This window comes from Monodon monoceros, unplaced genomic scaffold (assembly GCF_005190385.1).
Source record: "Monodon monoceros isolate NGI ecotype Baffin Bay Population unplaced genomic scaffold, NGI_Narwhal_1 Super_Scaffold_12, whole genome shotgun sequence".
Lineage (NCBI taxonomy): Eukaryota > Metazoa > Chordata > Mammalia > Artiodactyla > Monodontidae > Monodon > Monodon monoceros.
The window spans coordinates 122,913,854-123,058,032 of NW_021703768.1; the positions used below are offsets into that span (position 1 = coordinate 122,913,854).

The following is a 144,179-nucleotide window of genomic DNA, read 5'->3' on the forward strand; positions in this document are numbered from 1 at the left end:
CCCTTTCCTCCAAACCCTCTCCAGCATTTGTTGTTTGTAGATTTTCTGATGATGGCCATTCTAACTGATGTGAGGTGATACCTCATTGTAGTTTTGATTTGCATTTCTCTAATAATTAGTGATGTTGAGCAGCTTTTCATGTGCCTCTTGGCCATCTGTATGTCTTCTTTGGAGAAACGTCTATTTAGGTCTTCTGCCCATTTTTTAAAATAAATTAATTACATTAATTAATTAATTTAGGCTGCATTGGGTCTTCGTTGCTGCACACGGAGTTTCTCTAGTTATGGTGAGCAGGGGCTACTTTTCATTGTGGTGCACGGGCTTCTCATTGCGGTGGCTTCTCCTGTTGTGGAGCATGGGCTGTAGGTGCACAGGCTTCAGTAGTTGTGGCACACGGGCTCAGTAGTTGTGGCACACAGACTTAGTTGCTCCGTGGCATGTGGGATCTTCCCGGACCAGGGCTTGAACCCGTGTCCCCTGCATTGGCAGGCAGATTCTTAACCACTGCGCCACCAGGGAAGTCCTTCTGCCCATTTTTTGATTGGGTTATGTTTTTAATATTGAGCTGCAAGAGCTGTTTATATATTTTGGAGATTAATCCCTTGTCCATTGATTCATTTGCAAATATTTTCTCCCATTCTGAGGGTTGTCTTTTTGTCTTATTTATAGTTTCCTTTGTTGTGCAAAAGCCTAATGAAGCAAAAGCTTCATTACGTCCCATTTTTTTATCTTTGTTTTTATTTCCATTACTCGAGGAGGTGGGTCAAAAAAGATCTTGCTGTGATTTATGTAAAAATGAGTGTTCTGCCTATGTTTTCCTCTAAGACTTTTATAGTATCTGGTCTTACATTTAGGTCTTTAATCCATTTTGTGTTTATTTTTGTGTATAGTGTTAGGGAGTGTTCTAATTTCAATCTTTTACACGTAGCTGTCCAGTTTTCCCAACACCACTTATTGAAGAGACTGTCTTTTCCCCATTGTATATCCTTGCCTCCTTTGTCATAGATTAGTTGATCATGGGTGTATGGGTTTATCTCTGGGCTTTCTATCCTATTCCATTGATTTATATTTCTGTTTTTGTGCCAGTACCATATTGTCTTGATTACTGTAGCTTTGTAGTATAGTCTGAAGTCAGGGAGTCTGATTCCTCCAGCTCAGTTTCTTTCCCTCAAGATTGCTTTGGCTATTTGGGGTCTTTTGTGTCTCCATACAGATTTTAAGATATTTTTGTTTTAGTTATGTAAAAAATGCCATTGGTAATTTGATAGGGATTGCACTGGATCTGTAGATTGCTTTGGGTAGTATAGTCATTTTCACAATATTGGTTCTTCCAATCCAAGAACATGGTATATCTCTCCATCTGTTTGTGTCATCTTTGATTTCTTTCATCAGTGTCTTATAGTTTTCTGAGTACAGGTCTTTTGTCTCCTTAGGTAGATTTATTCCTAGGTATTTTATTCTTTTGGTTACGATGGTGAATGGGATTGTTTCCTTAATTTCTCTTTCTGATCTTTCATTGTTAGTGTATAGAAATGCAAGAGATTTCTGTGCATTAATTTTGTATCCTGAAACTTTACCAAATTCATTGATTAGCTCAAGTAGTTTTCTGGTGGCATCTTTAGGATTTTCTATGTCTAATATCATGTCATCTGCCAACAATGACAGTTTTACTTCTTCTTTTCCAATTTGTATTCCTTTTATATCTTTTTCTTCTCTGATTGCTGTGGCTAGGACTTCCAAAACTGTATTGAATAACAGTGGCAAGAGTGGACATCCTTGTCTTGTTCCTGATCTTAGAGGAAATGCTTTCAGTTTTTCACCATTGAGAGTGATGCTTGCTGTGGGTTTGTCATATATGGCCTTTATTATGTTGAGGTAGGTTCCCTCTTTGCCCACTTTCTGGAGAGTTTTTATCATAAATCAGTGTTGAATTTTGTCAAAAGCTTTTTCTGCATCTATTGAGATGATCATATGGTTTTTATTCTTCAATTTGTTAATATGGTGTATCACATTGATTGATTTGCATATATTGAAGAATCCTTGCATCCCTGGGATAAATCCCACTTAATCATGGTGTATGATCCTTTTAATGTGCTGTTGGATTCTGTTTGCTAATATTTTGTTGAGGATTTTTGCATCTATATTCATCAGTGATATTGGTCTGTAATTTTCTTTTTCTGTAGTATCTTTGTCTGGTTTTGGTATCAGGGTGATGGTGGCCTTGTAGAATGAGTGTGGGAATGTTCCTTCCTCTGCAATTTTTTGGAAGAGTTTGAGAAGGATGGGTGTTGACTCTTCTCTAAGTGTTGGATAGAATTCACCTGTGAAGCCATCTGGTTCTGGAATTTTGTTTGTTGGAAGATTTTTAATCACAGTTTCAATTTTATTACTGTGATTGGTCTGTTCATATTTTCCATTTCTTCCTGGTTAAGTCTTGGAAGGTTATACCTTTCCAAGAATTTGTCCATTTCTTCCAGGTTGTCCATTTTATTGGCACAGGGTTGCTTGTAGTAGTCTCTTATGATGCTTTGTATTTCTGCGGTGTCCGTTGTAACTTCTCCTTTTTCATTCGTAATTTTATTGATTTGAGTCCTCTCCCTCTTTTTCTTGATGAGTCTGGCTAAAGGTTTATCTTCTCAAAGAACCAGCTTTTAGTTTTATTGATCTTTGCTGTTGTTTTCTTTGTTTCTATTTCATTTATTTTTGCTCTGATCTTTATAATTTCTTTCCTTCTACTAACTTTGGGTTTTGTTTGTTCTTCTTTCTCTAACTGCTTTAGGTGTAAGGTTAGATTATTTATTTGAGATTTTTCTCGTTTCTTGAGTAGGATTGTATTGCTATAAACTTCCCTCTTAGAACTGCTTTTGCTGCATCCCATAGGTTTTGGATCATTGTGTTTTTGTTGTTATTTGCCTGTAGGTATTTTTTGATTTCCTCTTTGATTTCTTCAGTGATCTCTTGGTTATTTAGTAAGGTATTGTTTAGCCTCCATGTGTTTGTGTTTTTTACATTTTCCCCCCCTGTAATTGATTTCTAATCTCATAGCATTGTGGTCAGAAAAGATGCTTGACGTGATTTCAATTTTCTTAAATTTACCAAAGCTTGATTTGTGACCCAAGATGTGATCTATCATGGAGAATGTTCTGTGTGCACTTGAGAAGAAAGTGTAATCTGCTGTTTTCGGATAGAATATCCTATAAATATCAATTAAATCTATCTGGTCTATTGTGTCAAAAGCTCATGTTTCCTTATTAATTTTCTGTCTGGATGATCTGTCCATTGGTGTAAGTGAGGTGTTAAAGTCCCCCACTATTACTGTGTTACTGTCAATTTCCTCTTTTATAGCTGTTAGCATTCACCTTATGTATTGAGGTGCTCCTATGTTGGGTGTATATATATTTATAATTGTTATATCTTCTTCTTGGATTTTGATCCCTTGATCATTATGTAGTGTCCTTCCTTGTCTCTTGTAACATTCCTTATTTTAAAGTCTATTTTATCTGATATGAGTATTGCTACTCCAGCTTTCTTTTGATTTCCATTTGCAAGGAATATCTTTCTCCATCCCCTAACTTTCAGTCTGTATGTGTCCCTAGGTCTGAAGTGGGCCTCTTGTAGACAGCATATATATGGGTCTTGTTTTTGTATCCATTCAGCCAGTCTTTGTCTTTTGGTTGGAGCATTTAATCCATTCACATTTAAGGTAATTATTGATATGTACGTTCCTATTACCATTTTCTTAATTGTTTTGGGTTTGTTTTTGTAGGTCCTTTTCTTCTTTTGTGTTTCCTGCTTAGAGAATTTCCTTTAGCCTTAGTTGTAGAGCTGGTTTGGTGGTGCTCAATTCTCTTAGCTGTTGCTTGTCTGTAAAGCTTTTGATTTCTCTGTCGAATCTGATGAGATCCTTGCCAGGTAGAGTAATGTTGGTTGTAAGTTCTTCCCTTTCATCACTTTAAATATATTGTGCCACTCTCCTCTGACTTGTAGACTTTCTGCTGAGAATCAGCTGTTAACCTTATGGGAGTTCCCTTATATGTTATTTGTCTTTTTTCCCTTGTTGCTTTTAATAATTTTTCTTTGTCTTTAATTTTTGTCAATTTGATTACTATGTATCTCAGCATGTTTCTCCTTGGTTTTATCCTGCCTGAGACTCTCTGCGCTTCCTGGACTTGGATGGCTATTTCCTTTCCCATGTTAGGGAAGTTTTTGACTATAATATCTTCAAATATTTTCTCAGGTACTTTCTCTCTCTCTTCTCCTTCTGGGACCCCTGTAATGTGAATGTTGGTGCGATTAATGTTGTCCCAGTGGTCTCTTAGGCTGTCTCCTTTTCTTTTCATTCTTTTTTCTTTATTCTGTTCCACAGGAGTGAATTCCACCATTCTATCTTCCAGGTCACTTATCCATTCTTCTGCCTCAGTTATTCTGCTGTTGATTCCTTTTAGTGTATTTTTCCTTTCAGTTATTGTATTGTTCATCTCCATTTGTTTGTTCTGTAATTCTTCTAGGTGTTTGTTCTTTGATTCTTCTAGGTCTTTGTTAAACATTTCTTGTCCTTGCAAACAGTTCTAGATCTTTGCCTCCATTCTTTTTCCGAGGTCCTGGATCATCTTCACTATCATTGCTCTGAATTCTTTTTCTGGAAGGTTGCTTATCTCCATTTCATTTAGTTGTTTTTCTGGGGTTTTATCTTGTTTCTTCATCTGGTACCTAGTCTTCTGCCTTTTCATCTTGACTATCTTTCTGTGAATGTGGTTTTCGTTCCACAGGCTGCAGGACTGTAGTTCTTCTTGTTTCTCCTTCTGCTCTCTCATGGATGAGGCTATCTAAGAGGCTTATGCAAGCTTTCTGATAGGAGGGACTGGTGGTGGGTAGAGCTGGGTGTTGCTCTTGTGGGCAGAGTTTAGTAAAACTTTAATCCTCTTGTCTGCTGATGGGTGGGGCTGAGTTCCCGCCGTTGGTTGTTTGGCCTGTAGGCTGCAGCACTAGAGCCTACAGGCTCTTTGGTGGGGCTAATGGTGGACGCCTTCAAAGTCTGATTCTCTGGAAATTCCTTCTCCCATTGCCGGACCCCCAGGTTGGGAAGCCTGACATGAGGCTCAGAACCTTCGCTCCAGTGGGTGGACTTCTGTGGTATAATTGTTCTCTAGTTTGTCTTGACTGATCTTTAATTTTTTGCACATATCTGAGAGTTTTGTTGTTTGGCTGACAAAGGCATATGTAGTTCATACATTATGATATATGTGTACTCAGCCATAAAAAGAAATGAAATTGAGTTATTTGCAGTGAGGTGGATGGACCTAGAGACTGTCATATAGAGTGAAGTAAGTCAGAAAGAGAAAAGCAAATACTGTATGCTAACACATATATATGGAATCTTAAAGAAAAAAAGGTTCTGAAGAACCTAGGGGCAGGGCAGGAATAAAGACGCACTTGCAGAGAATGGATTTGAGGACACGAGGAGGGGGAAGGTTAAGCTGGGATGAAGTGAGAGTGTGGCATGGACATATATACACTACCAAATGTAAAATAGATAGCTAGTGGGAAGCAGCCGCATAGCACAGGGAGGTCAGCTTGGTGCTTTGTGTCCAGCTAGAGGGGTGGGTTAGGGAGGATGGGAGGGAGACGCAAGAGGGAGGAGAAATGGGAATATATGTATATGTATAGCTGATTCACTTTGTTATACAGCAGAAACTAACACACCATTGTAAAGCAATTACACTGTAATAAAGATGTTAAAAATTTTTTTTTCTTATTTTCACTTTAGCAGTATTGCTAATTATGTTGTTATAATTAGGATTTTTACATAATTTGTGTTCCAATGATAGTAATGCCAAATTAGTCAACCTTGCTTAAGTCATTGTATTTTTATTTTTAAATCAATTTTCCTATAGAGAAAATTTGCTGTTTAGTCAATAGCAACTGAAATAGTCAATAAAATTATTGTAGTAACATTTGCATTCAGAAATCAACAATGAATTTTACACATAAAGTTCAAGTAGTGTGGTGGGGTCTTATGTTAATTATTATCATAGAAATATTATAAAATATTCTAAGTTCATCATATAAATCATCACTTGTATTACAGTTTTCACCTTCTCTAAAAGCAGTATCTAGATCCATAAAATATTGAAGTCCTTTTTTAAAAATTTCAAGTCTGAAATATTGTAAGGAAGACCAAAAATTGGTAATATGTTCTACGATTTATTCAAGTCTCTGTTTAATTGACACTGTACCTTGATCCATAGTAACCCAAAAATACTCTCATTAGAAGTTAGTTTGGAGATTATTTATATGTGAATACTCTTTTAGAGTGATGCAAATATTTTTATTTACTTGTTTTGATTTTCTTATATTTTATAGGAATGTCACATTTGTTACATACTTCACATACTGTTTATTTCAATTTAGGGAAAATAGTTTCTCTAAATTAAAAAGAATTCATCTTAAAAAGGCAAAACAGCCAAACTTGTATCAGTTTGAGTTTTTGGAGTTTCTGCAAGCTTTGGGTAATATTATTATAGCAAGCAACAGTTCACAGATAAATGTGGGTAGTGCAAATTCAAAAATAGTTTTTTGTCGAAGATCACCATTCTCTTTACTTAGGGATCATCTTTTCTCTCTTGTACAATTCTAGTGCATCTTGTCATCTTGTGTAAATTAACTTTTAATGCTTTAATGGTGTTTAGTCAGCATTCCCTTTGTGTGTCTGAAAGTGGTTGTAGTGGTAAATATGACATGTTTTTCTTATCAAGATATTTCATATTTGGGCAAATATAGAAAATATCTTATGTAATCATTGAATTGCTCCAAATATGCCGTACTTAGTACAGTTGAGAACGTGTCTCTGAATAAGGAATTCAAATGATGCATTGTCTATGGATCACAAAAAATGCTTGTTCCTTCCTAATGGCTATTATTGTTAGCTTGCCCTCACTAGTCTTTCAATCAATACCTGAAATTCAAAGTTATTTTTGCAGTTCAACATTTTACAGTTAGCATGAAACCAATAAAATGTTCATTAATTTTGACTTCCTCGATTTTCATCTTTTGATAGTTTGACAGTACATGTGATGAATGTTATTTGTTCAATATGATTTGTCCCAGTGTACACTAGTTAAATTAGTTATCATTAATGTTAAAAATTGTATGTGTAATTTCTTTTCTCACTTTTAATACTATTTTGAATTCTCTATTTTTATATGATTTTTTTAAATTAGTTTTTAATCTATCTTACATTCTTGGCCATTCTGGCATCAAATTTGAAAGTAATTTTTTCTACCAAACTAGAAAATGTCCATTGTTTTCTATCAATGTTGTACTGTTGCCACACAAGGCTTAGCTAAATATGGAACACCTATGATTATTCTTTTTTTTAACTTGAAGTATAGTTGATTTACAATGTTGTGTTAGTTTTAGGTGTACAGCACAGTGATTCAGTTACATATATATATATACGTATATACATATATACATACATATACATACACACACATATATATTCTTTTTCAGATTCTCTTCCCTTATAGGTTATTACAAAATATTGAGTCCTATGACTATTCTTTAAGAATATCATAGCAATATTTTATATCAGTATTTACATGTTTACTGGTTTCTTGGTTGATTACTATTTGCTATTCTTTTAGGTTTTTTTTTTTTTCAGTTCTAGTATTTGCATATGCTGGGGTTTTTGTTTGTTTGTTTTTGGTACAGGTAACATTTTGTATTCTTTTAGTTGAGAACCTCAGCATTTCCAGTCACAAATAGTTTTACTGGCCAAAGCTAATTGTGAAATATGTAACAATAGTAACAAAATACTTCGGTCTTTTTCAACTTAAAATATTAAAAAGTTTCTGTGGTTTCTTTCTCTATTTGAAAAACATTTTATTTTGATGTGAAATAATTAAAATAATTAAATTTTCTGCCATGTTTATTCAATGGAAAATTCATAGCCAATAATTTGAGTCATCTTACATTTTTCCTGAAGTAGTCTCATGATTTCAGAAGGGTATGACAGACTTTTTCCAGGATACTTTCCAACAAACAGTAAAGAGCCAAAGTTTTCATATTTCTCATCCAATTTGCCAATTTTCTTGCAAGTTCTTTATCTTCTGATGGGCAGGCCAGAATTGTATGTGTTTTTTCTGAGTTGTGAATTTTATAGGAAAAGTATATTTTTCATTGTTTTCTTTTGATCAGGAAAAAAATTTCATTAGTAAAGAACATAAAGTAACAGGTGTTTCATTCAACCTTTTCGAGTCGTGGATGCTAAGAATAATTTGGTTGCGTATTTTCCTTGTTTTGCTCAGTAACTAAAATACATTAAATAAAGAACTTGTCATGCCTGTTTGTGAATTGTGTGTGGGTCATGCTCAGCAAAAGTCTGTTTACTTTCAATGTCTGCAATTTAAAAAATTGAAGCAGACCACCTCTTTGAATGTATTTTACTTATATCTTTTCAGTCCTTAGTATCCTGAGCCCCACTTTCATATTTTGTGGTTCTACCCCAATCTCAACTTGTTCTCATTCTCAGTGATCTGTAGAATTAAAAGATAAAATGTAATCATATTCAAAAGATTCCAAAATTGAATATGTGTCAGCAAAAATATAATTAAAGTAAATGTTAAAATATTGAAAAATTAAAATTATTTTTCTTATTTGCTGTGTTTCACAGAATAGGATCCCTGAGGAGAGGGACCTCCTCTCCTCAGAAAGTCACTTTTTTTCTAAAATATCCAAAATAATCTACTAAAATTAAAAAACAAAATAAAAATAATAATTAATGATCATTAAAATTTAAACAAAAATTATTCAAATAAAGCTTAGTTTTTACTTTAGTTTTAAAATGTAATTATATCTTATAAAATATTCTCATAAACAAAATTATTTGCAATTCTTGCATTCAATATCCATCAGTTGCTAATGCCAAAAAGTGGTATTATGCTTCATGCCTCAAACATGTTATATCTAGGGTATGCATAAAAATGATTTAAGGATAATATTGTTTAATATTGCAAAATGTTCTCTGGCTGCCCCGTGTAACTATTGCAAATACTGCAGTAATTCGCGAGTGCTTACAGGTCTAGAAACTGGAACTCGAAGAAAGGAAGAAAGTAGATGCTCAGCACTCCTGGGAAATGATACTTTGTTATGCAAGAATCTATAGCATTCATGACATCTGAAAGGAAGGATTTGACAAGCGAATTAATTTGTCTTTTCTCTTACCTAAATGCTTCCACAGCTCAAATTCTCCTTACACTCCTAAGCAGTGTCCTTCCACAACGCTGGCAGCAAGACAACCAATGATTCTTCTTGACATTTGAATCAAGTCACCTTTTGCCTTCAGGACAGAGGGCAAGAGATGTGGAGAAGCATTTCCTGTGGCCTGAATGGTGTTAGTCATCAGTGTGGATGTTTAGGGTGATGGCTGCTCTGTGTCAGCATTGGGTACCCAATCTCATAGGTTCTTTAATAAGCTTACCTTTTCATTGTGTGTTTGCAATTTTCAGACTCTCTAATACATGAGGTCCAAGGTAGGAGCCCCTCTTGACCAGATCTGAGGGTCATCCTGAGCTCAGTAAAAGAATTCAGGGCTTCCCTGGTGGCGCAGTGGTTGAGAGTCCGCCTGCCGATGCAGGGGACACGGGTTCGTGCCCCGGTCTGGGAAGATCCCACATGCCGCGGAGCGGCTGGGCTCGTGAGCCATGGCCGCTGAGCCTGCGCGTCCGGAGCCTGTGCTCTGCAACGGAAGAGACCACAACAGTGAGAGGCCCTCGTACCGCAACAAAAAAAAAAAAAAAAGAATTCAACACTACTTATCTGTGCAACCCATATGTATAAAGTGGAAATAGCTAACCCCCACAAGTACCTGAATAAATTACCATATAAAAAGTTGGGTGTTTCTTTTTCTAGGCAACTTTTACAGTAACGTACACACACATATATTTTTAACGTTTTAAAAAATATATAAATGCTATCATACTATAAAAACTTTGTAAGCTTCTTCTCTGACTTAACATATTATATACTGCTTTCCATATTGTTATATAAAATTCAACATTGACTTCACCTTACTAAAAACTACAATGATATCACTAAATTTTTAAGCCAGTTCCTCCTTGATTGACATTTGTTTTTTCAAATTTTTATTCTAGATGGACAAGATATTCTCATGAGCCTCAAAATATGAGCAGGTGGAGGAAAACTACCAATAGCTCAAGAACCACATCGTATCAGTGTCTGCGCAGGAGGGAGCCATGAGGTATCTGATAGACCTGAGAACAGAACTCTAAAACTGGCAATAGTACTCACTGAAAAGCGGGGTAGACCAATTTGAGAACAACTACTAAAACTGGGAGGGGGTTTTCTACACTTCAGTAAAGATGTGGGTGTGTGGGGTCCAAGATAAGGCCTAAAGGAGCTGGTGTGGTTTTTGGCTCTGTGAACTTCAAATTACAAAGCTCCTTTTCAGAAGAAAGTCTCACACCAAAAGAATACTTCTGAGAGTAGAATCCAAATGAAGAAGGATGGGGTAATAGAAGCAAAGGAAAAAGAAAGTCTAGATAAAAGAGCAGAGGAACTACATCTCAGAAAGTACAGGCCATTAAAAAGTTCTTGGTAAGGACACCAGAAGAAGGAAATCTAAAGTAATGAAGCCAGAAAAGTTATCCTGATTCACCCTTCCTTCATAAAAGAAAAAGTAAATCCATATAAAAATGAACAATAGAATAAGATTGTGTTCAAATCCAGCACTAAGTTAGATGTGTTAACTAACCATATTGTGGTGATCATTTTGCAATGTATAAGTGTATCACATTATTACACTGTACACCTTAAACTTACACAATGTTATATATTAATTATATCTCAATAAAGCTGGAAAAAATCCAACTCTAAGTCATTATGAGAAAAAAAGAGGACTTCCCTGGTGGCGCAGTGGTTAAGAATCCGTCTGCCAATGCAGGGGACATGGGTTCAAGCCCTGGTCCAGGAAGATCCCACATGCCGCACAGCAACTAAGCCCGTGCGCCACAACTACTGAGCCTGTGCTCTAGAGCCCGCGAGCCACAACTACTGAGCCTGCATGCCACAACTACTGAAGCCTGTGTGCCTTGAGCCCATGTTCTGCAACAAGAGAAGCCACTGCAATGAGAAGCCCATGCACTGCAACTAAGAGTAGCCCCTGCTTGCCGCATCTAGAGAAAGCCTGTGCGCAGCAACGAAGACTCAACACAGCCAAATATAAATAAATTAATTTTAAAAAATAAAAGAAAAAGGGCAGAATATCATTCTAATAGTGAAAACATATCAGAAAGACATGCTTATAAAACAGATGAAAAATTTATTATTTCAAAATGAGATTAAAAAACTAATAAAATAATATCAGAGAGGAAAGGACTATATAAATCAGAATTAGAGAAGCTCAGAAATGATGTAGGAGAACTCAGAATTAATATTAATCATTTGAGAGATGGAGACTAAAATAGAAAAAAACAGAAGAGTGAATAAATATATCAGATAACAGTAGGTGAAAAGGAGGGAATTCCAACAAATCAAAGAGATCTGTGAGAAAGTGGTAGATGTGGAAAGGTAAACAAATGAACAAACTATAATAGAAGACCCACAAAAAAAAAAGCAGATGAAATTTTAAAATAATTTAAAAAGCAAACATTTGAGAAAAGTTTTCCTGAAGTAAAAAAAGATTTGACACTAGTACCTAGGAAAATCAATCCAGAATGACCAATGTCAAGGTATATTCTCAGAAAACTTCTGGACTTTACAAGAAAAGAAAAAACTCTTTTGGGCATCTAGTCAAAATATCAAGTCACCTAAATGGGAAAGAAATGATTGTCTTTGAACTTTATTCCAGAAGAAGTAGAGAGACAGGGACTTTCCTGGTGGTCCAGTGGTTAAGAATCCGCCTTCCAATGCAGGGGATGCGGGTTCGATCCCTGGTCGGGGGACTAAGATACCACATTCCACGGGGCAACTAAGCCCGCATGCTGCAACTACTGAGCCCACGTGCTCTAGAGCCCATGCACCACAACTAGAGAGCCCCTGTGCTCTGGAGCCTGCACGCCACAACAAAAGATCCCGCACGCTGCAACGAAGATCCTACGTGCCGCAACTAAGACCTGACGCAGCCAAATAAAGAAATAAAGAGAGTAACATATTGAAGATATTCAAGGAAAGAAAACATGAGCCAACGATTTTATATCTAGTCAACATGCCACAAATGATGAACATGAAAGAATCAGAGACCACTGCTCCCATGAATTTACTGAAGAAAGGTTTTTTAGACAACCAAAATGGAAAGACATTGGCATAAGGACTGATGGTAAGCATAAAATATGTATTTACCTATAAAACTACGATGGTTATAAGAAGAGCACATGACCAGGCAAAGTAGATATTATATAATAATTAAAAGGGAAGAATGGTAAGAGGGATGAAATATAGAATATACTTGTTGCTGAGGAGGATAAAAGGATATTTATTCAAATGAGATACTGCTGGATAGGGATAAGAGAGGATAGAAGAAATTATTAATTAATTTTAATATTGTTGAGGAACCAATAGAAAATAACAAAAATAAGATGGGGGGATGGAGTTTATTTTAGTTTTAGTATAAAAGTAACCATTAAAATAAAAATAAAACCTTCCTAAATACCAAATACATTTGAGAGAGCAAATAAGTGAAACACCAGTGCTATAAAACACTTGCATTTGTATAACATAAAACAATATGAAGTGAAAACAATAACGTGCAAAAGAGTATATGCAGTATACTACTATTTGAATAAAAAAGGCAAAAATGAGGATATATGTGTATGCATGCACATATACATATATATTATTTGCTTATTTTTGCAATTAAGAAAGGATAAACCAGAAACTTACGCGCAGGGATTGAAGAAAACTACTCTGAGTTACATTTTATATAGTTTTGACTTTTTAACTATGCTACTGTTTTACATATTCAAAAAATTAAATTAGCTCTTGCTTTGGCAGCATGTATACTAAAATTGAAATGATACCGAGAAGATTAGCATGGCCCCTGAACAAGGATGACATGCAAATTTGTGAAGCATTCCATATTTTTGTCATGGATGTTAACTAAACTTTGGTAATTGTATCAATATATACATGTGCCAAATCATTATGTTGTATACCTTAAACTTACAAATCTTATATAGCAGTTATATCTTAATAAAACTGGAAAAAAATTAAGAAGCCCACTATCACAAAGAAAAAAATTAAGTCAACAAGGAAAGGAAAACTCTAACACTGAATATAAAAAGAAACAAATGAACCTATTTCGAGGTTAAAAGTTTTTTTAACAGACCTTTTTACCTTTAGTGGGCTATATTCTAGGGATTAAAAAAAAAAGCACTGCAAACAATCTGGAACTTTATTAGTAGATTTGTTCTTGGTAGTGGTACTGATACAGTAATTCTGATACTATTGGGTGTATTGTAAGGAGGAGCAAATGAGTAAATATATTGATGTTGGATTGAAAACCAGGTTTTCACTGTGGGAGAAAAGAGATAAAAAATATGCAGTGGGAGGAAAAGAGGAAGAATCCTGTGGTGTTGGACTGGAGTTGGGGGATCAAGATAAATTTATGATTTAAAATCAAACATACTTCCTGGCTCTGTCCACTGAAAGGACCTAGACACAATGACATCCCGATAGCAATGAGCACTCTTACCACCCAGTTTTTGCTTTCTATGAACTACTTCTCACTAAAAGTAATCAAGTTATCTTGGGGAAATGGCTGATTCTAGGTCTGAATCAAAGGAAAGTACAAAATGAGCTTGGGCTTTCCTCTGCTAGAGAGCAAAGAAGTGCTCAAACAATGATGGGGTTATGTCTGAAGGACAGAGACCAGCTGGAAGGGGCTCCCACCTTGAAGGGGCCAAATTTGGGACAAATTGAAAATCGAAAAGAAAATGAGTGGTAATGAAAAATCTGAGTTCATAATAATACTCAAGAAAATTAAAAAGTGAGTGTGAGGGAAGAGAAAGCTCTTTTCCTTAAGCAGTAGAATGCCATCTAATAAATGTAGAGAGGAAATGATAAAATTCAAAAAAATGTGATCTTTGTAATCACATAGTTGATTCAGGCAAGGTTTACTAATGGCTGCTAAAACTTTGGGTGAAAGTTGTTGGGGAACAAGATATTCTCAAAGTACTATCCCACAGATTACTTATTAATTGTAAAGACATCTTTTCAAACTCTTTATAATGGAGCATTCTAGCAGATAGCACCTTAACCAACTGATTAAACTTAGCACGACCAATAATAGGACACAGTGGCTCCCTGTGCCTCTTGTGATGTGCTAAGAAGGACCCAACATCACCTCTGTAGAGTTTTTGCTAAAAATCTTTGACGAAATCTAATTCTGAAGAAACAACCAGATAAAAACAACTGGCCTGAAAGTGACAGGAAAGACCAAAAAAAAAAAAAAAAAAAAGCAGAAGAGCTGTTTTAGAATAAAGGAGACTGGACCAAACAAACCAAAAAAAAAAATGCTCTAAAGGACATTACTGAGAAAATTGAAGAATTTAGTAAGATTTTTACATTAGAGAATAATCAGTATTAAATCTACTATAATGACTGTTTGGTTATATAGGAAAATGTTCTTGTTTCTTAGGAGATAAATGCTGAAGTACTTTGGGGTGAAGCTTCATAAACTCTCTAACTTACTTTCAAATGGTTCAGTGAAAAAAATAACCTCATATATATGGAAATATTATGCAATGAACATATACAGCATTTAGCTGCATATGTTAACAATCTAGATGAGGGGTATTTCAGTGTTCACTGTATTATTTCCTCAACTTTTCTGTAGGTGTAAAAATTTTCATAATAAAAGTTTGGGGCAGGGGAATAAACACATGGATTGGAGGTAGGTGTGTGACAGGATAGCCTGCTAGTGACCTGGAACCTGAGTGACCTGGCCTGAAAAGATGAGCTATACTGTATCGGTCAGGATCCTTTTGGCTTCATGTAACAGGATACTGGAGTCAACGTAGCTTAAACTGTAAGGATACCTAATTATCTCATGTAACAAGAAGTTTAAAGGTACATGGCTCCGGGGTTGGTTAATTTGTCAGCTCAAGGCTTTGTAGCCCGATTCTGCCAGTTCCTCTCTAGTCCCTTGGCTTTACTTCATGGTTGCAAAATGGCTGCCATGGCTTCATATATCATGTCCTCACATGACATATCCAAAGTAGGCAGGAAGGGGATGGACTAGCTCCTCCTTGGGCTTTGCCTTCTTGTATCAAGGATAAAATTCTTTCCATAAGCCTCCCAAGAAGATTCCTTTTACATCTCATTGCCCTTAACAAACCAATTCTGGTTCATCACCTTGGGTTGTTCACCTGAACAAAACTGATTGGGAGGGATGATTGTGGGATGGGCAGCCAATAGTGTTTTGCCACATGAGCCAATCAGACTCTCTTGCTCAGAAATCTGAGCCAAGAAACCCAGCCTGGGTTTGCTGTTAGTGAATGGACAGCAAACCAGAAGTTGAGCTGAGGCCATGACACACCAGGCCATGTACAAGCTAAGGTTATGACAAGAAAAATTCTATAGAGAGGGTGAGGAAGCCATTTGGTAGAGAAAGGAGAATGGCGCGCATCTGCAGAGGTGGGTGGAGCTGCCCTGAGGGTTAGAAACAGTTCCCTAAACTGCCTAGATCCCTGATGTTTTCTGGTTATGATTTCACTTCCAGGCTAGAGAGAATGTACCAGTTAGGACTCAGAAAAAAGCAAACAAAAACTGCCCTAGCACAAAAGAGGAATTAGTTATCAATGTCTTTCCTACCCAAGGCAGGAAGTTTACCCTGTCCTTAGGAAGTACTGGAACCAGAAAGGGCCAGAATGAGGTGACTTCTGTCTGCCTCTTCCTCTGTGTTTCTCCGTAGTTTATTGCATTTTTTTTTGAAGTATAGTTGATTTACAATGTTGTGTTAGTTTCAGGTGTACAGCACAATGATTTAGTTACTATTTTATTACTATTCTTTTTCAGGTTCTTTTCCATTATAGGTTATTACAAAATATTGAGTATAGTTCCTGTATACAGTAGGTCCTTGTTGGTTATCTATTTTATATATAGTAGTGTGTATATGTTAATCCCTACCTCCTAATTTATTCCCCATCCCCGTAGTTTATTTCATTCTTATCTCTGCAGTAGTATATCTCTGCTTCATGTTCCCCACATTATCATACATCTGCCCACATCTTCTAAATTTGCGTTTAAGTTTTGTCCCCCTGAAGAACCCAGCTGGTACTCAGTCCCTGGGTCCTAGTTTCGAATTCCCAAAGGAAAGAAGCTGAGAGACCGAAGTTGGGTCAGATGTCCAATCTGCCCAGTCCATAGGCTTCAGGTCACAACACACAAGCATGGGATAGTGAGGAGCAGAACTAGGAGAAAAAGGGGTCATTGACTCAGGCTGGAAAGACACCCCAAAAGATTTCCACCATGATCCTTAAAAAAATGGCTTTCAAGATTGAGGGGTAGGGACTTCCCTGGTGGTGCAGTGGTTAAGAATCCGCCTGCCAATGCAAGGGACATGGGTTCAAGCCTTGGTCCGGGAAGATCCCACATGCTGCAGAGCAACTAAGCCCGTGCGCCACAACTACTGAGCCTGCGCTCTAGAGCCCGTGTGCCACAACTACTGAGCCTGCTCGCCACAACTACTGAAGCCCGCGCACCACAACTACTGAGCCTGCAAGCCACAACTACTGAGCCCGTGTGCCACAACTACTGAAGCCTGCAAGCCTAGGGCCCGTGCTCTGCAACAAGAGAAGCCACCGCAATGAGAAGCCCGCACACCTCAACGAAGAGTAGCCCCCGCTCACTGCAACTAGAGAAAAGCCCGCGTGCAGCAATGAAGACCCAACGCAGCCAAAATTAAATAAATAAATACAATTTAAAAAAAACGATTGGGGAGTGGGAATTTGCCCCTCGGGGACATTTTGCAATGTCTGAAAACATTTTTGGTTATCACAGCTTAGGGGATGAGTACTACCTGTATCTAATGGGGAGAGGCCAGGGATGTTGCTAAAATCCTAGAATGTTCTCACAACAAAGAATTATCTCATCCAAAGTGTCAATAGCACTAAGGTTGAGAAACTCTGCCTCCCTTTTGATTCTAGTAACTGTTCTTTCAATCAAATGGAGCATCTGTACCCAGAGAGCACACACCCAGGCCTGGTAAGTCACAGGGCTCAGTAAATATTTGTAGGGCAGAGATCAAATGAAAACACCATCCTGGGATTCTGTGGATGCTGATTCTACTGCTGCTTACCTGGATTCAGGGTGCATTCTTGGTGAAGGAGCCCACAAAGGCAGGAGATGCCGAGGTTCCTGCCCTGGGTGGGGGATTGTTAAAAAGAAAAGGGAAGATGGAATAAGCAGAAACAGATCCAAGTAGAAGACAGAACTAGAAACACACACACAACTTGCTCTTACAAATGCTCAAAACATAAACAACAGCTGCCTAGCTGGTACCTGCTCCTCCCCAAACACCATAAGGGAGAGCCGTAAATCCTTATGTCCCAAACAGCTGTCGGTGATGACAGAGGCATCTTTTTTCCCACACTAACTTGTCTGGCAGGGAGGTACAGGCTCCAGGCCATTGGGTTTCTTTTTGGCTTAGTCAATACAACATCTGCTATCATCTCCTAAGGAGCATTGTCCCTGGAATCTTAAAACAAACAAACAAAACAAAAAACCTGTAAATGACTCAGAGAGGAGAAGGCTTCAGGAATAAGGAGAAGAAAGAAATTTTAAGGCAAGACATTTCCCTGAAATTCCTGATAAACACGACGCTGCTATTTGGCAAAGGGGAATAAGTTTTCAAAAGTTTCTGGAGGAAACCCCAGAAATTAGATAACTTAGGGTCTTTGCTGCCCTCTACTGATTATGATGAAGACTAGCAGGGGGTTCGAGATGGAGAACGGTGTTTCAGTGGATTGCTTCATTCCTTCGTTTGATTTTCAAACACATATTTACTGTGTATAAGTATACTTTGCCTACCCTGTGCAGGTGCTGTGCTAAGCATTAGTGCAACGGTAAAAAATACATGTCCCTGTTCTCCTGGGATGTACATTCTAGCAAATGAGACAGACTATGTGTAAGTCAACAAGTAAGAAACATTAAAAGTTTGTTCAGATGGCTCTGAAAGCACTTAACAGGCAATTTAAGACTCGGGGGCTGGGAGGTGACACGTGAGCTGAGACCGGGAGGTTGAGACAAACTCAGCTGAGCTGAGAGCAGAGCCCAGGGCTCTGCGGGCAGATTGAGAAGTGGGTCCCTGAACCTGTCGTGGGAGCAGGGACCATTGTGGAGGGAAGGCCAGAGGGGCGGGTAGGGGCTGGATCATGCAGGGACCCTGCAGTCTGCGAAGGAACTTGGATTTTCAAATCTGACCCAATAGAGGAAGCTGTTGAAAGGTCACTATTTTTGTTTTTAAAAGATTATTCTGGGACTTCCCTGGTGGTCCAGCAGTTAAGATTCTGCACTCCCAGTGCAGGGGGCCCAGGTTCGATCCCTGGTCGGGGAACTAAGATCCCACATGCTGCGACTAAGCCCCTGCAACTACTGAGCCCGCATACAACATCAAAGACCCAGCACGGCCAAAAATATAAATAAATAAAATTTAAAAGAGATTATTCTTTCAGTAGGACATTTTCGCTCTACAATTTCCATAAAGATTTTCCCAGAAGTATCAGAAAGTTTACAGGTGCGTACATGAAAGAAATAAGTAAACATCTAGAGGATCACTCTGTCTCCTGTGTGGATCATGGAAGGTAGGGCAGGGGACAAGCCTAGGAGGCAGAGCCAGGCAGGGGCTGTGTGGGAGGTAGGCTGGACCAGAGTGGTGCCGTGGACATGGGCAGAAATGGATGGACAGAAGATGCCTTTGGGAGCTGCACCTTCAGGACCCACTGATGAGTCAGACGTGGCAGAGGATGACTGACAGCTGCCAAGGCTACGAGGGCAAGCCGATCAGCCATGACACGCGATTGAAGAAATGTGGCACCTGCAAGGCTCCGATCTGGGCTCTTTGCGGGCCGGGGGGCGAGGACCATTACTCGCCAGCCCTTGCTCTCTCCTTCTGCTTGGCCTGGGTGACTATACCTGACAGGTCTCAGGGAGGCAGCCCTCATAAAAATGGCTGTAAAGCCTTTTGCTAATACGCAGCCTCCCATAAATGTCAGGGGATGAGAATTACAGCCCTGCAGGCTCATCAAAGAGAGAGGGGGCTGCAGCTTGAGGAAGCTACAGCGACTGTAAGGGCACTAAGCTGTCTTTCTAAGCTGTATTTTAGTGTCAGGGAAGATGTGACCAGAGGAAGTGGAGTGCTAGCTGAGGCCAAAGTGGCCCAGAGCCTTTCTTGTAAGTTTAGGTATCAAATCTGTCTGCAAAGCTCCTCTTCACTCAGCCCAGGGCTTCTTCAAGGTGGAGAGGAGCATAGTCTTCACTTGTACCAATTGAGCCAGGAGGAGTGGCGATGTTAGGGAACCTGGCCTCGGGGCAGCCTCTCATTCTGGGAAGTAAACAATATACTGTTTCCCGCCTTTTCCAACCCTTGACCCACCTGTCAGCTAATTAGTACCTAGCACCTAGGAGTGTTCCCCTGCTCACCAGCTGTCTGGCGGTCCTTTGATGCACCGCGTATGTCTAACAGCCCTGACCCCCAACTCCCTTTCTTTCTCCCCTTTCATTTCTCTCTTTCTTTAATATGCACTCAACATACAGCTAAAAATCACTGGGATCATATGATAAGCATGGCATTGTGTTGGGGTCCTGGAAACTGGGCTGGGGAGGGTGGGTAAAGAAATATGATATGAAGACCCTATTCAGAAGAAGTTATTCATCTAGCTGGCTGCCAGCTGTATGAGTAACTTCCGGGAGCACAGACACACTGAAAAATTAGAACAATAACAAGTAATGGTGGCTAACATCTCTTCCAAGGGCAGACTGAAAGCCAGGTACCTGCCAGGGGCATTGTCTCAAGGCGTCCTCATGATAACCTTACGAGGTGAGTACTATTGCCATTCTTGCTTTCAGATGAAGCTGAGGCTCGGGGAGGTGGTGACTTTTGCAGGGTGACAGCTAGTGAGTGATGGAACCCTTTTTTAACCGAAGTCTGCCTGATCCTGAAGCCTGTGCACTACTCTGTCTCTGGCCCATCAGTTAGGTTAACAGGAGATTACTAATAGCATGGGGGATAATCTACATGCCACTCCATTTCTGAGGCCATGCTGCCTTTTGTTTTTCCCTAACTTCTACACACTTGTGCACACAAACACACACACGTACACCCCTTGATCCATACCGCCATCCTGACCCTAATTTTTTGGACCCTAATGGCATTTTTGACATTGAATCAAAATTATACCAACACTGTTACATGTTCATTGAGAAAGCATTTTCAGGATCAAAGTCCAATAAATCATAAACCCCAATAAATAATCCTCCCCCAAAACACCAATCCTTTTCTGGATCAGTTTTCTGTATTAGACAGTATTTTTTCATTTTTTGCTATTTTTTTATTTACTAAAGTTTCTTTTTTAAAAATATTATTTATTTATTTTTGGCTGCATCGGGTCTTCGTTGCTGCACACGGGTTTTCTCTAGTTGCTGCGAGTGGGGGCTACTCTTCCCCCACTACTACTACTACTCTTCGTTGCAGTGCGCGGGCTTCTCACTGCGGTGGCTTCTCTTGTTGCGGAGCATGGGCTCTAGGCACGTGGGCTTCAGTAGTTATGGCTCACAGGCTCTAGAGTGCAGGCTCAGTAGTTGTGGCACGCAGGCGCACGGGTTGTGGCGCACGGGTTTAGTTGCTCCGCGGCATGTGGGATCTTCCTGGACAAGGGATTGAACCTGTGTCCCGTGCATTGGCAGGCGGATTTTTAAACACTGCTCTACCAGGGTTATTTCTGACAGAATTAGCTCTTCATTTAAATTTCAGAGAGAAGATTTGAGTCATCCAGCAGTTCTGTCTGCATCAAATTTTATCAATTGTTATATAGTTGTGTGAAGTTTCTTCAATGACTGTTATTTCTACCAGGCTCAACTTTGCTGGCTCAAATTTTGCATATTTGCACTTTAAGATTTGATCTTCAGTCAATTTTTAGTCAATATCACATTTTACTGCATGCAATGATAGCTATTTTCAGTTTCAATTTGTATTGGTTATTTTTACTAGAAATATCCATTATGAATTGGACATCAGACTAATACTTTGTATTTATTACTTAGCTAACCTATGAGAAAATTGAGAGCAGTATATGCAACAGAGAGAGCCAGGTAAAACAGAGAGAAAGATTCAGACATGAGAGATAAAGACAGCAAGAGGAGGTCAAATAATAAGAAAAAATATTATATTTATAGAAATGGTAATAGCTAATTTTTATTGAGCACTTACTATGAGCCCTGTTCTAAACACTTTAAATGGGCTTACATTCATTTAACCCCCACAGAAACTCTGCGGAGATACAATTATTATTCCCATTTTAAGATGGGGAAACTTTGGCACAAGGAGTGGAAATAAATTGTCCCAAATTGTGCAGCAGGTAAAAGGCAGATCCAGGATTCAAACCCAGGCAACCTGTGACAGAGAAGCTGCAGCAGTCCTTCGATATTGCTTGCTTACTTCTTGGTATTGCAGCATTGAAACATCTCCTGGAACAAAATGGTGGGGTGAGTCAAAATGTCCTTCTTCCATCCCATGCTTTGCTGCTACCTGAAATGCCCACCACATTGTCTGTGCCTAATACAATCACATGCTTCCTACAGGGTAGGCGGCCTGACCTCAGGGAGGAGGGGCCACTGCCCTCAGGGCTGGGTCTCCTCACCCTCTTCTGGGATTCCCAGCATCTGAGCTACTCCTGTTGGAAATTTTATCATCTGTGCTGCAGTTTTAGCTTCTTAGTCTCTTCCTAAACTAGACCATAAGCTTCTTGAGGGCAGGAGCTGGGTCTCATGATACTGTTTCCATTTACAAGTGTAGAAATGTATAAGTTAGAAAGGCTATGAATGAATGTGTCATTTCACTAATAGTGAATTCCACTAAAAGTGATTTGCTTTATTATTTACTTTTTAGTATGATTACTTTGGCCTAACAAGTTCTTCTGCATAAAGGGATCTGTGACCCTTCATGTTAGTTCTGGGAACTTCCTAATTCAAATCTCATGAAGTTTTGATGTTCTGATGCAAGTGACTGGGCTGTGGGTAAACCATTTAATTTCCACATTCCTCTGTTTCTGTTTCGTTCTAAAAGTCCTACAGTATCTGGTTAACAAGGAAATTTGAATATGATACAGAGAGTCCAAACCCAGCAAGTCTATTTAGAATTTATGTCTGTGACTATAACTATATACTTGATCTCTGAGGTTGGAGAAGTTATCCCTATGTAACCCAGGCTGCCCCAGTTAGAAATCTTAATGTGGCCTAAAATTCCCCACCTGTCCCACACTCAAATCCAATCACTCACCTAGTTTTGTTGATCCTACCTTTTAAATAGCTCCTGCTCTGGGGCAGTGCGGGAACCAGCAATCTTTCAGGTGAGGTGCCCCAGAGGAGGTAGAGCACATGTGCATCTCACGAGGTCAGGCATGAAAGAGGGCTGGCGGAAAACAGCGCCGGCGAAGGGAGACTGTTGGCATGGCCTCTGACATAAGGGATGAAGTAACAGATTAGGTATGAAAGCTAGTCATTTCCCTTCAACATGTGTCACTTTGCTGCCTTCCCTTCTCTTAATTGTCTTCACTTAGCCGTTAGCTTCAGCAACGCGGATCTTCGGGGGCTGAGGCTTGTATAACTGACCATTTTGCGTTTCAACAATCATCATAATCTCATTGAGATTTAAGAACCCTCGGGAGTTCCCTGGTGGTCTAGTGGTTAGGATTTGGCACTTTCACTGCGGTGGCCAGGGTTCAATCCCTGGTCCAGGAACTGAGATCCCCCAAGACACACGGGTGCGGAAAAAAAAAAAAAAAGAAAAGAAAAAGGAAAAAACAAACAAAAAAAACCCTTACTTTGTTTCCACCTGAGTGGAAGAAAGAGAATAGAAGTATGTTCCAAATGGAATATGCCAGTATTTCAAGCAAGGGCTACCCACAAAAAAGTTTGCAGAAAAGTGGACAAATGGCTAAAAGTTTCTAAAGTCTTCTTTTTTGATATCACACCTGCAACTTCCTTGTTTAATTACAGGTGATTCCATCCTGTTTTACAAAATATATTTCTGAAAAGTTATATACATATATATATATATACACACTTACATGTAATAAGGACGAATCTATAAAAGATAACAAATTCACAGTTACACTTAACTGTTTGTTTAGAGCTTATCTTTGATGATGTATTTGCAACATTTCATATCTCTGGTCTTTGACCAACTCAAATCAAATAACTTCTAATCAGAAAAAAAAAAAAAAAGCTCCTGAACCTGTCCCCTCTTCTCCAGTCTTGCTGTCATTGTCTTAGCTCAAAGTCTCATTATGGTCAATCACAACAATTTCTACTGTCTCCCTGACTGCAAACTTACTCTTTTCTAACTCATCATACTGACTGTAGTCAGCAAATCTGATCCTGTCACTTCCCTACTTGAAACCCCTGAATAAAAACTTATTACCGGGCTTCCCTGGTGGCGCAGTGTTTGAGGGTCTGCCTGCTGATGCAGGGGACGCGGGTTCGTGCCCCGGTCCGGAAGGATCCCACATGCCGCAGAGCAGCTGGACCCGTGGGCCATGGCCGCTGAGCCTGTGCGTCCGGAGCCTGTGCTCTGCAACGGGAGAGGCCACAACAGTGAGAGGCCCGCGTACCGCAAAAAATCCCCACAAAACTTATTACCTATGGAATAAATATAAGCTCACCCACCTTTCTAGTTCATCTCCTGCCACTCCCCTGTACATTAGTGCTTTAGTTCCTAAAATTGCTTCCAAAATGCTATCCCTTAATGCATCCTTTCCTGGTCCTTGTTTGCTTCCTCAGTTTGCATCTTCACAGTGGACTTTCCCTCCAATCAGAGGCCCTGCTTCTGTGTTTCTGCCTGAATTCCCAGCAGTATGGCATAAAGATTCAGGGCAAATGCAATAGTGTGGAATTGCCTGACTATACCACTTAAACTGTATGAGTTTGGGCAACTCGATGAACCTTTCTAATTCTCAGCTACCTCATCTGTGAAGTGGGGATAAATTGTTGCCGCATATGATTGTCATGAGGACTTAACTGGGAAGTTCCATGTAAAATGCTTGCATGTGGTAGTCACTTAGTCAACACTAGTCATTTGCCATGGCTATGATTTGGTTTATCTACTTCCTCTTCTAGGCTGTGTACTCCATGGACAGTGACTCTTGTTTCTTTAGCAACTGTGATAGTTCCTGGCACACAGTAAGTGTTCATCAAATGTTTGCCAAACGGACAAATGAATGGATTTGCCAAATCGACAAATGAATTATCTTCTGAATTCGAAATTAGAACACTTGGTCTGATACGTTTTTGTAATGGAGAGGAGTTCATGTAACTTCTAAGATGGAGTTATTGCTACAGCAATAACAAATTATTACTTTACTTTGTCCTGAGACTGGTGTGGTGCTTAATGATATACTACAGATGTTGAGTTTTGTAAATTTTAAGAGACAGAGCTTTCAAACTGAACTGAGGAAGCACAATGTTGTCAAGACTTGGGTTCTACTCCTGTTTTTGCCACTAACTGGATATGTGACTGTGAGAAAGTTAATAATCAAACTCTCAGGGTCTCTGCTTCCTCATCAAATTTGTGCAAAGAATGGACTAGATGATCTCAAAGATTCTTTTTAGCTTTCCAATTAACTGCTTTTGTAACTTCTCAAGTTGGCAATTTGGGGAAATTGTGTATGACAGTATTTAAAACAATTGCATTATAGTAGAGTCTTAAATATTACTTTTATGAAAAAAAACAAAGACTAAGAATGCTCTTTAGTCAACTTGAACCCTTTCCCTTGGGTCCCAGGATTGCTTTAGGGACACACCTCTTCCTTAGACAGTACACCCATTCATTTTACTATGTGTAGGGAAAGTATTTGTTGTTTTAGCTAGCTAATTAAAGTCTTTTAAAAATAATGTTATCTTTTAGAGCTGTCCTTTCACAGCTTTCAATCATAACGTCTCTTAAAATAAACAAAATCCTTAACTTCCTAATTAAAAAAATAACCATTATGTGAGGATTCCTGAGATGATGTTGTTTTAATTTTGAAAAACAGAAAAACTGGGGCTTCCCTGGTGGCGCAGTGGTTGAGAGTCCGCCTGCCGATGCAGGGGACATGGGTTCGTGACCCGGTCCAGGAAGATCCCACATGCTGCGGAGCGGCTGGGCCCGTGAGCCATGGCCGCTGGGCCTGCGTGTTCGGAGCCTGTGCTCTGCAACGGGAGAGGCCACAGCAGTGAGAGGCCTGCGTACCACAAAAAAAAAAAAAAAAAACAGAAAAATTTTAATAGTATGATTTTAGAGCTGGAATGAACCCCAAAAGACATAATTGTTGTTGCCAAAAGAAGGAAAGAGAAATGCCTCACCAATTTAGTAAGATAAATAGCAGTTACTTTAAACAATGCATTTGATTAACAGTTTATATTAATGAACCAAGAGATTATAAATGTGTCATTGAGCATTTTGGAACAAATCCAGAGTTTCTTGGAGTTAAACTAGTAAAATGCATATATAATACAATGGACTTAGGTATAGTCATTTATGTTAATAAACCAAGAGATTGCAAATGAGTGGTTGATTATTCTAGGACAAATGCAAATGAGGGTAATCCTAGGGAATGTGATTATCATTTAATAAGTGGAAGCCTAAATAATTATATGGTATTCTATTGGGAAAAAATTGTGGAAACGAAACATAGATGGTCATCCCAGAGTACTGTACTCTACCCTGTGGCTTGCAGATCCCAGGAGATCCATGAAATTATCTTAAAGGACTGCAAATTCATGAGCTCACTAATTATTTATTGTTTGTTGACTGAATCAGCCAATGATGTTAATAATAAAAATGACTTCCTTTCTGTTTGCTTCCTATAGAGCGGAACAGAAAAGAACACACCTCTTTTTAAATCTCTTAGCTAGAGAAGTAGGCTTAGCTATGTATGCAAGGAAGAGGTTCTTGGGTGGGACAGAGAGTTCCCCAATGCAAGAGTAGGCAAAGATGCTCTAAGTGGAAAGTATATCTCTATTTGGGATAGTGAATTTCAGACTATCATGACCCAATCCCACTAAAGATTCAAATCAAATAACTTACTGCCCTTGTTCTGCTTCCAATCACATTGAACTGCTTTCTGATAATTTTGCTTGCTCTGTAATTCTGCCCACAGAGAGGATAGGAATGTCTGGCTCACCTGACAGGTGTAATTCTCTGTAAATAAATTGGCATTCTGGTTTATCGAAATGGATCTTTGGTTCTAGTCTTTTTTTTTAAAATAAATATATTTATTTATTTATTATTGGCTGTGTTGGGTCTTCGTTTCTGCATGTGGGCTTTCTCTAGTTGTGGTGAGCACGGGCTACTCTTCGTTGCGGAGTGCGGGCTTCTCATTGTGGTGGCTTCTCTTGTTGTGGAACACGGGCTCTAGGTGTGCAGGCTTCAGTATTTGTGGCACATGGGCTCAGTAGTTGTGGCTTGCGGGCTGTAGACTGCAGGCTCAGTAGTTGTGGTGCATGGGCTTAGCTGCTTCACAGCATGTGGGATCTTCCTGGATGAGGGATTGAACCCGTGTCCCCTGCATTGGCAGGTGGATTCTTAACCACTGTGCCATCAGGGAAGTCCCTGGTTCTAGTCTTATTTTGCCAAGAAAATATATTTGGAGAACAGTAAAGCTAGGAGTACAATCCTTAACTTAACCACACGTATTTCCCAAGGTCAAGGGTACCTTGGGTGCTCTCTTGGCACTCAGGTAACTGAGCCTTTACTAGGGACATTTCTGTGCACTGCTTGCCCTGATCATTGGATGAGCATCTTGTCCAACCCTCTCATTTTATAGATGGATAATAAGGCATACATCACAATATGGCTGTGGTTTCCACCCTCTGCACTTGGCATCATTGAGAGTTAGCTATCTGGAAGCTGAAAACATATTTTAAAAACTTTTTATTTGAAATAATTTTGGATTTACAGAAGAGTTGCAAAGTTAATACCGAAATCCTCTGCACCCAGCTTCCCTTAGTGTCAACATAACCATGGTACATTTATCAAAACTAAGAGGTACAGGGGACTTCCCTGGTGGCACAGTGGTTAAGAATCTGCCTGCCAATGCAGGGACACACGTTTGAGCCCTGGTCTGCAAAGATTCCACAAGCTGTGGAGCAGCTAAGCCCATGCGCCACAACTAGTGAGCCTGCGCTCTAGAGCCCACGAGCCACAACTACTGAGCCCATGTGCCACAACTACTGAGCCCGCATGCCACAACTACTGAAGCCCGTGCGCCTAGAGCCTGTGATCTGCAACAAGAGAAGCCACCGCAATGAGAAGCCTGCGCACCGCAATGAAGAGTAGCCCCTGCTCGCAGCAACTAGAGAAAGCCCACACGCAGCAATGAAGACCCAACGCAGCCAAAAATAAAACAAACAAACAAACAAACAAACCTAAGAGGTACAATACTAACTAAACTACACACTGTATTAAGATTTCCATGGCTTTTCCCGCTAGTGTCCTTTTTTGGTTCCAGGATGCAAGCCAAGATCCCACATTGCAGTTAGTTGTCATGTTTCCTTTGTTGCCTTAAACAGTTTCTCTGTCTTTACCTGTCTTTCATGACTTAGACACTTTTGAAGAATAGTGATCAGGTGTTTTGTAAAATGTTCTTCAATTTGAGTTTGTTTAATGTTTTCTCAAGTTTAGATGGAGGTTACAGATTTTGTGGAAGAATAGCACAGAGGTGAAGAGCCCTTCTCATCATGTCATATTAGGGGTGCATGCTGTCACTGAAGATGTTAATCACCATCACTTGGTTAAGATGATGTCTGTTGGGTTTCTCCACTGCAAATGTAAGCTGTATCTGGTGGTCACTAAGTCTAACTTACACTCAAGGAGAGGGGAGACTTAACTCCACCTTCTGAAGGGAGGACTACCAAAGAACTTGTGGACATATGTTAAAACCACCACAGTGATTTATAAATTTGGGGTGGAGATACTTTGAGTAATGCAATATCCTGTTTCTCCTTAAAGTTTCACCCACTAATTTTAGCACTCATCAGTAGATCTTGCCTGCAGCAATGATTACTGTGGTGTTCTAATGGTAATTTTCTGTTTTCCTCATTCCTTTCATGTTTACTTGAAAACAAGGTTTTAAATGGATATCTATTTGTACCCCATTGTGTTTTGTGACCTGGTGTCTTTTTATCTGGCTCCTCAATTTGGTCAACTTGGATAAATCCTTCTCTTGAGGATATCTTTTCTTCTAGAAGACAGATTCACAAGTTTCTTTTCCCCTTCCTTTTGTAGTCATCAGATTTTCTACAAGTTTTGGCATTAAAAAAAAAAAGCATACAGCATTGTTGGCTTTCCAACAAAAGGTCAAACGAGTTAATTATATCTCAATTTTTAAGAAGTCAAACATGAGATTTTTGTTACCTTAATCTCCCTTATGAAGATGTTTTTACTCTTTACGTGTGTTGGGGTACCTCCTTTACTTTCTCATCGACTGTCCAACTAAAAACTAACAATGTAAGCAGACACGTTTTGCTGTGTATCAGTTTAAATACTTTTAGGCAGCTTCCTATAGTTGAATGTTTCAAGGGCTTAGAATATTTTCTCTATGAATGGACGATTTCAATATTAAAAAAGTAGAAAGGATAGTATCATAAACCCTCATCTCCCCATCATCCAGCTTCAACAGTTATCAAGGTATAGTCAACCTTGTTTCATCTATAACCTGCTGCCCTCCCCTCACATTCTCTCCCTGACCTTGCTGCTCCCCATTCTTGTTTATTTTGAAGCTAATCCCAGATATTATTTTATCCGAAAGTCTTTAGTAGGTATTAGAATTTTTTTTTTGGTGTCAACTAGAAATGATAATCATTAACTAATTTGCTCATTGACTTATTTATTAACTGGCACTGAGCTATATTCACTGATTAAAAACATGAATGCATTCCTACTCTCTTGGAGTCTGTATTCAACTGCACATTGAAGTTACTATCTGAGCCACCTTAGTAAATTTCTTAGTTACCTAACTTCTCTTTGTCTCAGTTTCTTGATATGTAAAAGAGACAGTGATATTACCTTACTTAGATGATTGTTGTGAAAAGAAAATGGATAATGTAAGAAATTTCTAGCATCAAAAATGATTATTGATTGTAGCTAATTGAAACGGATTGAATAACTGAAAACCCGTGTGTCTGTAATAATACTTAAAGAAGTCAGAAAAAAGAATCTGTTCCCAGTTGAGATGACTATCAAACCATCATTTTATTTTGAAAGTTGATAAATGAAGGGAAAGAACTAAGCATTTATCCACTTTTAGCATAGAAACTGTATTTGGGGGCAATAGCCCCTGTTGTTGAAGGAAATCTCTAATTTACAGAAGAATTGTTAGCTAGTAAATGTAGAAAGTAACATGTAATTAGAAAATCATTATTTTGCTAGCCCTAAGGAAAGTATTGATTCAGGAAAAGATAAAATCATTAAACCATTAGGTCTTGGTGGATAGGTAGGGTGACCATTTGTTCAATTTTGCTGGAGATGGTCTTGGTTTATGACTGTTGTCCAAAAGTAATTATTAATAGTGCAGATAACATTCTGATTACAATGTAAGGATTGAGCTGTCATAACCTTAACCCAATGTCAGTGATTAAGGGTGGGAAATTGGGATATTCATGTGTCTCCTGGTATGATGTAACTGAAATACACAGTACTACTTATGAAGTCCTCTTGATAAAAATGTTCAATTTATATCTGATCAAGTCTTCAGATCTAACTTCCAACTTATAAAAAATACAAGGGTTAGAGGAATCAATCAGACAGATCCAAAAGGTGGAACTGGCCTGGGATCTTCAACAAGTCAGTGTCATGAAAAAACGGACTGTTCTAGGTTAAAAGGGTCTTAAGTGACATAGCAACCAGATGCATTGTATGGTTCTGAATTGGATCCTGATTGGATCAGAACAAACCAGTTGAAAAGGACATTTTAGCGACAGTTGAGGAAATTTGAATATGGATTTGGTATTACTGCTAATTATGTTAGAAGTGAAAATGTTATTTTTGATATGTAGAAAACTATGAGATTTTTAAAAAGAGATAAATACTGATGTATTGAGGGATGGAATGTCATGATGTTTATAATTTACTTTAAAATACTTCAGAATTAAAAACAATAAAGTGAGTTGACAGGAAAAGAAATAAGGTAAAATATGTAAAACACATTATACCCATAATGCTCAATGTTACAATAGGTAGTAACAAGGGCTTGGAATGTTACAAAGGCATCTTGTGTGCTATAGGAGAATATGATAGGGGAAATTACCTAGATGGGGGTGGCTAGTGGTCAGATTTTCTCTCTGAAGAATGCTTCCTGGAGGAAGTAATTGTGTAAGTTGAAACCTGAAAGGAAGTGTGGTAGGTGAGATGGCCCCCAGTGATCCCACCTCCTGGTATTCAGCTCTTGTGCAATCCGCTCCCCTTAAGTGTGGGCTGGATGTATTGACTTGCTTTAATGAATAGAGTATGGGCAGAAGTGATGGAATTTCACTCTAATATTAGGTTACAAAATGTCTGTGGCTTCCATCTTGGGTATTCTCTCTCTGTCTCTCTCTCTTCCTCTCTTTCTTAGATTGCTCATGCTGGGAGAAGCAAACTGCCATGTTGTCATCAGCCCCATGAAGAGACCCATGTGGTATGTCCTCAGTCTAACAACCCACGAGGAAGTGACATATGCCAACAATCATGTGAGTGAACTCAGAAGCAGATTCTATCAATACAAACTTGGGTGAGTCTTACCCCTGAGCCTCAGTGTCCCCATATGTAAAATGGGGACAGTATGCCTGCCCTGCAGGGGATTAAAAATAGTGTATGCAAAGTACCTACCATGGGCTTAAGGTAAGTGTTCAAAAATGGTAGTTATTAAGAAAAGAAAAACTGACTCAGCATTGGAAACACTTCTCAAGAGTCACTTCTGAAGAGTGACTTCATAACAAAGACTTAGAGCCCTGATGATATTAATCAGTTTTGAGCCAACACTGCCTCTTCAGTTCACTTTGATATACTAAATGTTAGGATCTATAACTGCCAATTGGGCAAAGGTGGTATTTGTTTTTCTGTGCTGTACAGCTATGCCCATCTGTAGTATCTTAAGAGTTATCAAGCTTTGACTACAGGAAGTCTATTTGGTTTCTTAAAAGATTCACTGAATTTCTTTAATTCTTTTTTTACATTGATTTAATAAAATGGTTCACTGAAGACACAGCTCATATTTGCGTTATGTTTTTAATAGCTATTGAGTGCAAAATACCTGAATTTCAAGGACATGTTTATGTGAGTAAACTATAGTAGTGAAGCAATGAAATGATTTTATATCTATCTATATCTATCTAATTATATTTATCGAATTATATCTATCTCTATATCTATATCTAATACGTGTGATACGTCTACATATGTATATATGTCTGCCCCACAAGGCATTCTTCCATCCATTCAAACTGACAGTTTGTTGTCATCTTTTATAATATGCCAGTGACTATCTTTCTGTAAGGTATCAATTTTGAGGTGGGGTTTTTCTGTTTTGTTTTGTTTCCCAGCAGTGGGGATTAGTCTGTCTTGAGCCATCTACATAAGTGTTATTTTTGGAATAGTTTGCCAGGACTTGGAGATGCATGCTGATGTTGAAAAAGGGATCTAACCATTCACTCTCATTCAAGCTCCAGTTTGTAAAATGTTACATATTTAGTGAAATTTTAGCCATACTTTCCTTTTTCCAAATGATCATGGTCAGAACTGTGTTCAGCCTTTATCACATTTTATCATACTTCGTTGATTTTGAATATTTAACTGGCATTCAGTATAGCATGGTACTTATTGAAATACTGTAATTCACGTACAATAAAATTCACTCTTTAAAGTGTACAATTCAACAGGTTTTAGTATATTCACCAAATTGTGCAATCATCACCGCTATCTAATTTTAGAATATTTTTATCATCCAAAAAGAAATCCCATACCCATTAGCAGTCACTCCCCACCCCCATCCTGGAAATCTACTTTCCATCTCTATGGATTTGCCTCTTCTGGATACTTCATTAAATGGAATCATATTGAGGCAGGAGGTAGATGGGCCCCCCCAGGGTTAGCAATTGGAGTTCATTCCCTGTGAACAGAAACTCCAAAATATCAACAACAGGACAATTGAGAGAGGAGGCTGGGCCCTGCCCAGATAAAAGATAAGAGACCACATATTTCTCATTTTTGAAGTCAAGGAGACCTTCTCGACTAGAAAGCTCCTTGGAGGTCAAAAGGGGAATGATGTCAAGTATACCCATAGGCCTCTTTGCTGGAATCCATCTTGACTGAGAGATGCACGCACACACATGGGAAGATCCTGAGATATACCAAATACGGACTCTGAACCAGGCAAGTCAAAATGATTGGCCAAAGAAAACCCGGAAGAAATACCCCACATAAGTGATTGTAAACTACCACACTCTATCAGCCAAGACTGAGGCAGGACATAGTTGGCCACCCACCCTGCCCAGGGTAAGCAACTGGAGTTCGTTCCCTGTGGACAGAAACTCCAGTTGTTTACCCTGCAGGGGGGCCCACCTATCTCTTGCCTCAATATGATATGTAGCCTTTGGTGTCTGGCTTCTTTCACCTAGCATAACGTTTTCAAGGTTCATCCATGTTGTAGCATGTATCAGTACTTAATTATTTTTTATGGCTGAATAATATCCCTTTGTATAAATATACCATATTTTTAAATCGATTCACCAATTGCTTGGACATTTTAGCTATTATGAATAATGCTGCTATGAATATTTTTGTACAAGTTTTTGTGTACATGTATGTTTTCAGTTTTTCTTGGGTCACGGTGTTTAGCAATGGGGCTTTGCTGACATACTCTCTCAGGTTTAAGGCCAGGCTCTGCCATTTATTAGCTGTGTAAACTTGGCCAAGTTACTTAACTTCTCTCTGCCTCAGTCTCATCTATAAACTGTGGCTATTCATAGTACTCACCTCTTATAAGGCCTTTTTATGAGGCCTAAAACAGATAATACATGGAAAGTAATTAGGACAGTGCTTGGTATATATGCTTAGGTCTGAGTAAAATATATCTATTATTAGTTTAATATTTTGAGTTCCTTAATGGTAGAATTCATCTTCATCATGACTTTGAAACTCCAGTGCCTAAAGTTTTGTTTTGTTTTGTTTTTTTAATAAAAAGACATAAATATTCAGAATTCCTTCTGGGTATCAGGGTATGCTAATTTCAGACAAGTGTATTTTGAAATTGAAGGACAGATGGTTTAAACTGTAAATTGCCTGAGGCTTGCCTCCTGCAACTTACTTAATACAGCAACTTACAACACTTCTTAGCCTGCGACTAATTATTTAATACAATTTGAGGTATTCTTGTAGTTAGTAATATATTATTTAATAACACGGGTATAATCCAGTGGTTCCTTAAGACTCCTGATTCTGAAAAGCTGGGAAATGGCTCATTTCCACAGCAACTCTGTGATTGGTTTACCGGCGACCCAGGTCGATTTTTGATTGGCTCACGCAGTGGAAATGGTCTCCGCCCGAGCCAATATGTCCAGTATGAGGCCAATATGGCTCCACAACTGACTTTTCTGGAAGCCGGCAGACACGTGGCTACCGCAGGCCGAGGAGTACGTGGGAGGACCCAGTTTCACTTACCGCGAGAGGGCGCCGGCAGTTCCCCGTTGCTGAAGTCTCGTTTACCATAAAGCCTCCGAGCGACCAATCAACTGGATGTCTCCATACCGCTTTCAAAGTCGGCGGGCCCTTTCACCAATAATAAGGCAGATACCATCCTCCGCTCGAGGATTGATAGAAAGTCTGACCAGTCATTTCACAGATCTCTGCTATCTCCGCCTCTCTCGCGCGAGATTGACGATCCGCCCGGCCAATAGGGGACGCTGAGGCGGCGGGTGGAAGAACGCGGCCCTCTGTAATGGCGGAGCGTGGCGGGGACGGGGGGGACGGTGAGCGATTCAACCCGGGGGAGCTCAGGTAAGGGCGCTGCTCTACCTTACATCTCGGCGCTCCGGCGTCCCAGGGGCTCGGCCCGCCGCGCGGAGGGCCGGGGTGGAGGGTGGGCCGAAGACGCGCGGCGGCTGGGGGCCAGGACCGCATGGGATTGGAGAAGGGGGAAGGGAAGGCGGCTTGAATGAGGGAGCCGGGCCGGGGCTGGGTCGCGGCCTCCTGCACGTTCTCGGGGCGCTTTCTCCGGTTTTCGCGGGGCCCCGGCGCCTTTCGCGGCCTGCGGCCCTTGGGCCGGACCCGGCGTTCCCGCTTTGGGGCCCCGCCTCAGGCGCGGGCCGCCTCAGCCTTGCTCCCGGCGCGACGCCGGCGGGGGCCCAGTTTTCTTCCCGGAAGCCTTCCACGCCTCAGCCAACTCCCCGGCTCGGCCTTCTCCACGCCCTCCGCCGCCCTTTGGGGTCCCCACGTCTGCCCTGTTCCTTCTTCCCCACGTTGCTTGCTTTTCATTAACTTCGTGCGGCCTTCCTTTCTCGTATCCTTTGGTTTCTTACCCCGTATTTGTGAGTAGTAACAATAGCAGCAGCCGTTTCTTAGGTGCTTCCAGGGGCCAGAGGACCCTTTCCTTAGACTTGTCTCTTGTGATCCTCACACCCATCCTTTGGAGTAGTTGCTGTTCTTATTTTGCAGGCCCCAGTGCAAGAGCCATCTTCAGTTAAGTGACTTGCCCATCTTACAGGTGAGGAAACTGAGCCTCGTAGAGGTTGGGGAAGTAGAACCGGCTCGGTTTGGTGGAATCGTGGCTCCAGGAAGTGGCTTGAACCCAGGCAGCCAGACTCGGTGCACTCTTCCATTCCTCTTCCTTCTGTTTGTCTGCTCACGCCATCGCCCTAAGGATGGCAGTGACCTTTCTTGCCTTGGTTTTTCCCTGCCTCTGGAATTTGTAATTAAGTGTCTTGGAGAGAAAAATCTTTAGTCAGTGGTTTTTAAGGAAAACGAGGTACTGAGCTTTGCGTGTATTTGATACTTTTTTTTTTTTTTTAATGTTTCTGGGTGGGAAAAATGTCATGTCCGATGTTCAGCTCCCATTCTGAATTGTGCCACTATCAGTCTTTGAGAATGAAAAAGCGCAGAATAAGTTATGAGGACTCTAGTATTGTCTAGAGCACCAGATGAAATTGTATAAGGAAAACGGGTATTGTTACTCAAGTTTTCAGGGAAAAAGAAAAAGTCATGTCTTTTAGATTCTGAATGGTCACAAAAATTCTTACTCTGGTAGGAATAAAGTCTTATTTCAGGGATGTATCTCAAATCCTTTAAACCCCACGTGTACACTTAAGTAATGAGTGATCACAGTGCATTGCCAGGGTTGTTCAGTTTTCGTGATGAAAGGTTCATTCCTGATTCTGACCTTAAGAGAAGGTTAGTAGTCTTACAGGTTTATTTGGGAACATTACTTTGCGTTTTAGAGAGTATTTTTCTTCAGTTTTACAATGAGTAGCCTTTTAGACTTTAATAGTAGTCTAGACATTGTTGCAAAACTGATTTGAATAGGACTTTAAATTAGGTGTTCTGTTGGAAATGTTTTATACCTTAGCCTGTTGGGTTGGAAGTTCCTTCCAGAGCATATTGTAGACTTTTATTTTAACATTTGTCATGGTTCAAGAGAAATTAGTTGTTTTTGTGGCCTCTGATGGCAGAAATTGGGGCTTAATTTTTGTATTTGTATTCTGAACGCATGTCATGGTGTGTCACTATCATAGTGCCTGAAGAATAAGGTGTTCAGTGTATATATATTGTAAATAAATGAATAGAGGAGATTTAGAGATGGTCCGTTTAGTGGACCCACATTAATTAAGTGTGTGCAGTGTGAGAGTCACTGACCTAGGTGCTGGCAGTAGAATCTTGAACCAGACTAAAAACCTTTTTCCTCAGGGACCTTCCATGCTAATTAAGATTGATCTAAATTCCAAACTAACCACATCAAATGAGGAAATCAGCCTGCAAATGTGAAGAGACTTACACAGGGTCACCGAGGTATTGGCAGGGTCTGGATTAAAACCTAGGTCTCCTCACTTAGTCTTCCTTTTTAATTTGCCTGCCATATATCAGCATTTAAAAAATTTTTGCTCTTCCTGTTATATTAAAGTATTTGCAGACTTGTCTTCACCATTGGGAAGATTGCATATCTGGATTTAGTACTTCTAGGGAAATACATTTGTTCTTGTAAAAAAATTTTTTTGGGTTTCTGTTCATGCAAGTAGGCTTCTGTTTTCCTAAAGATTGAAAGTGGTAGGAATGCAAATAACCTACAATAGACAGAATTTATTTGGAGTTCCAAATGCCTTTCTATTCCTTTATGGTTGAGGGCCATTAAGACTTAGAGTTATATTTGTATAGATCCTTTACCCAAGGCCTACATTTACTTATTAATGCTTTATGACTCATGATAAGGTACTTGGCAGTCTAAATTTCCTCAGCTGTATAATGGGAATAAGGATATGTTGGTGTTACCACTGACTAACTACCATAAACAAGTTCTTTTTCTGTGCCATAGTTTCCTCTGTAAAAATGGTGCCAAACTTATCTCATTGGGTTGTTGTTAGGATTGAAAGACTTAGTACAAATAATGTCCCTATAACCGTACCAGGTATATAGGAAGTACCCAGGGTTCACTATCATTATTAAAACAATAATTGAACACTACCATCCTGGACACTGAGATGCATCACTATAATAAGGAGAAACTATGTACTAGTGGGTAGAGATAATACAAAAGTAAACAAATAAGTGAGATGTTTTTTCATAGCATTTACCATAATTGTAAACTCAAATTGGGTAATGAAATAGAGAGAGGCTGGGAGAGACTAGGGTGAGAAAGGAGTTTAAGGTGGACTTTGAGCTGAGACTGAAGAGTGAGTCAGTTATATAAAGATCTGGGGAAAAGCATGCCAGGCAGAGGGAACAACTGCAGAGGCTTCAGGGTAATCAGGTAGTTGATCAGAAAGACTAGGGTCTGTAGAGAGGTCAGCAAGGGCCAGGTTATGTAAAGCCTGCTAATAATAATTATAGTAATAGTTAACACTACTAATATTAATACCGTTTAACAGTAATTTTAGTATTTTACTAAATTACTAGTATTTTACTAATACTCTTACTATACTGATGTTACAGCAACAGCAATAATAGCTAATACTTAACGTGCTGGGTGCTGTTCCAAGTTCTTTATTAGCTCATTTAATCCTCAGTGCAGGTCTGGTGAGGTTGTTGTGATGAAGAAGTGTATATAAAGAGCTCAGCACACGTGCTATACATGTCTGACATCAGAAAATGGCAACTTGAGGCTGTCGATAGAGGAAATTATGTGAATTTTGCCACCATTTTCATGGCAGACTTTGAAAGCCATCTAGTCAAATTGGCCACCAAGCTTTTCAGGTAGAGCACCACGCTAGGTTTGTGGGGGAATGTAAGTAATGATAGTTAAAATAGTTTACTGTGTACCAGGTACTATCCTAAATGTTTCATGGGGATTATCTCATTGAACAGAGAGGTTTTATTTCTATTCCCCCCCCCACCCCGCTCCCCGCTCATTTACATGTGAGTATATTCAGGCTCAGAAAAAATGTGAGCAGCCTGACAACAAAAGGCAGAGCCCTGATTTGACTCTTCATGCTTTTAGAACCTAAAATGCTTAACTTTAAGTTATAACTAGGAAGTGTGAAATTCTAAAGAGAGAAAAATATAGATTTTTTGAAAAGGAAGAGGCATATTCAGGAAATCTTAGATTAAGATACATTGTTAACTGAAGGCTGAAATGGAATATCTTTTCTTGGTGGTTAAGTTTTTTCCTGCCCTAAAGGTTAAGACATTGCTTCAATAACAGTGACCATCTGTCTTTTGGGAGTGCATATAATTTGAAAAAGACTGATTATTCTTTTTGCAATCACTTTTAAACTCATACTTTCTAACATTGAGTGTAGGATCATTTGCAGATTTGGTGAAATATATTTGGTATGGTAGTTCTGGATGTGTTTACAATCCTAGTGCTCTCCTAGAAGGCAAATTGGTTCTTTATTAGGATTTTTTGTGTCAGAATTGAATTACGATGTGGAAAACTTAGAGAACATTGAAATGGGGGTAGTCTTAAGCACAGGATTGAAAAGTGTAGGAAAGTTGGAAGAGCCTGGTGAGGAGAGAGTATAAGAATGATTACCATCAAATGTACATGAGGAATATAATTGTTAATCTTCTCTTGAGCACTGAAATGTAAATTTCATGTATAATGGAGAGATTTATCATAGCTACTGGGAAGACTGTGATAGGTGCTCAGTAAATTGACTGGCAAATTATAGTAAAGATTTTTTTAACATTCTATATACCCTGTTTGTAAGATACAGTATTACCTAGGTGTTCAATGGTACATTCAGCAAATACTTATTGAGCCTTACTATGGGCAGGCATAACTATGTGCTGGGGATATAAAGGTGAACAGGACAGACAATTCTTGCTCAAAAGGGGCTTAGATAGAAAGCATGGTATAGCATTTAAGAGCCATTCACCTGTGTTTGAATTCTGGCTTTACCACTGAAGCAGCTGTGTGGCCTTGGGCAAGTTATCTTACTTTTGTGCACCTTAATCTGTAAAATGAGTTTGATAAAATCTATCTCAGGGTTGCTGTGATGATTAAATAACTTAAAAAGAGCTTATGATTACTGCCTGGCACATAGTAAGCACTTGTTAGAGTTAATAATTTTTTTAAAAAAGCACTTATGAGAGGAGATAGATAATGCCATCTTATGTGATATTGCTTATGTGCTTGAGTGCCATGGAGAAAATAGGGTGTTTAGCTAGAGATTGAAGGGTGGGGTGGGGTGCAGTGTACAGAGGGCTTTCCCTGTAGTTAGAGAATACTAATGATCTCTTAAGCTGCTCCCCTCCCCTGCTATAAAAACCTTGTATTTGGAAGTAATTTCAAACTTGCAAAAAGTTGCAAAAACAAAAATAGTATGCTTAGTGTTAATATTTTACCTGTTCTGCTTTATTACTTGTCACATACATGCTCTCTGTTTTGAGGGTAAGACACACACACACACACACACACACACACACGGCCCTTTACCCCTAACACACACACACACACACACACACACACACACGGCCCTTTACCCCTAAATACTTGAGTATTTATTTTCTAAGGATAGAGATCTTGTCCGTATTCCAGTGTTGTCTATTAATTTGCGTTGACAAAATACTTTAATCTGTTGTCTGTATTCCAGTGTTGTCTATTAATCCATTATGTCCTTTATAGCATTTCTTCTCTCTAGTTTAGGATCCTGTCTAGAGTTGGTATTGTGTTGTCATGTCTCTTTGGCCTCTTTAATGTAGAACATTTCCACAGCCTTCCTTTGTCTTTTTTGTATAACATCAACATTTCTGAAGAGTATACTCCCTGCTGCCCCCTTTCTAATAGAACATTCTTCATTTTGTGTTTGTCGAATAGCTCCTTATTAGATTGAGGTTATGCATTCTTGCCTGGAATAGGTGATGTTGTGTCCCTCTCAGTCACATTAGGTCAGTTTCTCTATTGCATAGGTGTTTTGTTCATCCTTCTTTGCAACTGTAAGAAACATGTGGGAAGATACTTTAAGACTATCCAAATAACCTCCCTCATCTAAATTTCCTCCTAGATTTGGTGTCCATTGATCATTCTTACTGATGCACTCTATTGCAGTGGTGCAATATGACTTTCCAACTCTACTTGCTCTTAAGGGCTTTAAAAATTTGATGTAATTAGAGATTAGTAGCTACATTTTTGTTAAGTTGAGAAAGAAAAATTTATTCATGGCTTTCCCACACAGGATGGCTCAACAGCAGGCCTTGAGGTTCCGAGGCCCAGCTCCCCCACCAAATGCAGTGATGCGAGGCCCACCACCTCTCATGCGACCTCCTCCACCTTTTGGTATGATGCGAGGCCCTCCTCCACCACCTCGGCCCCCATTTGGACGTCCTCCTTTTGATCCTAATATGCCACCAATGCCTCCCCCAGGAGGGATTCCTCCACCTATGGGCCCTCCACACCTCCAGGTAAAGAATATAGAGGTAGCTGTTTCTTTGTTGGCATTAGTGTCAATATTATATATGAGTTTTGCCTTTAAAACCTGTGTTCTTGGTCTTATAGGAAAATGGGAACTAAAGAGAACATCCTTATATTAATGTGTTGCTCTAAAAGCACTGGTAACAATAATTAGTATGGAAATTCAGACTGGAAATGTATATGGTGATAGAAAAATGTGTTAAGTTAGGATTGAATAGGGTAGTTCTAACCTGCCTTCGTCTCTGAAAATTGTCTTTAGTAATCCATCTTCTTTATGGGAAATGAAGTTTGAAATCTTATGTATAGAGTAGGGGAAATTTGTTTTCAGTGATACATGTTGCAGGTAAACTTAAATATATATGTATGTATATTCCTGAGCAGTTCTCCCCAGAAATGATGCCTAGTATAGAATCTAGAAAGTGACAACAAACACATTTTGTAAGCACAATATTTGGATTTTTTTCCTTTCCCAGAAAAAAAATACGGTTATCTTACAATTTTAGAAATAGAATTGTTGTGGGATTTCTTTAAATAAAAACTTTTGTGGTGTTTTAACCTGAGGCATATATCCCTCTTTAGTGTAAATAGACCCAGTTATTGTCTGAAATGAGGTTATGAAGGTATCAACTCTCAAAAATATCTACTTTTGAGATTATATTCTTTTTGACTGAGTATGTTTCCATGTTTTCCTAGTTTATTCAGCCTGTACCATTCTGAAACGAAATAAATACAGTAGTATCATCTCCCTTCTGTTAGCTTGGATAATCAAGAATGAACTTACTAAAAATAGAAAGAGATAATGAGCTGCTGTTTAAATGATGTTAACTCTGTTTCAATAGGGTTATATTTATGGAAGAAACACCAGGTTTTAATACTTTGCTTAGTAATTTTGTTGCCTTCCTAGTAATGAGCAGCCCCCCCTTCCCCCACCCCCTTAAACAAATTGTTAAATGGTTTTATGTTTTCTTCAGGATTAGAATAGGAAGTAACTTTTTGACCTACTGACTGGTATAACTTGTTACATGTGAATTTATTCTGCTTTGTGCCTTTAATAGTTAAAGTCCTTGCAGAATATTATAAAATGTAATGGATTAATGTAACCCTCTAATGGAAGTATATCAGATGTTATAATGGGATACTTTCTAATGTTGTGATGCTTTTCTTGGTCTTGATGGATGATTGTGTGGTTTTACAGTAAATCCAAGTGATTTCCAGCTCCTGGTGCATGAGATATATTTGGGGTAGATATTTTATAGAACATGGGCCTGTGTGCTGATGCTTGAAAGACAGCGAGCTGAATCCAGAAAGACTGGAGTGTGGAAAGGAAAACATTTTTAGGAAAATGAAATACAGTTGCATATTATTAGCATAATGTCAATTCCATTATCCAGATTAAGGTGCTTTGGATAATTGAATTCTAATGTTACTTGTAGATTATAGAGGAAATCTTTTAATCCCTGTTCAAAATCTGTTTTCAAAATGGCAGACCTCTTCTGCTTTGGTGAGTAAGATATAGCAGTTACAGTTAAATTGTTTGGTTCAGGATCTTGGCTTGGGTCAGCAGTCGTTGAAGGAATTATCAGAGATAGTGTTGAATCAGTAATGAATGGTTCCAGGAGTTGTTTTTTTTTAACTATAATATATACCATTTAAATTCTCATTTTCCTGAAAAGTAAAAGGGATAATTTTTTTAATTGTATCTTTTAAACTTACTGATGTTAACATCTTTGGTGAGCTGCATTATTATTATTTGAAAAATAGGAAATGATGAATATTTTCCTAGCTAATTTTTTTTTTCCTTGTAGGAAAAGAGAACAAAGGGTTAGGTATATCTGGTTTTTCCTTTTTAGTTATTGCTATGTTATTTGTAAATAAGAATCAGTTTTTTTCCTTTGAAAGTAATCTAGTGCCCAATGTATGAAATAGGCAGTTAGGGTATAAAGAACAAAGCAAAACTCACCCATAATGCTATAACCCAGAGATGACTATTGTTAGTACTTTTTTTTTTTTTTTTTTTTTGCGGTACATGGGCCTCTCACTGCTGTGGCCTCTCACGTTGCGGAGCACAGGCTCCGGACACGCAGGCTCAGCGGCCATGGCTCATGGGCCCAGCTGCTCCACGGCATGTGGGATCTTCCCGGACCGGGGCACGAACCCGTGTCCCCTGCATCAGCAGGCGGACTCTCAACCACTGCGCCACCAGGGAAGCCCTATTAGTATTTTGATGTACTTCTTTCTAGTCTATTTAGTAATCATTTTTATTACAGAGAAACTTCTCTTACATAACCTAGATAAATGTATCTGAATTGACTATAAAACTAGTTTCTCTTACAGTGCTTTACTTTTGGGTAGAATTTAGTAATAATTTGAAGGAAAAAAGATAAACACAAGTGACATTACTTCTTGTGAATTAACAGAGACCACCTTTCATGCCTCCACCCATGGGAACCATGCCTCCTCCACCGGGTATGATGTTTCCACCAGGAATGCCTCCTGTGACTGCTCCTGGTACTCCAGCGCTGCCTCCTACTGAGGAGATATGGGTTGAAAATAAAACTCCAGATGGGAAGGTAAATTATAAAATGTATTTAGGTTGTTAGCTTCTTAGTAACAGAAGAGTAAAACAGGAGTTCTGGCAGATTGGCATCAGTGACTGTATCTTTGCCAATTAGGAATGAGCCTTGGGTAAGCCAGGGTGGGGCAGGACTCCTGGAAAGCCTCACTGGATTGGACTTATGCACAGACATAAAGTGGCCTGGAGCACTTACATAGGTTTGCCTATATGATTCTGGAAGCCTGTATTTTAAATATGTGCCTTGGGTCCCCAAAACAGCCCTCAGGTTTAGTGTTTGCTAGGAGAACTCACAAGACTCAGCATGTAGTTGTATTTGCAGCTAAGACTAATTACAGAGAAAAGATACAAAGCAAAACCAGCAAAGAGAAGGAGGTTGCATGGGCTGCAGTCTGGAGCAACCAAGCACAAGCTTTCCAGAGTCCTTTCAGTGGAATCGTATAGAATGTGTTTAATTCCTGCGACTTGGCATTGTGAACACACAGGTGAAGTGTTGTCTGCTGGGAAAGCTCTCCTGAGCTGAGGAGTCGAGGGTTTTCATTGGGGACTGGTCCTATATCTGGCAACATCTGCCCAGCACATACCACATTCCAGACTCCCAGAAGGAAGGCAGGTATTCAGCATAAACTGCATTGTTTGCATAAACAGTTTAAACATAATGAGCCATTCTTATCAGTTAGGGAATGATGGGAACCCTCCTGAAATCTAAGTTTCCAGATGCCAGCCAAGGACCAACATTGTGGGCAGGGCTTTCTAAGGATAGCAGTCTCAGGCCCGCTGTGTTAACTTTGTGCACAAAATATAACCTTGGTTCTCCTTTTTTGGTGTGTGTTAAAAATATAGTGTGCTCATTATAGAAAACGGGGGGTGGGGGGGAAGGAAAAAAGGAGTGAAAAAGTACCTTTAGTCTCATCATATACAAACAGCCAATTTTGGTGTACTTTCTGTTTTGTAAGGTTTTTTTTAATACTGTTTAAGACAAAATATAGTTGTATTATTGTTTATAAATGATAGTTTGACAGATTCGTTGATACTGATGATTTTGCTTTCTCTGCAGGTTTATTATTACAATGCTCGGACACGTGAATCTGCATGGACCAAGCCAGATGGAGTTAAGGTCATTCAGCAGTCAGAACTGACACCTATGCTTGCAGCCCAGGCCCAGGTTCAGGCCCAGGCCCAGGCCCAGGCGCAGGCCCAGGCCCAGGCCCAGGCCCAGGCCCAGGCACAAGCTCAAGCTCAAGCTCAAGCTCAAGCGCAGGCCCAGGCACAAGCGCAGGCGCAGGCGCAGGCGCAGGCACAGGCTCAGGCTCAGGCTCAGGCTCAGGCTCAGGCTCAGGCCCAGGCCCAGGCCCAGGCCCAGGCCCAGGTGCAGGCGCAAGTGCAAGCACAAGCAGTGGGAGCTTCCACCCCTACGACCAGTAGCCCAGCACCTGCGGTATCCACTTCAACGCCATCATCAACCCCATCCTCTACCACTTCTACCACAACAACTGCCTCTTCAGTTTCGCAGACAGTATCAAGTGAGTACTTGTCAGCATGTGTTTTCATTTAGGGGCTAGAGAAATGGACGAGTGGGAATGCATTCCAAAATGATCCTAGTGTTTTAGGTATTATCCTTGATGTTATTTAAAATATGTTTTTGACATTAAGACTTTTGGCTAAAAAGAACAGAAATTTACATTAGTAGAAGAAATTATTTGCCCAATTGAAATTCATGAAGCTAAACTGGGGAAGTGTAGAGTTAGCTATTCAACTTGGCCAACAGTAATGCTGGGTGATGTGGGGTTTGCAGAATAAGTGTAAGTCTTGGCCCCTGCCCCTATCTTGCAGAGTTTCCAGTTTTTCTAATTGAGGAGGCAAGAATAATGCATGTGAAACAATTAGAGAATAGCGTGCAAAGTTATGCAGCGAAAATAGAAGATATAAGAATTCAAGAAAACGGAGAGACAAGTGAGTGGACTACATGGGTATTGAGGTTTATCATAAAGGATGTGTGATAGGATTTGAATAGGTTCAAAGTTTCGGAGAGGTGTTTCAGGTAGTGGGAAACGTAGGTCAGGAAATGAGGATAAATATAGTTTATGAATTGTTAGGTGGGAGGATTTATATTGGTTAATATATTGAATAAGAGACCAGGTTATGAAGAGTTTTAAGAACAAGGCAAATGGGTGAGGCAGGCAGGCACTAGGCGGTCTATATGAATGCAGTATTCTGGAAGATTTTTATGGCACTCGTTCTTTGGGTAGTGTTGAAATCAGGGAAACTTAGGAACTTTTCAGTAACCTTGTTTAGAGGTAGATGGGTCCCAGAATGGGATGCAGGCAGATGAAATGCGGAATTGTGTTAGAAGCAGTTCGAAAGGTAAGAGAATTTTCAGGTATGAAAACACAGAGGCCCAAAGGTTACATCTTTTTTATAAAGATGAGATACAATTAATAGATTTCAGGGATGAGGAGAGAAGAATATTAATTTGCTTGAAAGATTGTCATTAATATTTATGCTACTAGTTCTGGATTTTATTTTGTTCTTTTTTTTTGGTATAAGTATGCTGCTACTTTTTCTACAGGCTGAGATTGAGCCCCCAAATATTTACATAATTTTATTTATTTGATTATTATGATACTGGCATGAAGATACATAATTATCCCTACAAGGCGATTATAATTTAGATTATTTTGCTACCTGGATAATGGGAGAGAATTAAAAAAAAAAACTGTCTCTCTTCCCTCCCCCAGTAGCTTCAGGGACTAGGGAATTATTAGTGTATATTACCTTGTAAGAAATATGTACATGAGAGAAATTTAGTCATCCTACTGAATTTAAATTCAAATTTGATTTTATTTTACTGATGTGCGTAGTAACCGAAGAAGTAAGGTACATGTGATATGGAGACAGTTCTTTTAAAGGCCCTATTTGATATTTTTTAGAGGGCTTGGGAGAAAATGTACTTAATAGGAAGATGTAAATAATGCTTTACAGGTCTCTTGTAGCCAAATTGAATTCTGAAAATACAGATTAACAGTGATACTAGCTAGTTGGTTGAAGGTCTTTGCCTTTTTATAGGCAAATGCTTCTAATACCTGTGGGGCAAGGCAGAAAATAGTCAGTTTTTATGGGGTACTTGTGGTGGTGATGGGAAAAGGAGATTAATTAAAAGCAGTGTGGTTCTATGTGGAGGCTCTGTGTTGCTTCTGTTTTATTCCCTGCCTCTTCGGAAGGAAAAATAGTAGTACTTTGTTTTAAGGGAGGTGGGTAGCCAAAAACTTTTAACTGTTCTCTTTGTATTTCATTTCCATATCAGAGTGGTCTATCAGTAGGCCCATAGGTATCTTGTCCATTACCAACCATTCTATTCAGAATTCCTGTTTTTCATTTTTTGTACTACCCTTCAGTGATAGGGAGGCCTTTATTCTAAGAACAGAATAGCAAAATCTTGTTCTTTTTACTGCCTTTAAACATCAATTTTGATGTTGTCTTTCTGAGTATTCCTGATAGCTGTTTTTATTTCGCTTGATTGAGTGTCAAGAAGTGTTATCAGTCTTAATATTCCTCCATCTCTTAGAGATAGTCACTTGTCTTTTTTAGTTAAGATCTGAGGCTGGATTAGTAGTATATTTTGAGGTCTGGTGTTACACTAGTCATTTTAGCAAATGGAGTTAGTAGGAATTTACCTAAAGTCCTAGCTACCATTCTCCCAGCTTCCCAGTTAATTCTTTTGTTGCCTTTGTCCCTTTTCTCTCATGACGCATGGCAACTAATCAAATTCAGAAAATCCTGTGTCAGCAAGAGGAATAGGTTGAGTGAATACTTTTTGCCATCTCCATTTCGTGTTCCTTTCCCCCTGAAATTTGATGCCTTTGTAACTCATTTTATTTTCCTGACTCAGTACTTTGTATTGTGAGTTTAGCAAATATTACTAAATACCATTACCATGATTTTTTAAAAAATGTAATTCTGTGAACTGCAGTATAAACCTGTGGGTAAATTGAACTAAAATTTAAGGAATTTATATTTTAACCTCAGTTGAGCATAAACTCATTTTATCCTATGCAAGTTTGTGAAAAATGCTGATGAAATCCTCCTCCTCAGGGAAGTTGGGAAGAATAACTTGATATATATTCAGCCATTGCAGTAGATTACAAATGCTAAATGGTGTATGTATGGGACTGGGCAAATGTTGCATGTAATTTGTATTTTTCATACTGTTATAAAATTATATTAATATGATACTGTACCCTAAGGCTAGGTCTATGCTAGACCACCAATTCATTCCTGGGCCCCTGAAGATACTTGTTTGGCCCTGCTGTCTATTTAGCCAAGGTGAGTCCCTCATTAACAAGTATGAAATTGCTGACATCTTCCCAGCCTAAGTGAGTTTTTCATTGTTAGGAGCTGAAGGAAAGACAGTGAGAAATTTTTTCAGTTGGATTATTGGGTGGTTTGCATTAAACAGTGTGCTTTCCCTTAGAATAAAATTGGCATAAAGATTAGGAAAGCACTGTTTTATTTAATTTGATAAATTTCATTTTTATTCCAGTATAGGTAAAGTTTGGCATTTTTCTTTATATCAAGATAAAGATGAAGTATTAGTTACCAATGAATTATGAAAATGAATTTTGTTTTGGAACTAGATGGGTTGTGAATAAATAACAAAAAATGTTTTGTAATATTTGAGAACTGAAACTTAAAAAAAGGAAATATGAATTTTATATATTTTGGGGGTCACAAAGTGTGATTACTAGGGATAAAATGTTTTATTTTTGATATTTAAAAATAACGTATTAGCAGAACCAAATTATCCTGAATTTCACATTTTGCTGGTCTCTCACACTGGAAACCTGAGTTATTATTTTTTTTTCTTTTTTTACCTTTTTATTTTGAAATAATTATAGAGAAACCCAAGTCGTTTTTGACTCCATTTGTTCATATCCAGTCAGTCATTAGTTATTGCATACCTTTTTCTCTCTGTTCTTCCTTGCTTGGACAACTCCAGATACGTTGAAATTGATTTTCCCACCTCTGTTCTTCCTTTTCTTCCTATGCATCCGCCAGGTTAATTCATCAAATGAACAGTGATTGTTACTCTTCCATACAGAAGCCTTCATTCTACCTCCCCCACATCCCTTTTACATTCATGAAGTCACATAAATAGCATGTGAATGCATTCTTATAAAAAAAATCAAACTCTAACGAAGCATGTGTAGTAAAAAGTAAAAGGTGTACACATACGTTTTGGTGTTCATTCTTTTAGATCATTTCTCTACGTTTACATAAGTTCTTCCCTTTCCCTACCCAGTCAAGTGCGGACTCCTTAGTCGTCTGTTCAAGGCCTCCCACTTTATGCCTCTGGCCTGCCTTTCCAGCTGTAACTCACTGGTTCTGTTGGTATGCCTAGTGTTTTACTAGTTGACTGCTTGTCTTCTGTTTTCTAAACAATACCTTGTTGTCCCCTACTCTTTGCTTTTACTCACTTTTCTCACCACTTGCTTATTTACTCCTTTCACTTTGTCATTTTCCTTGTTGAAATCCTAATCTTTCAAGGCCTATCACCACACTATAAAATTTTCTGTACTGTCTCACAGTAAGAAATGGTCTTTGGGTCTTGAGTTACACTCCTATACATTTATCCCATTTCACTTTGTGTTTTAGTTATTGTTTATGTTTCATTTAACTATTTTCAAGCTTCTTGGAAGACAGAGACCTTGTTATAAATTCCTTGCAGTGCATGGAATGGGCCCTAAATACTTACATACTGAATGAGTGAATGATGAATGAATATAGTAAAATGGTTTATGAAGGAGTGATACATATTTCTGTTTTATCTTTTATCAGCACCCACAACACAAGATCAGACCCCAAGTTCTGCTGTTTCAGTTGCCACGCCTACAGTTAGTGTTTCAACTCCTGCTCCTACAGCCACACCTGTGCAAACTGTTCCTCAGCCACACCCCCAGGCGTTACCTCCTGCCGTTCCTCATTCAGTACCTCAGCCAGCAGCAGCAATACCTGCTTTTCCACCAGTAATGGTACCTCCATTTCGTGTTCCCCTTCCTGGCATGCCAATTCCACTTCCAGGTAAACCAATAGATAATAATAGTTTTTCCAGCTATGTTTTCATATTGTCAGTTAGTTTGTTCTCATGTGTCTGTTGCATTTGAAATTTGCCTTGAATCTCACTTGTTTGAAACATTTTTGAAAGATTCATGGCTAACTGCAGTATTTTTCTCTTCAGTTTTGGTAAACGTCCTTTTCTGTTGTTGTTGTTTACATGTCTTAAAATTAGAGCCACATTTAAAGCTACACTCATTTTGGATAATGGCCCCAATGAATTAAAAATGATCATCTTTTTGTGTAAATATGTTCTAAATGCAATATTTTAAGGGACTAAGTGTATGAAGTTAAGAAATCACAGGTCACAATAGGTAACACAAGTTAAGTGATTTCTGTATCATGCATTGGTCTGAGCACTTTACATGGAACAATTCGTTTAGTTTTCACAACTGTCTTATGAGGTAGATACACACACAGGTTAAGTTAGTTGCCCGTGGTCACATAGCTAATAAGTGATGGTGTTGGGGTTTGAGTCTGGGCACTCCAGATCCAAGAATCATGCTCGTAATAATTACGTTATACTGAGAAGAAAATGTGAGTCACTTAACTTAAAAAAAATCATCTAAAACAGAAAGCATAAGTTTCCCTTGTAACAATTGTGAAGTATAACAGGCACCATTTTAACGTTTAATTATGGTGAGTTCATGTGTTTTATTTTTTTAGGGGAAATCATTTCAGCTAGAGAAGGAATTAAAAGATTGTGGAGTAGAATTTTTCCCACAGGGATTGAACAGTGGTAGTGTTTGGCATCGTAATTTGAGTGTGTTTGCTGTTGTCAAACATATTTACTCCTTATCCATGGTCCGTTCTCCTAGAATTATAGTTGAAAATGTTGACGCCTTAGAGAGGTCAAGCTCACAAGGCTAGTTTGTAGCAAAGATGAATAGAACCTAGGCCTCTTGTCTCCTAATTGCACACTCCTTTCACTATGGTTGCTGCTTTATTGTACTAGTTTTTGTGTAAGAATAGGGTTGTGATACAGCTATTTCTTAGATTTGCACACATTTTAATTACCACACTATTTCCTTGTAACTACTTCGAAAAGAACACTTTCATATATTACACCTTAGCAAGAAAGAAACCAAAAATTTAAGAATTAGTGGGTTTTTTGGAAAACCTTTTTACATGTTTTCGATGTAGTGTTAGATAATTAAATGACCAGTATGTGATGTTTAAGAAACCGAAATCACTTAAAAGTAAGAAGAAAATAAAAAATGTTGTCTCTAATACTAGGGATTACCCTTTTTCAAAATTAAATTTAAGATTAAGCAGCTGATACTTTCCTCTTTGGATATACTCTTTGTAGGAAATTAAGTGATGAATGGATAAAAGCTTGATATTCGTCATAACCTCTTGCAATCTTGGTCTGCTTTAGGGTCAGGGACAGTGTTAAGATCAGATCCTGGATTCTGAGCGATCGTAAGGAGCTGAGATTGTTAATTCTCTAGAGAGAAGATTGAGAGGTAGCATAATAACATATATGAGGTATTGGAAAGGCTGTTGTCTAAAAGAACTTTGGTTTTGCTTTAGAGGTTCTTAATAGGACCAGTGGGTGAAAGAGTAGCAAAATTTATTTCTGTAGAAAGTGGAATTTTGTCACAGTAAAATCCCTTCAGTTATAGCTGTCTTTGGATGCCTTGGTCTTCTCTGGTCCTCATCCCACCGTTAAATTTTAGAACAGGTGGTAACCGTTTGTGTTACCAGATGAGGTAGTACCTATGAAGTTTGGCAGTAAAAGGCATTTAATAAATGGGAGCCACTAATAATACTTTGTAGGTCAGTTGGAAGAGAACCTGAGTTAGATAATCTGTAAAATTTTATGCAAGATACCAGAGATTCTTTGGAGAGGGAACTAATGTTTTATAGAAAGTAATATTTGTTTTATATAGTAAGGCATCTTAGAATTCGTTCATTTTCTCATTTCCCCTTTTAATTCAGTCATCTAAGGTACTTTAGTAAAAAAAAAAAAAGAATGGAAAAGAAGACTTGTTTTTCTCCTCCCCAAATCTTTGGTTTTATGTATAATGCCATCTATCTCTGTTTTTTCTTTTTTATATCAATTCAACAGTAAGGTAGAGCAGGAGGAATTTGGATGTAATTTATCTTGGAGCCTTATATTCTATTTGAAATAGCAATGTATGGTGCTAATGAGGATGATTAAAGAAGGGATAGTGAAGATGAAGAAAAGGAGTGGAAGAGTTAGGTAAAATATAGGAGTAAGAGGTGGAGTTGGGGATAGTGAATTGGATTAGGATTACAGGATTTCTACTTCGTAGTCTGTAAAATCTTGTTTGGAATTTTAAGAAGCTTATGGTCAGTGACATCAGGATTATCCAGAATACTAAATGGAATTTTCTAATTTCCTGGTAGAATATAATTTGAAGGTAGAGTTGTAGGAAAATTGAACAGATGCTCCTTTTTAAAAGAAGGTTAAAAATTTAGATGTTTGGTTATTTTGTGAGTCTTCATGATATGCATATAGTCACCCTTAGAAAACCTTAAGTTGGTCTTTTTAACATGAGAAGAAACAAATAGGTCCTTTTATTATGGCCTATAATGTTGATAGTCAAATACAAGAGTTCTGTGTTGGCCCAGCTGATATTTAGCAATGGCAGTCAGGCCTGAATATGAGTATATTTGACTTTCTTCTGTTTAAGTTGTATAGTTGAAATTACTGATTAGGAGATGGTTTTGGAGAACAGTCTTTGAGAGTAAAGTTCAGAGTCTAAGAATTGAATTTCTAGTGCTGACTTAGTAGGCTCAGTGATCCTGCAGATAGCAGTATTTATACTAATTTAAAACTAATATATGCTGTAACTTCCTTAATCAAATGAATTTTTCCATTGCTTTCTTTAAACATTATGGAAAATAAAACTGTACATAAACTTTATTCAGCATACTTTTTTGATCCAGTGTGTTTGTTTTAGTTTCATTGTTAATAGAAAGTTTAGCTTTAATATTTTTATTTAAAATAGTAACTAAGAAATTAAGGCACTTTTCAAAAATTGGCAGTATTTTGTGTGTGTGTGCGCGTGAACATAGGTATGTTATTTACAAATGCAGGGGTTTAATTTAATTTTTGTCTCTGAATTAGGAAAAATTTATTTTTATGTACTTTAGTGGGGAAAAGAATTTATTACTTTTAATTTTTATCGGTACCAAAATAGGTTTAGTGTTTTTTTTTAGCCAAAACAAATAGAAAATAAAATTTAACTTCCCAACCCTTTGCCTTCAGCCTTTTCCTTTAAAAGTTTTAAAAAACTCTTAATTTTGATTTTCCTCAATTAATCAGTCTTAGTTTTCCAGCTTTTCGTTTCATTCCCTTTTTATCACCATTGTAATGCATCATGATGAGTCTTCATTCTTCTAAGAACTGTACGTAATTTCCATTCTTTAATACAAGTGCTACTCCTTTAGCTGGCTTAAACGATTGAGGTTTCTAAAGTAATCAGCCCAGGTAGTCATTAATGATACTAAAGGGGCTGTCTTCTTCTTAATTTGTTAGCCTGCCCCCACAGTGTTCCAAGCCCGTGGCATTCCATACAGCAGGCACTACACATGGATATTTTGTCATTAGTTGAATGCTACCCTCCTCTTCATCTTTGCCCTTTTATTTAAAGTATTATTTGCAGTGGTATATTGGGATCTGTCTTATACTTTATTTTCTTCCTTTTCCTCCCACCCCTCTTTGTCCTATCTTACTCTTTTTCTACTTCTGCATGGTTATGCTCCATGCCTCTGCTTTTGCATGTAGTTCCCACTTAGCAGCAGCACAGAGAAAGTGTCTTGTTAGTGTCATGCTGCGTCTGCCTTTCACTGGTGTCTTAAGCAGCATGGGTTTGATGTCCTGTGGGAAAATGTCCCACATGAAAACATGAAAACTTGTTATGCATACGTAATGAAGGGGCTTTCCTTTGTTGAATTTAAACTCTTGAGACTCCTTCAAATATTATCAACTGGTTTGATAAAAAGGTAATTGATGCTATAATTTAGAATTAGTTATCATTGGATTTGGCACCACTTCCCACAAAATGTCAAACAAAAAGAAATTCTACTCCATCCTTGGTCTTTTTCATTGGAAATAACATTCTAAATTGTAGTGGTAAATTATTTCCCTGAATCCCAGTGGTAGCCGACATACAATGGCAGCTTTCCAACGTATGCTTGCTTATCCATTTTACAGGTGTAGCAATGATGCAAATAGTCAGCTGCCCGTATGTAAAGACAGTCGCTACCACCAAGACCGGTAATTTTTAAAACCATCTTAGTTTGTTTTGTCTGTAAGTTGGCATGGTAGTGAATGTTGTTGTTTATCCTTTTATTTATTTATTTTGCCCAAGTGAGTGGATTTTTTTATATTTTTCTTTTTAATGAGCAGTATAAATGCAGTTGTCATATTTGGCCAACACTTAATTTTCCCAATTGCCTGTAGTATTAGCTTCGTTGGTTCACAAAAGCAAATAAGGTCAAATCACTTTATATCTTAATTTTTGTAATAAGTGTAAACAACTTCATTCTCATATTCATAACATTTAATTTTATTTTTTGACGTGTGTTTTTAAGTTAAATATAAAAAAATCATTTCCATGTGTAAAGTGATGTGATTATGCTTGCATGCTAGTGAGTATATGTGTGTGAATATTTGTGTGTATAGTATAAATTTGCATTTTAAAGTTACTGAAGTTATCTACCTGAAACTTAAATTCTGGTATAAGATTTGAGTTTCTTTTTTTTTTTCAATTTTGATTCACGTTTTTGATTATTTATAATACCAGCTTGTTTAGTTGTCTGGTGAAAAATATAGATCTTGGCTTATCTTGTAAAAGAAAAAAAAAAAAAAGAAACATTGCTCTCTTTCCGGAAAAGAATAAACTGAAAGAGTTTACAGGGATATCTCACTTAATCACTTAGTATATTAAAGTTGATTTGATAGTAAACTCAGTCATTTACTTTATTTTTACTTATTTATTTTTTCAGTCATTTACCTTAAAATAGAATTTTATTCATATCCTTTTTAGGTACCTTAGAACAAGAAAACAATTTTGCCTCAGGAAATATGCTTAGTAAATGTGCTTGTTGCCTTGATTTCATTAGAATTTGAGGAAATTCTTTTTTTTTTTTCAAATAAATTTTATTTATTTATTTTTGGCTGCGCTGGGTCTTTGTTGCTGTGCACAGGCTTTCTCTAGTTGCACGAGCGGGGGCCCCTCTTTCGCTGCAGTGCACGGGCTTCTCACCGTGGCGGGCCCTTCGTTGCGGAGCACAGGCTCCAGGCACACGGGCCTCAGCAGTTGTGGCATACGGGCTCAGTAGTTGCGGCGCATGGGCCCAGCTGCTCCTCAGCATGTGGGGTCCTCCCAGACCAGGGATCGAACCCGTGTCCCCTGCATTGGCAGGCGGATTCCTAACCACTGTGCCACCAGGGAAGCCCAGGAAATTCTTTATAAAAATATATTTCTATTAATAAGTAGAGAATGTACCATTATTTTTATAATTTATTATGTTATATTTTATTAAGATTTCACTTATAGGTGTGACCCAAATTTCTGACTGTTCTTAAGGTACTTCTTGGGTTCAATTTCTGAATCTAATTGAATTTAGGCATTAGAAGTAAACCAGGGATATAGATTTAAGTAATTAAATCATAATTTATATGATTTTTTTTGTTTCAACTGGCTCATTCATTATTAATGTTTAGTAGAAAGATTTAGCTCATATTTCAAAGTTTTATTTTATATCACAATTCGATACTTGGATCTAATTTTTTTATTCTTCTTCTTCTAGGTGTATTGCCAGGAATGGCCCCTCCTATTGTACCCATGATACACCCCCAGGTTGCTATTGCAGCTTCACCTGCTACCTTAGCTGGAGCAACAGCAGTTTCTGAGTGGACTGAATATAAAACAGCAGATGGGAAGACATATTATTATAATAATAGAACATTAGAATCAACCTGGGAAAAACCCCAAGAGCTAAAGGAAAAAGGTATAGTTTTAATGACTTGGTGGGACATAGTATAAATAGAAATGCTATTTGAAATTCTGAGTTAATTCCTTTTTTAAAACGTTTAAGGGATTTTCTAGTTACATAGTGTTGGATTATTTATTTCCTCTGAATTGTTAAATATGTATTCATTTAAAAAGCCAGTTCTTCTACTTACATGTTTGTCCATCACTTTACCATCTGGAGAAGTTAAATTATATGTACACACTAATATATATTTTTTACTCTGGTCAGGAATTGCATAATTATTCTACTGAATAATTATCATTATCCTTATTGAGATTGATAGTAATGATCAGGAAGGAATGTGTTTATTGCATGTGTTCTGAAGAAAAACTTTAGGCTGTTGGAATCTTGGAGGAAGAGGACTCATAATTTTCTATTGCACAAGTCCCTGTTTCTGTTTAGTATGTTATCGCTTTCAGCAAAATGAATGATTGCTACAAATGATATATGAATGACCTGAAAGACTTTATGTCCCTCTGAAATCAGTAGTTCTTTTCTACTGACAGTTTCCTGATTGGTATAGCAAGGTATTTGAAGTTGAACATTACATTAGATGCAAATCAATGATATTACAAGGAAGAACATTTTATTTTTGTGGTTAATAACTAGAAATGGAATATCTTAACTGCCTAGTCTCTGAAAGTTCATCAGAAGTTACTTCAGAACCACTGTGTGATGTTATCTCAATTTTTAATAGAAAAATTAGAGGAGAAGATTAAAGAGCCAATTAAAGAACCTTCTGAAGAACCTCTACCAATGGAAACAGAGGAGGAGGATCCTAAAGAAGAGCCAATAAAGGAGATAAAAGAGGTAAAGGGCCATTACCTGTTTACCTGGGAGCCAGCATTGATTGTTGGGTACAGTTTACTTGTAATTGAAAATCCATTTGCTGTAGTTTTATTTTTTACAAATATATTTTATTTTTGGCTGCATTTGGTCTTCTTTGCTGTGCGCAGGCTTTCTCTAGTTGAGGCGAGTGGCAGCTACTCTTCATTGCGGTGCGCAGGCTTCTCATTGCAGTGGCTTCTATTGTTCCGGAGCACGGGCCCTAGGTGCACGGGCTTCAGTAGTTGCAGCATGCATGGTCAGTAGTTGTGGCTCACGGGCTCTAGAGCGCAGGCTCAGTAGTTGTGGCACACGGGCTTAGTTGCTCCGCGGCATGTGAAATCTTCCCGGACCAGGGCTCGAACCTGAGTCCCCTGCAGTGGCAGGCGGATTCTTAACCACTGTGCCACCAGGGAAACCCATTTGCTGTAGTTTTAGATAATTGCTGTAAATCTGACTTCTGCAATTTTAGGGTTCTTTGAAATTTCTAATTCAGTTTTTCCTTTGAAAGTTTTATTAAATTACTTCTTATACTAAACCAAGACCCCCTTAGAAAGGAAGGACCTTGGACCAGAGCTGATGTCCCCTCCTGACTTACAGACTGGTACATGTTATAATTAGAAGTACAACTTCATATTGGGGAATGATCGTTGTATTTTATTTGTCCTCTCGTGGCATGGAATAATCTCTGTACAGCACTAAAAGAGCTCTGCTTTTTGGAAGCTTTTTTTATTCAATGAGGGATCAATGGTAGTCTTGTCTTATCAGTAAGGAATTTCACAGAAAAAAGAAACAACCTTAGATGAAGTGGTCTCCTGTCATCTTCTATACCCTTCTCCTTATTTCTACTCTTAAACAGATGGTTAGTGAGTCTGTAAGATAGGACCTGCTGCTGATGGGGTCTACTGTTGTGCAATTCGGCTCTGTCTAGGGGGCGAGGATTTAGAACTTATTTAGAAATTCTGACTCAGAGTCTCTCCTCTGTATGCTAGCAACACACCTTATGTTGGTTGTACTTTAAGGTATTTGCAATCTTTCTTGTATTTGTGGGGTATTCAGGTATAGTTTTGTAATATTAATTTAATGGGAGTAATATCATTTCCCATAGGAGCCCAAAGAAGAGGAGATGACTGAGGAAGAAAAGGCTGCCCAGAAGGCAAAACCAGTGGCTACTACTCCTATTCCTGGTACTCCATGGTATGTACTTGACTTAAGCTGTTTGATTGATTGATTGCCATGCTTGATTATTACATTATTATCCAATAGGAAGAAAAAGTACTTTAAAAAAGCATGTGTCAAATACCTGTTTGCTTATTTATTTATTTATTTTGGCTGCGTTGGGTCTTCTTTGCTGTGCATGGGCTTTCTCTCTAGTTGTGGTGAGCAGGGGCCACTCTTCGCTGCAGTGCGCGGGCCTCTCATTGCGGTGGCTTCTCTTGTTGCTGAGCACAGGCTCTAGGCGTGCGGGCTTCAGTAGTTGTGGCACGTGGGCTCAGCAGTTGTGGCTTGCAGGCTCTAGAGCACAGGCTCAGTAGTTGTGACGCACGGGCTTAGTTGCTCTGCGGCATGTGGGATCTTCCCGGACCAGGGCTCGAACCCATGTCCCCTGCATTGGCAGGTGGATTCTTAACCACTGCGCCACCAAGAAAGTCCTCAAATACCTGTTTTTATCTACTGAATATTTTTTGGTTCTTGTTCATTGTATTTTGGATGCTCAAAATTCAACTGCTGCAGTGTCTTCCTCCCTTCATGGAACTCTCCATTAATATTTATTGTTTAAAATTATAGATTTGAACCACTAAGATCCTGAATCTACTTTTTTATTGTTTAAAATGTTTTAAAATTGCTTTTGTGTATATATCCTCATATGTGATTATGTTTACAGAACTTTGTAAAATTATGTCTTTTTATCTTAGCATTGAATAGTCTATTTTTTTTCTTTTCTTCTTATGTTTGGTTTTCTCTTTTCTTCCTCTCCCCACATGAGGGCTTTCTCTCCTGTTCCTATTCTAACTTATTTAATCCGTGTACAGTCTACACATGGCAATGAGTTGGCTTGTTTCTTAAGTTTTATAATCTACAGATTCCCCTCCAACTTGTTTTCCTTGCTTTTTCCTCCTTGTTTTTATATTGAAAAAAATAAATGTGTGTGTTCTATAGAGTCCCACAGTCTGGATTTTATTATTGCATTCTCATGATACTCTTTAATAGAATCCTCCATTCCTGAATTTCCTGCAAGTTAGCAGGGAGTTACAGAGATGTGCCGGATTCATGTGTGATCTTTATCTCATATATTTCCTATTTCAGACCTAGATTCAGCCATTTTCCAAGGAGCCCTGGTTTCTTTTTGTGAGAAGTGGCATTTTTACACCATGTGGGATCTAGGGATAGTTGTTACTACTGAATTAGTCATTATTTTTAGACCTCTTTGGTAGACAGAGGTGGAAGATACATACGTTTAAAGATACATCTTAAGTTCACACCATTACTTGCAATTCAAGTCTACTAGAAGATTTTTACTGACTCTCATCATCTATCTTAATTCAGTACCTCCTTTTCTTCTGAAAACCATCTTTGAGTGATAGCAACGTAATTATTCATTTGCTTTTCTCACAGGCAAGACCAGTACTATCACCAACAGTGTGATTACTGAAGACAGTTTAAGCTTTTTTTTTTCCAGTTATTTTTATGTTTAGGGTATATTACTCTAGGGATGTATAGTCAAATCATTGTGTTTTAAAAGCATTTTGGAATAGTTGTTTTTTTTGTTTTGTTTTTTTGTTTTTTGTTTTTTGTGGTACGCGGGCCTCTCACTGCCGTGGCCTCTCCTGTTGCGGAGCACAGGCTCTGGGCACGCAGGCTCAGCGGCCATGGCTCACGGGCCCAGCCGCTCCGCGGCATGCGGAATCCTCCCGGACCGGGGCACGAACCCGCATCCCCTGCATTGGCAGGCGGACTCTCAACCACTGCACCACCAGGGAAGCCCTGGAATAGTTGTTTTTTATGTAGTTATTCTACCAACTTGGTACACAGGTTCCCTTTCAAAAATAATTGTGCAAAATATTTACCCAGTTCTAGAATCAAAGTTATGAAAACAGTTTGTTTAAAAGAATGCATTTCTTGGGCTTCCCTGGTGGCGCAGTGGTTGAGAGTCCGCCTGCCGATGCAGGGGATACGGGTTCGTGCCCCGGTCCGGGAAGATCCCGCATGCCGCGGAGCGGCTGGGCCCGTGAGCCGTGGCTGCTGAGCCTGCGCGTCCGGAGCCTGTGCTCCGCAACGGGAGAGGCCACAACGGTGAGAGGCCCGCATACCGCAAAAAAAAAAAAGAATGTATTTCTAGATTGTGGTTTCTCTGAGAATTGTACATGAAAAGCCGGTAACCAGCTCCAAACCCTACCAGTCTGGAGTTTGTGGACGTTACCAGTTTTCAGACTTGGGTCTTTTCTCAGATTATTAAAATTTTCTTTTTAATTTCTTTTCCCCTTTCTTTTCCCCTTTCTGGAACATTTGTAACTTGCTTGTTGAGTATCTTGTACTTATGCTAAATCTCTTACTTTTTCTCTTACCCTTTATATCTATAATTCTTGTACTTTGTTATTTTCTCATTGATCTGATATGATATTAGATGAAAGCATACAAAAGAAAGCATACAATATAAAGGAATTATATGAAGTAAAAAATTACAGAATTCCACTGTCACCAAGCCCTTCCTCGTTAGTAAAAGTTTGGTACATATGCTTTCTGCACCTTTTGCTATATTGTGTTTTATGCACATGTGTGTGGAGATGTGTGTGTGTTATACATTCACATTACAGTGTCTTTAGAAAGTATATTATTTCTGAATTTTTTAGTAAATATGTCCTAGACATTTTGCAGTTTTAGTACATGTAAATCTATTTGTGATAACGTAGTTTTCTGTTGTATGAAAATAGGTAATTTGCCTACAAATGGGTGATTAGGTGGTCTTTTGTTTTTGTATTGTTTGTGTTTTTTTGTTTGTTTGTTTGTTTTGCCCTGGCATTACGAAAGTTTCTGTTTAGGGCATCCTTTATACATACATATTTCTTTTTGAACACATGCAAGTATTTCTGTTGGATTTATTTCTAGAAGTGAAATTGTTGAATCGAGTGATAAAGCTATTTAAAATTTTGGTGAATATTGCTAAATAGACCTCAGAAAGGGTTTTTTTTGTGGGAAGAAGGGGGTGTACCAGTTAATATTCCCAGCAACAGCCTGAGCGTACCAGTTTTCTCTCACTCTCACCAGTGTAGGGATATTCCTTTTAAATCTTTAGTATCCTGATAAGAAAAGAAATCTTGTATGTTTCCAGAATGTTGGTATAATTGAACCTGTTTTATGTCTGTTGGCTGTGCATTGCCTCTTTGCAGTTTTTGCTCATCTTTTTATGGACTTGTCTTTTTCTTATTGGTATGTGGGAGCTTTGTACGTATACTGCTTTTAACTCTGACATAAAGAACTCGCACACCTCAATAATATGGAAAACAATCCAGCAAAAAAATAGTCAAAAGACATGAACATGTACTTTACAAGCAGTACGTTTGAAGGAAGCTCCTTGTCATTAGTACTCAGAGAAATGTAAATTAAAACCACACCTATGGGCTTCCCTGGTGGCGCAGTGGTCGAGAGTCCACCTGCCGATGCAGGGGACACGGGTTCATGCCCTGGTCTGGGAAGATCCCACATGCCGTTGGAGCGGCTGGGCCTGTGAGCTATGGCCACTGAGCCTGCGCGTCCAGAGCCTGTGCTCTGCAACGGGAGAGGCCACAACAGTGAGAGGCCCGCGTACTGCAAAAAACCCCACAAAAAACCACACCTATTAGAATGGCTAAAAGTTTTGAAAACTGGGCATGCCAAATGTTTTAGAGGATGGTGAGCAGCTGAAACTCTCATACACTGCTGATGGGAATTTCAAAATGGTAGGACCACTTTGCAAAGCAGTTGGGCAGTTTCCTAGGAAGAATATATAATAAATAATTCAGCCATTCCACTTCTATTTATTCGAGAGAAACAAAAACATATGTCTATACTTTTACAAGAATGTTCGTAACAGTTATATTTGTAATTTATTTGGGCCGTTTCCAATTTTTGGCTATTACAAATAAGCAGGTATCTAGGAGTGGAAAAATAGAAAACTAGAAACACCCCAAATGTGCATCAACAGGTGTATGGATAAACAAATTGTGGCATGCTACTCAGCAATAAAAAGGAACAACTATAGATGCACTCAACAACATAGATGAATATCGAAGTCATTATTGCTAGGTGAAATCTTTTCTGGAAATGATTTTTGTCATGGAATCCAACCAAAAACTAGGGCTTACTGATCCTAGGGAATACAAAATACTTCTAGTTTTGATTTTTCTTTATAATTAATTTAAAGGCAGGAGTTGGGGGGGGTGAGTGTAATACATTTTCATCCAATTATTCAGTGCAGAGTCCTCTTCAAGAATTTCCATTAGAACCATCCTGAGACACTTAAGCGATCTTGTTAGATGTTTAACTTTATTGGGAAAAAACTAAGCCTAAATTTTCAATACCAATTTCTGAAACACTGTTTGATCCATATTAATAGCAATAACTACTTTGAGGTGGAGGTGCTATTCTACTAACTCATGTTGGCTTCAAAATACCTAGGTGTGCTAATACAGCTCCAATGGTATTAGCAGTAAATGTGGAGTGAGAAGCTGTCAGGACATTTCAGCATTAATAGAAACACTATGGACAAAGAATTGTTGTGTCGCAAAACTACCCTGTGCTAATAATATGCATGATAAAGTGATTAGGGGTGAAGTGTACTGATAATCTGCATTTTTTAATGTATCAAGAAAAGTAAGACTGGCAGATGCATTGATGGAAGCATAGATAAGTGATAAAGCATATATGATAAAATGTTAAATGTAAAATCTAGGTGGTCAGTATCTAGTGTTCATTGTTCAAGAAACATTCTTTCGATATTTCTGTATGTTTCAATTTTTTCATAATATTGGGGGTAAAAAACTATGGAAACAAAAGAAACCCTAGAAAAGCAGCAGTTGATTGATATAAATGTATATATAAATAAAAATAAAGTCCCTGTGCCACTGTAGGTAAATACAAAAGTTTAAATACTATAAGTTCAAAGATAAATTTTTCATAAGTTAAAACCCAACACAGATTACAGACAAATAAAACATGGCAAATACAGGCAGCCCTCAATTTGCACTTTGTACGGGACTGTAAAAAATTTATGGCAGGCTAAATCTTTGTGATGCAATGGAAAAAGTTACAGTTCTCAATGACCTTAAAAATTTTTGTCAAAACATTAAAAACTCTCTTAGAACCAGAAACTAAAGCTTACTGATCTAGGAAACATAAAATGCTTTTAATTTTGACCTCTCTTTATTCTTAAAACAACAACAACAAAAAGTCAGATTGATGCTCTGAAATACCAGGAAAAGAATTCTAGTATAGTTAAGGAAAACATGGAACTTCATGTTTTTTACATTTAGCTTCTTATCTCTAAAGAAATAATAATTTGAAGAGCAACATCTAAAGATATCAAAAAAAATAAACTAATAAAGTGTGATTATCCAAATGAAATAGCGTACTTGCTTAGCTGAACAATTTGTTTAACTTAGAGTTAGCACTTACCCATCTTATAAGAAATAGAAAATAAATTAGGGAATTAAGTTTACACTGATAGTACATTCCTTCATCGACAGAACTTGGAAGGTAATTTGGACAAGTGGTTATCTTTCGTGTATTCAGATGGACTGTAAAAACACTAGGACCATGTAGTTGCATTTTTGGAGAAGGAATGGGGTGCTTCCTAAGGCACAACCTAGAAGCTGTAAATAAAAAGATAAATAAATTTGACCTCATAAAAATATAAAATTTATATGTGATATGGTTTCATATATTTTGTAAACTAGACTCTTGCCAAATGCATTTATTACTGTTTTGTAGATTCTCTGGGATTTTCTACATAAATAATCGTATCACCTGCAGATGGGAGCACATTTATTTCTTATTCTCTGATCTTTAATGCCACTTATTTTTCTCTTCTTATTGCTAGGACTATCATATCAGAGCAATGCTAAATAAAAGAGGTGAACATCCCTGCCTTATTCACCATGTAGAATGAGAAAATTCAATCTTTTTTAAAATTTTATTTTAATATAAATTTATTTATTTTTGGCTGTGTTGGGTCTTCGTTGCTGCACGTGAGCTTTCTCTAGTTGCGGTGAGCGGGGCTACTCTTCATTGTGGTGCACTGCTTCTCATTGCGGTGGCTTCTCTTGCTGCAGAGCATGGGCTCTAGGCTCGCGGGCTTCAGTAGTTGTGGCTCGCGAGCTCCAGAGCACAGGCTCAGTAGTTGCGGCACACGGGCTTAGTTGCTCCGTGGCATGTGGGATCTTCCCGGACCAGGGTTCAAACCCGTGTCTCCTGCATATTGGCAGGCGGATTCTTAACCACTGCACCACCAGGGAATTCCGAAAATTCAGTCTTTTACATCAGATATAATACTAGCTATAGGGTTTCTTTTTTAATTTGCTACTGTTTTTATCATAAATCTGCATCTTCGAAATGAGTTTTTCTCCTTCATTCTTTTAATATGGTGAATTACACTGAGTTTTGAATGTTAAACTAGCTTTGCATTTCTGGAATAAACCTTGACATGGTAGATTAATCTTTTTAGTATATTGTTGGATTTGATTTGCTAATGTTTGATTAAGTATTTTTGCATCTATACTCCTGTGGGATATGGATCTGTAAGTTTCTTTTGTAATGTTTCTGTTAGGTTTTGGTATTAGGCTTATGCTGGTTTCATAAAAATGAGTTGGGTAGTGATTGGTGATTTCCATTCCTCTGTTTACTGGAAGTTTGTAAGATGATAGTACTTTTTCCTTAAGGTTTTATAGAATTAACAAGTAAACCATCTGGGATCAGAGTTTTTTTGGGGGGGAAGGTTTTTGATAACAAATTAAACTTCTTTAATAGTTATAGGACTATTCAGTTATTTTTGTTGTTTCTTCTGTCAGCTTTGGTAAGTTTTTCAAGAAATTTGCTTATTTTGTCTAGGTTGAATTTGTTCTCATTATTCTCTTAATATCCTTTATTTTTTACATTTTTATTTTTTAAAATATTTTCTTTATTTTTTTTTTGGCTGCATTGGGTCTTCCTTGTGGCACATGGGCTTCTCTCTAGTTGTGGCTAGCAGGTTTTCTCTCTGTAGTTGCACCATGCAGGCTCAGTTGCCCTGCGGCATGTGGGATCTTAGTTCCCTGACCAGGGATCATCTTGTGTCCCCTGCATTGGAAGGCAGATTCTTTACCACTGGACCATCAGGGAAGTCCCCTCTTAATATCCTTTAAATGTCTTTGTTCTTAATTATTCTCTTAATATCCTTTAATGTCTATGATCTGTGGTGATAACGCCTTTTTCTTTCCACATAGTGGTGACGTGTTCTTTTTTTTGGATCAGTCAAACCAGAGGTTTGCCAATTTTGTGGTCTTTCGTAAAGACCACCAGCTTTGGGGTGGTTGGGCCCCTCCCCCCTTTTCCCGCTCTTATTTCCTTTTTTGTAATTACTTTGGGTTTACTTTATGCTTTTCCTAGCTTCTTATGATGTCCTCTTAGGTCATTAGTATTAGTTCTTTTCTAATATAATCATTTAAAGCTTAACATAAGTTTCCTTTTAAGCACTACTTTAGCACCAGTCTACAGATTTTGATATGTTGTATTTTCGTTACCATTCAGTTCTTACTATTATGAAATTTACTTTTTGATTTTGTCTTTGACTCATGTATTATTTAGAAGTCTGTCATTTCATTTCCTTAATTTGGGGTTTTTCTAGGTATTTCACTGTTAGTGATTTAATTGTGGTCAAAGAATGCATTTTCTTTGGTTTTGATACTTTAAAATTCACTGTCTTTTTTTTTTATTGTTCAGATGGCCTTTAGTACTCTTAGTTTTGGGGTTTGGTTTGTCTGTCAATTGTTGAGAGAGAGTTCTGTTAATCTTTTATAATAGTGGGATTGCGTATTCCTCTCTAATTGGTCTGTTCTTATCTATTTCTAAGCTCTCTAAATAGGCTTATATACATTTTACAGTTGTTATGTGTTCCTGATTGTCTTTTTTTTATCATTATGAAATGAACCTATTTATCTCATAATACCCTTTGTCTTCATCTGTTATTAAAATAGCCATGCCTGCCTTAATGTTGTGTGCATCTTTTTCCATCCATTTACTTTCACCCTTTCTATGATTTTATGTTTAAACTTTGTCTCTTAAGACAGCTTATAGTAGTGTCTTGTGTTTTTATTCACTGTCAATTCTGATGCAATTCATGAAATAAATGAAAGGGAAATATGAAATCAGAAATAACAGAATATAATAACAGAAATTAAAGCCACATTAGAAATAGTAAAAAGGTGAACAGGCTCTGCTTGGTACATAGTCAAGAACAAGAAGAAACATTTGAGAAGGCTGAGAAAAATAAACAGAAAGAACAACCACATGAATGTAACTTTTGGTTGGATTTAGATCTATTATTTTTTCTGTCTTCTTTATTTTTGTTCCTCTGTTCCCCCTTTACTACTTGCATTTGAATTATTTGAACATTTTCCAGCATTCCATTTAATAATTTATCTGTTGGCTTTCTGGTGATATCTCTTTGCATTAACTTTTGTTGTTCTAGGGATTACAGTATACATACCTAACCATTATAGCCTACTTAGAGTTATTATTGTACCACTTCACATAAAAGATGGAAACCTTGCTACCATATAAGTTTGTTTTGAGTAATTTTTCATACATATTTTGAAGAACTTAAGAGGAAAAAAAATCTTAGATATTTACCATTTCTGTTGTTTTCCCTTCATTACTAAAGATCCAGGGGTTGTTTTTTTTTTTTTTTGAAGAATCATTTCCTTTCAGAAAAACTTTCTTATAGGGCAATTCTGATGGAGATGAAATCTCTTAGTTTCCCTTCATTGGGGAATGTCTTCTTTTCCCTTGTTCCTGAAGGATATTTTTGCTGTATATGGAGTTCTAGGTTTGCATTTCCTTTTTCCAGAACTTTAATGATGTTGTTTTACTGTATTTTTGCCTCTGATTTCTGGTAATTAATTCACGATCATTGGACTTGTTTCCCTGTTTGTTTTGTGCCATATTTTTCTTGGCTGCTATCAAGGGTTTTTCTGTTTGATTTTCACCTGTTTGATTATGTGTGTCTAAAAATGATTTTCTGGAAGTTTATCCTGTTTGGGGTTCACTGAGCTTCCTTAGTATTTATGTCTTTTACCAAATTTGGAGATTTTGGGGAGCCATTTTGTCTTCAAATTTTTTCTGCCCCAATAGTCTCTTCTTCTGGGATCCCAAAGACGTGCCTGTTAGGCATTTTGATATAGTCCCATAGGTTTCTGAGACACTCTTCATTCTTTTTTTTCACAGTTTCTCTGCTGAGAACTTCTGTCTTCATTCATTTCAAGTTTTTGCTTATCTTTGTTTTTGTTTTTCTAACTGCTGCTGTAAAGTCTTTGATTATTTCAACAATAGAAGCTTTGTTTGATAATTTCAACATCTAGGTCACCTTGATGGCAGCTGTGGATTAACTTTTGATTATCTGGTCATAAAGACCTGGTTTCTCTTAGAGTTTTAGCTGCCTTTGCTACTATCACTGTGCAACTAGGGGCCACCTCAGGGCAGAGGTTTGAGAGAGGAGGGGAAATTTATACCCTTGCTTCTCTAAATTTTGACTCCATATGTCTGTTTTTTTAAAAAAACCTTACAGAGTTCTCATGTACTTGTTTTTTCTATGTTGTTGCTGAGTTTCTAGTTGTAATTAATAGGAACAGTGGGCTGTAGTGGGCTACAGTGCCATAGCACGATAGGGACTTCTCTTTATTTTTTGATATTTGATATAGTCAGATATTAAAGCCTTCATAAATGATTGCATTTGAGTTTGTAATCTGGTTTGGTAAGAAACATTAAGAAGTATTATGTAATACGTAGGGTGCCATGGTCTGTTCTTTAGCTTCAGAACTGCTTAATAGCATTATTTTTTGCTAGTAAATTCATCTTTTGTGATAGGTTAAAATTGAGTGTGCCAGACTTAAGTTCCCGAGCACTCTAAATTCTGATCACAAATTGCTTTGCTTTTCCTGGTTTTCTCCATAAGTATGTTGAGCTGCTATTTTACCCATAGCCAGTCAGCTCTGTTCTGTTCTAAAAATTGTATTTTGCTCTCTATAAGTAATAATACGAGTGTGTCCTTCCCCACCACCACCTCCCCTTTTGGTTGGATGGTAGTAAAAGACCTAACTATAAAATAATGTTCCATAACATAAGAAAATAATGTTTGAATCAATTCATAGGTGTGTTGTTTGGACTGGTGATGAGAGGGTCTTCTTTTATAATCCTACCACCCGTCTTTCTATGTGGGACCGACCTGATGATCTGATTGGAAGGGCGGATGTTGACAAAATTATTCAGGAGCCCCCTCATAAAAAAGGAATGGAAGAAGTGAAGAAACTAAGTAAGTTTTAAATTAGGAGTTACCTCTAATTTTAATATTCTTTTAATATTTTTATGGAAAGTGTGAGGCAATTTAGAAATCCTCTCTGTTTTCAAGGAATATAAGAAAAGGAGTATTTGAGAAATGGAAAATAGACTGCTTTTCTAGGTTGAGTTCAGTAATTTAAAAAATAGAGAATTTGGGTAAAATTATGTTTTGTAAAATATTATATATATATTTTTAACTTCTTGTCCTTTTCAGGGTTGTCAGTCCAAGATATGTAGGTACTGCTCATGCCTGCTCCATGCTTATTAAAATGTTCCTCAGTGAGCCTTTTAGTACCTTTTGTGATTAGTAATATATATTTTGAAATAATCAAACTGTACAGAGTATTTTTAAAATAAAGTTTACTAAAGTTTTGTAAAATAAAAATGCAAAGGTCTTTTAAACTTGATGAAATTTAGGGAAGGTAAGCCTTATTCCTGAGACTAGGGAGACTCCTGCACCTTATTAAGAGATAATCTTTTAATCTACTTTATGTTCAGATAGCATTTCAGTATATATGATATATAATAAATAGAAATATTTGTACATATTTTTATTGCATGTGTTTTATTGGTAATTTACCATTGTATTGATATGGTTGTGTTTTTAAAGAACCCCCTTGTGTGGTATAGAAGCATGATAAATGAATCATTTAATAATTCAATTGAAACAAATCCTGGTATGTCATTTAATAATAATTGAGAAATCTTCGTAGATTATGTATACGTGGTACTAACATTTTCTGCTTACTAGTGATTTCCAAATTAGTGAAACTTCATCTACCCGGTGCAGAAGATACAAGAATTTGATTCATTTATTTGATAAATACATGTGTTAATAAAGATTTCAAAATGAATCAAAGATTTAATGTAAAGGGAAGATGAATAGAGGAGGTTTAGAATTATCATGCTTTTGTTTCATGTTTTATAAAGAAGTGTTATGAGATAGATATATAAACAGTAATTTTTTAAAAGAAAAGATTGTGTACCATGTGCATATAACTATTCATAATATTTGAAATGTTTTTTTTTGCCAGGGCACCCAACCCCGACAATGCTGTCCATCCAAAAGTGGCAGTTCTCTATGAGCGCAAGTGAGTGAACTATAAGTTGCAGCTTTAAAAAAATGCTGCTAACACCAGTGTTCCAGTAGTGGTTAGTGGAAGGATTCATACCTAAATATTTAAATTTTTGCTTACTTATTTTATTTTATCTTATTTTTTGCGGTACGCGGGCCTCTCACTGCTGTGGCCTCTCCTGTTGCGGAGCACAGGCTCTGGACACACAGGCTCAGCGGCCATGGCTCACGGGCCCAGCCGCTCCGTGGCATATGGGATCCTCCTGGACCAGGGCACGAACCCGTGTCCCCTGCATCGGCAGGTGGACTCTCAACCACTGCGCCACCAGGGAAGCCCCTGCTTGCTTATTTTTATTCTGATAGTTTAATTAAATTTTCTTATAGTTAAAGAAGAACAAGAATTAATGGAAGAAATGAATGAAGATGAACCTGTTAAAGCCAAAAAACGGAAGTAAGTAATACTTGCTGTTTATGTAATTTAGGTAGATTTTTACCTTTTAAAAGCTGTGATTAGGCGCAGTCAGTTCATGATTGGGACAGGTAATGTGTGTGTTAGGAGACAGAAGTCATGATTGCTCTCTTTAGGCCTGTTATTAAAAAGCTTTGCTTCAGGATGTAGAAATGGTGTCCCTTCTGTTGCTAGATGTGCAAAAGATTTGGTTATTTAAATATGTGTTATGAAGTCAAATGACATTTTAGGAGTTAGTTGATAAATTATTTTCAGACATTCATTATGCCTGAATTTTATAAAAATGTTACCTCCTTAATGTAGACCCCAACAGACACCATTCCAAAAATCTGATAAATGTAGACCCAGATTTCTCTCTCTTTTTATATACTGGTTACTTCACTAGTCCTTGTGTCCGTGGTCATTACTTGGAGGGAACCCATCAGCTTATTAGAAAGTGCTCCGAGAGAAAGAGAGTGGTATAAGTGGAAGTATTAGCTTGACCAGTGCTTGGTAAAATGAATGTTACTAACTATGGGGGGGTGAAAGGGTGGGGTAGAAGGTGTTTGTGTATGGGCCGGGGAGGCATGGGACCATTATTTAGCAGCAAAAAGGAAAGTTTGAAGACGTTACTATGGACTGGTTTATCATAGTCCTTATCTGAAAAGGACAGATTGAATGCAGCCAAATTACGGCAAAGAAATCAGTAAGACAACCCCTGTCAAGGGTGGTTCTTTTTTAAAAAATTTTCTTTATTGGCAACAATGTTAAAGAAAGATATTAAAGAGTCACTCATAATTGACCACAGTAACAACAGCTGTTTGAATTTTTACAGTTGACTTTTTTAGTTCTTGACCAAATGTATAAGTATTTTTATTGGTTGTAATCAACTGAATTTGTGTTCTTTTTTTAAAAAATGTAGAATAAGATGTTTGTTTTCTTAATTATTATAAATGACTGTATTCATTCTGTTTATGTACCATAATTTTGGATGTTCCTACAATGTTAAACTTTTAGGTTGTTTTTAATTGTTTGTTCTTATAGACAACTCTGTAAGGTTTTTAACTGCTTTTATCAGGAGAATGTCAAAGAAGTCCTTTATGTGGATTGCCCGAGCTTCTCTATTTAGGTACAAAGCTAAAAGCCTATTTTTCCTGGCTTAGTTTTTCTTTATTTCTTTTATTGAGATAGATAGTGATAGTTTGTATTGTGACATTTTCATTTAGTATAATTCTATAAAGGTTATTTGTTTTCATTAGTTGTATTTCTTGGATGTCTTTTAACTCTTTATTTAAATAGTTTTTAAATGAATTATTATAAGAGGGTATATTGTTTGGCAAATTGCTTTTACCTGTTTGTTTTGTGCATATCTTAGGTCACAGACTATCTCGCTAAGTTCCTGCAGGTCACGGACTATATCTTCTATTTTTGATTCATTCCCTAAATTGCCAGTTACCTCTCACTATATTTGTGGGCTGGCCTTACTAGGTCCAATCATCTCCTGGGCCCTTCATTTTCCTATATAGCATGCTTTTGAATTTCCTGATGTTCTGTTTTCCTAATTCTCTTAAGTTTATGCAGGAAATATGAGCCAATTTTATTTTTATACTTAGCAGATCGAATTTAAGAAGGAAGATCTGCTTAAACACACCTGAATGTTACTGAATTACTTTTTTTGATTATTCACATGAATGGTCCTTCTTCATAGGGCAGAGGTTTGAGAGTTGACTCAATTTCATGTTTACAATCTCACTTGAGTACCGTACAGCAGCAGGGTTGCCCTTAGCCCTGAGGTGCATTTTTGGAGAAACAAGAAGTAGTTTAGTCATTGATGAACAGTTCTAATTCCACCTAACTACTCCGGGGCCTATGTTGCTCTCTGGGACCTGTCCTTCAACTTAAATCTCAACTTATCACCCAGAAAGTGAGTAAAAAAAATGTCAGGTAGGTAAGGTATATATCTCACATACCCACTTGGCCAGGTTTGCAGATATTTTCATTTTATTTTCAAAATAAATATTTGAGATTACTAAGACTTATACCAATTTTTATTAGATTAAAAATTGTATGCATTTATAATGTAAAACATTTTGGAAAATATTGTTTTTCCTATACCATTTCAAGAACTAAAAATTATATTCTGTGCTGTTTGATTCTAACACATAGAGTTTTAATGCAATATTAGATAAGTTTTTTGTTTTTAAGTAAGGTAGTTCATTTTGTATATCAGCTAGTGTCAGGGAGAGACAGCACATTAAAGGTATTTTTCATTCCTAACAATGCAGCCACTGTAACATCATTAGAAGCTCATTGTAACTTTATTATTATTATTTTAGTGAAAGTTGCTTATCCCTTAGAGTTTATTTGAAACCCTCAATATAATTCTTTTTTGCCAAAAATACGCTGCTCAGTAGTGAGTCTTGGATATTCCAGTGATTTTAAGATTTTAATAAGATTCCTTATTAATATTTTGTCAGTTGATGCCTATATTTTCTTTTTTATAGGAGAGACGATAATAAAGACATTGATTCAGAGAAAGAAGCTGCCATGGAAGCTGAAATTAAAGCTGCCCGAGAAAGGGCCATTGTCCCTCTGGAGGCCCGAATGAAGCAGTTCAAGGACATGCTGCTAGAGAGAGGGGTCAGAAAACAATCTTTGGGGGAGATATTTCTGTTTTGTATAAGTAATATAAATATGTCTTGCTAAAAGGTCAAATCTAAGGTTAGTGCTCATGTTGTGGGGGGCGGATAAGGGAAGCCTGTCAAATCACTGTACTCTTTCAAACAGCCTTTTTCCTGGCTAATGATATCATGTTTAACTAGATGCCATTTTACTGTCCTTTTAAGTACAAATAACATTTAACATTTATTGGGTCATTAAATTTTGGTGAGTAATATAAGACGAATATTAACATTACAGAATGGCGGACTACACGGAATAGGTAAGGTATATGTGATTCTTTTAATATCTACAGAATGGCTTTTGGTTAAAGGAGAACTGGTACTTTATGATATTACTGTTAATGAAGCTTAATTGAGAAGGGATTTCAACCTTTTGTTTATATTCACAGATTCATTTGAGTAAGTAAAATTGTTCAACTTTAAATCCCAACATTGTTCACAAGGTTGGAGCAAGCTTGGGAAATCAAAATGCAAATCTTCAAGGCTTTTTCTGATGTACTGATTTTTAAAATGTCACACAGGAGTGGTTATTTTAATGAGTAATTAAGTGTGTGTTATTTCTATATAATATAGAAATGTTCAGAGCCAATTAGTGTGGAAGTGTGCTATTGCTAGCCTCCCACTGCTTGTCATTTATTAGTGATGGAAACGGCAGTATGGCTTTTATTATGTGTCCTTTTTAAGCAGATGTCCTGTAGATTTCAAGCAAAATTATATGACCTTTCTGTTTTTAGAGCCAACTTAATTATGAGGCAATACATTTTTTTATTTTAAAGGTGTCTGCTTTTTCAACATGGGAGAAGGAGTTACACAAGATAGTTTTTGATCCTCGGTACTTATTGCTTAATCCAAAAGAGAGAAAACAGGTAAAAGGAAAATAACAGTATTTAAGTAATGTATATCCCTTGCCAGCACAATTTTTTAAATTAATTAATTAATATAAAATTATTTATTTATTTATGGCTGTTTTGGGTCTTTGTTGTGGTGCACCAGCTTCTCATTGTGGTGGCTTCTCTTGTTGTGGAGCACGGGCTCTAGGCACGCAGGCTTCACTAGCTGTGGCACGTGGGCTCAGTAGTTGTGGCACGTGGGCTCTAGAGCACAGGCTCAGTAGTTGTGGCGCATGGGCCTCGGTGCTCCGTGGCATGTGGGATCTTCCCGGACCAGGGCTCAAACCCGTGTCCCCTGCATTGGCAGGCGGATTCTTAACCACTGCGCCACCAGGGAAGTCTCCAGTATAATTTTTAAATTGTAAGGAATAAAGTACGATCCTTTATTTTTCTAACATAGTACTTTAAGAACAGTTTCATACCTTAGAACATAGTGATCCTTTGTGTGGACATTTCTGCCTCAGAAATACCTGGATTCTTTTGCCATTGTGGACATGGCTTTGCCTCATGCACATTTTGTCCTTATGCTTCATACATACGGATGTTATACCAAGGTTTCAGGGTCATTTCACATGCATTTATTAACTTAGTTTTTACTGGTCAAATGATGCAAATTTAGTGTAGAAAAATAGCAAAATACAGATGAGTAAAAAGGAATAAAACCTACCTCCAATCATTTCCAGCTGATAGGCCCATTGTTGAATACTTGACCCTTTCCAACTGTTATGTGCTAATATACATATACATATATATGTGTCTGTATTGTAGATAGACAAGACTTAGCGTGTTTTTATCTCACACATGCTACCCACACAAAGTCCACATCTGTTAAGTGGCAACTGTTAAAATGTCTTTTCATCGTAAACTTAGAGTAATAATGGACGCTTCAAGGTCTCTACTGAACTAATACGAATTATAAGAACTAGAGTTAACTTGTTACTGAGCTGCCATTTATTTCCACGATGATTCAGTGACACATACCATCTCATAGTGATTGCTGCTTCCTCTAAAGTCTTGCACACTTCCAACTTATATAATTCCTGAATTACCTGGACCACCCTGACAGTCATTTCTGTAAAATGGTGAGTATGTCGAACCACTTGCTATAGTGCTGTTGAGCTACACGATTTCATTTGCTAGAGGTAGTGTCCATCTTCCATATTTATAGTTTAATGGTTGTAATAATTCTCTGCACAGTTTGTACCATTATGCATGTAGGTCTAATCATAGACATTTTATGAAGAGATGAAATTTACAGTGTACCAAACATGTATTTTAGATTCATAATAGGAAGACATGACTTTCCATATGTATTTGCATCTGTGTTTCATGCACTGTAGTCTTTTTTATTTTAAACTATTTGTGTGTGATGGTCTCATTTTCACCTCAGTTGATGGCCCTATCAAAACCTATAAATTAGCTTGATTCTTTACTTTTCCCCACTGTGCATTTCAAGTCTTATCAGCAAAATCTACCTCCAAAACCTTTTCTAAATTATTTACCATTTATTTACCTCTTATTTACCATTTCCCTTGCTATACCCTAATTCAAGGTACCATGGTCATCTGTGTGGCCCCTAACTGATCTCCTTGCCTCCTTCCATTCTTGCTCTCCTCTGTAGTCAAGTTCTTTTTCCACACAGCAGCCAGACTAATTTTAAAGTTTGACAAGTTAAGGCACTGTTCCCTTGCTTAAAAAATGTGCATTGCATACTATTTCATTTAGGATAAAATTGAAACTCTTTTTCATGACCTATAAGATTCTACATACACTCATGTCTGCATACTTCTCAAGCCTCTTTTTTTATGTTCATTTATTCTAGCCACGCTGGCCTTGATATGCCTTGGCCAATACAGGCATATTCTGGTACTTATTAGTCCCTTTTCCTGGAATGTTCTTCCCCTAGGTGTTTGCATAGCTGACTAACTCATTACATTCAGATACTTGACCAGGTGCCTTCTGATTAACCTGTCTCTTTGCCTTCTTTACTTTCTTTGTAGCACTCAGAATTCTATCTAAAATTATCTTAACCATCTGTCTTTTCCTACACAGAGGGCAGGAACTTTATTTTGTTGATTGCTCTGTACGTGGTGCCTGGAACACTGCTTTAACCTGAATATCCCTGAAGACTTAACTTTAAAACTTTTATGACTTTTACTCTTCATGGCACTGAGTGTTGCAGTTTCTGAGTTAAATTACAAGTGCATATTGAGAACTAAAATTCTTTTTTAATTTTGAAGGCATTTTATAAGCTGGTGGTATTATTAACTCCTTAATAGAGTTACAGTTAAAAAGAGAAAAAGTATCAAGCATTATTCTGTTTTAAATAAAAACTCAAAGGTTCTCATACTTTTTGAGTAGAAATCTTTTTTTAAAACTGGAGTGTAAGGAATGAGGGAACGTAAAGCCGATTGTATTGGGAGGCATGGCACAAATAATTAGGAGAAACTTGGAAGCATACCAGAATTTCTAATTTTCTATGAGATGTTCATCTCAGAGAGTGAATCCTAACCTTGGTGTGGGATATGCTAGAGGAGAGGATACGAAGTTTTTTCCAGCTTCTGAAAGGAAACTTAATATAAATTCACTTGGCTTTTATTTATAATTTAGTACTTTTACAAGTAAGAAGTATATACTGAGATAGGAGAGGGGTTGGAAACAACACTCTTCCCCACTTCTGTTAGCCTGCAGATACTTTCATGAGCTACTACAGTGCTATATTTAGAAGGTTTTGAAAATGACCTACATGCCTAGCAGGGGACTGCTGAGATAATTGTATATATTTCTATATAGCTTTTAAAGATTTGTGGATATATATGAACTTACCTGGAAAGAGGTCTTAAGTGTTTAAGTATTTATTTGTTTGGTTGCGCTGGGTCTTTGTTGTGGCAGGGAGGCTCCTTAGTTGTGGCATGCGTGTGGGATCTAGTTCCCTGATCAGGGATCGAACCCAAGGTCTTAAGTATTAAAAAAAAAAACTTTTTCTGTTTTACCTTTTTCCAACATGTGCATGCACATTTTTAAGGAGCCACAGAGTTCTTTAAGATATGTTTGGAAAAATATTAGAGTGTTTTATCTTCCAGAAGACATTTCTTTCAGAGCCTTCTGACTTTCTTCAGTCTGGACTGGTTGCCCTCAACACCTGATGTACAGCTGTCATTTTTGAGGATGACAGCTCTTGATCGTCATCCTGGGGATTTCCTTCATTTCTCTTTTTTTGTGGAGGGGGAAGTTTACCTGTCTCCTGCATTGTATGTCGTTTCTTTCTTGGTTTACTCTCTTTTAATGCATTCTATCTCTGTAGTAGCTTCCTGAGAGAATGTGCATGGGAAATAAATTTTTGAGGCCTTATATATTTGAAAACACTTTTATTGTACCCTTATTTGGAATTGTTTGGCTTGCTAAGGAATTTGAAGTTGGAAATCTTGTTCCTTCAGGATTTTGAAGGCATTGCTCTGCATATAGTTTGCACTGTTATTTTTGGAACTTCTGTTTATTACTTGTTCCGTTGTATGTGGACCTTCTTATTTTTTCTGTAACATGTAGGATCTTCTCTTAGTCTTCAGTGTTCTGAAATTTCATGGTGATTGTGTATGGCTGGTGGAAGGGCCCTTTGTGCTAGGCACTTGGTGGCCCTTCCAATGTAGAAACTTTTATCTTTCAGTTCTTAGATTTTCTTGCATTGCTTTTTTGATTTCCTTCCAGCTGCTTTATTTTTCCATTCTGGGCCAGAGCATTTGTGCTCTGGGCTGGTCCTCAGAGTTTCGTATCTTTTCTCTCTTGTTTTCTATCTCTGTCTTTTTAAAAAACTTTCTGGATGATTTTCTCAACTTTATTGTCTAATAACCCTTCAGTTAGATTTTTTATTTTCTTTGTCATGCTTTAGGAGTTCTTTTTTTGTTGAGTTTTCTTGTTTCATGGTTGCAATGTCTTAATTTTTTGATATAGTTTAGGATTTTTTTCATTTTCCTGTATAGTCTCCCTTTCCCCTAAGTTTTTTCTGTCTTGGTCTTTTTTTTCATGTTGGAGAGTATCCTTAGATGTCTTTGTGGACCCTAACTGCTGATGATTAAGAACAAGGCACTAAGATACTATTTGGGCACTCTTAGCATCTGGGTGGGCTCTCAAGATTGTTGGCTTTACTGTAGAACAGTGGTTCTCAACCAGGGCATTTTTGCCCTAGGGGACATTTTTGTTTGTCACAACTGAGGGAGTGCTGCTGGCATCTTTTGGCCAGCGATGCTGCTGAACATGATCTGGTCCAAAATGTCAAAAGTGCTGAGGTTGAAACCGCCCCCCCGCCCCAGCCGCCCCGCTGTAAGGTGATTTAGGCTGGTTTGTTGCGATCCTGCAGAGCAAGTAATTTTTAGGCTGGTTAGATCCTGGGTAAGGACTTTAGTCTCCTTGCTCTTGCTGCATTGGTTCTGAAAGAACTGTGTCTTGGTATGTGGCAAGTAACTGCTTAATTCCCTGTTTTCTCAATCTGGTACGCCTCATTCTTAATTTATGTTACCCCAGACCAGAGAGAGTGTTTTGCCCTTTAGAACAAGGGTCAGCAAATTTTTAACATAAAGGGTTAGATAATAAATATTTTAGGTTTTGTGGGCCACGTGGTCTCCGTCATGCTTGTGTAACTCTACTGTTGTAGTGTGAGAAGACCCACAGATTTATGTAAAGGAATGAGCATGACTGTGTTCAAATAAAGCTTTATGGACACTGAAATTTAAATTTCATTTAATTTTCGTGTATCATGAAGTTTTCTCTTACTTTCCCCAACCATATAAAAATATCAAAACTGTTCTTGTGCTGTAAAGAAAGAGGCAACAGGCCAGATTTGGCTAGCAGATTGCGATTTGGTAACCCTTACTCTAGAGAATAACCCCTTGCCTTACTGAGTTTCAGGAGTGGCAGTGCCCCAGATACATAAAGTTGACAACGAGGATCTAGTGGTTAAACTGCTTCTTAAAAAGCTTTATTGTAGCATTACCCTATCCTCACTTCATGGGTATCTGGTGCTATCAATTCTGGAGCTGTTTGAGGATTCTCTAATTTACAAAATTGGTTACTTTGTTTTCTTGACTGCTGGTTTAGGGCCAGCTTTCTTGTGTCTGCCAAATCCTTTATCACCTCTCCATGTGCTTTTCAGCTTCCAGAGTTGCTGTTTCTTTTTTCCACATTTCTCTGCTCTTACTGGTTTGTGACTTCAAAAGTTCATCATCTTGACTATACATTATTAAGTGGGAAAAAATATATAGAATATATGTAAAGCAAGATTACATTTTGGGTGAAAATAATTATGTCTTAAAGAGAAGCGGGGGCTTCCCTGGTGGCGCAGTGGTTGGGAATCTGCCTGCCGATGCAGGGGGCGCGGGTTCGTGCCCCGGTCCGGGAGGATCCCACATGCCGCGGAGCGGCTGGGCCCGTGGCCCATGGCCACTGAGCCTGCGTGTCCGGAGCCTGTGCTCTGCAGCGGGAGGGGCCACAGCGGTGAGAGGCCCGCATACCGCAAAAAAAAAGAGAAGCAAAGATTCTACACTTTGGTATTTAGATTACCTATATGAAAGACTAACTTGTCAAATTGGTTTATTTTTGTAATAGGTATTTGATCAGTATGTAAAGACCAGGGCAGAGGAAGAACGCAGGGAAAAGAAAAACAAAATAATGCAAGCCAAGGAAGATTTCAAAAAAATGATGGAAGAAGCAAAATTTAATCCAAGGTATATGGTTTATTACTATCAAATATCGAAGTATGTATATATTTTCTCCTAGATCAGTTGAATATATATATGTGTGTGTATACACATGCACACACACACACACATCTTTTGGACTTCTGGACATGAAAAACTTCTTGTTTCATTATTGGTTTCTGCCTTTCTAAGAATCTTCGTTCTTTGGAGGGAATCCCTGGTGCTCTGTGAGGCATGGTTTTCAAGAAAGGGTGCCTTTGTTTTAAAAGCTTCCCTCTGAGAATAAGTTTCCTTCTCTGGAAACTGGTAAATGATTAAAAACCTGTCCCTGTCTTCTTTAAGTTTTACATATAATGAATTGCAGAGTGGGAACGTTATTTTGATTGAATTGAAGTGAAGGACCTTTCATTTCAAAAATTTCGAAGTGTCTAGATTATTGTCTTGTCTGACATTTTCATTTAATTGTTAATATATATTGAATATATATAAAGGGCTAAAGAAAAGGAGACATTTTAAACTTATGTGCTTAGCATTATAATAATAATGGCATCAGTTATTGGATATTTTAGATAGATGTATGAACTTACACATATATGCAGTTAAAGTACACGCATATGTGTGTGTATATTATCTCATTCAGTCTTCAAAACAACCAGTGTGATTTAGGTGCTCATATCCTACCTATTTTACAGATAAGGAAAGTAAGATATATGCAAATTAGGTAACTTCCCTGAGTGAATGTGGGATTTCAGCTAGGTTCCAGTATTACACAGAATAGTCAAGACAGGGAGAATCACTTTCTTGTAGAGATATTAAGTTGCTTTGAATATACAAGAACATGGAGAATCTCTAAAACTATGGGGTAGAATCATGGAGTCTCTGGGTTAAATGGCACTTTTTATAAAAGTTTATCTTGTTTAAACAGTTATTTTTGTCCGTGGAGACAGGGAAGAGTATTGTTGTTTGGAAAAGTGTATTTGGTACACTTTTTCAAAAGTGTATATTTGAAAAATGAAGGGAAACTTAATGGTGTTATTAATACAGATTTCATAAAAGCAAGCTGAGTATTTGTGACCATAAAGAATGTAATATTCTTCAGAGGTTAACAGAGTTTCAGACTTTCCAGGGGGTCTTAGGCTTTTTCTTAATCAAAAGGGTAAGTTCATGGGTCAATGCAATTGCGATTGGGTTATAAAAGACGTTTTGGAAGGCAGTTGAGGAAATTGGAACATGAATTGGTATTATATAATATTAGAGATTAGTAATTTTCTTGGCTATTGTGGTTATGGAAGAAAAAGGATTTAGCCTCAGGAGATGTATGCTGAGATGTTTATAGATGGAGTCTCAGGATGTCTACAGGTTATTTTCAAATGATTCAGCAAAATATATCTATAAAGACCCTTTATGGGTCTGGGAATAATTGAGACTCCAATGAGATTTCTCTTTTGTGGATTTGACAAATTAAGTCTTGCTGTATCACAGTACCCTACTGATATTCTTTTGGGGCAGATAGAATTGTTGAAGTGATCTTTACTATGCAGGTTACTTCAGAAAGTAAAACCATCAGGCACATAACTGGAAGTCTTAGCACTTGGGGCATTGTGCTGTATTGCTAAGTTGATGCATTTTAATACTAGCATAGAGATTAGGACCAATTTTAGTAAGTAGTAGAAAACAAAGAGGAAAAACTTAAAGTTGAGAAAATACTGTCCATAGACCCACTTTGAATTGGGAAAAGACCACTAACTGTTCTTCAGTACAGTTCATAGATATAAAGCACTGGAGTTTATTCCAAGGGAAGGAATGGCTGGGGAGAATTACCTAACTTTAGTGCCTGTTTCTTCTATGTCTTTTTTCTTTTTTAATGGAAATTTCAGGTATACCTCCTATGGTCAACTGCGAGTCACTATACTCTTTCCCATCCCCTACCACCAACCAACTATCCACCTCACTTTTTTCCTGCAAAAGATTCTCTACCTTGTCTGTTATAAAATAGCATTTTTGGAATTAAAAGATGAGTCATATGAAAACATCTGTATGGGAATCTAATGCTAAAACTTCATTTTAGTCTCTTCTGGTAAAAAATAGATATATTTTACATATTTTTTAACCTATTCTAAATAATATAAATATTTATAAAATAATTGAATTCTCACTTTTATACATTGATTTTACATTTTAAAAAGTTTATTTAATCATAGTAATAATTACTTTTTTTGTCTTAAAATTATAAAGCAAGGTATACTTAATTTATCATGAAAAGAAAATAGATTTAATGGACTACATATTATCCCTTTTCTGGGGTATGCATTTTTATTTTACCATATAATTTTATTATGGTTACATATCCATTGTATGTATATGTGTGGTTACATACCCAGTTTTGCAATGTATCCTTTTGTTAAAAACGTTGAATTAATGAAGTTAGATATTTTGAGTAATACTAGTTGCATATAAAAAGATTGTTAGAATCTGGCTTTGGTTAGCAAAGCTTAGAAATAGCAAATGTTAGCAGTGAGTAGTACGCCTATTCTTCAGTTGATGTTTTAAACTCTAAATTCTAAAGTTAACCAGCCAGTTTTCTCTTGATAATTAAAGTAGTAATTTAATCTTTGTGTTAATACCTAAGCGGAGGTGTTTTATTTTTGAATTGAGATAAGTAGTTTTATAGGGGAAAGTAAGCTTTATTTTTCACCTCTAAAAATGTGCTAAATATGGGAGTGTTTATTATAAGAGTGAATTCTTATTATGTAAGGTGAAATATATTCAAATATATGAAAGCATTATAAATGCCTTTTTTTCATGAAGAAACTTTTTTAATACTTAGTTTCATTAGCCCTCATAGACCTTAATTTTCCATATCTCTGCTGGAACTCCCTAATTGTTCATCCATTAAGATCATGTCTTTGAACATATTTTTTAATTCTTCCAATATAATTATAATAGTTTTTTTTTGTTTTTTTTTTGTGGTACACGGGCCTCTCTCTCACTGTTGTGGCCTCTCCCGTTGCGGAGCACAGGCTCTGGACGCGCAGGCTCAGCGGCCGTGGCTCACAGGCCCAGCCGCTCCGCGGCATGTGGGATCCTCCCGGACCAGGGGCACGAACTTGCATCCCCTGCATCGGCAGGCGGACTCTCAACCACTGCGCCACCAGGGAAGCCCAATTATAATAGTTTTAAAGGATTTGTCTGTACCTAAAACAACATCTGGGCATCCTGGGATAATTTCTATTGGCTTAAAAATATTTTTTCATATGGATCCCATGTTTCTTTGTATGTTTAGTGATTTTTAATTGAATATTGGAAATTGTGGATAATAGGTAGAGACTTGAATCTGTTATCTTTCTCTCAAGAGTGTGTATTCTTATTTTAGCAAGCCAGTTACAGGCCAGTCACTTTAAGTTTAGGTTTGAGTTTATGCTTTGTTAGTATGGATCTCAGAAAATGGAAGGAGTTTTTGTCAAACTTCCGACTTTGTCTCCCTTGTGGATCTTTTGTGGGCTTTGTTGTCTTAATATTGTTCTTTTTCCAGCACTACTCAGTGTCTGGTATCTCTTTTTTGCTCTTAAGCATGTAGCAGTTTGGTACCGGGAGTGCTCTTTCTGCTGTTTTATAGCTCGGCCTTGGCTATCTACTTATTCATGAGGGATTTCGAAATGGTATTCTTCTGGGGTAGTACCCTCTTTCTATAGCTTATTCCTCTGCCATTTTAGCACCGAAACTCTGATCTCTGCTGCTTCTAGCTCTTTGGGACCACTGTACTCTGCCTGGACTCTACCTCTTTGCATTTTGGGAAATTGTCCTGAGGCACAGTGCCACGGGGCTTCTTAGCTCAGTCTTACTCTACCTGTTGTCCACTGCTTGAAATCAATTGCCTCATATATTTTGTCTGGATTTATAGTTGCTTATGGAAGGAGAGCTAATTCAATAAGAGTTACTCCACCATGGATGGAAGCAAGAATTCAGCCTCATCTTAGGGTGGAAATAGATGGACCCTTTAAGTCTCTTGAAGTACACAAATTCTTTGCTCTCAGATGTCTATCCCCCTAACACTATGCTGATAGTATACAGATCTCTAACCACATTTTCACTCTTTAGCCCTTTCACTCCTTTCTGTAGGCAGATTTGGGACTCATTGTCTTGTTGGCACATATTCTTACTGGGAAGATGGTATCGTCTGCTATACCTTTCTACAAGTAGAAAAAGCTCTACCAAAGTTAGCACACTTGCCATTTTGTTACAGAGCTACTTTTAGTGAATTTGCAGCCAAGCATGCTAAAGATTCAAGATTCAAAGCAATTGAAAAGATGAAAGATCGAGAAGCCTTGTTTAATGAATTTGTGGCAGCTGCAAGGAAGAAAGAGAAAGAAGATTCGAAGACCAGAGGTGAGAAGGTAAGATGGTTTTAGTTCCAGTGGTGTGATTGATGGGAGTGTGAATGGGAAGGGACTGAACTGGTGCTGCGTTTCTAATCTCATTCATGGGCATACATAACAGGACCCACATTTATTGTTTAGCTTTTTAAGTTAACTTTTACAGTTGTTTATATTATCACTTCACTTCAGTAATGCATACATTTTAGCTGCATAGGTTTTCTTTAAATTTTATTAATACTAGGATGCCCAATAAACCCAGAAGTGGTTATTAGGCCTATCTATTCACTGGTGCCTGCCTGCTAAGATTTCAAGGTTCTTTATAGGTAGTAACATTTAAGTTTTTCAAAAAGCTTCTTTATATTTTTTGCCCTCTAAAAGATAGCATTTTGGTGACTTTCTAATCTTTTAGTAAACATAGCTTACATATGAATTATTGCTTATCAGAATTAAAGGTCAGCTATTAAAGATTAATGAATTCCAAATGTCATTTGACAGTGGTGCCAGGAGTGGAGAGGAGCTCACCACTGAGGAGGCAGACTGGTAGGGAGGTGGCACCAGTGGTGCGTAAACCATCAAAACATGCAGCCACTCTCCTTAGTGACCCTGTGTGCTTTGTGAATAGAGAAAAAGAACCTCTGAAGCTTTATCATTCTTGACATTTAAAATTGCCTCTTATTCTAGAAAGTTAAAATATTACAGATTCTATTAAGAAATGTTGTTATGGAAGTAACACCACTCTTATTGGGAGGAAGCCTCTTTCATTGAAAATAGCAACAGTATTAGGTGAAATAACTTTTGTCAGAAATAACTGAAATTTCCTGATTATCTGATTTATTATGCTTCAAGGTAGATTTTTCGAGAATTATTTCACTGTTGACTGTCTTTGGTAAATGATTATGCTTCTCAGAGGAAATGTGCAAGGTTGAGTTCTGCATAAACATTTTGACTGTTGAATTAGAATCATGTCAATGAATTGTTTGCTACTTTTGACTTTTAGTAAGAACCTTTTTTTTTTTTAAAGAAAACCAAGTAAATAAATGATTGATACTGTATGATTGCTTTTAAACAAATTGAATGTTTTTCTCTTTGCATTTGTAACTAATGTTCTTTTTCTGAACACTGTTTTTGGTAATTATTTTATGTATTCTGTTTTATAACAAGTGGATAGACTTTACAGTTTTGTGCTGTGTGGCCTGTCAATCAGTTTGGTCTGACAGCTGTCAATCACTGCTATGCAAAGTATTATGGGATTCTCTAGTGAGGAAAGAATTGATATCTCTCTGTGTGGTCACTTTAGCCTCCCACAGTTCCGGTACATTACATTTTTTTTAGTCTTTTTCCTTATGAAGTAATGAGAGTTGTGCCCAGGATGTGTTAATTAAAATAAGAAATTAAATAGACATTACATCTAAATGAACTTAATATATTCAGCTTTACTTTCTTTTGATTGTAAAATTTGAATTCTCTAAATTAAAGGTTTATCTTTGTACTATTACATTGAAAAAAAGGAAATTACCGAAGTAAAACTTTCTCAGCCAGTTTAAAGAATGCAAAATCAATTACTAACTTATGAAAGCAGAAATCTTTATAAAGGTTTAAATGTACTTTTTATACTCACATTTTGAGAAGTATCTGGTTAGTGAAGTTTTATCATTTCATGACTTTTACTGTGTATTTATTCTTATGAAGTATATTGGCAGTATGTTTTTTAAAAATGGCATTTTAGCTGTGTGTAATTGAATAATAAACTGGTATATTGGAGTTTCTTTGTTCTTAAGATTCCTAACTGGTCTTTGTAACATTGAGACAATTGAATCAATAGCCGAATAGTAAAAATTTAAAGGTAATTACTTGCTGAGTCAAAAACCTGTGAAGGGCATTGACTTTTGGTGAAATCCTTTTTTCCCTTTAGTAGGCATTTTCGAGCTAAAGGGTGCAATCATGATTTTCATGTAGCTTTTCACTGGTAGTTTTATAAAAAATGCCCCCAAAGCTGTTTTACTGGATTATTTTGTTTACCAAAGTAGCTACCCTCTAGTTTTTGTTTATTTGATTATAATTTATTATTATTATAACCAATTTTTATTAACTTGTGTTTCAAATAATTTATTTTTTGGAACAACAGATTTGAAGTTGCATATAATGGAGTTAATCCTCTTATGAAGTTGGCATTTTTCTCTCTTCCCTCTCTTTTGAATTAGCTGCTGAGCAATTTTTGTTTCAGTACATTTGGCTGAGGAAACTATTTCTCCCTTTTTAACTAAACAGCTTAGTTGGTAAGGTACTTCCATTTTTGGAGAGAAGAAAATAGGGACAGTAGGACCTTGAATTGTTGCTAATGGAAATTGACATTTATGCAGTTGTTAAATAATTCTTCTCATATAAAAAGCAGCTTCAAAAAAAAAAAAGCTTCAGTAAGCCATTTGTAGCCTGTCATGGTAATATCCACAGTGAAAGAAGTTAAATTTTATTTAAAGTTCACTTTGTTTATACATCATATATTTTTAAAACTATATGATAATTATTTATAGGCTTCATGTCTAATGTTTGAAATATTTTTAAGTTAATGTGAATTCTTATGGCTTAGAAAGATTCCTATTTGATGCAGCTTACATGTTTTATTTAACGTAAATTTTGCCTTCTAGTTATCCCATGCATCTGGGAATTTGGTGTTCATTGTGTCAGATACAAAGTTAGACAGATGAACAGAAAAGTTGTGTTACATCGCTACCTCAAGTATAGTTTCTTTATTGCCATCTAGAAATATTGGGCTTATGAGTTATTTCTCATTAATCCTAACAGTCAAGAGCCAAGTTAGGTGAGTGGAGAAATCCACAGCTGAATAGCTCATATTTTAAAAAGTTCTCTAATGCAGAAGCTCTGTTTTTTATAACCTTACAAGTGTTTTCTAGAAAGGACGTCTACCTCCCTTTTAATCCTCTATTAGGAGAAATGAGGTTACAGCGAGAAGTGAGAGGGTTGGAATAGGCAGAAGGAATGATTCATTTATTTTGTGCCCACACAGAAATTCTGATTCCATTTCTAATTTCTCATTCCCTTGGTCAGGTAGGAAGGCAGCATGTTTAATTCCTATGGGGAGGAGAGGTTCTTGACCTGGTCGGAATCCTCTGTTGAAATGACTTTAGCTACCTCGGATGTCTTCCCTGGTAGCAGTACATAATAATTTAAATGAGACTGAATTTTAGAAGAGGTCCTCAAAGTGCATAAAAACAAATGCCTTGTTTATTCTTTTCTTCTCTTATTAAAGTAAAATTTTTAACAATTCTAACAAATTTTTCCAGTTTTAACAATTTGGAAGAGACGTTCTAAGTATTGTATACGTTGACACTAAAAGGTTAATATTATTTAATACCTTTAGTATAATGTTACTAACTTGGTACTTGATTTGTTAAGAACGTTAATTTCATTGACACTTATATTCTGGTGAAGGCATACATGTTTAATGGCTAAAGAGCACAGGAAATCTGAATATAGTGTTTTTTTTAGAAATGACTAATTATGACCATAGAAATTCTATAATTTTCTTATATATAAAGGTAAAAACATTGCTCTTTTTTAAAACCAAAATATAAAAGTTTATTTTTTGTTTGTTTTTACACATTTGACAGTATAGTTTCAGATTTGTAATGAATAAAACTTGCTCTTTGTGCTCAACTGTTTCTAAATTCCCGTTAGTTTTAACAAACAGTTTTATTCATCTGCTTTTTAAAATATTCTTGCTATCTTGATGTTAAAGTATTTTTGCCATTAGTTCATAAGCCTGAATCTTTTGGCAAATTCATATTCTTCATAAAAACATGACAGTTCTGAGATCAGAAGTTATAAACAACCTAAAAAAGTTATTTCTATATTTGAATAATTTCATTGAAGGATATGATTTATTTTGAATTTGGTAGATTTTAAATGAGAGCCTATATGTGTATTGATTTTTATATTTCTCATAAAAGAGCAATTCTGATATTCTTTTTTACTAAAATTCTGCTCTAACTGCATTAAAAAAGTTATTCTCATCTTTAAGGTAAGTGAACTTTTTTTCTAGTTGTAAACATTTATATATGAGGAATTTCTTATGGCATATTGTTTTCCTCCCACCTCACACCTGTTTTGAAATACAGATAAAATCAGATTTCTTTGAACTATTATCTAATCATCACTTGGACAGTCAGTCTCGATGGAGCAAAGTAAAAGACAAAGTAGAAAGTGATCCACGTTACAAAGCAGTGGATAGTTCATCAATGAGAGAAGACCTTTTCAAACAGTACATTGAAAAAATAGCCAAGGTAACCATTGTGTTTACTCATATAGTAACCATGGAATAGTAAAATTCTTAATTGCAGGGTAAAGCCATTTGCTACTGTTTTGGGTTTAGAATTTTTCTTGTTGGTATTCCTAATACTCTCTAGTAGTTGACTTTGAAATGAGTATTTAGGTATATTGGTTAAAAACTAGGTTTGAAATTTTGTATTTGGCCAACTAGTTATTCTGTAGAGGCATATTTTGATGGAGTTAGTAAGAAGGTTAATGTAATTTCACTTTTACAGAATTTAGACTCAGAAAAAGAAAAGGAGCTTGAAAGGCAGGCCCGCATTGAGGCAAGCCTCCGAGAAAGAGAAAGAGAGGTGCAGAAGGCTCGTTCAGAACAAACAAAAGAAATAGATCGAGAGAGAGAACAGCACAAACGAGAAGAAGCTATCCAGAATTTCAAGGCTCTTCTGTCTGATATGGTATTACTCTTTTGCTTTTTTCTCTGAAGTACTGGATGTTAGAAATCTATTACATTACCTTATTAGTGGACATTTTAATATTCTTTAAACTGACTCAGAGATATAATTTACTAAGTTACCTATGAAGTATTTTAAAATTAAGTACTTGGTATTAACACCATTAGAATAGGAAAACCCTAGTTATTTAAAATTTTCAGAGGTTTGATGTTTTGTATAAAAATTCATGGTCTTTTAGTCTCAAAGCTTTTTTAAAAATTATCCTTGATGAAGTCATCTTAAATCATCACACACTTGCATGTCATAGTAATAAAGTGTGCTGAACATGAGTTCATCTTTAGATGATTTGGGTCATCATTGTGATGATCAGTTATTGTACATGTAGACGGTATGGAATGTAGGACTGGTGGTTTACTGACCCCTGGGATTTTTTTTGAAAATCCTCCTGTATTATCCAGGGTTGTTGAGGTAGGTAGGGTTTTTTGTCCCTACACCGAATGCCCCCAGACCACTCTGCTGTTCTATTTGTTTTTTCCTCTTCTCTTCGTCACTGTCTCTCCTACTGTTTCTTTTCTTTCTTTCAAGAAAGCTCTTCTCATCACTCCTGTTGCTTCTTCTGATTTCTTCCCTTGCTTCTGCTGATCTGTTTTCAATGACTTTTTTCTGTTCTCTGGGCAATTACAGTTGTTTCTTGTTTTCTGTCTCTGCCTCTGCTTCCCCCAAATTCATCCTCTTTATTGCAATCACAGAAGTCTTTGTAAAAAGCAAATCTGATGATTTTGTCACTCTCCCTGTTACTTGAAGAAGGTAAAGGTCCTCCCTACTTCTGGAAGTTCCCTACATTTCAAATTCAGTCTCCTTATCATAATACAAGAAACTGTTCATTGCTTGACTCCCTACCTTCATATCACCTTATCCTCTGGTTTCCTCTCTTGCCCCCAAGCTGTAGCCTTGCTGAACTTACCTTTAATGAACCATACTTAGTTTAATGAATGCTACCATTACACATGCCAATCCCTCCACCTATAATGTTTTTATTTTTTTTATTATTATTTTTTGCGGTACGCGGGCCTCTCACTGTTGTGGCCTCTCCCGTTGCGGAGCACAGGCTCTGGACGCGCAGGCTCAGCGGCCATGGCTCACGGGCCCAGCCGCTCCGTGGCATGTGGGATCTTCCTGGACCGGGGCATGAACCCGTGTCCCCTGCATCAGCAGGCGGACTCTCAACCACTGCGCCACCAGGGAAGCCCTATAATGCTTTTAAATTTCCCACCACAGTGGCAAACTTTGTCATTCTTGAGGAGCACACTCAAGTATCTCTCTGTAAGGCTGATCCTGACCCATCTGGGCAGATTTGATCTCACTGTTGCCATTTACCAAACTTGTGCTCAGCATATGCCTTTGCAGCACTTATTACATGTTAGTGCAGTTCTTTATCTTCCCTACAAAAAGTAAGCCCTTTGAAGGAAGACATAATTGTTATTTATTTAGTATTCCCAGTGCCAAGTTCAGTGTTCACCTGACATGGTTTTAGGTGCTTGATAAATGTTAAGTCCCAGATTGAGCTCAAGAAAAAATTTTTTTATCTGGTGAGCTGCTTGTGCTGTGAGATGGTATATTTCCTCTTTTATTTATATCCATTTCTACTACTAACAGAAGTTGGTAAGATGTTCAGTAGGTACCTAGGTACTTAAAGTTCTTAGGGACCATGGTTGATGGGAGATATCTTCTCTTCATCCTTGCCACCTCTAAACCCATACTACATAACTTAGGTGAGCTCTGGGAGGTGAGATTTCTGGCTTAAAGAAGTAGATGTTCAGTGACTGCTTGACTAAGATGGAGTCATCAGAAACTTCTTTTATTAAGTGTATTGTTCCTAAACCAAATAAATGAGTCTTTTATTGATGAAATAATAAGGTAAGTCTGTTTGGTGATAGATACCATTCTCTATTTTTAGGTACGTTCTTCAGATGTGTCCTGGTCTGATACTCGGAGGACTCTTCGGAAAGATCACCGCTGGGAATCTGGATCCTTGTTGGAAAGAGAGGAGAAAGAGAAGCTTTTTAATGAACACATTGAAGCACTTACCAAAAAGAAGAGGGAGCACTTTAGGCAACTTTTGGATGAAACTTCTGCAGTAAGCGGCTCTTACTTTTCTACTTTAATCTAGGTGAATCTTTGTTAATAATTCCCAAAGTAAAACATTGATATGACTTTTAATGTCATTCTCTTTAGACCCATTACTGGAGTTCATGGGTTTTATGACACTTTCTTCTCTGATTTTTTTGTTCGTTTGCTTAAATAAAATGTTGATGGTACTTTCACTGTTTAGAAGTTACTTCCTTTTGCAGTTTTTAAGTTCGTATCTGCTCCCTTAGTAATTCCATATGTCCTTAGCTGTGTGTGATCATTGATGCTTCCTGATGATAGAGTTAATAGATTCCTTCTTTTGCTCCATTTTCGATTTGGTACCGTGGCCCTCTTGTTTGGCAGTTTGTACCCTTTGTTCAGGTTTTGCTCCTATTTATCTGATCTCTCTTTGGTGATGGTTTCTTCAGAAGTTACGATGTTGCCCATGGAGATACAGGGTTTGCACGTGATTGTCTTAGGTCATCTTGAAAGTATGGCCATGAACATAACTCTTGTGGCAAGCCAACAAAAAGAAATTGCATTAAAGCTGCTTCCCTGTCCCTAACTTAGTCCAGTTATGCTTGGGCATTACAAGAGATTGCAGGTCAGTGTAATGTTATGTACCATATGTGCTGCAGTTTGATCCCCTCAATAAAAGTGAGTTCTATTTATGTTTTTTATTCACTTGTCTTTCAAAGATTACCTTAACATCCACGTGGAAAGAAGTAAAAAAAATCATTAAGGAAGATCCTCGGTGCATTAAGTTCTCCTCCAGTGACAGGGTAAGAAAATTTTGTCTGAGATTTATTTTCAGTTTATAAATATTAATTGGGTGCTTAATCAGCAGCATTAATATCTTGACTGAAATGAAGTTGATGGTTTTAAGTGAATAACTTTTAAGTGTATGAGAAATAAATCTGAATTTCAAGTTTATATTTTCTTTCTTGTACAGTATATTAACAAGACAGCACAAGAGGAACTTTAAAAATTTAATCCTTGGGGTTAAGCCTGTGTTTTGGGATCTTCTAAGAGACTAATGAAGCTATAGTTTTTATTTATTGTATAGTCAGGTCCCACTAGATAGATATTATTCAGCCTGGCAGTTGGTACCAGGCTATCAAAGTGCTTGACTCTTACAGCCACGCTAGCAGAAAAACATAACATGATCTCTAGTTCTTATATGCTCCAGAGACTTTGGAGTAGGGGAACCTCAGATGTGTGAGGTTTGTAGAAGCTGAGCTCTCTTCTGGTGCACCCTGGCTCCTGTGTAGGAGAGGAACTCACCAAGGGTCTGAAATAGTGAATGATGTCAAGGAAAGTGTAGCTTATTCCAGTCCATTTTGTCCCTCAGCCTTCATATGTTCCTTCTTCCCATCATTCTGCCCTGGTTGGTTTCTCTAGGTCTAGAGTCCAAATAGCCCATGATCTAATATTCTTCCCCCTCCTACTCCATTAGGTGGAATTTTAGATGTGTGGACCGCAAAATATACGTGGTTGGAAAAGAGTGGTAGACGGATAGCTGAGAGAACCAGTCTCAGTCTCTGACTTTTCTGATTTTTAGAATTGATAACAAGGTCTTTTTTTTTTTTTTAAAGCTCAGAGTTTATACTTTGCTATTCCCTTACCAAGCTCCCTTACTGAGCTAAACGCTCAGTTGAACTTTAAAGTTCTGCGCATTATCTTATAAATTATGCCACATTATTTTTGTGCTTGAAGATATAAATACAGTCTTTAGGAATGCACATTTAACCCTTAATTTCCTTATTTTTAAGAGTGTCTACCCCTTGAGGTTGTTACAAAGGGCAAAGGAGATACCTTATAAAACCCTCAGCACAGTGTAGCACATAGCAAGCCCTGAAGTTTTAGCTACTACTAATATATTATATGGTTTCTCATTCTTGCTTTTTCCCTTAAAAATGTACACTGCAGATTTTCCTTTTTAATGAATGTTACATGGATAAAACATACCTTATTTCCTTTCTCTTTTGAATTATTTTATGTCGTGACTTACAGGTTACTTGTTTAATAAATAATTGATACTAATTTTGGAATTAGTAGAATTTTCCCCCCTAATCTTATTGTCTTTTTGCAGAAAAAACAAAGAGAGTTTGAAGAATACATCAGAGACAAATACATCACAGCCAAAGCTGACTTCAGGACGCTTTTGAAAGAGACCAAATTTATAACATATAGGTGTGTGCAATGAAATGTTTCATATCAGCAGTCATTGTCTTTACTAGTCCTTACTCTGATGGCCAAAGCATACTTTGCATTCACACACATGTTGACATTATTAATTTTTAGGAATAAGAAGAAGGCAACTTTATCAAAGATTGAATACAGCCCATATCTACCCTTACCTTTTTTCTTTCTTTTTTCTCTTTTTTTTTCAAAGAAAGGGCCCAGATGTTAATTCTTATTTTGTGTTACCCACCCATCCAGTTTTTAAACATACTTTTGTTTTCACTTCACTGCTTTTTTAGAAGTATTTCCAAATATATAAGAATTGTATTTCATGAAGAGACTTTAAAAAAAAAAATCTTTCACTATCAATTATCTTTGCCTCCTCTGAAGACTATTCAGTGTTCATTCTAAAGCTTGAAATCATCTTATTTGAGCTCAGCAAAAACATTTTTTCTCAGAGGAAAGCAGTTTGCTGGATACTTTTAAATTAAAACTTTAAATTATAAAATCAGAGCTTTAAAACAAATTTTCTCTGTAACATACCCAGTAGTTCCCCACCCCCAGCAAGTTGTCATCGGGAGAACAATTTTACATTGCTTAGCAATCAGTATGCAGGAAACCATTTTTGTTTCATGCTCCAGCTTTTCTTCTTTTAAGAGAAAAATTTGAAATATCTTAATGAAGGGTATGTGCACGGGAGGATAGATAGTGCTGAGGGTGTGGTTTTTAGGTATTTTGTGATTGGATTTTTTGGTCAGGATCCTTAATGTTTTGCATCAGCTTGGGCTTTTAAATTAGATGTGAAGTAAGACTTCTTTCTACATTTTTATAGTTAATTTAGTGAAAGATGTGAAAGTGAAAGCTTGTGAAAGATGCTGGGATTGGCAGCCCCGCAGACTGAAGTCCTCTGTTCATCCACAGAACAGGTACAGCACGGGCAAGATTTACCCACCCACCCTCAGCCCTGATCTGGAGGGACCACCAGTAGGGGTGGGAGGGTAATTCAGTTTCTGAGGCCCTTTCACTCCTTGGAGTCTTTGCTGAGGCGACTTACAAAGGTGACCACTGCAGTGAATTTTTCTTAAAAAAAAAAAAAAAAAAAAAAAAATGGAAACACAATTAGGAACTAGATGGACATTTCCAGCTCATTTCTGAAAGACCTATGAACAGCAGTCAGTAATTCTTGGACTTCTTTTCTTATTTCAGATCCAAAAAGCTAATCCAGGAATCTGATCAGCACCTGAAAGATGTAGAAAAAATTTTGCAGAATGACAAACGGTATCTAGTACTAGACTGTGTGCCAGAGGAGAGGCGCAAACTGATTGTGGCATATGTGGATGACCTGGATCGCCGGGGTCCACCCCCACCTCCCACAGCATCAGAGCCCACAAGACGATCAACAAAATAATTCTGAATACTCTTCCACAGGGGTGTGTCTGTTAATTCAAAACGCTTGCATGAGCCAATTTTCAGGTTTTTACATGTATGTGCATTAGTCAAACTATTGCAAAACCATCTGATGAACAGAAGGAGAAGCATCCGTGAACAGTTTCTGAACAGAGAACACTTTGGAAATATTTATGCTTTTCTTTGTGTGGCATGACTGACTTGCATACTCAAATATAGGCTGTCTCTAGTAAATCTAAAAATCTTGAAGCTAAAAAATTATCCTTTTATGAGGTGTGGAAGTCAGTGACTTTTGGTGACGTTCTTTCTAGCAGTGTTATAATACATGCAAGACGTAAGAGCATTTGTGGTTTGAACTTGCAAGATGCAGATACCACAGACTCCAAAAAAACCTAAGTTGGGGTTTGTTTTGTTTTGATTTTGTTTTTTAAAGCGGGTAAAAGACAAAACACTGAAAATTGAATTCTTATCTTCCAGAGGCTAAGATTATTAAAATGGACATACTTTTACCTTTGTCTCTAAAGAACACTTTAGTTTTATTTGTTCACTTATGTTATGTGCTTTGATTATCCCCTTTGAATTATAGGCCAAGTCTTGTTGTTTAGCCTAAGAGAAGATTTATTTAGTAATTTCTTCTCAGGTATGGAACCACGGTCATAACTAACATGTTGACCAGACTAGGACTGCTGGTTAAAAACATTTTATTCACCATTAAGTGATCTTTATCAATATTCTGGATTAGACAACAAATTACCTTTCTTGGGTGTTCCCTGTAAACTGTACTCCTATTTGAATGTTAAATTTTTGTTTCTAAAGTTTAATTTTAAGATGTTTGAATGTTCAGTTTATGTATTTGAACTACAATAAACCAACCCTTTTTATATACATGGATTGTATATGATTATTGTTATATAATTTATAAATACTTCTTTTAAACCTGTTCTTAAAAGCAGCAGCAAATGTAATTCGGCACAAAGAAAGTTTAAATTTTGAAAATCTCATCATTTTAAAAGGCTTGAATATAATAAATTGCCTGCATCATAAAAGGGAAGGAGTTTGAAGAACCATTTTGGTGCTCGGTCTCTTAGCAGTATCTTACTGCTTCATAGCAAGAAGATGCTGATTTCTGTCTGTCTGTTTTCTTGTGTTTGTCTTTTATATTAACATATTGATGATGAATCCCTTTTTGGACTCCTTTCAATGTGTCATGCACATCATATCGTGAAACTTACCTTTAATTCCCAATTGCTCTTTCTAGCTTTACCTCCCCAGTTTAAAAAGATCCCTCTATTTCATTCCTTCATAGATTTCTAGTTTGAGTTACCACATAAATAAAATGTTTAAGAAAAATATGTAAACAGGATAAATTGTTTTCCCTGTTACCGCACACCTGCTGTGATTGCAACAAAACCTAAAAAAAGCGACAACGGTATTTGTATTTGTTGTATGCATACAGACCCAGACATGCATCACACACATACAAAAATACAGTCACATCTCTGTGACTTAGTGCTTAGCTTAAATATATGATGAAGCACCACAGAAATGATGTGAGTTCTATATGTAGAAACCTGGAGTGGGTTATCTGACTAAAGTCTAACCTATAAAATTGGTAATTGACAGGATTTTTTTTTAATAAATCCATTGAGTGATTTTGAAGCTTGTCAGAAGTGAAACAAAATGCGTGCCCAAAGGAACACAACTATTATAGAATAGGACTGTCCTACAAAGGTGAAGTTTCTAGAATGCTTTATTTTGTTATTCTGAATTCCACATATATTGTTTGCATACTCACTATGTTCCATTTCTCACCATAGAAAAGTGTGAAGAAAATGGTTTGGTGATACCTATTTTAATTTCCTACTTTTGCCTAAAGTATTTGGAATTAATGTTTCACGTAAGGTGTAAATCAAACTTTTCTATGCAGATTTCTTAAAGGGAGTGAGGACTTTGTATATTAGGTTCTTTTTTTTTTAATTGAAGTATAGTTGATTTACAGTGTCATGTTTCAGGTTACAGCAGAGTGATTCAGTTATACATATGTATATACTTTTTCAGGTTCTTTTCCCTTATTTAACCTTATAAGATATTGAGTATAGTTTCCTGTGCTATACAGTAGGCCCTTGTTGTTTATCTGTTTTATATACAGTAGTGTGTGTATATTAATCCCAAACTCCTAATTTATCCCCCCTACCCCCCATTAGGTTCTTAATGACAGGGTCATTGTAATTACATCGTGTTTCAATATCTTCATTTTGATCTGGAGCTTATCAGCAAGCTCTTTAAAAATACATGGTTCGTTGGCGCGCTGATACCTGTGCAAGTGTTAAGGTCTGACCTCCCCGTAAAGCCCCCTTGTGCGATGATGATTTCGAAAGCAGCATTCAAAACAAAGACAGCTTTAAGTCTCCAAAACTATCTGAAGTAAAACATAATTGTTTTTATTTGTTTACAAGTTAAAATGTCACACAGTGAAAGCTTACATCCTGCATTTACTATAGATAATGAACATAGAAATCTTTAATTCAAATAGTTCATCACAGTTTTAAAGGTAATCCAATTATATAACTATTGTCTCACAAGACAGTATTTTAGGTACTTGGATTAACTGTATGTGCTCTTGTGAGCCTTAAAATGAAATATGTTATGAACCAAGGCAAAAAGCCTCACCTTCTGTGTTAAAACAAATCATGACCATTTATAAAGAATAAACCAAAAAACCCGCAGACTGTACATAAAAAAAATTCCATCCACAGCATATTTTTATATTTCCTCCACTGCTTGCCCTAAATGCAGTTTTTTTGTTTTTTTTTCAGAGAGAACCCCTCAGTGAAAATATCCCAGAATTCCATTAGAGTAACCAAGAATCATGGATAAATGTCTTTATTATATTTAATAGGGGAAGAAATGTTATCATCATCATTGCTTTATTGGGTATGCTTTACCATGCTGTAAATTGAACAGTTATTGCTTGTTATTCAAATTATACTGGTAATACGTTTTGGAACACAGAATTTAATTTTATTGCTTTTTCTGCATTGCCTTGTTTTCTATTAGCCAGATTCTCTGTCTTATGTCCATTGAATTTTCTCTTTTCCATGCTAACTCTCTTTCTCTCTTCCTCCCTCCCTTTCTTCCTCTCTCTCTTTTCCCCCACTCCCTACCCCCACCCCACCTTGGGTTACTCTTGATAGTCTTTGTAACTTAAAAACCCTGAGGTATTTTAAAAGTTGGGCACGGTTCATGTTCAGTGTTAGGGCTATGTTTAATGCTCATTCAACAAAAAAGATGACCATCTTTATATTTGAGGGTTACATTCACCAATTAATACCTTTATCATTAACCATAATGGTATGGTTAACCATAACATAGCTTATAGTTTATCTTGAGAGAAAGAAGTTTTTGGGAGAAACATTGATTTCAACTTGTAGAAGATTGTCTCCTGCTACTCTTTGGAAGAGGAGTTAATTGGGAAGAGAATTAAGGGTGTTCTTTAAGTTCTTTCTCAAAATCAGAATATAGAATATCATGATAGGCTGCTAAAATCCCCAGACTTAGAAACTGAAGACTCACAGAGGTGCTTTAAAAAGATCAGTGAAGCAGATTTTAGTATAAGGCAAAGTCTGAATTTACTTAAACTTAGCCAAAATAAGCCATGGTTTGAAATTAGCCCAGAATTGGAATAAGGTGATGTTCCTTATTCTTCAACCTTCAGTCATGGAAATTCTGTATGGATTTTCATCAAGTAAATGAACATTTCTTAAGCAAATGAAGATAACTCATTAAAATTTATGTGTTAAAAATCCCAAGTAGAAGATTTTGAGCTCTGGTTATGTGCAATAAGGTTTGATAGGTGAAGTTAGAGTTAGCAGGTTCAGGAAGAAACTAAACGTAAAGAGATTGAACCTTTGACAGATAAGCTGCACTCCAGCCAGTACATGGCTGGTCCTAAGGACTACCCAGTAAAACAGGCATTGTGGACAAGTGACAAAACAGCTGGCCTTTCTAATCACTTGTGACAGAAGCATCTTCAAACAACACAGTTCTTTGGATAACCAGGTTATAACATAGTTATTCTAATACGGTGTCCTACTTACCAAATTGCACATTTTGGAAATGCAGACTGCGAAGCATTTTTGTAATTCCTAATGGTAATTTTATTATGTTTCTTATGGCAAAGTCAACAATACTGATTAGCAGCATTACAAATAAATAACAGTAATCGCAATTTGTTTTGCTTTGAAACTATTTATCACCATCTCCTGTCTCTTGATCTTCGTGTTCCCAGGGGATAGGGTCATTGTCCTGTACACAAGGGACCGTGTCTCTCTCATGCCAAAACTGCTCTACATCAGGGAGAATGGGAATCTCTGCCTTCTCAACCTTCTCTTTGCTGGATGAGGGAGAGCCAGTTTTATCTCTCTCTGGTATGGATGATGGGGATTCTGGAGATGGAACATTGTCACGAAGGACCTGTGAGTTACCAGCGGGTGTTTCCTGAGACTCTGAAGCAGTTGGATGTTCTTTGGTTATCATCCATTTCCACAAGCCTTTTAAGCCTTCCTTGAACTCCTCTGACATCACTAGAAAAATGAGAGGATTTGCTGAAGAGATGGAAAACATTAGGACTTGAGACAGGGCTATAAAACCTTGCGGTGGGGCCGGGCCTCCGGCCTTCAGATGCCACATCCACAGCCACGCTATCCATTCAGGGAGCCACAGAATAGCGGAGGTGATGGCAATGCTCAGCAACATCACTGTGAGTTGCTTTGAGTGCATCTGGCTTCGAAGATTTTGAGTCTCAGTTCCTCGTTTCTGACATTGGCCATAAGCTCTCCAGAAATAAAAGCCGGCAAAGAGTAACGGAAAGCAAAATACCAGGAGAGGGTAGAGCTTACCAAACGTTGACATGAACTCTTCGGCCATAGCGGGTACATCCATGAGGCACATTTCCACACCTGCGTGATGCCTGGTGGTGCTAAAGAACCATTCTGGCAGGGGTAGCAGGCTAGCCACAGCCCAGATGGCTGCCAGCACTGACCAGATGGTGCAGTTGTGGATATTTTCTTGCTTGGCTGGGTCACAAGCATACATGAAGCATACTTTGGCCACTGCAACGATTGTCAGGCTCTTGGCTGCCATGCATGTGTGGATGAACCAGTCAGAGGACTTGCAGACAAACCAGCCTAGATCCCAAACACCTTTGGAGTATGCTGTAGCTCGGACAGGTGCAGAAAACATCAGGAGAGAGAGATCAGCCAGGCTGAGATTCAGAATCAGGGAGTGGATCATGGATGGCTTTCCTTTCCAAGCACTGTGGAGGAGGATGCCAATCACACACAGATTCCCCACGAAGCCCACCAGGCAGACAGCCACCAAGAGAGCTGGGACTATGGTCCTCCAGTCCTTGGAGTCAGAGGGCAGGTACCCACCGGCAAAGTGGAGGTGAGCAAAGGACCCGTTCATGGTGCTGGAGTTGGAGTCTGCCAAGGCAGCTGTCAGCATACCCCTTTCCATCCAGCTTCTACTTGCAGAAGTTAGCTTCTATTTGTCTTTCTGCCTTGGCTCTTTTGTGTAGGAAGTAAATACATCATCGTCAGTGTCAACTGACACCTCTGGACCCTCCTCTTGCTTATTTCCTGAGAGCAGACTGTGGAAGAAGTTTGACTCTTCTGTGCTGCGTGTGCTAGCTCTTGCCTGCACTGAGTGACAAGCAGCAGGAGAGCATGGTTGCTGCTCATTAGCGAGTCTAATATCAGATTGTCAGCTCTTTGGAGTAAAAAACTCCCCAAGATACCCATCAATGATAAATGAGGAGAACATACATGTAAGTGAGTTATGTTCCTGGGGGGTCACTAGAGCCAGTTAAGGCAATTATTTTCAACTAGCTGTTTCTAAAGCTAGACCTCCGTCCGTAATACAGCAAACACCACATCTGAATAACCAAGTCCTTTACACTTAGGCACGTATTAGAATCACCTGCGTGGCTTGATCCAGCGGTCTGGGGGAGGGCCCTAGAATGTGCATTTCTAACAAGTTCCCAGGGGATGATGATGATGCGGGTTGGGGGAACCGCACTTTTAAAGGAAGAACCAACACTGCTTTTCCCCTCCCCTCTGCAGGGATGAGCTTCCTCTTCTTTTACCAAACCCTCACCACCACTTCAGCCCCATCAATGGCTGGCTGAAGTCAAACACACAGAGCTAGATAATGAAAAAAAGCTGCTGGTGAGAAGTCCTATTAAAATCTAATTATGGATTACTCTAAGTTTAGTCTATCGCGAATTTCTTAGAGGTATTTCGGAGCATTGCATTAGAACGAGTTTACATACCAATAAGACTTTTAAACAAGTGATGGTGATTAAAGCAACCAAATGATGAATTAGGCTTCTTTTCAGAGAGAATTCCTAAAGGATTTACTGACAAGTGAAATAAAAGGAAAATAATTTCTATGCAGAAGACATTTATGAGATTTTAAAGAAAATGACATTTTAAAGTTGGGAAAAGAAAAACTTCTTGGATAAAATGATTCTAGATCCAGTCTTGAAATTTTATAATGGGCAGTGGAAGGATACTCTGGAGGAGGTCAGAGGAGCTGGAATTGTTCAGGGAAAAGGGTTTGTGGAATTGAAAGGATTTTGTGTCCTACTCTGTGCTGAATCAGAAATGCTTAGTGTCATATAATGGAAAGTGTGCTGAGCTCAGAGTCTGACGACTGAGCTCTGGTTCTAACTGCTTTCACCAGTTTTTCTCTGGAAACTAAGGATTACATTTAAAATCTCCCCAAAGACCCGGAACTCAACAAATAAGTATTGACTCAATAAAAACGTAGTGAATATTAGGAAAGCTGTCCGTGGTGCTGGGTTACCTTTTCTGTTTTCTTTCCCTTTCCCTGTAGGAAGTAGCTGTATCTATGAAACAGTAAACGGGGGTAATGTCTTGTCCCAGCAATTCACGGTAACCCCCAGTTAGTGCTGTGGACAATGAAATATCCTTAAGCCTCAATAGAACCACTTTTGAGGGTGAAGAGGCCCACACCATCTTCTAGGAAGGCAAACGGTGGGGGGGGGACAGTATGCAGAGAAACACGTTGAGTACTACTTAGAGCAAATGAATGTTTTGTGAATTACAGGCTACAGCAGAGCCAGTCCTACCTGATGTATGTGGAAGAGATGAGTTCAGGACCAGAAAACAAATACTACTTTACATTAGGGCTTATAAACTTGGCATGCTCAAGGCTCCTGAAGATACAGAAGACAAAAAGCTAAATGATTCAAGGAGGTTTTAACAGCATGAAAGTTTGATTCTTTTTGTTTTGAAATAATTGCAAACTTATAGGAAAAAAAAAAGCAAGAATAGTACAAAGAATTATCCTATACACTTCATTCTGATTTTCTAATTATTAACAGTTTGTGTGCACACTCACACACACACACACACTTGCATATATATACACACATAAACATACGTATTGTTTTCTGAACCATTTGAGAATTGGAAATGAATTTTTGAGTTTTCTTCCTGGATTATCATTAGATATAAAAATCAAAACGAGACTATGTGCTTCTAGCAAAAAGGAATTCTCTCCTTTGGCAACCCTCATTAACCAGTCCAAGTTTCTGTTTGTCTTTTGATATATCAGCACTTGTGCATCTAGATATTTGACAAATGTAATATGTAGCTTGTATCTGCTCTTTGTTTTAACATCATTTCCATTTAAACGATAAGTGTAACTTAGCCAACCTAAAAGAAGAATTACATCATATGAATTTTTCTTATTTACATTATGAATTCAAGTTATTTTGATCTTTCTTGATAGCATATTCATCTAAAATACAGGATTAAATTATATGCGTGGTGGACATTTGTTAGGTTTCCTTATTTTTATTTATTTTGGGGAGTTGCCTCTTTCTTATTTGATAGAAGGGATCCTGGGGAAAAATGATACAGGTGAGGTGGTTGGAGAAGTACAATACGGAAAAAAGACTCAGAGTGTTTGGGATGAAAACTGGAAACAACCCCTTACCCTCACCCCAAAATGCTGGAAAGAACTCAACTATCCACCAGTTGGTGAATGGATAAAGAAACGGATGTATTCATACAACGGGCTACTATTTAGCAATATAAAGGAATAAATACTACAACATGGAGGAACCTCACAAATCCTATGCCAGTGGAAAGAAGCCAGACACAAAGATGACGTATTGTGAGATTCCATTTATATGAAATGTCCAGAAAAGGCAAATCTATAGAGATGGAAAGTAGAATAGTGTTTCCCTGGAGCTAGGGGTGGGACATGGGAGTGACTGCAAATGGGCACAAAGGACCTTTTTTGGGGTGAGGAAAATGTTCTCAATTGGGATCGTGGGGATGGTTATAGAACTCTGTAAATGTACTGAAAACCTTGAATTGTACACTGAAAACGAATGATTTTTATGGTATGTAAATCATACCTCAATAAAACTGTTGGGTTTTTTTTAAGTTATTTGGGATGGAGAAAAGGTAAAGAGCAGATGTTTTTGCTCTTAGAATGCTGAGTAGCCTCCAGTATGAGGGGACATTCCATTCTGAAACTGTGATTAAAATATATATATGGAGCCAGGGAGAGATTGTGACCTAGAAGGACCAAGCCAAAGGACAGTACTAGGTGGGAAAGGACAGTGGGGAGAAGGGAGACCCAGAATGCTGGGATTCAGAACTTGCTGCCCCTGTTGCCTGGCTTCCCCAGCTTGGAAATGGGCTTTCATCATAGCCTTCCCCCTCTGCTTCCCTGCCAAGACACTAGCAGCAGGGCAGCCATCACATCCAAATACCTCAGCTGGGTTCCAGGCTACTTTTCCTTTCCCTGACAGGGACGCCACCCACAGTGATGATGCCAAGAGGTAACCCTTGGAAACTGAGAAACAGTAACAAAACAATGGAAAATCTGAGCCATAGACCTCCTTTTTTTTGTTTTTTTTTTTTAATTTTAAGTTACAAGGGACCTCAGACAACTTAATCCTCAAAAGAACCCAGGCAAAGCAAATTAGTGGCCAAGATTGTTAAGTGGCTTCTGATAAAAGCAGAACTAGGTGTGAGCTCTTAAACTAGAGTAAACTAGTTTACTTAAACTAGAGTAAAGTAGGTAAAGTTTATCCTATAGCTCAGTTCCAGGGAAGGGGAGATAATGAAAATCATTTATTGAGTGAGTCCTCAGTGCCAACTTCTGTGCTAAGCTTTCTATGTCCTGAGTCTTCACGATAGCTCCTGGAGATACTATTCCTATCCCCTTCTTACAGATGATGACCCTGGGGCATAAAGAGGTGAATAACTCACCCGTGGGAATGCAGATCACACAGCTAGTAGATGAGAGAGTTGGTATAGAGACCCCCATGGGTCTGAGCCCCAAGTCGGGGTTCCAGAGCTGGTGTTCGTAAGCTGTGTGCTGTCCTGCCCCACTAAGGACGTTGTGGGATACTCACTGTTCTCTAAGCATTGCGATTGTGAAATTGGTCACTTCAACAAGCATGTATTGAGCCCTTTGGCACTGGGAATATAAAGTCTGCGTATTTTTCTTTTCTTCTTTTCTGGGGACCTGGCATTGTGAGTCTAGGACAGGAGCTGGGGACCTGATATACCTTGGTCTAGGCAGTAAGTTGGGAACCTGGAACACCCTGGGTCTAAGAGGAGCTGGGTGCTTCTGACACCTGGGTCCAAGAGAGGATCCCAGCTACATAGGTATATGGGATTCCTGGGTCTACAGTGGGAGCTGGCTGTCTGGGATCCCTCAGTCCTGTAGGGGGAATGGGTACCTTGGGTCCCCCAGTCCTGAATGGGAATTGGAAGCCTGGATGATGCCTGGGTCCAGGAGAGAAGCTGAGGGCCTAGGATCAGAGCTTGGACCTTATGTGAAGCAGGTGTGGGGTGTGGAATTAGAGTCTGGGATCCCTTGGTCCTAGGAGGGAGCCAAGGGCCCTAGACCCTTGAGTTCTGGAGGGGAGATGTTCCATGAGTCCTGGAAGAGAAATAGGGGCTCTAAATCCATCAGTGGAGAGAGAAGAAGGGGATCCCTGGGTTTCCTCTCGCTCTCAGGCCACCCCACCCCTGGAAGTATCTGTCTCCAATGCCTCAAGCAGGCATGTGCCTGGCTCACCCACCCAGGCTCCTGGGGCGCTAACCCAGATCTCGTGTATTTTTCTTTCAGTGAATATTTGCTGAGCCACTTCCCCTGGGCCAAACACAATGCCAACCCCTGGGAACCCACTGTGGTAGAAGGGTCCCTTTTCTAGAGGAGTTACCATGTAGTTGGAGAGGTGAACACGCAAGAAGTTGCAATGACTGCGCTGCAAGATACCAGCTGACGATGCCTGCGCGAGGGGCGCCTGGAGCGAACACACAAGTGAACAGCTGCTTCTCATCAGAGAAGTCAGCATGGCTGGCTTTCGGGTTCTAAGAGTAACCTCCTTCCACCTGTGGATTTTCAGGTTCTGAAGGTTGCAGGCGGAGCTCAGGGAGGAGCAGAGTGGGTCAGGTGGGGCTTCTTGACCAGCTGCGCTTTGTTGGCTTGTAGAGCATGCTCAGTTCCGTCTCCGTGGGCAGTAGAGAACTGAGCTCTCAGATGTGCACGCACTTTACCACCCTGCGCTCCCACTCCCAAGGTCAGTAATACACAGTTGGTGGTTCCTTCTTTGACAACAGTCTTGCTTTGCTGAAGCTTCCTTTCTCCAGTCCTCTGACGGTGCTCCTTTCTGGACCACAGTTCCTTGTTTTTGTGGAGTATCTTTTGCTGTGCGGCCTTCCTGAGTGACCTGTCCCAGTATTTCGTATCCGGTGTCTTGGAGTGTCGTTCCAGGCTGCGGGTGCAAAGCTGAGTGACACTCCATCTCTAAGGAAAGTGTTGGGTAAGTCTGGCTGGGTCTGAGTGGCCGCTCCTACAAGACAGCCCCTTCCCTCTCCCTCCTGCTTCTGCTGTTGGTTAGGTAGCTCTTAAGTCCACTGTGGGGAAGATGATGGAAGTAGATGGATTGTGCTGTTAGTTACAAAGCGGGCAAGTCTGGAAACATAGATCATTATCTTGTCATGTTATTTAACATCAATAACCATTTATTATGTGTTAGCACACGTTTCCACACTGGATGGCCTGTCTATTTCACATTCCACAGACTGGGAGTCAGGAGATCTGAACCCTTCCTTACAAAATGAGACTGTTAGATCTGCAAGGGACCCTTTCGGATTGTCTGTGTCACAACTTCATTTTCCAGATTGGGAGACAGATGCTCAGAAAGCGTAAGTGACCTGTTCTAGGTCACTTGGTTCCTTGGTAGCTGGGCACCAGCTGGGATCCAGGAATCTCAGCTGCTAGGTGGATACCTTTTGTTCTTCATACTGTCTTGGACTTTTTCCTGCTGGGTTTTTTGCCTTTGTTAATAACTTGTGTTTTGACTTTATGGAGGATAAAATTTGGATGTAGATGCGAAGCCCCTTTGGAAAACAAGAAGATGGTGAGAACATAAGGTAGTTGCATTGCACCAGCTTATGTAGAACTTAAACTTGCTTTTCTTGAAAAAAACAAATTTCTTGTCCTATCAAAACACAGCTGTGGTTAATATGATGATGTATTTTTTTTTACGTTTTTTTTTCGTTGCAAGAGTTTGTTTGCTTTTTACATTGTTAGAATGCAAATTGTAATTGAAGCTCTGAGTTTTGTTGTAATGTAATGAGAGGCACTGATTGTCCAAAATGACCCTAGAGAGAACTGTCTCAGGGTTGATTTCACCACAGTGAAGATGACAGTCTGCTTTTTGTAGAGGCCATAGTCCTAGGAGAACAGCAAGTAAAGGACTAACATATATATATGGGCCCAGAATGGTTAAAATCATGCTTTGGATGCATGTTTTTTCAGGGTACAGTTTGCTGTGTGTTCTTACTGAATGACGTGTCCCGTCATTTAGAGGAAACTCTAGTTGTTAAAAAAAAAATCAAAAATTTATTGCTATATCCACCTCGTACAGTGAATTTTTTTCACACTTTTTTTTTAAAAAAAGAGCTTTATAGAGATATAATTCACATACCATATGCTTCACCCATTGAATGTACAATTCAGTGGTTTTTGGTATTTTACTCTTTTCACATTCTTGCCCATCCTAAGTGGCTAGTGTAGATGTGATGCTGTCTTCAGCACTGCCTAGAGTTGTTTCCATGACTACTGAATCCAGCAGGTGGTGTGGCATCGTTGCACACGTCTCAGACATCCCAGGACTAGATGGGCTGGGGAGGGAATGTGCTGTGTTCAGAGATCTCACGCTAACGCAGTTTCCCGGGGGCCTATTAGAAAGGAGGGTACACCACCATCCCTAAGTCCCCGACTTTGCCCTCGTTTTTAAAATGGGAGAGGCAGCTCTTGTGTCTGTAGGTCTTGCCCTTCATGTTTACTCTTGGGAGGAAAAAAAGTAAAAAAAAAATATTTTTTTTAAATCCTCAATAATATCATATTCCAAATCCTGGAAAGAAAAAATGTTTGGATGGAAAAGAAGGAGGGGTTGAATTTGATTTCAAATGTTTCAACCTGGGTACAAAATACTGTCAATCAGCTTTTCTGCTCAGTGCATTAAAACAAAACCTTTTAACACTTTTCGGTCTCTCACAAATCCTTGTTGAAAGTTCAGGAAATTCTTCTAAAAGTTTAAAACTTTCCACTATATGCATTATTTTACCCCTTATTCAGTAGTTGTAATTGAGAAGTTGAGATATGGAAGTTCGGTTTATTCTTGTAACGTCTATAATGTTTACCTTCATAAAAAATTTTAATATTAGGTAAAAGAGGTGATAATGTCATCATTTTGTAGAAGAAACTGAAGCACCCCAGAGGTTTTGACTTTCTGGTAGTTACAAAACTTGTTAGTTACTGAACTGAGAGAGACCCTGGATTCCTGATTCTAGTTCCAGTTCTTCCCACCAGATCAGGCTCCCAACAGGACATCAGTATATTGAAAGATGTTTTCAGGTGTTCTGTTTTAGTTTCTTGTTGCTGCTACTGAAATTACCATGAATTTACCAGCTTGAAACAACACATGCAATAGTCCTGGAGATTGAGAGTCCTAAAATAAAGGTCACAGCTGGCCTGCATTCTTTCTGGAGGCTTTAGGGGAGTCTTTTCCAGCTTCTAGAGGTCACCCACAGTTCCTGGCTCCTCGCCCTTTCCTTCATCTGCAAAGCCAGCAGCAAATCATCTTCATCTTTCTCTCTCTCTTTCTCTAACTTCTGTTTTCGTCCCATATCCTTCTCTGACTCTGGCTTCTGACCCTACCACTTCCTCCTTATATAAAGGACCTTTGTGATTACACTGGGCCCACCGCATAATCCAGGATAATTTCTCCATCTCCAAATCCTTACCTTAATCATATCTGCAAAGTTCCTTTGGTCAGGTAAGGTGAATATTGACAGGTTCCTGGGATTAGGAACAGATGTCTTTTGGGAAGTTATTTTTCTCTGCTCCATGTATTCTAAAAAAGTTTGGTGGTAGTAAATTTGGTATATGCTGTGTTAAATAGGACTTCTTGCACCTTAAAAAATATATAGCCAAATAAAAAATAATAACCAAAGCTTCCATTTGTTGAGACTTTACTATTTGTGAAGCACTTTGCTAAATTTTACATGTATTATCTCATTTCATTCTCATGACAATACTAAGGAGTTCTGTTCCCATTTATCAAATGAAGAAACTAGGGTTGGACGAATTGGGAGATTAGAATTTTGACACATATACACTACCCTGTGCAAAATAGGTAGCTAGTGAGAACCTGCTGTATAGCACAGGGAGCTCAGCTGGGTGCTCTGTGATGACCTAGAGGGGTGGGATGGGGGGATGGGAGGGAGGTCCAAGAGGGAGGAGATACATGTATACATATAGCTGATTCACTTCGTTGTACAGCAGATATTAACACAGCATTGGAAAGCAGATATACTCCAATAAAACAAACAAACAAACAAAAAAAGTGAAGGAGCTTGCTCAAGTTCACATTGTTAAATCAGTGGCACAGCTGGTATTCAAACTCAGATCTATTTCATGCTAGAGCATGAGTCTTGGAGTTGTTTTTTTTTTTTAACATCTTTATTGGAGTATAATTGCTTTACAATGGTATGTTAGTTTCTGCTGTATAACAAAGTGAATCAGCTATACGTATACATATATCCCCATATTTCCCCCCTCTTGCATCTCCCTCCCACCCTCCCTATCCCACCCCTCTAGGTGGTCACAAAGCACCGAGCTGATCTCCCTGTGCTATGTGGCTGCTTCCCACTAGCTATCTATTTTACATTTGGTAGTGGATATATGTCCATGCCACTCTCTCACTTTGTCCCAGCTTACATTTCCCCCTCCCCGTGTCCTCAAGTCCATTCTCTACATCTGCGTCTTTGTTCCTGTCCCGCCCCTAGTATCTTCAGAATCTTTTTTTTTCTTTAGATTCCATATATATGTGTTAGCGTACAGCATTTGTTTTTCTCTTTCTGACTTCTTTCACTCTGTATGACAGACTCTAGGCCTATCCACGTCACTACAAATAATTCAATTTCGTTTCTTTTTATGGCTGAGTAATATTGCATTGTACATATGTGCCACATCTTCTTTATCCATTCATCTGTCGATGGACACTTAGGTTGCTTCCATATCCTGACTACTGTAAATAGTGTGGCAATGAACATTGTGATACGTGACTCTTTTTGAATTATGGTTTTCTCAGGGTATATGCCCAGTAGTGGGATTGCCAGGTCATATGGTAGTTCTATTTTTAGTTTTGTAAGGAACCTCCATACTGTTCTCCATAGTGGCTGTATCAACTTACATTCCCACCAACGATGCAAGAGGGTTCCCTTTTCTCCACACCCTCTCCAGCATTTTTTGTTTGTAGATTTTTTGATGATGGCCATTCTGACTGGTGTGAAGTGATTCCCCATTGTAGTTGTGATTTGCATTTCTCTAATGATTAGTGATATTGATCATCCTTTCATGTGTTTGTTGTCAGTCTTCATATATTCTCTGGAGAAATGAGAGTTTAGGTCTTCTGCCCATTTTTTGGATTGGGTTTGTTCTTCTGATGTTGAGCTGCATGAGCTGCTTGTATATTTTGGAGATTAATGCTTTGTCAGTTGCTTCGTTTGCAAATATTTTCTCCCATTCTGAAGGTTGTCTTTTCGTCTTGTTTATGTTTTCCTTTGCTGTGCAAAAGCTTTTAAGTTTCATTAGGTCCCATTTGTTTATTTTTGTTTTTATCTCCATTTCTCTAGGAGGTGGGTCTAAAAAGATCTTGCTGTGATTTATGTCATAGAGTGTCGTGCCTATGTTTTTCTCTAAGAGTTTTATAGTGCCTGGCCTTACATTTAGGTCTTTAATCCATTTTTAGTTTGTTTTTGTGTATGGTTTTAGGGAGTGTTCTAATTTCATTCTTTTACATGTAGCTGTACAGTTTTCCCAGCACCACTTATTGAAGGGGCTGTCTTTTCTCCACTGTATATTCTTGCCTCCTTTATCAAAGATAAGGTGACCATATGTGTGTGGGTTTATCTCTGGGCTTTCTATCCTGTTCCATTGATCTATATTTCTGTTTTTGTGACAGTACCATACTGTCTTGCTTACTGTAGCTTTGTAGTATAGTCTGAAGTCAGGGGGCCAGATTCCTCCAGTTCCATTTTTCTTTCTCAAGATTGCTTTAGCTATTCAGGGTCTGTTGTGTTTCCACGCAAACTGAAAACTTTTGTTCTAGTTCTGTGAAAAATGCCACTGGTAGTTTGACAGTGATTGCACTGAATCTGTACATATAGCTTTGGGTAGTTTAGTCATTTTCACAGTGTTGATTCTTCCGATCCAAGAACATGGTATACCTCTCCATCTATTTGTATCATATTTAATTTCTTCCATCAGTGTCTTATAGTTTTTTGCATATAGGTCTATTGTCTCCTTAGGTAGGTTTATTCCTAGAAATTTTATTCTTTTTGTTGCAATGGTAAATGGGAGTGTTTCCTTAATTTCTCTTTCAGATTTTTCATCATTAGTGTATAGTAATGCAAGAGATTTCTGTGTATTAATTTTGTATACTGCTACTTTACCAAATTCATTGAATAGCTCTAGTAGTTTTCTGGTAGCATCTTTACGCTTCCCTATGTATAGTATCATGTCATCTGCAAACAGTGACAGCTTTACTTCTTCTTTTCTGATTTGGATTCCTTTTATTTCTTTTTCACCTCTGATTGCTGTGGCTAAAACTTCCAAAACTATGTTGAATAATAGTGGTGAGACTGGGCATCCTTGTCTTGTTCCTGATCTTAGTGGAAATGGTTTCAGTTTTTCACCATTGAGAATGATGTTGGCTGTGGGTTTGTTATATATGACCTTTATTATGTTGAGGTAAATTCCCTGTATGCCTGCTTTCTGCAGGGTTTTTATCATAAATGGGTGTTGAATTTTGTCAAAAGTTTTCTCTGCATCTATTGAGATGACCATATGGTTTTTCTCCTTCAATTTGTTAATATGGTGTATCACATTGATTGATTTGCGTATATTGAAGAATCCTTGCATTCCTGGGGTAAACCCCACTTGATCATGGTGAATGATCTTTTTAATGTGCTGTTGGATTCTGTTTGCTAGTATTTTGTTGAGGATCTTTGCATCTATGTTCATCAGTGATATTGGCATGTAATTTTCTTTCTTTGTGACATCTTTGTCTGGTTTTGGCATCAGGGTAATTAATGGTGGCCTCGTAGAATGAGTTTGGGAGTGTTCTTCACTCTGCTATAGTTTGGAAGAGTTTGAGAAGGATAGGTGTTAGCTTTTCTCTAAATGTTTGATAGAATTCACCTGTGAAGCCATCTGGTCCTGGGCTTTTTTTTTTGGAAGATTTTTAATCACAGTTTCAATTTCAGTGCTTGTGATTGGTCTGTTCATATTTTCTATTTCTTCCTGGTTCAGTCTCGGCAGGTTGTGCATTTCTAAGAATTTGTCCATTTCTTCCAGGTTGTCCATTTTATTGGCATAGAGTTGTTTGTAGTAATCTCTCACGATCCTTTTTTTGTATTTCTGCAGTGTCAGTTGTTACTTCTCCCTTTTCATTTCTAATTCTATTGATTTGAGTCTTTTCCCTTTTTTTCTTGATGAGTCTGGCTAATGGTTTATCAATTTTGTTTATCTTCTCAAAGAAACAGCTTTTAGTTTTATTGATCTTTGCCATCGTTTCCTTCATTTCTTTTTCATTTATTTCTGATCTGATCTTTATGATTTCTTTCCTTCTGCTAACTTCGGCGTTTTTTTGGTTCTCTTTCTCTAATTGCTTTAGGTGTAAGGTTAGGTTGTTTATTTGAGGTGTTTCTTGTTTCTTAAGGTAGGATGTATTGCTATAAACTTCCGTCTTAGAACTTCTTTTGCTGCATCCCATAGGTTTTGGGTCGTCGTGTTTTCATTGTCATTTGTTTCTAGGTATTTTTTGATTTCCTCTTTGATTTCTTCAGTGATCTCTTGGTTATTAAGTAATGTGTTGTTTAGCCTCCATGTGTGTGTATTTTTTACAGATTTTTTCCTGTAATTGATATCTAGTCTCATAACATTGTGGTCGTAAAAGATACTTAATATGATTTCAGTTTTCTTAAATGTACCAAGGCTTGCTTTGTGACCCAAGATATGATCTATCCTGCAGAATGTTCCATGAGAACTTGAGAAGAAAGTGTATTCTGTTGTTTTTGGTTGGAATGTCCTATAAATATCAATTAAATCCATCTTGTTTAATGTGTCATTTAAAGCTTGTGTTTCCTTATTTATTTTCATTTTGGATGATCTGTCCTTTGGTGAAAGTGGGGTGTTAAAGTCCTCTACTATGATTGTGTTACTCTTTCCCCTTTTATGGCTGTTAGGATTTGCCTTATGTTTATAAATATTTATAAATATAAACATTTACAATTGTTATATCTTCTTCTTGGACTGATCCCTGGGTCATTATGTAGTGTCCTTCTTTGTCTCTTGTAATAGTCTTTATTTTAAAGCCTATTTTGTTTGATATAAGAATTGCTCCTCCAGCTTTCTCTTGATTTCCATTTGCATGGAATATCTTTTTCCATCCCCTCGCTTTCAGTCTTTATGTGTCCCTAGGTCTGAAGTGGGTTTCTTGTAGACAGCATATATAAGGGTCTTGTTTTTGTATCCATTCAGCCAGCCTATGTCTTTTGGTTGGAGCATTTAATCCATTTACATATAAGGTAATTATTGATATGTATGTTCCTATTACCATTTTCTTAATTGTTTTGGGTTTGTTATTGTAGGTCTTTTCCTTCTCTTGTGTTTCCTGCCTAGAGAAGTTCCTTTAGCATTTGTTGTAAAGCTGGTTTGGTGGTGCTGACTTCTCTTAGCTTTTGCTTCTCTTTAAAAATTTTAATTTCTCTGTCGAGTCTGAATGAGATCCTCGCTGGGTAGGGTAATCTTGGTTGTAGGTTTTTCCCTTTCATCATTTCAAATAAGTCCTGCACTGCCTTTTGGCTTGCACAATTTCTGCTGCAAGATCAGCTGTTAACCTTATGGGGATTTCCTTGTATGTTATTTGTTGCTTTTCCCTTGTTGCTTTTAATATTTTTTCTTTGTACCTAATTTTTGATAGTTTGATTAATATGTGTTTTGGAGTGTTTCTCCTTGGTTTTATCCTTTATGGTACTCTCTGTTCCTCCTGAATTTGACTGACTATTTCCTTTCCCATATTAAGGAAGTTTTCAACTATAACCTCTTCAAATATTTTCTCAGTTCCTTTGTTTTTCTCTTCTTCTTCTGGGACCTCTATAATTTGAATGTTGCTGCGTTTAATGTTGTCCCAGAGGTCTCTGAGGCTGTCCTCAATTCTTTTCATTCTTTTTTCTTTATTATGCCCTGCGGTGGTTATTTCCACTATTATATCTTCCAGGTCGCCTATCCATTCTTCTGCTTCAGTTATTCTGCTATTGATTCCTTCTAGAGAATTTTTAATTTCATTTATTTTGTTGTTCATCATTGTTTGTTTGCTCTTTAGTTCTTCTAGCTCCTTGTTAAACATTTCTTGTATTTTCTCCATTCTATTTCCAAGATTTTGGATCACCTTTACTATCATTACTGTGAATTCTTTTTCAGGTAGACTGCCTATTTCCTCTTCATTTGTTTGGTCTGGTGGGTTTTTACTTTGCTCCTTCATCTGCTGCATATTTCTCTGTCTTCTCATTTTGCTTAACTTACTGTTTTGGGGGTCTCCTTTTCACAGGCTGCAGGTTTGTAGTTCCTGTTGTTTTTGTAGTTCCTGTAGTTCCTGTTGTTTTGCCCCCATTGGGTAAGGTTGGTTCAGTGGGTTGTGTAGGCTTCCTGGTGGAGGGGACTGGTGCCTGTGTTCTGGTGGATGAGGCTGGATCTTGTGTTTCTGGTGGTAGGACTGCATCTGGTGGTGTGTTTTGGTTTGTCTGTGAACTTATTATGATCTTAGGCAGACTCTCTGCTAATGGGTGGGGTTGTGTTCCTGTCTTGCTAGTTGTTTGGCATGGGGTGTCTAGCACTGGAGCTTGCTGGTCGTTGAGTGGAGCTGGGTCTTAGCGCTGAGACAGAGATCTCTGGGAGAGCTCTCACCGATTGATATTATGTGGGGCTGGGAAGTCTCTGGTGGTCAAATGTCCTAAACTCGGCTTTCCCACCTCAGAGGCTCAGACCTGACACCTGGCCAGAGCACCAAGACCCTGTCAGCCACATGGCTTACATGTAAATGGGTTAAATTCTCCAATCCAAAGGCACAGGGTGGCCACCCTTCTGTGCTCTGAGCAGTCCTCCAGCTGGACAGTCCTCTGGGCCTGGTCGATATGGAGAGCCTGTTTTGGATCCAGGTCCAGCTGCCTTCCCTAGCATCTAAAAGAAGTAGCCGACACCCTCATCCTCCCTTATCCCCGCTGTAACTCGTCACGATCCTGCAGCACCCCATTCTTGGAGTTTTATAATATTAATATTGTAATATGTAAAGCAGGGGGTTTAGGATGCAGAAATTTCCAGATTAATTTGCCCAGAGTCATGGTATCTTACCAGGCTAGTGTTCTTCAGAACACTTTATGAAACGTTAAGCTTGTTGGCCTTTATATCAATGCTGTCCTATAGAACTTTGTGTGATGATGGAAATGTTCTGTATCTGCGTTGTCCAGTATGGGAGCCACTAGCCACATGTGGCTATTCAACACTTGAAATGTGGTTAGGACAACTGAGGGACTGAATTTTAAATTTTATTTGATTTAAATTATTTAAGTAGAAATAATCACATGTGGCTAATGGTTTCCAAATTGGACAGCCCAGTTCTTTATTCTTCTGTATCTGATGTTTAAGTTTAGCCAGGCCCATGTAGTTACTTTACTTTTGAGCATAATATTGTATTTGGTAATTCCTTGGTATCAAATGTCATTTGAAGAATGGTTGTTGATAGCTTCAGGAAATGCTTCTGAAAAGGAGGTGCATTTGGGGTGGGAGATAATAGTAAGACAGGATTTCAGGTGTCATGGGCAGAGCCAGTGGAGATTTGTAGACCACTGAGTCCTAGTCTTTGATGGAACTTTGTGGGGTGTTGGTTAGTTGACAGTCTCCCCTAAAGATGGATGTCCTAGTGAAAGAACTCTTCAATCATTCAACAAAAGGTATGAAGATAGTCTAGAAATTGTGGGAGAATCAAGGAAGTAGGAAGGGCCTGTCAGATCTGTGAAGAAATTCTGGGGAAACAGCATGCACTTTGGTGAAAAGATCACCTGTAATGTTATATAAGACTATATCATTGGAAACGTTGTAAAGAAAGTACCATGTTAATGTTACGGCCAATGATGTTCACACTTACTTTAGCTGTGGAAAACATTTTTTCAGATGAAATCATAGGTAGAAGTCCAAGAACTGTGACGGATGAAAGGGGAGATGTCCTGTGTGAAGCAAGTGTTGGGTGGAATCGTGGTCCTATTTTCCGAGGCCCCCTCTTTTACTGCTGTGGCTGTTGAGGTACCTCCCTGAAACTCTAGGGGGTATAAGTCACTGACAAAGTGCAGAAAAGGGTTTAAAAGCTAAGAGGCAGGAGTGTTCCTGGGTTTCTGAGGGAAGGCTGCATGGAAAGGAGAGACATGATACTTCCCAGATATCTCTATATGCATACTTTCAAATACATTTTATACACATATATAATTTTGAAAGGATACCATTAGATGCTATTGTAAATTTGCTTTTTCTTCTTCTATTATGTCATAAGTAACTCTCTGTGTTATCACCTGATCTGCATCTTTAAAATGGTGCTTGAGGGTTCTCTTTTATTCTTGTGTGGGACAGGGCATAGGTTGGGGAGAAAGGGGCTTCCTTAGGATCTCATGTCACTGACCTAAGCCAGGCCCTTCCCAACATCCTTGGGTATATTCTTTACTCAGAACCAGCCAATTATTTTTTAGAAAGAGCTATTCCTGTGCATAAATGCCAAATAACACTGGAGATCAGTGAATTGGCTTTAAATCTTGCTACCGTCGTTTGCATTACCTGTGTTATGTGGGCACAGGAATTACATGGATAATTGAATCAGTTTGAGGCTTTGAGTTCTTCATGTCGTCTATTTCAAGGTCTTGTCCCACTCAATCTTGAGCATTCCACTGCATGAAGTAATGGATTCAAGTTTACATGGCTAGTGAGTGATAGGCCTAAAATTTGAACCCAGGTAGTCTGGCTTTGGCATTTGAACTCCAACTCATTAACCCATCTCCAAAATAGGCTTTCTTTCCAATAATGGTAACAGTAGGTAATGAGTTATCAAAGGGAGGCCCCTGGTGAATAGGACAAATGTAATAAACACTGTCTCTGTTTCTCATATGAAGTTGTTATTTCTCCCATCATATTGACCAGAACCTAGATATCTCCTCCATGGGGTCCCCTCTCAACAGCAGCCCTACTTTACTGTAAAAATAACTCAGTAGTTTGGTGAACACCCTTCCATATATGTCTTTATCCAAATTTACAAATAAACTATATACATGTATGTGATTTAAAATGGCATCCTACTAGATTCCATCATACAGGAATACACCCTTTCTTACTGTGTGCTATGTGCAATACCATTGCTTAAGAGACTTTTTTGCCAGAGTTGTGTGTGGAGGTGACCTACGATGAGACAGAGCTCTGTTCAAGGTGCAATTAATAAATATTATAAATCACCCAATAATAACTTGGCTTTAGAATTAATATTCAATCTGTTTCTTGGAATCAGACAAGGTCTTAATTTTCTTGTTTTTCATAAACAAACACAGCTGATTGTCCTGAAGCCTCTACTAAGGCCAAAGAGTTTTCATTTTTATTTCATTTTGGCCTACTTAATCATGGCTATTGCTGTATCACTTGTGCTCTGTTTGAGACTTAGGCTTCTGGTCACCACCTGCAATTTAATTTTTCCAGTTCCCATCCATTTTTAACAACATGTCCATGTAATCATGCAGTTCCACAGCTCTACCAACCCTGCTGCCTAACCTGAACTACTGATGGGCAGGCAGTGCCCCTTGTGGGCAGCTCAAAACACTAGTTCAGCTGATGGAGAAAAGAATGATTGTGGTGTTTGTTCTAAAGGTAGTTTTCTGGGTTTTTTTGTTTTTGTTTTTTTTCCCATTTGCAGCAAAATGGATAGACCTAGAGATTATCATACTAACTGAAGTAGGCCAAAGACAAATATATGATATCGCTTATATGTGGAATCTAAAAAAAAAAAAAAAGATACAAATGAACTTATTTACAAAACGGAAATAGACCCACAGATATAGAATACAAACATGATTACCAAAGGGGAAAGGAGGGGAGGGATAAATGAGGAGTTTGGGATTAACATATACACGCTACTATATATAAAACAGATAACCAACAAGGACCTACCGTATAGCGCAGGGAACTCTACTCAATATTTTGTAATAACCTATAAGGGAAAAGAATCTGAAAAAGAATAGATATATATCTGAATCACTTTGCTGACACTAACACAACATTGTAAATCAACTATATACTTCAACAACAACAAAAAAGGTAGTTTGTGGGCATCAGTGACTAACATACAAAATAAAAGTTGAATGAAGGTCAGGGACGTTTGTTGAATGGGACGTGGATGAAAAGTACTTTTAGGATAAGCATGTTTGAGTATAGACGGAGGAAAATGAACACAGAAATAAGAAATGGTTAAAGATGCCCATGAGAGGAGGTGTGCAATCTTCTTCTAAACTGTGGAAGGAGGACCAGCAACGTGGGTACTGCTTGGGAGCTTGTTAGAAATGCAGAATCCCAGGTCCCACTCCAGACCCTCGAATCGGAATCTGCACGTAACGAGGACTGCCGATGATTCCTCTGCCTGGTAAAGAAACGCTGGTGTACAGCATGGCAGAAGTGCTTGGCCCGTGGACCTAAGGCTTAGGTAGAATTGGGTTGGAATGCCAATTCTGCCACTTACTACCTGGGTGAACTTGGGCAGGTAACACTTCTGTGCCTCAGTTTCCTCATCTGTAAATGAGGAATAATACCAGTACATCCCTCACAGGATTATCATTAGGCAACTGTCACCACCACCATCACCACCATCACCAGCATCATCGCTAATGTTTAATGAGGGCTCACCACACTCCAGGAACTGCCCTAAGCACTTTTTAAGAATTCATGAATGGGATGCGGAAGGCTACATGCCGGGCAGATGGTAAGCCTCATCAAATCTTAAAAAATGATGGGCTGTGATTATTATAATCACTCTAAATCATGGCCTTTAGCAAGTGGGATGGAATGGAATTCCTCAGCTGAAGAAGTGAAGACTATAGGTTTGGTGAGTGGACGTGGATCCTGGGACAGCTGGAGCCTTGAAGCGCTGAACTCTGAACACTTGACCCACACTTTTCATCAGTGATGCAAAAGAGATTGTTTATGGTCAAACCAGTTTTCTGAGAGTTTGCTTAATCTAGGAAGCAGCAGGAAAACCGTTTAAAACAGTGGTTCTCAAACTTTTTGGTCTGAGAGGACCCCGTTACCATTATTGAGGACCCCACAGAGCTTTTTGTTTATGTGATTATATCTATCGAAATTGACCCTATTCGAAACTAAAGCTGAGAACATTTAAAAATATTAATTTAAAAGAAACAATAACCCACTACATGTTAATGTTAAGCAATACTTTTATAAGAAATAACTATACTTTCTAAAACAAAAAAAATTAGTTCCCTGATGGCCTAGTTGTTAGGATTCTGGGCTTTCACTGCCTGGGCCTGGGTTCAACGGGAACTGAGATCCTGCAAGCCGCGCGGTGTGGCCAAAAAGAGAAAAGAAAAAATTAGTGAGAAGAGTGGTATTTTTCCACGTTTTTGCAAATCTCCTTAAAGCCTGGCTTCATAGAATAGAGCTGGATTCTCTTGGTCTGCTTCTGCATTCAGTCTGTGGACGTATCACTCATCGTGTGGCCTCTAGAAAAGTCCACTGTATACGTACAGGAGCAAATGAGAGTGAAAAAGGCACATAATATTTTAGTATTACTGAGAATTGGGTTTGATCTTGTAGACCCCCTGAAAATGTCTCAGGGACTCCCAGGAAACTGGGGATTTAAAAGATGAAAGTACATTCATTGCAAGCAAATATATGTAGTTGAAGTATTTATTTTCTACATTAATTAATTGCTTAATAGGGCAAAGCTCTGCTGGGATCCCACGCTGTACTTGAAATGCATGAAACAGAATTTCTGTAAGAATGATAATTCTCCATTTTTGCTAATTCGGATTGGTCATACACACCTGTGGGTTTTATCATATTTCCATGGGAGTCTTTGATTGGGTGCCCTTGGCAATTACCCCTAGACTTCCAATTCAGCTGCAAAAATTGTAACTTTTTGTATTCTTTGGCTGTTCCTGCTGCTAGTTGGGAATTGGTGATTAACTTACAGGGCATGATCAAAGCATTGCTTTCTTGTCATATTTCATCTTTTAGAGAGAAGAGAATGGTGGTAAAAAGTAGAGTAGGAATCTCTTTAATTGAATATATGACTTTCCAAATAGAACTGTTGAAGTACATCAAATTGCAGTGGGCTATAAAATCTCTGCACGCAGATTGGGGATGCCCTGTGAGGCGGTGATTTCCCCCGCTTGGAGGGTTGCATTTGGCAGCAGCTCAGTGACAAAGAGCCTCTTGTTTTGTTTTGACCCCTGTAATGGCTACTGTGAGCACTGAGTTGTGACATTAGTTTAGCATCACAATCTTTGGGATGATTAAGTGCAGTGTAGCTCACGGAAACTTCAGGATGAAATTAATGTGCCTTAATCATATTCAGGCATATGGTAGGAAATGATTGCATACGCTATTTTTGGAAAAAAATAAAGCTTTGTTATGTAAATGAAGTAATTCTGAATTCTCTTCACAAATAAATCCAAACTGAAATAAGCGATTTGTATTTGATGAATGCACAGGCATTCCTGTGCACCTTTCAAATGGTGCTCTGTGAAAAAACCAAATTCAGTTTGCATTTTTTGAATACATATCATCTGATGTTGGGAGGAGGTCAGGAATTTTTGTTTTGGTTTTGGTAAAGAATTTTGTTTTTTGAGTGGCTGACCTACCGAATTATTTCAATCAACAGGCTGGAATAATTTGGTAGTTTTGTGCAGCTGCATGGAATCGTCAGCAGAGGGCGAGAGACTAACATACCTTGCCGATGCTAACACCAAGGAGGTGTAGCGTGTATGAATTCAGACGCCTAGATGGTACGGGTGGTGGAGACTTCAGTGAGCTGGAGAGGGGTTCCAGGTCTGAAAGCACAGACTTGCACTCAGCTCTCTAATGGTTGTCTTGTGAAAGAAAGCCCTCGTGTTGTCAGGTCTGATTTTTCAGGAGAGAAAACATTTCAGATTTCTCTCTGAAATTTTCTGATTTAAAAAGATTGCTTAATTTCTTTTAAAGCATCATTCAGGGCAAAAAAAAAAAAAAAAAATCTGTAGGATCCCAGGATTATAAATGGCCCAGTCTTGTTTGTCTCTTTTTCTAAAAGGACATTTCCATAGTATTTCTTTAAAAGGGGGGAGAGTGAAGTCTAGACAACAAAGGTAGAGTGGCTTTAATATTTCAGGAGGAAGTTGTGCAGTCTCAACTGGATTAAAATTTCAAGACGACAAGAAGCTTTTGTTTTGGAATCCTGATAGGAATTGACCTGCTTGTTAGACAAGAATTCTCCTTCCAGTAATAAATTACTCTGAGTATCTATAATAAAAATATTTTAAATAAGTATTTATAGTAAGCCTACTGCTGTAGGAATGACCACACACTCCAGGTTTTGTGGGATTGTTGGACTTCTAAATATTCTGCCTTGTTTCCCTATAACGATTTCCACACTTGTGAGGATCGTGTCTTACTTTTAATTTGAAAGACGGAGTACTCTCTGGCTGGTGACCCACAGCCCGCCCTCAAGTTCTACTATGAGAGAGAGCCTCCTAAGAGGTCTGTCTGCATTTTTCTGGTCTTTATCCATGTACTTCTTGTAATTCTTCTCCGCAAGGCTACCAGAGTCATCTTTTGAAAACTCCAATTTGATTAAGTTTTTCCTGCTTCCGCATTCTTCCTTTACTTTTTTTTTAAACATCTTTATTGGAGTATAATTGCTTTACAATGGTGTGTTAGGTTCTGCTTTATAACAAAGTGAATCAGTTATGCATATATCTCCATATCCCCTCCCTCTTGCGTCTCCCTCCCACCCTCCCTGTCCTACCCCTCTAGGTGGTCACAAAGCACCAAGCTGATCACCCTGAGCTATGCCGCTGCTTCCCACTAGCTATCTATTTTACATCTGGTAGTGTATATATGTCCATGCCACTCTCTCACTTCGTCCCAGCTTACCCTTCCCCCTCCCCGTGTCCTCAAGTCCATTCTCTATGTCTGCATCTTTATTCCTGTCCTGCCCCTAAGTTCTTCAGAACCATTTTTTTTTTTTTTTTTTAGTCTCCATTTATATGTGTTAACATACGGTATTTGTTTTTCTCTTTCTGACTTACTTCACTCTGTATGACAGATTCTAGGTCCATCCACTTCACTACAAATAACTCAATTTTGTTTCTTTTTATGACTGAGTAATATTCCATTGTATATATGTGCCACATCTTTTTTTTTCTTTTTTTGTGATGCCATTTATTTTATTTTACTTTCTTAAACATCTTTATTGGAGTATAATTGCTTTACAATGGTGTGTTAGTTTCTGCTGTATAACAAGGTGAATCCATCATACATATACATATGTCCCCATATCTCTTCCCTCTTGCGTCTCCCTCCCTCCCACCCTCCCTATCCCACCCCTCTAGGTGGTCACAAAGCAACATGCTGATCTCCCTGTGCTATGTGGCTGCTTCCCACTAGCTATCTATTTTACATTTGGTAGTGTATATATGTCCATGCCACTCTCTCACTTTGTCCCAGCTTACCCTTCCCTGTCCCCGTATCCTCAAGTCCATTCCCTAGTACATCTGCGTCTTTATTCCCGTATTGCCCCCAGGTTCTTCAGAACCTTTTTTTTTTTTAGATTCCATACATATGTGTTAGCATATGGTATTTGTTTTTCTCTTTCTGACTTACTTCACACTGTATGACAGACTCTAGGTCCATCCACCTCACTATAAATAACTCAATTTCGTTCCTTTTTATGGCTGAGTAATATTCCATTGTATATATGTGCCACATCTTCTTGATCCATTCATCTGTTGATGGACACTTAGGTTGCTTCCGTGTCTTGGCTATTGTAAATAGTGCTGCAATGAACATTTTGGTACATGACTCTTTTTGAATTATGGTTTTCTCAGGGTATGTGCCAGTAGTGGGATTGCTGGGTCATACGGTTGTTCTATTTTTAGTTTTTTAAGGAACCTCCATACTGTTCTCCATGGTGGCTGTATCAATTTACATTCCCACCAACAGTGCAAGAGGGTTCCCTTTCCTCCACACCCTCTCCATCATTTACTGTTTGTAGATTTTTTGATGATGGCCATTCTGACCGGTATGAGATGATATCTCATTGTAGTTTTGATGTGCATTTCTCTAATGATTAATGATGTTGAGCATTCTTTCATGTGTTTGTTGGTGATCTGTATATCTTCTTTGGAGAAAGGTCTATTTAGGTCTTCTGCCCATTGTTGGATTGGGTTGTTTGTTTTTATATTGAGCTGCATGAGCTGCTTGTAAATTTTGGAGATTAATCCTTTGTCAGTTGCTTCGTTTGCAAATATTTTCTCCCATTCTGAAGGTTGTCTTTTCGTCTTGTTTATGTTTTCCTTTGTTGTGCAAAAGCTTTTAAGTTTCATTAGGTCCCATTTGTTTATTTTTGTTTTTACTTCCATTTCTATAGGAGATGGGTCAAAAAGGATCTTGCTGTGATTTATGTCATAGAATGTTCTGCCTATATTTTCCTCTAAGCGTTTGATAGTGTCTGGCCTTACATTAGGTCTTTAATCCATTTTGAGTTTATTTTTGTTTATGGTGTTAGGGATTGTTCTAATTTCATTCTTTTACATGTAGCTGTCCAGTTTTCCCAGCACCACTTATTGAAGAGGCTGTCTTTTCTCCACTGTATAATCTTGCCTCCTTTATCAAAGATAAGGTGACCATATGTGCATGGGTTTATCTCTGGACTTTCTATCCTGTTCCATTGATCTATATTTCTGTTTTTGTGCCAGTACCATACTGTCTTGATTACTCTAGCTTTGTAGTATAGTCTGAGGTCAGGGAGCCTGATTCCTCCAGCTCCGCTTTTCTTTCTCAAGATTGCTTTGGCTATTTTGGGTCTTTTGTGTTTCCAAACAAATTGTGCAATTTTTTGTTCTAGTTCTGTGAAAAATGCCAGTGATAGTTTGATAGGGATTGCATTGAATCTGTAGATTGCTTTGGGTAGTAGAGTCATTTTCACAATGTTGATTCTTCCAATCCAAGAACATGGTATATCTCTCCATCTATTTGTATCATCCTTAATTTCTTTCATCAGTGTCTTATAATTTTCTGCCTACAGGTCTTTTATCTCCTTAGGTAGGTTTATTCCTAGGTATTTTATTCTTTTTGTTGCAATGGTAAATGGGAGTGTTCTCTTAATTTCACTTTCATTTTTTTCATCATTAATGTATAGGAATGCAAGAGATTTCTGTACATTAATTTTGTATCCTGCTACTTTACCAAATTCATTGATTAGCTCTAGTAGTTTTCTGGTAGCATCTTTAGGATTCTCTATGTATAGTATCATGTCATCTGCAAACAGTGACAGCTTTACTTCTTCTTTTCTGATTTGGATTCCTTTTATTTCTTTTTCACCTCTGATTGCTGTGGCTAAAACTTCCAAAACTAAGTTGAATAATAGTGGTGAGACTGGGCAATGTTGTCTTGTTCCTGATCTTAGTGGAAATGGTTTCAGTTTTTCACCATTCAGGATGATGTTGGCTGTGGATTTTTCATATATGGCCTTTACTATATTGAGGAAAGTTCCCTCTATGCCTACTTTCTGGAGGGTTTTTATAATAAATGGGTGTTGAATTTTGTTGAAAGCTTTCTCTGCATCTATTGAGATGATCATATGGTTTTTCTCCTTTTATTTGTTAATATGGTGTATGACATTGATTGATTTGCGTATATTGAAGAATCCTTGCATTCCTGGGGTAAACCCCACTTGATCATGGTGTATGATCCTTTTAATGTGCTGTTGGATTCTGTTTGCTAGTATTTTGTTGAGGATTTTTGCATCTATGTTCATCAGTGATATTGGCATGTAGTTTTCTTTCTTTGTGACATCTTTGTCTGGTTTTGGTATCAGGGTGATGGTGGCCTCGTAGAATGAGTTTGGGAGTGTTCCTCCCTCTGCTATATTTTGGAAGAGTTTGAGAAGGATGGGTGTTATCTCTTCTCTAAATGTTTGATAGAATTCGCCTGTGAAGTCATCTGGTCCTGGGCTTTTGTTTATTGGAAGATTTTAAATCACAGTTTCAATTTCAGTGCTTGTGATTGGTCTATTCATATTTTCTATTGCTTCCTGGTTCAGTCTTGGCAGGTTGTGCATTTCTAAGAATTTGTCCATTTCTTCCAGGTTGTCCATTTTATTGGCATAGAGTTGCTTGTAGTAATCTCTCATGATCTTTTGTATTTCTGCAGGTTCAGTAGTTACTTCTCCCTTTTCATTTCTAATTCTATTGATTTGAGTCTTCTCCCTTTTTTCTTGATGAGTCTGGCTAATGGTTTATCAAATTTGTTTATCTTCTCAAAGAAACAGCTTTTAGTTTTATTGATCTTTGCTATCGTTTCCCTCATTTCTTTTTCATTTATTTCTGATCTGATCTTTATGATTTCTTTCCTTCTGCTAACTTTGGGGTTTTTTTGTTCTTCTTTCTCTAATTGCTTTAGGTGTAAGGTTAGGTTGTTTATTTGAGGTGTTTCTTGTTTCTTAAGGTAGGATGTATTGCTATAAACTTCCCTCTTAGAACTGCTTTTGCTGCATCCCATAGGTTTTGGGTCGTCGTGTTTTCATTGTCATTTGTTTCTAGGTATTTTTTGATTTCCTCTTTGATTTCTTCAGTGATCTCTTGGTTATTAAGTAGTGTGTTGTTTAGCCTCCATGTATGTGTATTTTTTACAGATTTTTTCCTGTAATTGATATCTAGTCTCATAGCGTTGTGGTCCGAAAAGATACTTGATACAATTTCAATGTTCTTAAATGTACCAAGGCTTGCTTTGTGACCCAAGATATGATCTATCCTGGAGAATGTTCCATGAGCACTTGAGAGGAAAGTGTATTCTGTTGTTTTTGGTTGGAATGTCCTATAAATATCAATTAAATCCATCTTGTTTAATGTGTCATTTAAAGCTTGTGTTTCTGTATTTATTTTCATTTTGGATGATCTGTCCATTGGTGAAAGTGGGGTGTTAAAGTCCCCTACTACAATTGTGTTACTGTCAATTTCCCATTTTATGGCTGTTAGCATTTGCCTTATGTATTGAAGTGCTCCTATGTTGGGTGCATAAATATTTACAATTGTTATATGTTCTTCTTGCATTGATCCCTGGATCATTATGTAGTGTCCTCTTTGTCTCTTGTAATAGCCTTTGGTATGATGTGAGAATTGCTACTCCAGCTTTCTCTTGATTTCCATTTGCATGGAATATCTTTTTCCGCCCCTCACTTTCAGTCTGTATGTTTCCCTAGGTCTGAAGTGGGTCTCTCACAGACAGCATATGTACGGGTCTTGTTTTTGTACCCATTTGGCCAGTCTATTTCTTTTGGTTGCAGCATTTAATCCATTTATATTTAAGGTAATTATCGATATGTGTGTTCCTATTAGCATTTTCTTAATTGTTTTGGGTTTGTTATTGTAGGTCTTTTCCTTCTCTTGTGTTTCCTGCCTAGGGAAATTCCTTTAGCATTTGTTGTAAAGCTGGTTTTATGGTGCTGAATTCTCTTAGCTTTTACTCATCTGTAAAGATTTTAATTTCTCTGTCGAATCTGAATGAGATCCTTGCTGGGTAGAGTAATCTTGGTTGTAGGTTTTTCTCCTTCATCACTTTAAATATGTCCTGTCACTCCCTTCTGGCTTGCAGAGTTTCTGCTGAAAGATCAGCTGTTAACCTCATGGGGATTCCCTTGTGTGTTATTTGTCTCTTTTCCCTTGCTGCTTTTAACATTTTTTCTTTGTATTTAATTTTTGATAGTTTGACTAATTTGTGTCTTGGCATGTTTCTCCTTGGATTTATCCTGTATGGTATTCTCTGTGCTTCCTGGACTTGATTAACTATTTCCTTTCCCATATTAGGGAAGTTTTCAACTATAATCTCTTCAAATATTTTCTCAATCCCTTTCTTTTTCTCTTCTTTTTCTGGGACCCCTATAATTCGAATGTTGGTGCATTTAATATTGTCCCAGAGGTCTCTGAGACTGTCCTCAGTTCTTTTCATTCTTTTTTCTTTATTCTGCTCTGCAGTAGTTATTTCCATTATTTTATCTTCCAGGTCACTTATCCGTTCTTCTGCCATTGATCCCTTCTAGAGAATTTTTAATTTCATTTATTGCTTTTTTCATCACTGTTTGTTTACTCTTTCATTCTTCTAGGTCCTTGTTAAACGTTTCTTGTATTTTCTCCATTCTATTTCCAGGATTTTGCATCATCTTTACTCTCATTATTCTGAATTCTTTTTCAGGTAGACTGCCTATTTCCTCTTCATTTTGTTAGTTCTGGTGGGTTTTTGCCCTGCTCCTTCATCTGTTGTGTGTTTCTTTGTCTTCTCATTTTGCTTAACTTACTGTGTTTGGGGTCTCCTTTTCGCAGGCTGCAGGTTCGTAGTTCCCATTGTTTTTGGTGTCTGTCCCCAGTGGCTAAGGTTGGTTCAGTGGGTTGTGTAGGCTTCCTGGTGGAGGGGACTGGTGCCTGTGTTCTGGTGGATGAGGCTGGATCTTGTCTTTCTGGTGGGCAGGTCCATGTATGGTGGTGTGTTTTGGGGTGTCTGTGGCCTTATTATAATTTTAGGCAGCCTTTGTGCTAATGCATGAGATTGTGCTCCTGTGTTGCTAGTTGTTTGGCATAGGGTATCCAGCACTGTAGCTTGCTGGTCGTTGAATGGAGCTGGGTGTTGGTGTTGAGATGGAGATCTCTGGGAGATTTTCGCTGTTTGATACTATGTGGAGCTGGGAGGTCTCTTGTGGACAGTGTCCTGAACTTGGCTCTCCCACCTCAGAGGCACAGCCCTGAGGCCTGGCTGGAGCACCAAGACCCTGTCATCCACACGGCTTGTGATCAGTGTGGTCAATCTTGTGACATCACTGTTGAGAAATCTTTACTTTCGAACTGAGATTTGCAGTGGATGGGAGTTTTGCCTTCCCCAAATTTTTGAAGGTTACAATTTTTGTTTTTGGAAACCCCACCACCTCCTCAGTTCTATTATTATTTTTGCAAGAAAAGTATAAAGAGAGTTGGAGTGGAGGTGAGATTTGTGATTGGGAAAGCCCTGGGCACCCTCCTTCTCTGTCTTCCTCCTCTTTCTCTCTGATTAGTTCCTATCCAGCAGCAGCCACATCTTTTTTATCCATTCATCTGTCGATGGACACTTAGGTTGCTTCTACGTCCTGGCTATTGTAAATAGAGCTGAAGTGAACATTGTGGTACATGACTCTTCTTGAATTATGGTTTTCTCAGGATATATCCCCAGTAGTGGGATTGCTGGGTCGTATGGTAGTTCTATTTTTAGTTTTTTAGGGAACCTCCATACTGTTCTCCGTAGTGGCTGTATCAATTTACATTCCCACCAACTGTGTAAGAGGGTTCCCTTTTTTCCACACCCTCTCCAGCATTTATTGTTTGTAGAATTCTTGCTGATGGCCATTCTGACTGGTATGAGATGATACCTCACTGTAGTTTTGATTTGCATTTCCCTAATGATTAGTGATGTTGAGCATCCTTTCATGTGTGTATTGGCAATCTGTATATCTTCTTTGGAGAAATGTCTATTCAGGTCTTCTGCCCATTTTTGGATTGGGTTTTTTTTTTTGATATTGAGCTACATGAGCTGCTTGTAAATTTTGGAGATTAATCCTTCATCAGTTCCTTCATTTGCATTCTGAGTGTTGTCTTTTTGTCTTGTTTTTGTTTCTCTTTGCTGTGCAAAAGCTTTTAAGTTTCATTAGGTCCCACTTGTTTATTTTTGTTTTTATTTCCATTTCTCTAGGAGGTCTTCCTTGTACTCTTATAATCCTCCAGGGGCCTATTAGTGTTCCTTATGTTAAAGATAGACCTCTCCATGCCTGTTTCTCCCGATTTATCTCAACCATCTCCTCCTCTTTGCACTCCAGCCACCCTGGCCTTGCAGTTACCATGTTCCTTCACCTCACAGCTTTGGAACAAATCTATTTTAAACCTCCCAAGAGAGCTTTGCTTAAAGTTATAGTTGAAGTCACAGGCAACAAGTTCTGTGGAACCAGATGAGAAGCACTGAGTAAAGGTGGTGTAGACATAAGAGTTTCGAGTTACGGTTATTCTTTATCATTTATTTAGAGACCTAAAGGAAAAGGATAGGGAATATTGACAAACTGGGAACCATAAAATTTGAGTTAAATATGTACTGATTATCTTATCAGTAAAAAGTTGCATTTCTAAGTGTTTACTTAAAAAGGGCAAAGAAACTTCCCAGTAATATTCAGTGATTGGGTTGAATAGTTATCTTCCAAGGATTGTAGACCTGTAACTTTGAAGCTTCTTATAAGTAAAACAGCATTTGTTAACATGTTTGTTGAAGAATATTGTTCACCAAATTTGTAATATTAACCACAGATCATTAGTTTACTGATCTTCTATAATTAATCCGAAAAATGTATTTACAAATAAAATCAAACAGAACCCCAAACTCCTATTCACCTCCCTGCTTCCAGTGGTTTAGATCAGCAAGGTCCAATAGCCATCTGTATGGTGATGGAAATGTTCTCTCTTTGTACTGTCCAATATGAAATGTGGCTGGTGAAACTGAGGAACTGGATAGTTCATTTTATTTAATTTTAGTTAAAATTGCCACATGTGGGTATTGGCTACTGCTATGGTCTGAGTGTTTGTGTTCCTCCAAAATTCATATGTTGAAACCTTAACCCCCAAGGTGACGGTGTTAGGAGGTGGAGCATTTGGGAGGTGATTAGGTCATGAGGGCAGAGCCCTCATTCATGGAATTAGCACCTTTCTGAAGGAGACCCCACAGAGCTCCTTAGCCCCATCTGCCATGTGGGGGTCGAATGAGAAGTTTGTGACCAGGAAGAGGGCTCTCACCTGACAATGCTGGCACCCTGATCTTGGACTTCTAGCCTCCAGAACTGTTAGAAGCACATTTCTGTTTTTTATAAGCCACGCAGTCTGTGGGATTTTGTTATAGCAGCCCGAATGGATCAAGACAGCTAACAGATATAGATTACTTGGTTATTATATATCTGGAAGACTATCCTTCTTCAGAATTTATATTTGCAAATAAAAATACCTGGGTGATTCTAACAGTTGAATTTCAAGGTACCATGTGAACTCTTTGTTTTTTCATAGGATCTATGAATACGCAGGGTCCCACTGCCTGGGATATTATTTTTTCCCTTTTTTCCCAGTTAACTCCTTCTCATTCTTCAGATCTTGTTCAACAACTGCTTCCTCTGGGAAACCTTCCTGATATTTCTCATGCCTCCTTTTACAGCACTGGTCCCTGTTCTTCACTAGAGCCAACGTGTGTGTTGGAGAGAATGATGCAGAGGTGAAAGAGAGACTGATCACTCCAGACACACTGAAACAGCCTAAGGAGTGGCAACTGCTTTGGGAAGTCGGGAGGCAGGGGATCCAGATCCCGTGTTGGGGACTGGCCTTAAATAGGAGGAGGGCAGTTAGTTGTCTGCTGTGGAAGAGGGCAGGTGGCAGATGGGTGCAGACACAGGGAGCATTTGCTGTTTGGAGGTGGCCACTCCTGTTTTCTTGATAGCAGCCAGTAAATAACAGGGGACAGAGTGTGGAAAGTTTGAGAATTAGGACAAATTAAGACCTGTTACTCTGAAACAGCAGAATTGGTGGGTCTGCCCAGGCCAGGTTTCACAGGTGTGGGCGTAGAGGAAGCTGATGGTTGGGCTCTTCAGGGTTGTGCTTTGGCCAAGTCTGCAGGTAAATGAGGACAGATTGTCGAAATCAGGGAGGGTCACTCTCCATTTGTGCCCCATTGTGATACATCTGGGAGTCCTTGCTGATGTTGCTAAAAATGTGAAGCTGGTGAATGTGAATTGAATATGGACTTAAAATCTTAGTGACGTGCCCCACGTCCTCCTACACCTGGCTAATTAGCTTCCCGTCCCTCTGTTCTTTGGGGACCAGCAGAATTTGTAAGTCAGCCTTTTATCCTGGGCTCTTTGCTGACACAGGATGGAGTTGTATGGCGTCACTCTTATCACACGGGAGAATGCCGAAACAGCATCATCTCTGTCACTTCCGTATAGCTCCCTCCCAACTTATAAATACTGATCTCGAAAGAGAAAACAATTCTCCGACAGGGAAAGTGATTGAACCTAACCCTTGCCTCTGGAGTCTGATGATTCAGTGACTACAGAGCCCCACAAATATCTCATCTGGTGTTTGTTTTTATTGGGAGGGAACCAGGCTTATGGCCTGCTGGAGGGTTTGGGGTGGTCATTCCACAGGTGAAATGTCTCTGATGGGGGTGCCCAGGTAAGAGTCCTCTGGTGGGGTGGTTGCTATGATGACCCAGCCCTTCTGGGGCTGCAGCAGGCTAGCCTGGTAAAAAGCAGCTCTGGAGCAGCTGAGGCCCTGGGCTCTGCCAGCTGCTGCTTCCTCAGACTCTTTCTCTTTTTAATTTAACATGGACGTTTCCGCCTTATTTAAAAATCAGTTTTTAGGTGTACAAACACATGAATGAATTCTAAAGAATCAAGTATGAAAGAGCCCTGTTTTCCTTGGACTTCTCTGTGCAACTGCACTCCTTTCCTCCTCTCCCCAGAGATGATAACTGAAATTAGTTTAGTGCGTATCTTTGCAGACAGTTGGATTTGCCTACTCTCTTACTTAGGATTAGATTTGGCTGTGTATGATAGGGAAACCTCAAATAAGAATAGCTTAAAATAAAACAGAAGTTTCTTTTTCACATGCCAGGGTTGGCATGGTGGCTCCAGGTTGTTTTCAGGGATCCAAGCGCCAGTCTGCCATCCTCTTTCCATTGTCTCCATCCTCAAGGTCACCTCCTGGTCCATGATGGTGGCAAAGCACTAACCATTCTGTCCACATCCCAGGCCAGACATAGAAGGAAGGAGGTCTTTCACTTCTGAGTACATCTCATTGACCAGAATTTAGTCATAATGCTATGCTTAGATGCAAGAGATCATGGGAACTGTAGTCTTTTGGCTGAATTAATTGCTACAAACCAATAAAATCATGGTTCTATTATTAAATAGCAAGTAGACTGGGCAACTAGCAATCTCGGTCGTGCAAACGTGTATATAAAATTACATGGCATTATTTTTCCTTCTTCCCCACATATAATATTTCAACTTGTTTTTTTTTTCCCAGTATAATATGTTTTAGAGATCTTAGCATGTTAGTACATGTCTACTGCATTTCACTCACCGCTGCATAGTATTCCATATTGTGAAAATATTGTAATTTGTTCAGCTACTTCTCCACGGGTAATCATTTAAGTTATTTCCAGCTTTTCACTTACAAACAGTACCATGATGGATACCCTTGGACAGTGTTTCTTGTGCACACTTGGCTGCTATCTTAGTCTGTTCAGGCTACTGTAATAAAATACCACAGACTGGGTGGCTTATAAACAACAGAAATGTATCTCTCACAGTTCTGGAGTCTGGAAGTCCAAGATCTGGGTGCCAGCATGACCATGTGAGGGCTCTCTTCCAGGTTTGCAGACTGATAACTTCTTGCTGTGTCCTCACAGGCTGGAAGGGGGCTAGGGAGCTCCATGGGTCTATATTATAAGACCACTAATCCCATTCATGAGGACTCCACCCTCATGACCTAATCACCCCCAAAGGCCCCACCACTTAATACCATTGCATTGAATGTTAGGATTCCAACGTGAATTTTTTTGGGGGGTACTTAAACCTTCAGACCATAGCAGGTGTCATATTCCGGAAGAGATATCCGAGAAGTGAAACTGATGGGTTGAAGTTTATGCTCATTCAAAATGTATCAGATACGGCCAAATTTGCCTCTAAACTGGCTCTATGATTTTATACCCTTTCCATCTGTGGATGAGGGTTCTGTCTCACCTAACTTTGCCTATATTGACGTTCTATTACTGTAAAATTTTGAGCACCTTATGTTGGATCCAAAGAGATGCCTGCTGAGACTAATGAGTTTGCCACTAATTTGATTCATAAATTAGTTTTTATCTAAAACTTCAAATGTCCTGTCTATTAAGTAATTTTACCGCCAACTCTGTTTCTCATTTTGAGTGGAACTATTTTACAACCATATGTTGGCCATCAGAGGAACAAGATTTGTGTCAATCAGAGAGAAGACCTTTGTGTACTAGGGGCCTATTACAAAGAGCTGACATTGACTGAGCACTGACTGACTATATGCTTGACACACTTATGTCCAAAGATCATCCCATTATTGATCTTCTCCTGACACATGAAGAAGGTTAAGTAAATTGTCCAGGATTGTACACACAGAAGGTGGTAGAGTTGGGATTCAGACCGGGCTAAGATCTCTTAATCATTCTGAAATATTGCCCATGCCTGTGGTAGATTAATATTTTAAACACATGATTGTTATTGAGTCCCTCCACATGCAAAGCACTCTGATAACGAGCAGTGTGGATGTTGGGAGTAGGGAGAGGGACAGGAGAGTGAATGGAGAAGCTTAGGAAGATCTTAGGTACAGCCCCATCATCACCTTCAAGGCCCAGCTCCAGGCCAGAGGGAGAGCGTGTAAGACTCCACTAGTTGTTGCTGTAACCCTTCTGTCAGTCATGACCTTGTATTTTGTGATGAACACGATGTGCTATGTGAGTTTCTGGGGTGGGGAGGATGCCTTTGCATAAGAAGAGGTAGGTTGGGCAATCTATGGCAAACCCTAGTTGAAGCCACTGTCTTCCAGACCTTTCTTCCCGTCTCCGTCCTTCTGCCTTTGTCCCACATGGCACACAGAGTGATCTTTTAGAAATGAAAATCAGATAGTATCACTGTGCTCTAACCACACTGATCTTCTTGCTGGAATATGCCAGAACACCTTCCCACTCGAACATCTTGACACTTGCTTTTTTCTCTGGAATGCTCTTCCTGGAGATCTTCTCTTGGCAGGCTTCGGTTCTCCTGCAGGTGTTGGCTTATTTGTCCTCTCAGGGAAGTGCTCCCTCACTTGCTCTGTGATCCCGGCGGGAGACACCCAGTCCCTCCCCCGCTGTACTCTAGTCTCTAAGGGCACTCCCTGGGAAGTTCTCGTGCCTCACGAGGAGCCCGGGTGGGACCTCCACCAGGCAGAGCCCTTGTCACACTGCATCCCCGCCTGGAACAGCATCTGGCACAATAGATGGCCATTTTGTGAAGGATGAAAGCTGGGGCTCCGGCAGATCAATGTTTAGTTTACCTGTAAGTTGGTTCCTTTTTGGAATCTGCCTTTTCCTTTACCATGTAGAGGGAAATGAATATGTAATAAGCAAATGTTATGTGGCACACATCGTGCTAACTACTTGACTTACACGATCTAGATCTGTCCCTCTAAAGCTCATGCCCTTCTCACTGCCCAAGAACTCAATGTTGCTAGCAGTTTTTTTTTTTTTTTTTCCCCTGGGACATAACACAGTTGGGTTCTTTAAAGATCCATAAGCAATTAAGTCTGTCAGCTATTTTTACCTTTTAAAGTCAAAGCAAGCAAAGCAGTCACATGTTTTCTCGGTATTGTCAGACTGGGCCGCACAGCATCTGCCCTGCTCAGCTCCCAGTCTGTCGCTTTTCACCACTAAATAAATTTTCCTAGGCTGGCTTGGTGGGAGATCACACATGTGATGTCGTTGTATTTAAAAAGTGGGTAATTTATTTGTTAAATGAATACAGCAATTATTAATTTCAATTTATCCTGTTTATTGGGAACAGCTGTTCATTAACATTTATTTAACTGCTAATTTTAGAGCTGAGCTAATTACCTCAAACACACAGCGCTGTGGTATCCTGTATGGAGACGTGCTCTAACTGCCCTGCGTGCCAGAATATAAAAATAGCGAGCTCTCCAGGGTGTTGTTTTTCAGGTGGCCAGGTGAGGGCTCTCCACAATTGGAGTTCAGACCTTATGCCACAGTGCTGATCTCAGGGCCTAAATGCTACCACCTGCTCTAATGCCAGAGAAGCAAACTGTTTGGGGGGTCGGGAGGGGCGGTGGTGAGGCTGGCCATAAAAAGGATGAAATGGGAAGGTCTAAGACCTCACACAGCCTCACTGGTCTATATTTGTTTCTGTGCTTTTGATCAACGTAGAGTTACTAGAATACTTTCTTTTTTCTGTTCTATCTATCTAGATATATTCTTCTTCATAGTCTTTTCCATTATGGTTTATTCCAGGACACTGAATATAGTTCCCCGTGCTTTACAGCAAAACCTTGTTGTCCATCCATTCTCTATGTGATAGTTTGCACCTGCTAACCCCAAACTCCCAGTCCATCCCTCGCCCAGCCCCCTCCCCCTTGGCAACCACAAGTCTGTTCTCTATGTCTGTGAGTCTGTTTCTGCTCAAGAAATCTTTCTTTATGGTAAAAAAGACTATTTCAAGCATGGTGATAAGGGCCATTGACCCTCAGCCTGAAATTCCAGGAGACAGTAAGGAAGGGTGGAGATTGTAGTAAAGTAGAGGGGTCGGCATCTGTTTCCCAGAGGAGCCAGCTGTCAGTTGGGGATGTGGTCTCCAAATGGTTAGTTCTTCTACTTTTTCAAAAGAAACCAGATATATAGATTTTTACATGAAATCTCCCAAATTTTAGATGTTAGTTCAAATGTTAAAAGAATACACAGTGTATAATATCTATAAAAGAATACAGCTGTGGCTTGAGGGCTACCCATTTGTAACTTCTGCATTTAGGGTTTCCTGGGATCTGTGGGTAATACTCAGGTGGCTGGTGAATAGACTTGCCTTCTGAGGTTAAATCTAATTTATTTGGTTTTCAATCATTTCTTTGGCCCACAAAATTCTCTCTCACTAGAAGTATTTTAAGGAAAATTCTTAACCTGTCTGTGCTTCATTTTCCTAGTTTTTAAAATGAAGGTGTTGGGTTTTATTTTCTGTGAAGTCTAAATCTAACTTTTATGATTTGCAACTTTAATGTGATTTAAAACTATGCAAGAAACACGAGCTTTATAGGGGGCATTAAAACAATTTTCACATAGGAGCCATTTTGCTTTGAATCTTTTTCTTCCCACCTCTCCCATCACGTTTATAGGTAAATTCCTTTTGCTATAATCCAGAGGTTCTCAATCTTTAGTGTGTGTTGAAGGATTCTTGAGGCCCTTGTTAAAATGCAGATACCCAGAGATTCTGAGTGTATATGTTTGCCATCTGGTAGGCACCCCCGACAGTTCTGAGGCAGAGGCTCCCTGGAGCACACTTTGAGAATTTGTGCTAGATGCTGTGTCTTGGTACTCAGCATCTGTTTCCATCACCTTCTGTGTCCCCATACCCCTCATCACAGGGGCTAGAAGGCTAAGAACCACATTCTCCTGACTCTTTGGCCACTAGGATTCTGGGTGCAGTTTAGATTTTGGTAAGGAGATGCCCTTGCGATCTTGAAGGTAGAAGAGAGGCAAAGACCATCCTTTTCTTTCCCCTTGAGATTTTGTGCTGCTGATAGATGTGAATGTTGGCAGTAGCCGGACTTCTCAGTCACTGTTTACCTAGCTTCACCGTCTGGAGAAGCTGTGGCTTCAGCAGTGGTGGTAGCTGTGGAAACAGCAATAGCCTGACACCTCACTGGCAGTAATAGTCCCTGTCCTCTGGATCATGGTTATGGGAGTTATAATTTTGAAGTCAGAACCCGTTTCAGTCAGCGTAGGCGCGGTGCTGCTGTGGTAACAAACAACCTCGAAATCTTAAGTGTTTTGTTTTGTTTTTTCCTTACAATCAAGCTTTATTTCTTGTTTCTGCTATGTGCTGGCTGTGGATTGCTGAGGGACTGTGCTTCGTGCCTCCTCATGCTAGGATCCACACTGATGCAGCAGCCATCAGCTCTATCTTTGCTAGGTACTGTGGCAGAGGGGTGGTAAGGTGTAGGGATATTGTGCTAGCAATTAAATGCTCTGACCTAGAAGCAGTACATATCACTTACTCTCAAAATCCAATGGTCATAACTAGTCACAAGTCCCACCTCACCACAGAGGGGCTAGGAAGTGTTCCCAGAAGGTGGAAAGCTGGAAAGTCTTGGTGAACAGTTCTTATACTCCTACAGGAACCTAGAGGCAACCTTTTGAATTCTGTTCAGCTAACACTTCCGCCGATTTTGCAAACATCTAATCCCTGATTTAAATCTCATTCTTCTCAAGATATCTAGAGTGGTTTTTGCTTCCTGCACTAAACTCCGACCAGTAAATAAATATTACCTTAGATGTTCTCCCTCCTTCCCCACCCCATTTGTATGTATGTATGTGTGATATAGTCAATCACACAATCTTGAATTTGTATTTAATACACTATATTAAATTATGTTCTTTGAAAATGTCTATTCGTATGGTGTTCTTACCCATGGAGGCCCTACCTTAACTTTCTCTATTAGTTAAATGCTATTCTCTGTGTTCTTACAACTGTGGGGTATATGCAATCCATCAAAACTCTGCATTTCCAGAGACCTTCCTCTCTGTCCCTGACACCTTCAGCAACCTGTGAGGTCAACCTTCCCACATCACTCTACAGAGATGCTTCAGTCTGTGGCCAGCACAGTATTCTAGTTAGAGGATGGCCTCTGGAGCTAGGCTGACTGGGTTTGAATCTCCCAGCTCAACCATTTCCTGGTAGTATGACCCAGGGAAATTTCTTAACCTCATATCCCATTTTTTTCCTCATATATAAACTGGAGTTGTTTGGAGTATAAAGCTTTTAATATGGTGACTGGTCCAGGTTCAGTAAAACTTAGCCAATTATGCATTGTCCAATGTTTCAAAGATTTGACACTTACATGGTCTGATAGATGGGTTTTCGGGGGGCACACAGACCTAACATAGGTAACGTTTAACTCACACAGGTATACGTTCTTTCAATTCTTTTTTAAAGACTTTTTTGATGTGGACCATTTTTAAAGTCTTTTTTTTTTTTTAATTTGTCACAATACTGTTCCTGTTTTATGTTTTGTTTTTTTGGCCTTGGGGCATGTGGGATCTTAGCTGCCTGACCAGGGATTGAACCCGCACCCCCTGCATTGGAAGGCAACATCTCAACCACTGGATCAGCAGGGAAGTCCCTCTATTTCAATTCTTCTTTCATCTTTCAAGGACAACTTCTTGGTTAGTTGCTAGTATGTCTATTATCACCTCTTTTACACTCACTAACAGGAATGATATGAATGAATGAAGTTTGAAAAACCCTGATCCAGTCCATTAGCAGACTTCTGCATTCACTCATTTCGCTACATGGTTTCCATGATTATGTAGCCTCTTAAATGAAGAGCTTATTCATACCTATCCAAAGTAGCCAGACTTTGTGGTTTTCTCTGGAAAAGAGGGCTCAAGAGAGTGAATATTGATCAAGAAGCATCTTTCTGAGGCTGATTCCCGGGTTAACAGGTCTTGCTGAATTTTACTAGTTTGCTCCTAGACACAACCTTACCAACAAATTAAATTAGCCCTTTGCATTTCCCTCCAAGCTCAGCTCTCTTTCTTCTCTCCCCTGTTTCTGTTAATGGTGCCACAATTTTGCTGGATAAGTTTCATATTTCAACTTATCAGGAGTGGCTGCCTGGAAAGAAAGATTCCTGAAATCTAAGAAGAGTGGAATGGACATCAGTTATTATTTTCTGCCTTGGGTACAGAGTGGGCAGAGTTGGCCAACTTGATCAACTACTCAGCTACAACAAACTGGGCATTTTGTCCCTTTTCTCTGAATTTATTTCCTCCATTACATCTCCCTGGGCTATATTTCTTTCTTTCTTTTTTTTTTTTAACATCTTTATTGGAGTATAACTGCTTTACAATGGTGTGTTAGTTTCTGCTGTATAACAAAGTGAATCCGCTATACATATACATACATCCCCATATCCCCTCCCTCTTGCGTCTCCCTCCCACCCTCCCTATCCCACCCATCTAAGTGGTCACAAAGCACCAAGCTGATCTCCCTGTGCTATGCGGCTGCTTCCCACTAGCTATCTATTTTACATTTGGTAGTGTATATATGTCCACGCCACTCTCTCACTTCGTCCCAGCTTACCCCTCCCCCTCCCCGTGTCCTCAAGTCCATTCTCTATGTCTGCATCTTTATTTCTGTCCTGCCCCTAGGTTCTTCAGACCCTTTTTTTTGGTAAGATTCCATGTATCTGCGTTAGCATACAGTATTCGTTTTTCTCTTTTCTCTTTCTCTTTTCTCTGACTTACTTCACTCTGTGTGACAGTCTCTAGGTCCATCCACCTCACTACAAATAACTCAATTTCATTTCCTTTTATGGCTGAGTAATATTCCATTGTATATATGTGCCACATCTTCTTTATCCATTCATCTGTCAATGGACACTTAGGTTGCTTCCATGTCCTGGCTATTGTAAATAGAGCTGCAATGAACATTATGGTACATGACTCTTTTTGAATTTTGGTTTTCTCAGGGCATATGTCCAGTAGTGGGATTGCTGGGTCGTATGGTAGTTCTATTTTTAGTTTTTTAAGGAACCTCGATACCGTTCTCCATAGTGGCTGTATCAATTTACATTCCCACCAGCAGTACAAGAGGGTTCTCCCTGGGCTATATTTCTTCATTTTCCCACCAATCCAATTTGTCCTCTCTCTGAAGATGCAGTGAAAACCCTATTTTCTTTCTTCCATAAAGACTGTTTTTTAGAGCTGTTTTAGGTTTACAAATGTATAATGCCATGTATCTGTCATTATATCATACAGAGTATTTTCACTGCGCTAAAATTCCTCTGTGCTCTGCCTATTCACATACCCCGCCTTCCCCACAACCACTGTTATTTTTATTGTCTCCATAGTTTTGCTTTTTTTTTCAGAGCTTTGCCTTTTTTATGTAGTTAGAATTATATAGTCTGATTTTCAAAGAAGTAACCTTTTCAGATTGGCTTCTTTCATTTAGCAATATGCATTTAAGATTTCTCCACATCTTTTCATGGCCTGGTGACTCATTCCTTTTAGTGCCAAATAATATTTCATTGTCTGGATAACCCACAGTTTATTTATCCATTCACCTACTGAAGGATATCTTGGTTGCTTCCAAGTGCTGGCAATTATGAATAAAGCTGCTGTAAATATCCATGTGCAGATTTTGTGTGGATATAAGTTTTCAGCTTCTTTGGGTAAATACCAAGGTGCATGATAGCTGGGTCATATGGTAAGAGTATGTTTAGTTTTGTAAGAAACTGTTTTCTTAGGAGGCTGTCTTCCACAGTAGCTGTACCATTTTGCATTCTCTCCAACAATGTATGAGAGTTCCTGTTGCTCCATATCCTCATCAGCATTTGGTGTTGTCAGTGTTCTGGGTTTTGGCTATTTTGATAGGTATGTGGTGAACCCTATCTTTCTTGACCCAGATAATGTGTCTCAGTCATTTTTGTTTTCTACACAATGTTGAGTCCATAATAGTTGCTGAATAAATACTTGCTGAATGAATAAAAGACTACACCTTCTGTTGTTGCATTGAACAACATACACGTTTTTTCTTAACTATTTATGAATTTCTATTGGCTTCAAAACTAGAATGGGTACTATGGAGGGCAGGGATGAACCAGACCTTATTCTCATTTGTGTAATCTTCATTGACCTGTTCATAGAGACTTAAACAACAGTGTTTGATTTGAGAATTTTGTCCTTCAGGTTGTTGCCATTCCATGGCTGGGTCTAGGAGTGTATACTTTCCAGCCTGTAAATGATGATGTTCAGGGACCTTTGAATTTCTGAGGGAGGGGTGTGGATAAGGCATGGTGGATGACTGCCTGACCAAATATCCTCCTCTCCACCTACCCCCATCCACTCTACCTTGGTACCAGCTCATATCCTTTGGGTATCAACTTATTGGCCACACTTCCTCAGAGAAGTCCTTGTCTTATCTGGGTAGCTTATCCCTCTGATAGTACTGGCAACTTTTACTACTTTGTGTTTCTTTATACAATCACTAGCTTTTTTTTTTTTTTTTAAACATCTTTATTGGATGTTATAATTGCTTTACAATGGTGTGTTAGTTTCTGCTGTATAACAGAGTGAGTCAGCTATACGTATACATATATCCCCATATCCCCTCCCTCTTGCGTCTCCCTCCCACCTTCCCTATTTCACCCCTCTAGGTGGTCACAAAGCACCAAGCTGATCTCCCTGTGCTATGCGGCTGCTTCCCACTAGCTATCTATTTTACATTTGGTTGTGTATATACGTCCATGCCACTTTCACTTTGTCCCAGCTTACCCTTCCCCCTCCCCGTATCCTCAAGTCCATTCTCTACATCTGCATCTTTATACAATCACTAGCTTTTTCGTCCACTAGCCTGGGAACTCCCTGAGGTGCCTGACTACCTTTGTTCTTCATTGTGGCCCCAAACTCTGTATGATTCCTGGAAGATAGCAGAGGTTGTGTCGAGATTGTTTGGATGAAGGAATGACTACCCAGTACATTAACTTTTAATTGCATTTTGATTAATTACCATCATTTAGCATTATCACTATCACAACTTGAATTACAACTTTAATATATTAGGATGGGTGAAAGATTTGGCATGGTGGGAGGTGGAGTATGGTTTCTCTAAATAATTACATATTCTAGATTACACTAACCTTACACCCAATACTAAATTTTCTTTTAACTTCACTAAATTTTACCCGATAATGAACATGTTTTCTTGCTTTTTTTCTTTTCCTTTTTTTTTTAAATTTCTTATTGGAGTATAGTTGATTTACAGTGTTGTGTTAGTTTCAGGTGTACAGAAAAGTGAATCAGTTATACATTACATATTCTTTTTTCTTTTTAAAAACTGTGATGGCCCTCTGAGCCTTTCAAGGCCTCAGATTCATCATGTACATACCATCATATACCTTGGCTGTGAGGAAGGACCAAGCAATACACGGTCAGCTTAAGACTGTCAGAGGCAACACAAACCACACATATTTAAGAGAACAATTCTCTTCTTCTGCAATATCAGAATGACTTCAGGACCATGGTTTCCAAGGTAGCATTTCACTTTGAAGTTTAGCTCTAAGCCACTGACAAATAGGACTTGAATCCATGGTAAGAACTCTGCCCTTAGAGAAAAAAAAAAATCCCCATTGTAGACAGCAGAGGGATGCAAAGAATGAATTGCCATGTCAGGCTTCATTTTCTGCATAGTTACACTGGGCTAATCTTTAGACTTCAGCCAAGTGTGCAAGCATACCCATGTCCTTTTTTTTTTTTTTTTTTTAAATTTATTTTTGGCTGTGTTGGGTCTTCGTTTCTGTGCGAGGGCTTTCTCTAGTTGTGGCAAGCGGGGGCCACTCTTCATCGCGGTGAGCGGGCCTCTCACTGTCGCGGCCTCTCTTGTTGCGGAGCACGGGCTCCAGACGCGCAGGCTCAGTAGTTGTGGCACACGGGCCCAGTTGCTCCGCGGCATGTGGGATCCACCCAGACTAGGGCTTGAACCCGTATTCCCTGCATTGGCAGGCAGATTCTCAACCACTGCGCCACCAGGGAAGCCCCCTGTGTCCTTTTTAAACGGTAAGTTTGGAGCCTACTCGTGAGCCCCACGAGAACCTCAGATTTCTCTTTTCCACACATGGGACTTGAGGCAAGTCATTAAAATGGAAGAACCCTCACGTGCCGAGCTGAGGAGCCCGCCTGTGGCATGGTGGAATCTGGAAAATGCAAGGGAGGCCCTGGCATCACAGCGCCAGTTTAGCGGCAGAGCGGGCGATGGTCCCTGGGTGGCCAGGCTAACAGTGATGTCAAGAGTAGTACACAAGTGGCCTTGATGTTCTCAGGTGTCAGGGGCACTGGCCTATCTATATGTTGAGTGTCTATAGTGGTACCCTTTCCCCATGACTCTCATCATGGATACATCTAAAATGAGTCTACTTCTATCATCTGCCTGGATCACCCCCAGTGGCCAGAGCAGTAGTTGCTGAAAATAATGCTAATTGTAGCACTAATAATAATAGCTGACATTTATTGGCCATCTGCTAGGTTCTAGTACGTTGCTAAGGGCTTTCCGTGCATTATCTTGTTTATTCTCCACAGCCATCCTATTGTCGTAGGCATTTCTTCTGGGGGAGCGCAGCCGTTGTGCATGTCTTTATGTGATTCTCCCTTGTATGGGGAATCCAGGCAGGGCTCTACCTCCATGGATGCCTCCTCATCTTCCCTCTCCCTGCCACCAGCCGACAGGTCAGCCAGCAGACACTCATGTTGGATTCTTTGAATGTGAGCCTGAGTCCAGAGGTGTGAGGGCAGAGACAGGATGGCAGAACCTGTGCTGCCGTAGCAGCGTTCTAGTTGATGCGCTGCCCAGTGGCCAGAGCGTTCAGGGCTGCTCCTGCACGTGTGCACATTTTTACTTCTGTGGATTCTTTTTTTTTTTTGAGGTTCGCGGGCCTCTCACTGTTGTGACCTCTCCCGTTGCGGAGCACAAGCTCCAGACGCGCAGGCTCAGCGGCCATGGCTCACGGGCACAGCCGCTCCGCGGCATGTGGGATCCTCCCGGACCGGGGCACGAACCCGTGTCCCCTGCATCGGCAGGCGGACTCTCAACCCCTGCGCCACCAGGGAAGCCCTACTTCTGTGGATTCTAATACATTCTTCTTGCTTGCAACCGAGTACCCTGTCATATCTACGAATTGAGTGCTGTTATTCTTCCTACTTTATGGGAGAGGAGACTGAAACTCATGTAAGATAAATAACTTGACCAAGGTCGTGTGTGAGCATGTTGCAGGGCTGGGACTCAATCTCACAGACATCAGATACTAGAATCGTCCCTTCCATTGGCCGATTAAACGGACCCTTACCTCTGCTTGCCTGGTCTGTTAGATGGGGTTGCAGCATCTGAGAAAAACAACAGAATGGCCTATTCTTCAGAAAAGACACATGACTAGGTATTTCCTCCCTTTAACAAGATAAGAGCCGCCTTGATTTTCGTTACCCAGTTGATCTCTTCAATTCCCAACCCCCCCAACCAATTTGTTCACCCCTCTTTCCCCCCTTTTAATGCACCAAAGGATTGCAAACCCATGAGTGATTTAAATTAAACACTATTTTTTTGTTTCCTGAAATCTAAAGCTCCAATTAAAAGAAAAATAAACAAACCCACAACTGCATAAAACTTTATCACTTGAGCCCCAAGACAGGAAGCAGCCATAAAACAGTGACAGACTGGAAACAAATTACATGCATTTATCAGTAAGTGGGGCTGTGTATGCTAATGGGCTTCAGCTTGGGAACAGGAGGCCTGGCTGCATCAGGCTGGTTAAAAGCACAATTCATTACCAGGAGCCAGTGAAGGATAAGACTTGCAGTGGTTAGTGCCTGCTGCCAGTCCCACAGAAGCAGCTGGGCGTGTGCATTTACCTTTGGGATGAATTCTGCAGAGCTGTAGTTGTGAAGGGGCTGGGATTGAGTGGAGACTTCAGGAAAACACAACCACGCTGAGCCAGCCAAGGCAGGGGAACCTCAGACCAGCACTTGTCAAGCTCCTGGGATGTGTCAATTACTATACTAGGAGCTTTAATTATTTATTTATTTTTGTCATTTAATCCTCAAGGTAACTTTGGGGTACAGGCAGTATTAACCCCATTTAAAAGGGGAAGAAATTGGGGATTCAGAAAGGTCAATTGCTGAAGGTCACATAGGGAGGAATAAGTAGGACTTGAACCCAATTTTTACTCCAGAGCTCTATCTTATGAGCTTGGCAGTTGGTTTATCTCACAGGACCTGTTTCTGAGGTAGAGGATCTCCAATAGTCAAAGGATGGGCTTTGATATTGGGCCGACCTGGTTTCAAGCCTCTTTCTCTAACTACCTGTATGACATCTGACAAATAACCTCTCTGAGCGTCTGTTTCTCTGTGTGTTACACGGAGTTTTAGTTAGTTATCAAAACATAAGATCGCACCAATATATGACATAGTTAGTGTAGGACACGTTTGACAATCGATGGTCGTTGATACTGCTCTTCGTATTATATTTTTAACTTATTTTGCCTCTGAGGGCTATACATTCTTTGTATTTATTTCCCTGTGGGCTTCCTTTTCCTGGCTCTAGATTCTTCTGTCATCCCAATGCATGGGCATTGACATTGACATAGAGCCTTCATGTTAATGCTGTGAGGCTGGGTGCTGCCAGGAATGCAGGTGAGAATGGAACTGTATCCTATCCTTCTCCTCTTCTTTTTCTGCAACGGGCCATCAGTCTTTTACATTAAAAAAATGTCTGAGCTCTTTCTCTTCCTCATACGTGAGCTTGGTGGAGGCAAAGTAAAATAGGGTTGAGATTTCAAGGAGACCAGCATTTAAGACTATGCACTAGAACTGCTTTGCAACGTTTTTCCTTTTCTAGTAAAGTTTGAAAAAATCAAGATACTGTCTTGAGTTATTCATAAAGCTGAATTTATTGTTTTAAAGGATTAAAAAAAAAATCCTGAGACTATGTTCTTCCTACCTTTTTTTTTTTTCTGGAGGTACACGGGCCTCTCACTGTTGTGGCCTCTCCCGTTGCGGAGCACAGGCTCTGGACGCGCAGGCTCGGCGGCCATGGCTCACGGGCCCAGCCGCTCTGCGGCATGCGGGACCCTCCTGAACCGGGGCACGAACCCGTGTCCCCCGCCTCGGCAGGCGGACTCCCAACCACTGCGCCATCAGGGAAGCCCTCTTCCTACCTTTTATCTTTCTTTCATATACTATAGTAAAGGTAGGGAACAATCCTTTCTTTTTTTAAGGCAAAAACCAAAACCCCCAAAACGTGTGTCTCCATTTTGGGGGTAGGTGGGTAAATTTCACGAAATTTGAAGGTCTAAAATAGGAGAGGGGACTCTGCATTTTTTAGGTTATATATCTCTTTTTATACAAAATTTTGAGCAGGAAATCTTAGTTTATATATATTTATTTATAAATTATGTCTGTTATTGATTCAACATAGGTTAAATATTAGTAAAGTATAAATGCTTATTTTTTGATTAAAACAATAAATATTTCCATACTTCAGTGGACCAATTTGCATTTTACAGGCCTTTGGTTTGGTTTAGAAAATAAAAAACCTCTGAGCTTTGAACAAAGAGTCTCAGAAAACATCTCTCCAGGGCTACCTATCCTGGCTTCTATGGATGGTCTTCAGATCATTTTCATCCCCATGGGATCCTATGCAAAATGGTGTATTTATAGTCATTTTTCTGGAGTTTTGCTTCATTGCTTGAATCAGATTCTCAAAGATTAAAATCTAAAGACAAACCCACTAATCTAGTCCAGCTGCTCCACAAGACGGAAAAGAGAGCAAATTACCAGGATGAAGGCAGTAAATTCAG

At 38.6% G+C, this 144,179-nt stretch overlaps 2 protein-coding genes and 1 non-coding gene across 8 annotated transcripts; 2 read left to right on the forward strand and 1 right to left on the reverse strand.

Moving 5' to 3' along the window:
• The first annotated feature begins 12,999 nt into the window (after window positions 1-12,999).
• On the forward strand, window positions 13,000-13,102 carry LOC114893556. Its single transcript, XR_003792973.1, has one exon. It is a non-coding gene; the product is annotated as a U6 spliceosomal RNA (small nuclear RNA).
• A 21,049-nt stretch (window positions 13,103-34,151) lies between these two features.
• Window positions 34,152-93,897, forward strand: TCERG1 (transcription elongation regulator 1). 6 transcript variants are annotated; one of them, XR_003792705.1, is made up of 24 exons: window positions 34,185-34,243; window positions 40,069-40,294; window positions 42,722-42,874; window positions 43,934-44,399; window positions 44,710-44,829; window positions 48,712-48,954; window positions 53,174-53,236; window positions 54,775-54,975; window positions 55,697-55,809; window positions 56,933-57,021; window positions 67,203-67,363; window positions 68,424-68,480; window positions 68,849-68,915; window positions 71,417-71,552; window positions 72,370-72,459; window positions 78,082-78,200; window positions 82,417-82,567; window positions 86,686-86,850; window positions 87,112-87,294; window positions 89,249-89,428; window positions 90,120-90,203; window positions 91,514-91,614; window positions 92,438-92,531; window positions 92,812-93,045. XR_003792705.1 is itself a non-coding variant. In XM_029217141.1 (23 exons), the coding sequence occupies exons 1-23, from the start codon at window positions 34,185-34,187 to the stop codon at window positions 93,011-93,013; spliced, it is 3,429 nt and encodes a 1,142-aa protein (XP_029072974.1). In that variant the 5' UTR covers window positions 34,160-34,184; the 3' UTR covers window positions 93,014-93,897. The 6 variants fall into 6 exon arrangements, 5 of the variants coding, with proteins under 5 accessions (XP_029072977.1, XP_029072978.1, XP_029072974.1 ...); XM_029217141.1 differs by lacking the exon at window positions 92,438-92,531 and having other exon boundaries at window positions 34,160-34,243; window positions 92,812-93,897; XM_029217146.1 differs by lacking the exon at window positions 92,812-93,045 and having other exon boundaries at window positions 92,438-92,727.
• Window positions 93,898-97,257: 3,360 nt separating this feature from the next.
• GPR151 (G protein-coupled receptor 151) lies at window positions 97,258-98,529 on the reverse strand. The gene has a single exon (XM_029215595.1). The coding sequence runs from the start codon at window positions 98,527-98,529 to the stop codon at window positions 97,258-97,260; it is 1,272 nt and encodes a 423-aa protein (XP_029071428.1).
• Between the last annotated feature and the right edge of the window lie 45,650 nt (window positions 98,530-144,179).

Excerpts from the sequence above, each read along its gene's own strand:
- TCERG1 (XM_029217141.1), top strand. The coding sequence starts at position 34,185 with ATGGCGGAGCGTGGCGGGGACGGGGGGGACGGTGAGCGATTCAACCCG. Across the intron at positions 89,429-90,119 it reads TTTTGGATGAAACTTCTGCA|ATTACCTTAACATCCACGTG; the intron begins GTAAGCGGCTCT and ends TGTCTTTCAAAG. Across the intron at positions 90,204-91,513 it reads AGTTCTCCTCCAGTGACAGG|AAAAAACAAAGAGAGTTTGA; the intron begins GTAAGAAAATTT and ends GTCTTTTTGCAG.
- GPR151 (XM_029215595.1), bottom strand. The coding sequence starts at position 98,529 with ATGGAAAGGGGTATGCTGACAGCTGCCTTGGCAGACTCCAACTCCAGC.